Source organism: Mesoplodon bidens (assembly GCF_964165515.1).
Source record: "Mesoplodon bidens genome assembly, chromosome: 2".
Lineage (NCBI taxonomy): Eukaryota > Metazoa > Chordata > Mammalia > Artiodactyla > Ziphiidae > Mesoplodon > Mesoplodon bidens.
This window is the reverse complement of record NC_138177.1, coordinates 96,775,290-96,919,468: the sequence shown is the minus strand read 5'-3', so window position 1 is coordinate 96,919,468 and position 144,179 is coordinate 96,775,290. Positions and strand designations below refer to the sequence as shown.

Genomic DNA, 144,179 nt, shown 5'->3' with positions numbered 1-144,179 from the left:
CTATTAAGATGGTCATATGGTTTTTCTTCTTCAAGTTGTTAATATGGTGTATCACATTGATTGATTTGCATATATTGAAGAATCCTTGCATCCCTGAGATAAATCCCACTTGATCATGGTGTCTGATCCTTTTAATGTGTTGTTGGATTTTGTTTGATAGTAATTTGTTGAGGATTTTTGCATCTCTATTCATCAGTGATATTGGTCTGTAATTTTCTTTTTTTGTAGTAGCTTTGTCTGGTTTAGGTATCAGGGTGATGTGGTCTCATAGAATGAGTTTGGGAATGTTCTTTCCTCTGCACTGTTTTGGAAGAGTTTGAGAAGGATAGGTTTTAGCTCTTCTCTAAATGTTTGATAGAATTCACCTGTGAAGCCATCTGGTCCTGGACTTTTGTTTTTTGGAAGATTTTTAATCACAGTTTCAATTTCATTACTTGTGATTGGTCTGTTTATATTTTCTATTTCTTCCTGGTTCAGTCTTGGAAGGTTATACCTTTCTAAGAATTTGTCCATTTCTTCCAGGTTGTTCATTTTATTGGCATAGTGCTGCTTGTAGTAATCTCTCGGGATGCTTCATATTTCTGCAGTGTCTGTTGTAACTTCTCCTTTTTTATTTCTAATTTTATTGATTTGAGTCCTCTCCTTCTTTTTCTTGATCCATCTGGCTAATGGTTTATCAATTTTGTTTATCTTCTCAAAGAACCAGCTTTTAGTTTTATTGATCTATGCTATTGTTTTCTTTGTTCCTATTTCATTTATTTCTGCTCTGATCTTTGTGGTTTCTTTCTGTCTGCTAACCTTGGGTTTTGTTTGTTCTTCTTTCTCTAGTCCCTTTAGGTGTAAGGTTAGATTGGTTATTTGAGATTTTTCTCATTTCTTGAGGTAGGCTTGTACTGCTAAGAACTTCCCTCTTAGAACTGCTTTTGCTGCATCCCATAGGTTTTGGATCATCGTGTTTTCATTGTCATTTGTCTCTAGGTATTTTTTGATTTCTTCAGTGATCTCTTGGTTATTTAGTAATGTATTGTTTAGCCTCTATGTGTTTTTGTTTTTTACATTTTTTTCTCTGTAACTGATTTCTAATCTCATAGCATTGTGGTCAGAAAATATGCTTGATATGATTTTTATTTTCTTAAATTTACTAAGGCTCGATTTGTGACCCAAGATGTGATCTATCCTGGAGAATATTCTATGTGCACTTGAAAACATGGTGTAATCTGCTGTTTTTGGATGGAATGTACTATTAATATCAATTAAATCTATATGGTCTATGGTGTCATTTAAAGCTTCTGTTGCCTTACTACTTCTCTGTTCTATGATCTGTCCATTGGTGTAAATAAGGTGTTAAAGTCCCCCACTATTATTGTGTTACTGTCGATTTCATCTTTTATAGCTGTTAGCAGTTTCCTTATGTATTGAGGTGCTCCTATGTTGAGTGCATATACATTTATAATTGTTATATCTTCTTCTAGGATTGATCCCTTGATCATTTTGTAGTGTCCTTCCTTGTGCCTTGTAACATTCTTTATTTTAAAGTCTGTTTTATCTGATATGAGTATTGTTACTCCATCTTTCTTTTGATTGCCATTTTCATTTAATATCTTTTTCCATCCCCTCACTTTCAGTCTGTATGTGTCCCTAGGTCTGAAGTGGGTCTCTTGTACATAGCATATATATGGGTCTTGTTTTAGTGTCCATTCAGCGAGCCTGTGTTTTTGGTTGGAACATTTAATCCATTCACGTTTAAGGTAATTATCGATATGTATGTTCCTATTACCATTTTTTTAATTGTTATGGGCTTGTTTTTATATGTCCTTTTCTTCTCTTGTGTTTCCCACTTAGGGGAGTTCCTTCAGCCTTTGTTGTAGAGCTGGTTTGGTGGTGCTGAATTCTCTTAGCTTTTGCTTGTCTGTAAAGCTTTTGATTTCTCTGTCGAATCTGAATGAGATCCTTGCCAGGTAGAGTAATCTTGGTTGTAGGTTCTTCCCTTTCATCACTTTAAATATGTCATGCCACTCCCTTCTGGCTTGTAGAGTTTCTGCTGAGAAATCAGCTGTTAACCTTATGGGAGTTCTCTTGTATGTTATTTGTCATTTTTCCCTAGTTGCTTTCAATAATTTTTCTTTGTTTTTAATTTTTGTCAATTTGATTACTATGTGTCTTGGCATATTTCTTCTTGGGTTTATCCTGTACGGGACTCTCTGTGCTTCCTGGACTTAGGTGGCTATTTCCTTTCCCATGTTAGTGCAGTTTTCGACTATAATCTCTTCAAATATTTTCTCGGGACCTTTCTCTCTTCTCCTTCTGGGACCCTGTCTTCATTTCTTTTCATTCTTTTTTCTTTATTCTGTTCTGCAGCAGTGAATTCCACCTTTCTGTCTTCCAGGTCACTTATCCGTTCTTCTGTCTCAGTTATTCTGCTATTGATTCCTTCTAGTATAGCTTTCATCTCATTTATTGTATTGTTCATCTCTGTTTGTTTGTTCTTTAATTCTTCTACATCTTTGTTAAACGTTTCTTGCATCTTCTTCATCTTTGTCTCCATTCTTTTATCAAGGTCCTGGATCATCTTCTCTATCGTTAGTCTGAATTCTTTTTCTGGAAGTTTGCCCATCTCCACTTCATTTAGTTATTTATCTGGGCTTTTATCTTGTACCTTCATCTGCTACATAGCCCTCTGCCTTTTCATCTTCTCTATCTTTCTGTGAATGTGGTTTTTGTTCCACAGGCTGCAGGATTGTAGTTCTTCTTGCTTCTGCTGTCTGCCCTCTGGTCGATAAGGCTATCTAAGAGGCTTGTGCAAGTTTCCTTGTGGGTGTTGCTCTGGTGGGCAGAGCTCAGTAAATCTTTAATCTGCCTTTCTGCTGATGGGTGTGGCTGGGTTCCCTCCCTGTTGGTTGCTTGGCCTGAGGCTACCGAACACTGGAGCCTACCTGTGGTCTTTAGTGGTGCTAATGGCGGACTCTGGGAGGGCTCATGCCACAGAGTACTTCCCAGAACTTCTGCTGCCAGTGTCCTTGTCCTCATGGTGAGACAAAGCCACACCCCTCCTCTGCAGGAGACCCTCCAACACTAGCAGGTAGGTCTGGTTCAGTCTCCTATGGGGTCACTGCTCCTTCCCCTGGGTCCTGATGCACACACTACTTTGTGTTTGCCCTCCAAGAGTGGAGTCTCTGTTTCCTCCAGTCCTGTCGAAGTCTTGCAATCAAATCCTGCTAGCCTTCAAAGTCTGATTCTCTAGGAATTCCTCCTCCTGTTGTGGGACCCCCAGGTTTGGAAGCCTGACGTGGGGCTCAGAACCTTCACTCCAGTGGGTGGACTTCTGTGGTATAAGTGTTCTTCAATTTGTGAGTCACCCACCAGCTGTTATGAGATTTGATTTTATTGTGATTGTGCCCTCCTGCCATTTCACTGTGGCTTCTCCTTTGTTTTTGGATGTGGGGTATCTTTTTTGTTGAGTTCCAGCATCTTCCTGTTGATGATTGTATCTTTTTTGTTGAGTTCCAGCATCTTCTTGTCAATGATTGTTCAGCAGTTAGATTCTGGTGCTCTCTCAAGAGGGAGTGAGAGCACATCTTTCTACTCCACTATCTTGAACCAATCTCCTAGATTTAATTTTAAAAATCTGTTCCTTGAGGAAAACTCACTGTAAATTGTGGTGAGCAGATAAATAATTGTGGATATTCTGAAGGGGATATTTAGATGTTTTCAAGGTCTAAAGTGACTAAATATATTATTTGCTGTTTTGTTTTGATTATGTTTAAGATCATATCAAAACTTGTTACTTTCAATGTTTCTGATACAGGGAAATACTTCTTAAATATCTGTGAGAAATACATAACCAATGCTGTATTCCTTGGGCTTCAAGCTCACATGAGTATCCTTTCCCTGACTGTGGATCTACCTACCCTAGAGACTGGATCCTTCCAGATGACACGGAGTTAATACTGATGAGCATGAGGCTTTAGAGTCAGACAGACCTCTGTTTAAATCCCAACTCAACCAGTTACTAGTTGTATGACACCCAAATTACTTGGTTACACTAAATCTTTATTTTATTATCTGTAGATAATAATCTGTGAATAATAATTGACCTATCTAAGAGGATTATTGTGGAGATTAAATGAGATAACACAAATTATATGCCTTATATGCAGTAAGTCTCTATAAATACGAGCAATTATTATTGACATGGTTGATGGCATCAGGCTCCTGATGTGTAGAGCTGAAGCCAACAGCTTGCTTCAAATATCAGAGAAGTTTGTGTAACCAGTCTGGCCTTGAGCATTGATTATCAGGAAAGGGCATCTTAGGCCCATTCCTACAGTCTGATTCCTCAGACCACACCCTCTACACAATTACACACACACACACACACACACACACAAATGCATTCCAACAGCACTGAAATAGGAAATAGATAATTCTCCATGCAAAAGAATAGAGCCATAGATAAATAAATGGATAGACCTTGATGCAGTGTTAAGGAATAATGAGATGGTGACCCTGTTTTCTATCTTCCCACTCACTCAGGAGAGCTGAGGTCTTGCTCTCTCATAGAGGATGTCAACCTGCCCCTCCATGGAGCAAGGGAGAAGAGCATGGATCTAGGTAGGTGCTAAGCCTCAATGGCACCTAGCTAGCAGGTCCACCCACCAACCAAGTAGACATGAAAAAGTCTGGAAAAAGAAGATGAAGTCAATATCACTAGAGGCAGTGTTGGCAGGAAAGGAAGAGAAGTTGCAGCAGTTGTTGTTCAGGAAATTAAAATCCTGGCCCTAGTGGCCTTTGTACATAAGAGGCAAGCCTGATTCCAATATTCATTAATTAGGAATTCTTGCAAGGACACACTGAAGCAATGTAGCATGTACTTATGGGCTTATACCAGCAGAGGGATCCAAAGAGAAGAGTGGTCAAAGGAGTCAGTATTGGTTACTGGTAAGAAAGAGAAGATTTGAGCAGAGAATTTTCCTTCAAATCAATTTGTTGATGCCTCACTCATAAGCCTTTGGTAAAGGTCAAGGGCATCTACCTCCCGAAAACCGCACGTACACACACATGTTATTTTGCTTGTCATTTCAGAGGATATATAGAATTTCAGACTCCCTCTCCACAAGTGGATCAAGGTCGGATGCTGAAACCCTGCTCTTCTGGGATATAAAATGACTTAGGTTTAGTAATTGCTCCCTGAAAATTCACTGTTTCTCATCTTTATGTACTTTACTATTTTCCATCTCTATTCTCTGCTTAAGAGCTAAATTTTGCCCAAGGTTTCCTTAATTGTAGTAATAAACCAATGAGAGAACATAAGAAAAGCCATTTTTCTGGCTTACTGTGCACGGTCTTCCAGCAGTACATTAGCCAGTGGTAATAATAGCTCAGTACTCTCCTAGTCGGGATTGGCTTTTATCTTAAAACTAATTACCACATTACAAAGGAATAGGTGAATATAAGAACAAAGACAGGGCTTCCCTGGTGGCGCGGTGGTTGGGAGTCCGCCTGCCGATGCAGGGGACACGGGTTCGTGCCCCGGTCTGGGAGGATCCCGCATGCCGCGGAGCGGCTGGGCCCGTGAGCCATGGCCGCTGAGCCTGAACATCTGGAGCCTGAGCTCCACAACGGGAGAGGCCACAGCAGTGAGAGGCCCACGTACCGCAAAAAAAAAAAAAAAAAGAACAAAAACAGCAGACATGCTGAGAGCCATCAAACCGTGTGCAAGGAAGTGCACAGACGTGAACAGAGAGAATTGCTAAAGATAAAGCTTTAAATTTAACAATAAGACGTGGAAAAGGTTTTTACCATGTTCATTAAGGTAAAAGATTTAACACCAACTTGTTATGATTTCTCATATTAAAAATGTGATTCATCGGGCTTCCCTGGTGGCGCAGTGGTTGAGAGTCCGCCTGCCGATGCAGGGGATATGGGTTCATGCCCCGGTCTGGGAAGATCCCACATGCCACGGAGCGACTGGGCCCGTGAGCCATGGCCGCTGAGCCTGCGCGTCCGGAGCCTGTGCTCCGCAAAGGGAGAGGCCACAACAGTGAAAGCCCCGCGTACGGAAAAAAAAAAAAAAAAAAAAAATGTGATTCATCACCAGTCGTGATATGCGTTTGCTAAGAATACACTAATAATTAAACTATTAAACTAAAAACATAATAATAACTCACACCAGTCACAGCATGACATGGTTAATCTTCCATGTGTTAGGGCTTGTGTTGTGTTTGTTTGGGTGGGCTGGCTGATTTTTCAAAGAAATGTATGCTCATACATTACTGATAGCGGAAGGCTATAGATTAGATGTCAGATTACCTGGGAATAATATTTTAAACATACATAGTTGTTTGGGTTCCCCTACTCCAATTAAATTAGAATGACTGTGGGGGTGGGGTGGGCGGGCACCTGGCAATGTTTATTGACAGCTCCTCAGGCGATTCTAAAGAGTAGTCAGTTATCTACATACAAGTATCTATTCTTTTTCAAGTTCTTTTCCCATTTAATTTATTAGAGGTATTGAGCAGAGCTCCCTGTGCTATACAGTAAGTCCTTGTTGGTTATCCCTTTTAAATATAGCCGTGTGTACATGTCAATCCCAAACTCCCAACCTGTCCCTCCCTGGTACCCTTCCATGCTGGTAACCATAATAATTTCGTTCTCTAAGTCTGTGAGTCTGTTTCTGTTTCGTAAATAAGTTCATTTGTATTATTTTCTTTAGATTCCACATATAAGCGATATCATATATTTGTCTTTTTCTGAGTTAATTCACTCTTTGCTGTACACCTGAAATTAACACAACATTGTTAATCAACTATACTCCAATATAAAATAAAAGTTAAAAAAATAAATAAAATTTTAAAAAAGAAATAATTGTGATTAACTATGGCAGTAGTGGAAATTAGCCTGTAGTTTATTTATTTATTTAATATCTTTATTGGAATATAACTGCTTTAAAATGTGTCAGTTTCTGCTGTACAACAAAGTAAATCAGCTATATGTATACATATATACCCCATCCCCTCCCTCTTGAGCCTCCCTCTCACCCTCCCTATCCCACCCTTCTAGGTCATCACAAAGCATAGAGCTGATCTTCCTGTGCTATATAGATGCTTCCCATTAGCTATTTTACATTTGGTAGTGTATATATGTCAATGCTACTCTCTCATTTCGTCCCACCTTCCCCTTTTCCCCTGAGTCCTCAAGTTTGTTCTCTATGTCTACATCTTTATTCCTGTCCTGCCACTAGGTTCATCAGTACCGTTTATTTAGATTCCATATATGTGCGTTAGCATATGGTATTTGTTTTTCTCTTTCTGACTTACTTCACTCTGTACGACAGACTCTAGGTCCATCCACCTCATTACAAATAATTTCGTTCCTTTTTATTAGCTTGTAGTTTAAATGGTGTTATTTAACAGTGAAGTAATTATAGTGAATTATAATGATTTTCAATTAAATGTAAACATAAATGTCTCCAAAAATAGCATAGACTTACTATTCAGCAAACATTTCATTTATTACAAAGTAGATAACTTCCTGGTTTTTGTGTTTTTTTTACACTTATGATGACTTAGCTGCCAAGGAAATATTTTAAATGGTAATAATTGGAAGTTTTAAATTATAGATTAAGATTGACTGTACATAGCTAAAAAAAAATAAAAAGAGAGAGAGAGAGAGAGAGTAGCCAGAGTTGAGACCCTGCTGTAGACTCTCTGCATTGACTTTGGATTTAAAGGCAGTCATTTTAATGGTCTCTCTGACTGGAGCCAGTTGTTTGCCCTTTAGGGAAAATGGTGAAAGCTAAATCTAAACACCCCTTGTTTTCACAATAATTTCAAGATAGATTAGTGTGGGTCATCTTAGAAATATGTCCTGTTATTAAAGGCTATTTTTAAACAGAGTGTAGTTGAGAGCCCGTATGCAGAAATCAGTCTATTTACCAATAAACAAAGTTTAATCTACTTGAGACAGGTCTCAAACCCTATCTGCATAGGGCTGGATTTTGCAGTGAGAAATAACCTGTAAATTAGTTGATATGCAAACAACTGTTGACTTTCTCTAGTTTTCTCCTCCCTGCTTTGATTCTATCTACACCCTAGTATATTCTCACTATAGGATCTCTTTCCTACCATTTTTCATGACACACATTTAGAAAAAAAAAAATTGTGCTCAATCCTTAGGCAGTATTTAGTATCTATTTCCCTTAAATTCTTTTTTCCTGTTAGTCTTTCACCTGTTTTCCATCTGAACTTATGTCAACTGACATTGTTTGAGTTTTTCTTTATAGATTCTGCCTTGAAAACATCCCATGGGTTAGAGTTAAGCATTCGTCTTGCGTACTTGATGTCTAATACAATTAATGGAAAAGTTATTTTTGTTCAAAATGTGAAGAACAAAGGAGTCTATGCTTTAGAGATGTTCAATGACATATTCAAATGAAAAATAAAGTTTTAAATTAGAAATAAGTTATTATTCTCCAGAGTAGCAGTCACTGAATGAACCAGTAGTTTCCAGTAAACTAAGTTTTACAGCCTGAGATCGATGACATTGATAATAGGTATAAATGAAGCGTCTGCATCACTAAGGAGAGGCGTTGTGATGCGAAAAGCATGAGACTGGCAGTTGTGTGATTTGATTTGAAATTCCAGTCTATTGCTTGCTAGTTGTGTGACCCTGGGCAAATTCTTAACCTTTCTGGGTGCAATTGTGAAAGAGTGAATGGAAATAGCTCTCCAGTTGAAGGCAGGAGATCTGGGCTTAAGCCGTATCTCTTCTTGAAGGCTTTGTGACTTAGATCAAATCATTTAATTTCTCTGAGCCAATTGAGGATAATACCAATCTTAACTCACTGGGTTGTTGTAAAAAAACTAAATGAGATAATGAAGAATGGAGCAGGAACTTAGTAAATGTTTGGGGTTATTTTAAAGCATATAGCTGTGTGGCAAGCACGGAATAATAAAAAAAATAGTTTTGGAGTCAAGCAGAACTGAAACAGCTGTGTGACTTCTAGTAAGTTATGTGACTTCTCTGAATCTGTCATGAGGATTAAATAAAAGTATTATGTATATAAACTATTATCCTTGGTCTCACTGGTATGTGGGAATGAATGAGGTCAAATTAAGAGTATATTTCACAAGCTTTTGCCCTCACCTGCTTGTTTCTTACAGCATCCACCCTTTATGGTTCCCCAATGTTGCCTACGTGCTGTTAGGCAAGGCTATAGGACTTCTTCTCAACACTGGCTTGTAAACAGAAGTGACACATTTGTTATGACCATTTAGCCTTTCCTGGAATACACCCATTTTTTGGCCTCCAAACTTTCTGGAAGTAATAGTGAATTTCCAGAAGTGCTACTGAATATATCCAGTCAGTTATCATGGGACATCCAGCAGATTCCACTGCCCTTCTTAAACATTTGTTACCTCTCACCAAAGGGCTCTATAGTCACCTGCTACACACTTCTCCCTCAATGTGCTAAAACTATTTGTTGGATTGTGATAAATAAGGGACATGTCTCTCTCCCTCATTTATGTTACACTGCATTGCAGGAGTACAAATACTTCAGGGTTTTAGAGGAAACGTTCTTTTAGAGCACATTCTCTCTCACTCTCACCTGACTCTCTCTCCCTGACCCAGACAGGGTCCATGAGGAAGGCATAAATCCAAGTGACAAAAAAGTCATTTGAGGAGTGGGCGAACTCTCCTCTCTCCTCTTTTCTGTTGATTAAGGCTTGATATTGGGTTAGGCATGTGATATCTGGTTCTTTGTTTAAGATTAGTCATTTCCCAGGGGGATCCTCAGCACCTTCATGAAAATAGATTTGCCGAAATCTATCGACACAACTGAACTGCTTAAGTAGATGCACTTACACTCAAGCTGAGCTATCCATCTATGCACGTAAAGTATGATGTACATAAAATATTCAGTGGAATATTGGGAAACAGAAGTTTAATAAATGATAGTGCCACTGGTGGTGAAGGTAGTCAAAAGCATCCTGCATGGTAAAACTACTTTTCTTGTTTCTAAGTTTTAGAAGATTCTTTTCCTCTTCTTCAGCTTCTTTACTTTTCATTCTTTAGTTTCATTACTGTCAGAGAGTTTGATTAGCTTTCATTTTTATGCAGAGAAGTGCAGCCCTTCCTGGCTACTAGTGTGGATTTATTTTTATGTCTGATAGCAATCAGGTCAAAGAAGATGATCTCAGAATGTCTCACATCCGGTCCGACTCACCCATTAAGATTTTAAACTTTGTTTTCTAAAATATTGCTAAACACAATTGTTAGGGGATTTTCTTTCAGTTTTCATCAGATCCAGTTCTTTAGACTTTTTGAATTTCAGGAATCAGGGGAACTTCCCAAGAAAATTGTGAGTTTTTGATGCTACAGGGATTTTGCAACAGTTTTAATCTTTCTTTCAAGGTGCTCGTCAAGGGGTGTGGTGTGTAGAACTTTCACTTAACTGATTTATTGCTATTAGAAATTAATTGTTTCATTTCCTTTAAGCAGTATGAAAAGTAATTTTTTTCTGCCTCTTTTAAGTGATAAAAATCTAAAGAAAATATGTCCAGTATAATAGGCATTTGGATGTTACTTTTTCCCTGGTTAAGAGAATAAACAACTCCATTAACAAGGCGCTATTAAATCAAACTATTAACACCAGTGAAATTTGAAACTCAGTAATAATAATAATTGAAATAATGTTACATTTCCTGGTATTTTTCTGGGCTTTTTTGGTGATTGGAAATTCTATTGCAGAATGAAAGCCTGAATAATAGAATTTTAAAATAGAATAAAATTTATTTAACCAAAACACCTTATTATACACAAAAGAATAAGCTGAAACCCAGAGAGTTTACATTATTTACCCAAAGACACAAAGCTAGTTTATGAAAGACCTGATTTCATAGTTTCTTTTTAATAGTATAAAAATGGCTATTTACAGTCGGCGTTGGCTTCTGTTGTAAATATTTATGTTCAGGCAAAACATAAGAAAGAATTTTGCAAACACTGCACACATTACTATGAATATGTACTAAGCCCAGTCTATTTTTTTTTGTCACCATTTTGTTATAGCTCCCAAATCCTCTGCTGTTGCTAAAGGTAAGTTAAGAAAGGAAAAGAGAGGTGAGAATTATAAAGCAAATACAGTGTTAAAGCCTGCATTTAAAAGACAAGTGCCGGGAATCTGTCCAGAAAACAAAACAGGCATCCTATTTGTAGAGACTCTAAAAGGTACCATGCTGTTGATCTGATAGATTTGGTGTTTCACACTATCAAACTAGGAGCATTTGAATTCATTCCACCTTCACATCAACAAGTTGCACTTTTAATAGCAGCAGAAGCATTGGTCTCCTTACCAAAGATGGATATTCAATTAAAACCCAAAAGAATCCAAGACTAAGGTAAAGAACAAACTATGATGATAAAAATGGAATGTTACAATGACTATAACAAGCGTGATGACATTTATTGGAGGACATTGTTCTCCAGGGATAGAGATCCATGAATCATTCCCTTGATATGCCCTCCCTCAATTGAATTGAGTAGTTCCCTAGCGTCCAATGCATTTTTTTTTTTTTTTGCGGTACGCGAGCCTCTCACTGTTGTGGCCTCTCCCATTGTGGAGCACAGGCTCCGGAGGCGCAGGTTCAGCGGCCATGGCTCACGGGCCCAGCCGCTCCGCGGCATGTGGGATCTTCCCGGACCGGGGCACGAACCCGTGTCCCCTGCATTGGCAAGCGGACCCTCAACCACTGCGCCACCAGGGAAGCCCCAATGCATATTTTTTTTTATTACAGAATGCGGTGTCAGACACCTCTTGTGTGCCACTTCAAATCCTTTCAGCCTCACCTCTTACTCCTGCCACTACCTGTCCAATAGCTGCTCCAGCCAGTTTTGTACAGGAGGAAATTGATAGTGTTTCTCTGTGTGCCTCTTACTTCCTGCCTTGCCTGAAGCTTCTCAGATGAGGAAACATTCTCAATACTTGTATCACTCAGGGTTCAATCAGAGAAGCAGAGCCATTAGGAGGTTTTATAGATACTTATATTTGTTCCAAGGATTTGACCTTACATGATGGTAGATGCTGGTTGTGCCGTCATTGTAAGGCTGTTGTCCTCAAGTCAGTGATGTTGTTCTACTGTTCTCTTTCTTCCTCACTAGGCTGTAAGCTCAACAAAGACAAGATCTTCATCATATTTTTGATATATTCATTAATGTGCCCCCCCACCAAGAAAGGTGTCTGATAAATAAATAGTTGTTAATTAAATACATTAAAATGTTTGAATTGATAAACTGTTCTAAAGATCACAACTTAGAGTAGAAATAAACACTAACTTAAAAAGTGTATAAGCAGTGGTTTTTACAAAGATAAAAACTGGAAATGCTCTCCCTTGTCATTTTAGGATAAAAATGTTAAGGCTGTGTATGCAAGAAAATCAGCCCTGTTTTTCCTCAGGGACAGATGCCAGATGGTGCAATAGAGAAAAATAGTCCAGATATAAAGGATCACTGACCATCAGGGAGGGACACAGAGTTGATCTAGACCATCCAAACAGATAGCATTCTAGTGTATTTTTCTGCCAGAGAGGCAAAATGAATGCTAAACTTGGTTAGGAAGGAAGTAGGAAACCATGATGTCCTTGATAGGTTACTTGAATTGTTCTGCTTTCTCTCCAGAACAAAAGCTTAGTCACTGAGTAATGGGCTATTAGGTGCCATTTTCCAGGCCTTGTGGTGCCCTCAGCAGAGAGGTGTGCTTGGCCAGAGAATAAGTCTTCAGATATGGACAGACCTGATTATTGCAGTCTCTTCCATCATCTATATGCTGGCTCACCCTCTCTGGGTGATGATCATACATAGTACCTCATTTATGATGTATTTGAAGCAACTTTACCTTGAATTAGGGTGGTCAGGAAAGAGCCTTACAGTTTTCTGTATCAGATATGAATTTGGGCATAGACATGACCACTGGCTGAAAATTGCCTAGGTGATGACGAAGAAGAAAGAGAAAGAGAATATGGAGGAGGAAGAGGAGGGGGAGGGGAAGGAGAAATTTTACATTTATTGAGTTCTTTCTAGGTGCTGGGAGCTATGTTAAAAACTTAACATTTATTATTTCATATTGTTCTCTATGAAGTGAATATGCTATTCTACCCAGTTTATAGATGCAGGAGGTAGAGCTTGGAGGGCTAAAGAAACTTGCCTAAGGTGACTCACTGATAATTACAGATCAGAGATTCAAGCACAAGCAGTCTAATTCCAAAACCTCTTTTCTTCAACATTGATCTTTTTTAATATTAAAGTTTAAAAATTAAATTAAAATATATATTGGTAAAGCAGATGCCTATATGCCACCCCCCACAGTGAATATGCATTTGTTCATCACATTTTGAAAATTTTAGGCTTCTCTTTCATCAGATATCTTTTGTGTCCCTTTGTCTCTCTCCTTCCTTTCTGGGACACCAATTACACACGTGTAAGACCATCTGATATTAGCTCACAATTCCTGGTACTTTGTTCATTTTCTAAAATCACTTTACCTCTCTTCTTCAGTCTAGATAATTTCTATTAACTTTTTAAAAAAAAATTCACTAATTATTTTCTGCAGTGATCTAAACATGTCCAATGAAATTTTAATTTCAAATGTTACACTTTTCAGTTCTAGAAATTCCAGGGATTTGTTTTTGTTTTGAAGTTCACTTGTGATTAGTCCAACTTACATCTTCCTGTGCCTCTCTCTGTCTTTTTTATTTTATTGGTAGTTGAGCTGGCAGTCAATGGTGCTGAATCTTAAGATATATTTGGTTCACTTTTTGGCATAATTGGGCAGATCCCTGGAATCTAATTACCGCAAGAATGCCAAGGACTACACTTTCACCCCCTCAACACCCACTGTGTTCTCAGCCCAAATTCAGAGTGGGGTTATAGAGAAGTGTCAGACCTAGCAATTTGCTTTGGATATGGGGCTTTTCCAGATTTCATTCTGTTTCATTAGTGCATTCTGGCATTTAAGGCAAAGGCTGAGCTGATTTATCCTTATTCATGCTGTTTCTCCACCTATGACAAGCCAGCTCTTCCATCCGTCTGGACACAAAAGAGGCACCTCCTCCACCACCCAGCTATGGAGGCAGCCACAGCTCCCTGACCACACAGGTGTGGCCCATATTGCTCTGTAACTTAGTTCTTAAAGGCTTCCTTATGCCCCTCTTTCTTGTCTAGCCCCATAAAAAAGTGTGATTTTTAAATTTTGCTTAGGTTTTTTCCTTGTTGTTACTGTAGGAGTGGAGTTCTTTCACATCTACCTATAGTCTAACTGGAAGTGGAAATCTCCACAGAAAGTTTCCTAACACTACATGCTCAGCAGCTGCTACAGATTGCTCTTGGCTGGAGCTTAAGATTAAATCCATTTGCCATCTCAGACACCTGTGTGAGAATTGGGACTATAATTCAGAACACTTCCAAAGCACTGATATCTGTAGGTACTGAAAACTTCTCACATAAATTTTTTATCCTATGAACTAATTGAGTCATCTGACTGTTTATTTGTGTATATTCAATCTTGTTTCAGAAAGTATATAAGATATTAACATAGTAATAATAATTGCTACCATTTACTGAATGTGTCAGGCACTTCAACAAGTTTCTTTATAAATTTTTAAGTTTATGTAATCCTTATACAATTGTTAGAAAAAATATATAATAACATAATATATTATGTTATTTTATATTATTATAGTATTATTATAACCATTTTTTACAGATGAGAAAAAACTTTTAATAGATTTCAATGAACTTCTGTAGGCCACACAGAACTCAGATTTTAACTTCCATCTGTTTTAATCACCATGATATTCCAACTCCTAAAACTTTGGAGATTAGAGTGGTGTTTTTCCCAGATCACTTCTTCAGGGCTTAAACACCCATCCTCCAGCTGCTGGAACCATCAGCTACTAATGGCTCATAACTGCATCTCTCCCTGGATACTGTCTTGCTCAGGAGTATGTCCCTGAGGGAGCAACAAACAGCCAATGACTACCCCTTTGCCTTAGTTCACTATATCTCTGAAGGTCTATCCCAGCTCCACATCTCCTCATCAGATAGGTTGAGGCCTCAGTTGCAACCTCACTCCTGGTCAGTTTCTACTTCTGCCCAGTCCTGACTTTTCATTTTCTTATATCTTCTGAGAACATTCCTCAATAAACCCTCTGCATGGAGTCTTTTATAGACGGAATGTTTGTCTCTCCTCAAAATTCATATCTTGAAGCCCTAACCCCCAATGTGGTAGTATTTGGAGATGGGGACTTTGGGAGATAATTATGTTTAGACAACGTCATGAAGGTGGGGCCTTCATAATGGGATTAGTGTCCTTATATAAGACAAGGTACCAGAGAGCTTGCTCTCTCTCTCTCTCTCTGCCGTGTAGAAGGTGGCCATCTGCAAGCCAGCAAGAGAGCTCTCACCGGAAGCTAATGTGCTGTCACCCTGATCTTGAACTGCCAGACTCCATAACTGTGAGAAAATAAATTTCATGCCCTGCCCTCTTGGTCCTTTTTAAAGAATCACTGCCATCCTCTTTCTCCCTTCATTAAAAAAACCCCCAAAACTTTATGATGTAATATTCAATACATACAAAAGAAATTATGTCACTCTTACTTAGATTGTAAAGCAAAATAATAAAACAAGCACCTATCAATCCATTACCCAAGCTCATAAGCTCAATATCACTGACATCATTATAGCTACCTGTTTGTTCCTTCTTGATCCTATTGGTCTGACTCTTTCTTCCCTACAATCAACCACCATCGTAAGGCTTCTGGTTACTTATAGGCTTTCTATGGTTTTGCCTCAAAATAAACAATGTCTATTTTTGTTTTTGAAGTTCATAAAAGTAAACTCTTATTCACAGATTCGTATCACACTATATGAATCACTATCAGCATATCTTCACTAGAATGTTGTCTCTCCACAAGAGCAAGGACTTTCACCTGTTTTGTTCAACATTGTATCCGAAGTGGTGACAACAGGGTCTGGCACCTGGGAGAAGCTCAGCAAATATGTGTAAACTGACTGAATGAACATCTGAGACTTCTCAATAGTTTTTGTCCTTCTCTTCATATCTGAAGTTTGACAGTTAAGTGTAGTTGCTTAACTGATTTAGGGCTGATTGTCAGGTGCTATTATTTGTAGCTTTCTATCCTGCCTGATATAGATATTTCATGGGCCTAGGCATGAACTAAGCTATTGTAAATAAACCGATTACAGTAAGTATGGATTTCTTTCCTGCTTATCTCCACTGTCTCATTATAACTATCCCAAGCCAGAAATAATTCTGTAATACAATGACTTTTGCCCCAGTCATAAAAGTCCTAGGATAAGACAAAAAAGTGGATTTCCTTCCTTCTGCTGCTAAATCTCAGATTCTTCTAAGCAAGAATGCTTATTTAACCCAACAGCTCAGTTGTTCATAGGTCTCACCAGTTACTAGAATTATTATGGTCTTGTAATATATATGCTGTTTTTCTCTGTACCATCATTGGCATACTTTATACATCTTTTATGTTTACACTGCATCATTTCCTTGAATCAAATGTTTTGCATACACAGAGAGCTCCTTCAGAGATCATTTATTTATTTTTTACTAATGTGTGTTTTGTGTTTACTATTTCCTTAGTTGTTTATTATACATATATCTTTTCTTCTCTATTCTTGGCATAGAATCTTTGTTAGAAGTCCTGTGTGATTAAACTTCCAAGATAGGGAATGTTACTAACATTTGCTAAAGTGTTTAGTTCTAAAGACATTTGGATGCAATGCAAAGTTTTTTCATGGGAGGAAGAGTTGTACAGTGGAGGAGAAAAGGCTGTTTTGCGATTACAGTGGTTCCTTGACCGAAATAGGAGAGAGAATCGCTGGTGTTTCTGCAGTGTTGCCATGGATTTCTATTCACTGACAAGGCATTCCTCCACATTCTGTTTTGCAAAACTGGAAATTCCCTGAGAAATCTCCAAGAAAGCTGAGTGCCATATGAAAGAAAAGAAAACTGAAACCAGGGAGCATACTATATGGGGCAAGAACTCAACAAAGTAGAACTGTGCCATTTTCTAAAGTTTAGCATGAATTTGAGAGACATCACAGTGTTCACTGTGGATATATACATACATATTGTTTTTTGTCCTCAGTGTTGTTTTTCTTAGTCTATAATCAATGAGCAAGTATCTACTGAATACCCGTATACACCTAGCATGGCTTAGGATGCTGTGGGGTTTCTGAAGAATAATCTATAGAGTCCCTGCCCTTCAAGAGCCTACAGTTGAGTAGGAGGAGTAATATTAACACACTTAAGCCACAAGGCAAAGCAAGATGGTACTTAATTACTATAAGCACTAAATTATGAGGTACAGATTATTAGTACTGTAAAATTGATTGAGAAGGGACACATAGGAGCAGGGGTGAGCCCCCAGGGTTCCAGAATGTTCTATGTCCCATCTGAGTGGTGGCAACCTGGGTGTTCTCTTTATGACCATGTGTAAAACTGTACACACAAGTTTATCTCCTTTTGTTTATAGTTCACAATAAAAATAATGGAGGAGAAAGAGGGAAGGAGATGAATAAAGACGGGAATATTTAGGACAAAAATCTGTGGGGGACATAGGACTTAAGGGTGGGCTACAGAATTGGCCCAGAGGAGAGAGGAGATCATACACATGCAAATGTACCATGGTAGTGAGTGGGTGGGGATGCAGGTGGGCTTCAGGGAGAAAGGGTGCCGACAAGAGTGGACCTGGAGTTGGATGGGAGGTGGGTAGATGGGGGGTGCAGCAGCTAAAATAAAGCTGGGCAGTTTGAGGGGTTGAAGAAGGACCTTGAAATGGAGGCAGAAGAGTTTAGCTTCTGATGCAGTAGAACATCAACACATTGTAAGTTTTAAACTAGGTGACATACTGATGACAGAGGATTTTAAGGAAAATTAGTATGGCTGTGGTCTGCCTTCTGGATTAAAATGGGATAGAAGCTGGAGTAAGGAAGGGAAGCAGAAATCAAATCACGTGGCCAGTGAAGGCCATTTGTCAGCATCACTGGAGAGGAAGAAGTAGACGTGAGAAACACTACAGAGGAGAAATGTGCATGACTGGATAGCTGACCAGATAGGGGGAATGAGCAGGATAAATTAAGCCCACATTTTATAAGCCTGTGGGAATAATGGTGTCAATGATAGAGCAATTGGTAGAAGAAGTTGGTTAAGAAATAAGGGAATTTTGGTCTTTCAAATGTAGGATTTGAGGTGACAATGACAACTAAGCAGTAGTAATATGGGGACAGAGCAAAAGCACATAGAGAAATGTTAATGAACATTTTCTAATATAAGATAATCACAACCAGAAATGAATCGTCATCTCATGCTGTATGACATATATCATAAAGTACCTAAGCAATGCTTCTCTCACAACAAGGACAAGGCTAAAACTCAAGGCAATTTCCCATCCTTAAATGTAGTAGCAAAACCTACCACTATTCCTGCCCTATTCCATTTCTGACATTTCTGTGAATACGTTAGTTCAAAAGCAAGACGTGTATTTTATTGGAGGAAAAAGCAGACATTCCAGTTGATGGTGATTTCTGTGCAAGATAAACCATCCTTACCACTTTTTAAATCTTTTTGATTTTGTGTCTTTTTAACAAATTTGGAGAATTATACTATAGAAATGCAAATCTATAAGACTCCAAAGAGCAGATAAAACCAAGGAGGTAGATTTTGATTCAGTTTAAAAAAGCACTTTCTAAAAATATGAACTACCCATAAATGGAAAAAGCTAATTATATTCCCTCTTTGGGAAATATTTTAGCAAAAGCTTGACTCTTTGTAGAGATTCTATATATAGGATTTTTACTTTGAGTCAGTGATTGGACTAAAAGACCTCTACAACACTTTTTATACTTATTCTCTTCCTGTCATGTAATGAGGGTAGGTGAGGAAAGGTTTGAATAATATCAGTGAATTTGTTCATTTATTCATCCAAGCAGTTTTTGTACTTTTCCAACGAGCCAGGTACTGGGTCAGGCACTGGGGATGCAACAGTAAAATAGACACTGACCCTGACCTCAGTGAGCTTGTAGTCTAATAAGGGATATAGTGAACAGAGTGTTAAATGCTATCATAGAATAAATACGTGGAATTCTGGAAAGGCAGGGCTCACTCTTGAGGGGTCAAAGAAGACTTTAGGAAGTAAAGAACATATTATTTGAAGCATCGCGTATTATACCAAACCAGATTATTGAAGACGGAAGAGGCTTATGTTACTTCCATGAGTTTACTTGCCCAATATTCACTGAACACAAAAATTCTATAGTAAAGTCTACTGACAGATAATAAAGCCTAAAAGAATGAAATTCAATATGCCAGCATGAACTGCTGTCTCAGAAATGTACTTTGGGTTTCCAGAAAACCCAGATCCAACGGAGATTGAAGTATTTTAAAATATAAATAAAATCCCTGTCATGCAGTGAAGTATTTCCTCTACCTGAACCTCCCCTATCCAGGCCACTAGACTGGATTGTTCCATTGTCCCAAGAAACAGGGTGAGGAAGAAGGGAAGGGGAGGAAATTGCAGCACAAACCAAAAAATAAAGATATCAAGTTCTTGGTTTTTCAATTAAAAATGCCCAGTTATATGACACAAGGGTTAAATCAAGTATTTCCTGGGCATTTTCCCTTCCCAGAGGAGACAGTTTAAATTTTTTTTCTGAGCTAAGGAAAGAAAGTGTTTGAATGGGGGTGGGAAACAAGATTGTTAAGACGTTGGTGAAGATCTCTAGGAAGGGCTCCCAGACCCTACTTCCTCTTACCTTCTGCAAAATAATTAGCTCCTTAGGGAGGGAAAAGCAATAGAACCCTTAGATAGGTCAGGGTCCTGAGGGCAAGTTGAAACTCTGTCTTGTATCTCAGGGATGAGTGTTTTGCAAATTTTAATGTGTATACGAATCACCTGGAGATTTTGTGAAAATGAACTTCTGATTGAGTAGTTCTAGAATGGGGTCCAAGATTCTGCATTTCTAACAAGTTCCCAAGTGATCCTGATGCTACTGGTCTACAGTTCACACTTTGAATAGCAAGATCATAGAGGATTCTTGAAGGTGACATTGTCCTCAGGAATCCTTTCTACTGTCATGGAGCATGTTCAGTAGCAGAGGTTGTTGTGGAAATGGATGGGGACAGTTAGAGCCTGAGATGGTCCTATGGAGCTTCCTGAAGCCCAATAGCAATGTAGGAGAGGAGATAATTTTCTTATGCCCTAGAAAAGGGTGCAGAAACTAGCCAGGAAATTGGTGAGGAATTCACAGTCATAATGAAGAGGATTTGTAATGAGAGGAAAGCAGCTGGGATCACACAACTATGGTACAGGAAGGAGCAGTGACATCTCCGAGGATGCCAACATGGAGGGCTGTGCATGGCTCAAAGGGCTATTGCAACTCCGTGGAAGCCAATATGAATGACAACTGTCAATCATGGGCCAGATACCCTTCAACCATCCCCATCTGCTCCCACAATATCATGAGCCTCCAGAAATCAAATTCTACATCAGAGAAAAGATAAAGGAGATAAGATCCTAACTGGACTGGTTTACTCAGAATTGACAAGATTATTTTATTGGCTACTGAGAAAAAAGGGGATTTTTGAGACAGAAACTAAGTTGTTTCAGAAAAATATTTTCTTAAACTGTCAGATTTGTGGCCTGAGAACTTCATAGTCACTACTCGATATATATAAGAAATGTGATGGTTAATGCTCTCAAATAGTAATTTAAATGAAGGTTATAAATTACAGGTTTGTTTTGAGGGGAAAACTGATGTGTTGTAGAGTTTTATATTCTATTTAGGGCCTAGCACAGTCCTTAAAGGAAGCAGGAGGATTCAAAACTATATCAAGTTCTTTTGGAAAACAAAAATGCAAAATGCTGTGAAAAAGATGGGTCAAAGTCAATTAGAGTTTTCTTTCAATCCTTTAAAGAAATAAAGTAATGCAGAAAAATGCAAAATGAGGGAAATCAGTTCATGGAGAGAAGGAACTAGAGTAATATATTTTGATCACTTACTACGTGCCAGACATTATAATGGGAACACAGCATATAACTGCCCTAATCCTCTCAAGGACCCTGTAAGGTCGATTAAAGACCTTTTTGCAGACGAGGAAATAAAGCCTGAGGAGATCAAGTGGTAGAGCCAAGGTTTAAATTCAGGTTTATATGATTACAGAGTCAAGGTTTTCTTGTAAATGAACATGAAAGATCCAGAGAATAATAGATGTCTTGAGATCAAAGTTGTGGGATTAGCAATGCCAAAAAGTTATTCATAATACAATAATAAGAGTAGCAGTTGTCAGAAAGAGACATGAGGCGAAGGACATGGTAGGTCAGGGGAGAAAAAGGGAAGAGGGAAACTAGTATTATTGACGTCTACCATGTGTCAGGAGCTGAACTAGAGCTTAAACATTCATTTAACTCACACAGCAGTAAGAACCTCATTGAGCAATCATTCTGTGCAGATCACTTTGGAGTAATAGTTTTGGAAAATATCTACACACAAAGTGTTAAAATACAAGGCTCTATTTTAACATATCTATTCTGAACAATAATAACTAATACTAATTGAATGCTTATTATGTGTTGGGTACTGTTTTGAATACTTATATGTATTAATTCATCAATGCTCACAAAAATTTTATGAGGTGAATATAATTATTATCCACAGTTAATGATTGAGAAGCCGGGACTCAGAGAGTTATATCATTTGCTCAGGGTCACACAGATACAGATTAAAGGAGCCAGGATAAGTCTGTAGGCAACTGGCTTCAGAGTCTAGATGCATTGCTGATGCCCATAGCCCCTTTCACTCATGTATCCAAGTATCGATTATCTACTATATTCACAGACCTGCAGTAGGCCCTCTGAGACATATGGTAAAGCACAAGATATATTCTCTGCTCCAGCTCATAAATTAAACTACTATATTGGTTTAGTTTACCTTTAAAATATGTGTGTGTATTTGTGTGTGTGTGTGTGTGTGTAATCATTCTGATGTCTGAAAATTCCATTGTTGTGATTACCTAAGACCATTCTAATGATGTTCATGAGATAAGACCAGTGTAGGTCCCAACATATGGCTGAATTCATCAGTTATAGCAATGGAGGTGAACTGAATTATTTATTTTGGACTTATTCAATATGATTTTATAAAAAGAATCATGCTAATTACAATAAATGGTTAAACATTTACCCATACTTACAAGTAAACATATTAACAAATAGACACTTGAAAAATAATATTTTCTAAATATTATAAAATAATAGCAAAGAAAACAATGAGGATGTAACCAGATTCACCAGTCTAACTGCTCTTAATGATAATATATTAAGGGACTTTGGGTACATATTAACTAATCCATTTAAAATGAGTTTTGAAGAATCACTGAGAACTGGGGATAATGCAGATGACTAGAAAAAGTAGTACAGCTTCCTAAAAAAAGAAAGAAGACATCCTTGGTAATTACTATTCTTCCATGGAAGATATTATGTTTGGGATACGTCATTGAAAACAAAAACAAATTTAAGCAGCTAACTGGGATGGAAAACATGAACAACACAAGCAAAGTGTATCTCTTAAAGCACGGGTCAAAGGATGGTCTAATGGCCTCAGTGTTTTCCAAAAAAAAGAGAAAGGGAAATTCTTTTCTGTTACTGAGTGGAGAAGAAATAAACTGAAGGCTTGAGTAGAAAAATGAAGCTACTGGAGAGTTTCCAAAGAAAAAAAGAGTAAGACAGCTAATTCTAGCTTCAATAAGAAATAATTTGGTAAGCAGTACTCAGCAAGCTTACAAAACATAAACTTACAGAGGGGACGACTGTATGATTGGGAAACATTTTTCCTTTAGAATTTAGCTGCCTGAATAGAATAGCAGCAGAAATATTTTTTAAGGTGTCAAAGGTTGGGGCTTTTTCAGGTAGGGTGGGTTCATGGTAAAGAGGCAGAGGAGTTGCATGAGCTATTAAGACTATATTTTAAGTAATTAATGATAGACTCAGTATGAAAGATCAAGAGAAAATGGGTAGAATGCAATACAATTGGGGGAGCCTTAAAGACCTGGAAGATGCTATGAAGTCAAACAATAATTCTCCTACGTTTTATTCTTTTCACAGATCAAACATAGAGGTCAAATGAGTTTCCTCTAGTACAAAAACTCACCAATGCCTTTCGACATCAAAGCAAATTCCTGCCACAAATTACCATAATTTGTAATGGATGCTAAATGAGTTTATCAAAATGAGAATTTATATACAATTCAACAAAACCTTTGATACATAGAGTATCCAGCAAAATTACCAAAATGATCTGGTTAAGGTTTCCATACAAAAAGTACCTGTGGTGGTGGTGGGGGGGGGAGTGGGGAAAAAAAAAACCTGTGAAAGAAAGAGAGAATTTCTCTAATTATGAAGAAAAGTGTCTCAGTATGCCATTCCCTACCCTCTCACCCATATCTGGCAGAAAAAGGCTGATCCTTAAAGTCAAATAGAACTCATCTTAAGTTCCCATAACATTCTGTGCTGGAAACAGTGATCATCAGCCAGTTTCTTCACTTCTTTAGGCGTAAGTAACCTTATAGGAGTATAGAAAGCAATATTTGTAGAGCATTTTATCTAGTGCCTGTCATATGTTAAGCTCAATAAGTATTTTACTTTACTTTATTCCTACTTTAATCTGGCAAAGGAAACTTGATCATAAACTATTCTAGTCACTAAAAAATAAATAAATCACAAGTCCTTCTACACAATTAACAATTTTTTATTTTTAAATTATGAATTACAAGATAAAAGAATGGAGGAGATGCTGATCACCAAACTTAGTAATGAAATAGTGCCTCTTAAGACTTTTCTTGCATAGTCTGCATGAGTATGGATATAAGAAAATAAAGCCATTCCAGTGGCGGTCTTAGTAAATGGGATATTTTAAGGACAAAACTCAGATATTAAAGTCTAATTTTCTTTCTTTTTCAGTTCCTTCATTCTGCCAGGTGATAAAAGAATAGATTAGTCAGAGCCAAGCAAACTTAGAAACTTTGGGTTTAAATTCAAACAACTTATTGTTTTTTGCTTTTCCAAATAATCCTTGGGATAATATCAAATTTCTGAGAAAATATATATAAGCTATACCTCCTTTAATCTATTCTTCTGATGACTAACATTCTAGAATTTTCTAAAGTTATATATCTCAGCCTTTTATTCATGAGACTATCCAACTTAATCATGATGTATCTAATATTTGTTTAGAATTCTTAAATCTACATTCATAAGTAAAATTGGCAAGTAATTTTTTTCCTCATATAATCCTTGTCTGGTTGTTATCATGGTTATTATTGGACTCACAGAATACGGTAGGGAATGTTCCCTCTTTCTTTCTATTTTTCTGAAAGAGTTTGCAAAAGATTAGAATAAACTTCTCCTTGCAAATTTTGTAGAACACATAAGTAAAACCATCTGAGACTGGTGTTTTCTCTATAGGAAGATGTTTAACTACTTTGTCAGCGTTTTTAAGAGTTGATGAACTCCTTTTAAAAGTTTGTATATTTTTTCTAAATTTTCAAATTTATTGGCATAAAATTAACCAAAGTATTATTTTATTATGTTTTATAAATTTTGCTGGTTATAAGTTATTTTCCTTTTCCATTGCTAACATTATTTATTTGTGCCATCTCTACCTTTCTTTATCAATCTTGCTAGTGGTTTGTCTCTTAATAGTCTTTTCAAAGAACCAACTTTTGATTTTATAGATCCTATTTATTATATTTTCTAAACCATTAATTTTGCTTTTAACTTATTCTTTCTTAATTTTTTCTGTTCTTTTTCTAATTTTTTAGGTCACATGTACAGCTCATTTATTCTTTTCTAAAACAAGCATTGAAGGCTATATACTTTTTTCTAAAAACTACTTTTGCTGGTCCCCTCAAGTTTCGATATGTAATATTTTAAATATTTTTGGTTATAAATATTTGTACTATACAATTTAATTTCTCCTTTCCAAGTATATGAGAATTTTTCTGCTTGTCTTTTATTGTTGACTTTTAATTTTAAGTTGTGTTTAGAGAACATGTTTTGTGTGAGAACAGTTTGAAATTTGTCAAGCTTTGTTTCAAGGCCCAGATTGTAGTCAGTTTTTGTAAATAAGCATTGATAAGTATTTAAACAGATATGTTCAGCAAAGCATAGACCTTTTATATAAAAGTTAAGGTTACTTTATCTTCTAGTGAAGGAAGACAGAGCTAGATAAAATAGACAGGTAAAATATATGGTATAGCAGATACCAATGTCATAAGCAGAAATATAAAGCAGAGTAAGGGAACAGCAGGATGAAGGATAGCCTCACTGGTAAGATAAACTGAGCAAAGAAGGGATGTCAGCTGTGCCAGTATCTGGGGGAAGAAGGGCCTTCCAGGGAGAGGAAAGAGCCAGAGTCAGAGACAAGAGTCTGCTTGGTGTGTTCAAAGGACAGCCCAGATCCTGTGTGGCTGCAGCAAGGTGAGTGAGGCATGGAGGGGTAGGCCATGAGGTCAGGGAGGGAGGGTGGGACCAGGTTATTTTTGGACTTGTAGGTTGCTCTGAGGACTTTGCCTTTTATTTTGAGTGAGCCAGGAAACCACTGGAGAACTGTGAGAAGAATTGTGATATGACTGATTTAACTTTTTAAAAGCTCCCTCTGTTAAGGTCATGGTCAGAGATTTGATGAAACAAAAGTGAGAATGCTGCATTTAGTTCATTTAGTTTCATTTGTTGAATTTAGTAAGTGATTATTAGGTGTTAGGAACTGTGCTAGCTATTGTGCACACATTTTTTCATTTAACTTTCAACTTGCTCTATAAGGCAGATATAATAATAATAATAATAATGATAGTTAACATTTATTAATCAGTTACAATGTACCAGGCACTATTCTATGCTCTTTAATCATTTAATCCACCCCAAAACCAATGAGATACATTATTGTCCCCATTTTACAAATGAAGGAAACTGAAAGAGTTTGCAGAAGATTAAGATAATCTTTTCCTTGTAAATCTGAGAGATTCAATAATTTGCCCAAGGTCACCTGGTTGAATCCAGGCAACCTAGCTGCAAACCTTCACCTCTTAGGCACTTCACACCATTGCCTCCCTTGTAATAAGCTTTATTTTGAGGATAAAGAAATTTGGGTTCAATGAGGTTAAAAAGCTTGCTAAGTTCACATCTTACTCAGTGATGGATATGTAAAGTGAACGAAGTCTATCTGACTCCAGAGCCCAGGTCTTCTGGTGGCTGATGGTACCAGCTGATATTCTCTCTCCAGAGCCCTGTTGGTCATGAGGGGTCAGAGTGAGAGATGGTCAGTGGCTTCATCTTAGGACAGAAAGGCCAGAACCGTATGTAGGTTGTGTGTTTCTTCCTTTTGTTCCACTCTACGCTTCAGATGAAGCTATTTTACTCTCTGTAACACTTGATATACTTGTCTCTTTCCGTTCCTTGAGAACAAGGACCATTTCTTACCCTTCTTTGTATCTCAAGCACCTAACACGGTGCTAGGTGATTAATCAATGTTTGTGGAATGCTAAATGATTGCTTAAACTCTTTCCTGGAGAGGAAGAACCAAATACATCAGGGCTTAACCTAGTGCATGTATAAGAGAGATGTTAACTCGCCTAGTGTCATGTAGGGTGCTCCATCCTAGCTGACATGTTTCATCATGACTGATAAAGTGAGAAAGTATGGGATCAAAATATACCAATTGCTTGAAACAAGGCTCAGAGAAAAAATAAATAAATGCTGAGTTTTAACTGATCTTTTATAAGTATTTAAACAAAGGTGTCAAAAATGTTATTTTTTAGAAACAACTTTTTGATAATAGGGCAACGTTAGCATGGTTAATGGCAAGTGGTAGGTAAATATGACTGACACAGAGAGAGAATAAACCCAACTTTTCATGGGATATACATTTATATCAATAATGCTATATGCAAGTTCATCAGATCTAGCAACTGTCCAGTTCTGTCCTCGTCCCCTCTTCATCCACTGCAGAAAAAGACAAAGAACAAAAAACACACAGGCCCTAAAATATTTTAATTGTTGGAGGGAGGGAAATAAAGGGTATGGTTGACAGCTATTTAAAATGAGGGAAACAATGGGGCATTTTGCGTTGGCGGTTCTGACTGAAAGGACCTGTCATATTTTGCATTTAATCTGTAACTGCAGTCATGTCAGGAGCCACATCACTGCCAAGAATGTGTAGTGAGCTGGGTCTGCAGCAGGAGTCAAATTACAAAGGAAAATCTCCATTCTCTTCAGAGAATCTCTTGAGGCTTCAGATAACCTCTTTCTCAACCCTCATGTCTCCATTTCAACCAAAGGTGGAGGCACGGGGGAACGTGGAATGTTTCCTTGGTAGAAGTCATTTTAGTCCCTTTTCAGAACTCAAGACTGTCCCACGGGGGGTTTGAGGCTGAGGGCAAATCACACCCTGTGCCCTGTTCCCTCTCCAGTTTCTTGTTCCCTCTCCACAGGCTGTCCTGAGCCCATTTGGATGAACAGAACAATTGGATTTAAGTAAGCCTTAAGAAGAATCCTGAAAGAAAAATCACAGCAGAGTTTATAATTAGAGCATCAAGCATACGCATTTTTAATGAATATCAGGTGATTTTTTTCAGCACTACCTCCATTTAGTCCCACCCTTCCTCTTTGAGTTCCTAGCATCTTTGGCCTTCTCAAAATGTAGGGAAATTACAAAGCCCTGCTCAGGGCAGTGGTTTTCATTAACCATAGCCTGAGTAGGATATAAAATACTAGTGAAGAATATGAGCTTTGGAGTTGATGGACCCAGTTTTGAATCCTGTTCTTTTACTGTGTGGCCTTGAACAAATCACTTAATCTCCCTGAGCTATAGTTTCTTTATCAGTAAATTAAATTGCCTATCTCACAGGGTTGTTTGAGAGTATTAAATAAGAGTATTCTGGGACTTCCCTGGTGGCACAGTGGTTAAGAATCCACCTGCCAGTGCAGGGGACACGGGTTGAAGCCCTGGTCCAGGAAGATCCCACATGCCACGGGGCAGCTAAGCCCATGTGCCACAACTACTGAGCCCACGTGCCACAACTACTGAAGCCCGCTCGCCTAGAGCCCATGCTCCACAACAAGAGAAGCCACCGCAATGAGAAGCCCGCACACTGCAACGAAGAGTAGCCCCAGCTCGCTGCAACTAGAGAAAGCCCACGCACAGCAACAAAGACCCAATGCAGCCATAAATAAATAAATAAATAAATAAATAAATAAATAAATAAATAAATAAATAAATAAATAAAAGAGTATTCTGCAAAGGCTGATCCACACTACATTATAAACGATCAAGAAATTGTAGATGTTGATGTTATTATTACTATGACACTTTATTCATTCAATAAAGGTTATTAATTAATTATTTTAATCCAGAAGCTATACTGACTAGACTCATTTTAAATTTGTGACTACAAATCTCAGATGGCTCATAACACTATCTGAGAATTCTATCTCATTTCCATGGTGACTTCACTCTCCCTCTCTGAAAGTTAGCTATCTCATAACATCCTCCTTTCTCAAATCTCCAGTATCTCTCTCCCCCCCACACACACACACCCACACTCACACTCGGCTGATACTCACACTCAGAACTTAGTTCATAAAGATGATAAATTCAGTCAGATGGGAACTACCCTTCTTCCCGTTACCAAATCCACTCAGCTGCCTATATACCTATTCATGAACTTTACCTTCCCTCTTTTTCTGGTGGAAGAAGTGTTGCTGCTCCTCAGCTGACCCTCCCCTCAGTTTGGAGCACATCCTCTCTGGCCTTCCCAAAGACCTAATTCTTGTCTCATGTGTTGGCTACTTTTCCTCTAAGAGGACTTCCAATGCTGGAGTGTCCAAGGGCTCTGCCTGGTGGCCCTCTTTTCTTCTCTACATTACTCACCTGAATGACTTCACCCAGTCTTATGGCTTTAAATGTCATCTATGCTCTAATAACTAATCCCCAGTATTCTTCATCTCAGTAAATATTACCAATATCCACCTCATTGCTCAGGCCCCAAACTTAAAGAGCCCACATCCAATCTGTCTACAAATGCTGTACAGCTTACTGCCTACCTCAAATATATCTTAAGTCTAGGTACTTCTTAAAACCTCCATTGTTACCACCTGGGTCAAACCACCACCATTTCTAAATCAGAGTTTCTCAACCTTGGCACTACTGACATTTTGCCCCCAAAATTCTTTATCATGGGGACTGTCCTGTGCATTGTAGGCTGTTTAACAGCATCCCTGGCCTCTACCCACTACATACCAGTAGCACTCCCACTCCGCAGTTGTGAAAAACCAAAAATCTCTCCAGACACTGACAAATGTCCTCTGGGGGTTTAGGGAGTACAAAATCACGTCCCACTGAGACCTTTGGTCTATTATTGACATCAATCTCTTCTTTAGTCTTCCAGTTCCACCACTGTCCTTCTAAAATCTACACCCCACACAGCAGCCAGAGTGATATTATTAAGGACATAAATCATATCATCTCCAGCCCTGGTTTAAAACATTTCAGTGGCTTCCTTTGCACTTAGAAATCAGCTCAAGCTCCTGACATCATTTCCTTCTGCTCTCACCATCAGTCACTGTGCTATAGTCACTCTGGCATTCTAATTGTCCCTCAAACTTGCCAAGTTAATTTCCATCTCAGGGTCTTTGCCTTTGATGTTTCCTGCTTGAAACTCTCTTATAGATCATACATGGTTACATCTCATCATTCAAGCCACATCTCATATGTCTCCTCCAGCTTTCCCCGAATCCCCCCAGCCAAAGAAGTCCCCTAAAGCTGCTCTCCACAAAATTACTCCATTTTATCTTCTTTATCAGTACCAAAATTATACTATTTATTTTTACCTATTTATTGACTTCCTGCTAAAATGTCAATTACATGAGAGAAGGAACTTTCTTTGGTCTTGTTCACCACTGTGTCCTTAATTTCTTGAAAAGTGGCCGATCAAAATAAGCTTTCGGAAAATATTAACTAACAAATTGTTAACTGACTAATTGGCTGATTAAATACATATGTGATCCAGGTACTAGGTTTTGGGCTGTGGCTAGAAAAATGAATAATGAGTCACGGTTCCTGCCCTCAAGGAGCTTGGTCCAATGGAGGTGTCAGAGAAGCAAAAAAGTAATTGCAATACAAAATGTAAATGCTATAACAGGAAGAAGCTCAAAGGCTGTAATAGTATTAATGTCAGAGGCCTTTAACTCAGAACTGGGGCAGCCAGAGAAGACTTTTCAGAGAGGGTGGCATGAAAGAATGAGTTGAAAGGGGTGAGTCAAAATTAGCTCTGTGAGTGTGTGTTACGGACTGTCCTCCCTGAAATTCACATGGTGAAACCCTAACCCCTAGTAGCTCTGAATGTGATTGTATTTGGAGTTAAGGCCTTTAAAGAGGTAATCAAGTTAAAATGAGGCTACTTGGTTAAGCCTTAATCCAATCTGACTGATGTCCTTGCAAGAAAGAAGAGAAAATTTGGACACTCAGAGAGACACCAGGGATGCACGTGCACAGAGGGAAGAGCATGTGAGAACAGAGTGAGAAGACGGCCACCTGCAAGCCAAGGAGAGAAGCTTCAGAAGAAACAACCCAGCCAACACCTTGATCTCTGGCTTCTATCCTCTGGAACTGTGATAAAATATATTTCTGTTGTTCAAGCCACCCGGTCTGTGGTACTTTGTTATGGCTGCCTAAACAAACTGATACTATGAGGTGGAAGAGTGAAGTGCGCCTATATGGGAAGAAAAGCATCTGAGTGTGGAGCACAAGCTGGGTGGCCACAAGAGAAGAGGCTGGAGACATAAGCAGGGGTGAGCTCCTGGAATCCAGCTGAGGATTTTGAGCTTTATGGGGAAGGGTCTTGGGAACACTGAACAGTATAGGCGGCAGAATAAGGTGATCAAATTTGCTTCTGAGAGAGAGAACTTTGGTGATACCATAATGAATAGAGTTTCGAAGGGCAATCCTGGAGACCCTAAGAGCAACAAGAAGGCATATGGCTTTGGAGTCCAACAGACCAATGCTCTGATCCTGGTTCTGCCATTGAAAAGCCTTGTGACCTTGGGCAAGTTCGTCCTCTCCCTTTGCTTCTATTTCCTCATTTGTAATTTTAGGCATAATCATTCTTACCCTGAAGGGCGATATGAGGATTAACTAAAACAGCTATGTAAAACACTTGACAGAGTACCTGATCCATCGTAAACAATGAATAGTTGGTAGCTATTAAAATGTCTAAGGCAATAATAGTAAAACTGGAAAAAAAGGGATGAGCTTGAGCAAACTTAAAGATAGATACTCTGGAAAATTCAGCAGTTATTGATATTTTTATGTCTGGGAGTAAGGGAGAAGATGAAATCAAAAAGAGCTTCCAGACCTTTGATTCGGGAAGCTTTGTATTGTAGTGTCATTCACCCAAATGGGGAACATAAGAGAAGAAGCACAGAGGGGAAGAGAATAAATTTAATTTGGGATATATTGAGTTTGCGGGATCCCTGGTATATTTAAGAAGAATTGTGGCATAGATAGTTAATATAGGGACTTAAGATCAGGAAAGAGTCTTGGGCTAGAGACGTAAACTAGATTGATGAGAGACTATCCAGAGAAAGTATGCAGAGTGAGAGAGAAGTATAGGGTAGGTAGAACTCCAGGGACCCATCCAAAGGCAGAAGAGGAAATAAGATAGGAGGCTGAAAAGGAACCAAAGAGATATAAGAATAAGAAAGAGACCAAGGAGGAAAGCAGTTTTTAAAAAGAGAGTAGTCAACAGTACAAAAGCCAAAGAGAAATCAAACAAGGTAAGGACTGAGACACACTCATTGGTTAATGTCCTGCCTGGACAGCAGGCATGACTTGGGAAAGGATGGTTTCATGGAATGACAGGGGTACAAACCCTACTGTAATGAGGCAAAGAACAGATGAGAGGCTAGGAAGTGAATAATATGAGCTTTCTTAAGGAAAAGAGAGAGAGAAGACTACCTGTATAAGGAAACTCCTTTTGCTCCCTCTTCCTGTATAATTTCCTATTTTCCATTATTCTAACTTCCCTTTTAGCCAGAGGTTCTCAACCTTGGGTCCATAGACCCTGTCAAGTGGTTCATGAATAGAATTTAAGGGGTCTATGAATTTAGAAAGGAGAAAAAAATTACAGCTCTAATTTTACTAGCCTGAAATTTAGCATTTTCATCAACTTTGCCTACTTTATGAATGTAGGTAAAAACTGCAAAAGACTAGCAGTGCCTGTGACTGTCAAAAATATATTTTCATATCATATTACAGTTGTCACAGATTTCTCAAAACATCATTTACACTCATCGCTTTTATGAAATTATGGTAGTTATCAAACTTACTGCTAAATCTTAATAAATTGTTTAAACCTATTTTGAAAACTGTATTTATATGTAATTAATTTTCTTTGTAATCTTATGTATTTTATTTTATGTTCTTTATTTTTTTTTTCAATTATCCTTTATTTGTAGTTTACCTTGAATTACTCTGGTAACCTATTGAGGTTTTTTTTTTTTTTTTTTTTTCTCCAATTTGCGCTGTCTCGGCGCACGTACGTGTCACCAGCTCTTTTTTTTTTTTTTTTTTTTTTAAATTTATGGCTGTGTTGGGTCTTCGTTTCTGTGAGAGGGCTTTCTCTAGTTGTGGCAAGTGGGGGCCACTCCTCATCGCGGTGCGCGGGCCTCTCACTATCGCGGCCTCTCTTGTTGCGGAGCACAGGCTCCAGACGCGCAGGCTCAGTAATTGTGGCTCACGGGGCCAGCTGCTCCGTGGCATGTGGGATCTTCCCAGACCAGGGCTCGAACCCGTGTGTCCGGCATTGGCAGGCGGCCGCTCAACCACTGCGCCACCAGGGAAGCCCCTATTTTATGTTCTTTAAAAACACTTTTCTAATAAGGGATCTGTAGGCTTCCCCAGATGTCAAAGAATTTTTGGTACTAAACAGTTAGGACTTCCTGCTAGTCCATTACATAAGCCATGTACTACTTCATTATCCCCAAATTTTGGTTTTTATAGACTGCTGCCCTTATTTCAATAAGCCACAATTGTCCTAAACATTCCTCCAGGGAAAATAGCCATGTGCCTCTATGTGCTTTTCTATTGATCTGACTGCCTATTGGTCCTTTCACTTTTCACCTGGTCATTGAAAGACCACATGCTTGGAAATGGCAAAATCCATCCAAGTATTCGTTCACTTATTTGCTTACCATCAACAAACATTATTGAGCACAAGGTTCTATGCTACAACTTGGAGATGCAGCACTGGTACCTCCTAGGAATTTATAATTTGGGGAGTGGTCAAAAGAGAAGAGAGACAGATATACATAAACAGTTATAAGACAATGTGGAGGTTGCTTTACATAGAACATTTTATGGTATATGAGATACCAGAGGAAGGCTTCACACAAGAGGTGACATTGAGAATAAATAGAATGCCATTAAAGGACTGAGTTTGCCAAAATTAGGCAAGTAATGTTCATGAAGCTGTTACTCTGTTTTCTAAAGACCTTTGAAACATTAAACATAATGGAATAAGAGAGATTTCTACCTTGATATATAGATTTAATTACCATCCTTGATAAGAACTAAGAAAAAAAATGAGAAAAAGATTGAATATTTCAAACATCCTCCTTCCTTTAAGCATTTATATAGAGAAACAATGTTCATAATCATTACAGATGAAAATATTAGGCAAATATTAAGAAAGCATTTTTATAGAAAGAGTTGTCAGTTTTTCATAGATGAGTGCATGACACCTGCTGGCCAAATTATATAATTTCCCTCTCCAAAGGAATAGTGAGTAATAAAGCTGATGTGATTAATACTGTTCTCCTACCTAGGAATTATATATTAGATTTCCTTTAATCACCTTTAATCAGCAGGAGGGAGATTTTTTGGAATGGTGAATCTGGTCCTTTTTTTGTTTTTGTTTTTTTGGCTTGAGAAGTTCAAGAAGGTTTAAATAATTTAGATGTTTAATGCAACTTCTTTAACAGTACCTTAACTGAGATTTGGAGAGAAGTAATTCTCACTCAGGATCACACACAAGTGGGTTGGCCAGTTAACACTAGTACCCTGCCTTCTCCTACATTCCCAGACCAGGTTAAGTATTCCAAGACAAGGTTCAGGCTGTTAACTTCTCTATCTCTTGTTATTTGACTCAACAATTCATAAATTTTTATGGAATTATTAATACTATGTGTCCAATGTCTTTCAATTTTTTAAAAAGTCTGGTTTACTGAGGTAAGATTTACATAAAATAAAATTCACCAATTTTAACTTTGTAGTTTTATGACTTTTGATAAATGTATATAGTCACATTAACACCACCACAATCAAGATCTAGAATATTTTTATCACCCCCCAAATTTCCTTCAGGCTCTTTTGTAGTCGATCTCCTCTGTCTACTCTCAGGCTCTGGCACCCACTGATCTGTTTTGTCACTATGGTTTTGCCTTTTCCAGAATGTTATACACATGGAATCATATGGTATGTAGCCTTGTGTCTGTCTTCTTTTACTTGGCTTAATGATTTGATATTCTGCCATGGTGTTGCATGTATCAGTGCTTGGTTCCCATTTATTGCTGAGTAGAATTCTATTGCATGGATAAACCACAATATATTTATCCTTTAACTAGATGATGGAAATTTGAGTTGTTTTCGATTTTTGATAATTATGAATAAAGTTTTGATAAACATTTTTTATGCATGTCTTCGTGTGGATATATATATTTTTACATTTCTTGGGTAAATGTCTAGGCATGAAACTGCTAAGTTAGATGGTAAGTGCACATTTAATTTTATTAAAAAAACTGGCTTTTGCTTTTTAAAAGTGGTTTTACACATATCTCTTTATTTTTCCTTATTTTAGCCTAATTCTAGTTGTGTCCCATACCATTATTGTAGAAATCTTTTGTACAAAATATAGCTTGAACTCCAAGTGTGACAAAAATGCAACAAGAGGCCTCTTTAATACAGGGTCATGATATAGCAGTTTTAGAGGAGCAGAATATTGCATAAAGGAAAGAATATAGCCTTGGAACCATCTGAGTTCTGTCACTTTGACTTTCTGCCTAACTTTTCTTTATTAGGTAAATTACCTAACCTCTCTGAACATCAGTTATTGAATCTTCAAAGGTGGGTGATACAAGTATCTATGTTGTAGGCTGTTACAAATTCCCCACATCATAGACGTTGCTGTTACTGCCATTAGATTAACAACTTTTGCTATAAGCAAAGGCTACATTCTAGAAGACAGATGGCATCACACTCTAGATATTTTAGGGATTCATTAGGAATTAATGTGTTTCTTCAGGGGCTGTAAATATGTCACCCAGAGACAAATGAGTTTTCTTTGGCTCTAGTGTCTATGATGTGTTTTTAAAATACTGTTATTCTTACACTTTACCCCAGATTAGCATTTTGTACTTAATTAAGGTCATGTCTTTTCTATGTCACTGAGAAATGCTATTGTCACATAAACTATGACGATAATAACAATGTGTTATATATAACTTATGTAATATGATTTACCTAGGCAAGGACCCATTTTAACTTAATAACTTCTGAAGGATTGATTTTTTTCTATAGCTCCACTTAAGAAGATATTCTTAATCAAACACAATCACAGTAGATTTTTTAACTGCTATTTTAAGACTGTTTTCACTCAGTTTACTGGCAGGTATTTAATCTGCTAAAAAAAAAAAAAGTGTTACTCAGTTAATTAGGTTGCACTGACATCTGCTGGTAAGATAGAAAATTCCATTAAAATCGTGTTTTATAAATTTCAATAGAATAAATAGTTTAATTCAGTCTTTAAAACTTGTATTTGCATTCTGGGTTTAACAAATTAGTGGCTTTACGTAATGATTTCTGATTCATAGTTCAATTTGAGTCAAGTGGTTTGTTAACCTGTTGCAACTTTTTTGGGGATCTTCCTAAAGGCCAGTGGCAATAGACACTTGGTTAAGAAGTAAAACATCTTTAAATTTTTAATTTAAAAAAATTTCCTTTTATGCTGGAGAATAGCCGATTAACAATGTTGTGATAGTTTCAGGTGCACAGCAAAGTGACTCAGCCATACATATACATATATCCATTCTCCCCCAGACTCCCCTCCCATCCAGGCTGCCACACAACACTGAGCAGAGTTCCCTGTGCTATACAGTAGGTCCTTGTTGGTTATCCTTTTTAAATTTAGCAGTGTGTACATGTCAATCCCAAACTCCCTAACTATCTCTTTCCTTCACCCTTCCCTCCCTGGTAACCATAAGTTCATTCTCTAAGTCTGTGAGTCCGTTTCTGTAAAACATCTTTTAAATCATAACCTCTTCTAGTCAGTGTTTACCACTGAACGATGACATCATCAACTTCTTTTTTATCCCATCATCATGATTATGTCTTTTGGTCCTAAAGCAGTACAACAGTAGTGATGTTTATTAAGTTAGTCTTCACTTTGAGAAAGGATTCCTGGAAAAATAGGCTTAGGGTGTAGGGAAGGTTGTAAGCTCCAGCAGAGCTAAACTCTAGGGAATATTTTTTTCTTGTCAGGAAGTATAACATGGCTCCTTTAAAATCTACCAATTCAACACTGATTTAGGGTCACAGAATTTTACAAATGGAAAGAAAGTTACTAATCATTTAGTTTACCCCTCTCCTTTGTAGATGTGGAAACTGAGACCTAGATAAACTTACATAACTCATTACCTAGCTGATACAAGAAAAATGTCTCTTAATTCTCTCATTCCAGGATTCTTTCCTATATAAATTGTCATCACTAACTGTTTATTAAGTTTATTGTTTAAACCCAAAATCCTTGACCATACATAAATATGATTATTTGAAAATTTGTTCTTAGTTTACCTTAACTTAACCATCCTGACTTTCTCTAACTAGAGATGTGTTATGAAAATACACACTATATTATGTAATATTGCTCTGTAGTTCTTCAGAAATATATGTTTATTCATAGGTCCTTCCCAGAAACTGAAGCTCCATTGTCTATTTCTTCAGATGTGAAAATAGAAAAAGGCAAGTGGATCAGAAAAAAACAAAAAAGTCAGAAATAAACCTTAACCAGGGAAATTTCTGGCTCCTTGATCAGATTTTGGGTCACAGAATTATGTACCAGATGTCTTAATAGTAATATAAACATGTCCCCCCCCCCTTAATTTTGTTCCAATAGGCACTGTTATGTAAGATAAAACTTTAGGAATGCAACTGGCAGTGTCATAAAGTGTTAGTTATATAGATAAATTACCAATCAAATATTCTATATATGTCATGCACGTTTTTTCTCAGCTTCAGCACTATTGACATTTTGGGACAGTTAATTGGGGGCGGCAGTGCTGCAGCATCCTCCCTGTATGCCAGTAGACTGCTCCCATTTGTAACAACTAAATGTGTCTTCAGACATTGCTAATGACCCCTGGGAGGAAAATCAGCCCAAGTGAAGAACCACTGCTGTAAATTAAAGCTGCTTCCTTCAGATTTATTTTCTTTAATCTACTTAAGTATCCTGACCAAAAATTGTCCTTTTTCTTTTTAAATAAAAGAAATATTGACATATGAAAAGAGAAAGAGCCTTGAGTCATCTCTAGTTTAAATACTTCATTTAAATATTTCATTCTGAGCCAGAATGAAATAATAAATAATAAATGAAATAATAAAAAATAAATGAAATGAAATAATAAAGTGGGTTCCTTAAATTGTGTTCAGTACTTGCATATTTATTCTCACTTCTTTTTATGCACTAAGGTATAATTTTGACACAGCTACTAATTCGCAACCAAGTTTTTTCACTCTCAGCTGAGCTGCTCTTTATTTGTAATGGCTTTTAAAAAATTCTTTCATTTTCCTGATACTGTAAAGTTCTTCCTACACATTGTGCCCTCTGAAACCAAAAACAACCAGTGAAATTTTAGGGCAGGTATTTTCAACCCCACTCAGCAGATGAGGAAATTTAGTGGAGACAGGACTCAGTGCATGTTTCCAATGAATCAAATGCTCTTTGTGTTTCATCCACAATAAGTATATTTTTGAAAATATTTGGGTTTTATATTGAGAGAGCCTTCATGAATGGAGAGGAGGTGGAAGGGGAGAGAGAGAGAAAGTTGGAGGAACCTAGCAGAAAAATAAAAACTGGTTTATGAAATACCATGGGGTAGAGGATGATCAGATCTCACCATTTATGTCCTCGTAGCTACCAATGAGATTTAGCACCTCCGTCTTCCTCTTCCATCACAGCATTGTCCTCCACTCCATCCCCTTCCTTCCCACTCCCTCTACCTCCTACCCTCCCCACTGCCACCACACATGCACGTAGGTGTGCACATAGGCACACACACACACACACATACACGCACACATTCACTAATCTACTCCTGACTTTGTGGTCAAAGTCCTAGGTCTTTTTCAGAGGAACCATTGTGAGCATTTTTTGTTGCTTCCAAGTTTTTTTTTTCCCTGGGACCAGCAAAGAGCCAACAATTCATTGCCTATACTCAAGCCTGGGAGCAAAGAATTTCTGGAAGCACTTCAAGATTCCTGAAGCTTACACTGTCCTGGAATCTTTCATTTGACAGTTGACTGCCTGCTTTTTCAGCCTTCTCAACATGGAGTTCTTAACACAGCCAGAGTCCTTCCAAATTCTGCAGCGTTTGTGCATGGAAAAATAAATTAAGAAAATTTAAAATAATATGCAATGTTGGGAAGTCTGATGAGAACCAGGTGCTCTCAGATGTGGTAATACTATAGCTATGGCAATGTTTCTTGGGGATATATAGCAATATGTATTAAAAACCCTAAAAATATGAAGACTAGATAGATCCAGGCATTGGACTTCCTGGACTTGATTTTAAAGAAATCATTATAGGTAGGCTCAAAGAGATCTGTTCAAGGCAAGGACACTTACCCAAATGTTGTTACAATAATAAGAAATTATCAAATAGAATAGCAATATGATTGATTATATAAACTATGGTTTACCCATCCAATGAAATACCAAATCATGCTTTTAAAATATATGCCTAGAAAAGTCAGGAGGAATAGACACAAAAATATTTAGCCATCGTTAATGTGGTTGGGGGCTTTTCATTTCTTCTTTATACTGGTCTGAATATACCAAAATTGCTAGAATGAATATGTACTGTTTTAACTAGAAAAAGGGCATCTGAAATAAAGAAAATGAGATGAAAATTGCCATGATTATGCAGAAACACTGTTACGTAGAAACATTTGTTTCGAAGAAACAATTTCCCAAATATCGCACCTGGTGGGTCCGGGGGCCTTTCTGATGTTTGAGAGGTGAGTTGAGTAGAATGAACAGCCTTTACTGTCAATGACACACCCCAACATCTTTCCTTTATTGACCATTTAAAATGGGCAAGTAGGGCTTCCCTGGTGGCGCAGTGGTTGAGGGTCCACCTGCCGATGCACGGGACGCAGGTTCATGCCCCAGTCCGGGAAGATCCCACATGCCGTGGAGCAGCTGGGCCCGTGAGCCATGGCCGCTGAGCCTGCGCGTCCAGAGCCTGTGCTCTGTAACGGGAGAGGCCACAACAGTGAGAGGCCCGCATACCGCAAAAATAAAATAAAATGAAATAGGCAAGGCACTGTGTTCATACTTACACAAGCTATCTCCTTTATTCCTTAAAACAACCCCCTACGTAGATATTATTCTCATTTTTGCAGACGAGGAAGTTGAAGCTCCAAGAGGGGAAGTAAACATGAGATGCAGGAAGGATTTGAGCCCAAGGACTCCACTGGCACATTTAACCCCTAAGCTATATTGCTTTTCTGATGTAGCTTTAAGCCTGAGCATCCTGTATTCTCCAGATCATTTGGAGCAAGAATAAGAGGGTGCAGGGAAAAAGAGTTTTAGTATACGTCTAGCCTCAATCAATGCAAGAGTTTTTGTCACACAGACTGAACTTCACTTTGCATTCATATTTCCTCTACAAGGTCTGAAAAATATGATATGAGCAACTTAAGTGATGCTGAAGATAAGTTTAAGAATACAAGATGAGAAATAAAACCTGAGAATATTTTCCCAGTGGAAAATTTTCCCATGGGCAATGTAGTTAATACCTCTAATCTTATTCGGAACAAAATATGAGAGTATTTGAAAATCTGTGTAAATACCGACCACGAAAGCATGAGTCTGCTTAATTAACATAGAACATCTGGATGGTAAAAGTTTATTTTATTTATCTGCCAATCTCAAGAGGCAAAAAGTCACTACCAAGGTTGGACAAAGCAGATAATTAACACGATAAATTTTTAGTGAGGCTGCGAGTTCTATTGGTTTTCTCTGATGGCATTAAGATACATACACATGCCCATGTAAAGGAACAATATACACTGAGCTAATTGCACAGAGACCTCATTGTTGGAACATTAACAATGATTATTTTCATAGCTTTGCAATTTTGAGAATATAACAGAATAATGGGAGCGGGAGGGGGCGTAGGAAGAGGAGAAGGTGGCAGAAAGAGGCCTGAGTATTCCTTTCCACCAATAGTGAACGAGGAGCAAACACAGACACCCTGCGGAACAGATACTAATTCACGTAACAGGAAGTGGGCAACTTAACAATCAACTGATGCAGACTCCCTGTGGAATTCCTCTACTATGACTCAGGTCTCTTATTTTTTCCTGTAGCTATGTAATTGAAATGATCTCTGGATCTTTTGCTGGGTGGAGGGAAGAAGTTCTGAATGCAAGAGATTGACTTGTGTGTAATACACACGTTTTAGTATCCAGGAGATAACCTATGCTTTTATAACAATAAAGATCATTTGATAGTAAGGGTTATAATTTCTGCCAGTTCCTACTTAATCATTCTTTCAAAAGAGTTATTTTATACATGTTTCTTAAACAATACATACTTTATGTAAAATCTAAGAATTAATGTGCAATCTCAAAGTCAGATTCAGTGACAAAATGCACGACCTGAATCTAGTAACACATTTACTCCTCACTGCATATAAGTTGCATGTAAGAAACAGAGACTACACTTTTTTGTGATCCATGCAGTAAATGTTCACAAAAATCAAGTGAACAACTAGACATCCTTTAGCTACTAAAATTAACCCTCCCAGTCCACAGAAATAAAAGCACTGATGGTTGCACCGAAATCATGCTGGGATAAGTTAGTCCTGGAAAGGGCTGGTTGGAAGGACCACAAGGGAAGTACAGATCGTTACACATTTTCCACTTGTTTTTATATGGGATTGAGATTATTCTCTCCTCACATGGCTTTTCCCTATACCACAGGCTTTTGTTGAAGAGGCATTTCAGGCTTCAAATGAAAATAATCATCCTTTAATGAAAAAGCTGAGAAATACTTGTCCTGAGTTTCTGATCCTGGAAACAGCTTGCTAAACGTCCTTAAGGAAAGTGCCAGGAGTCAAAAAAATTGTAGAACATTATCACAACACTGTAAATCAACTATACTTCAATTTAAAAAAATTTTTTTAAATTGTAGAATGGTCTCAGAATGTAAACAATAAAATTGTTGACCAAGGAATTATATCTGTGGATGAAAACTTCTCACAAGAAGACCTATCTGGGTAATACCAGCTTCTTGGGTTTTGAAGTGTCTGTAAATTTTATATGCTAGAAGCCCTAAGCACTTTTTCCCCCTTGTAGAGACTTCTGGAGTAGAAAAAAGTTCATGATGTGCTTAAAAATAAATAAATAAATAAACCGACCATAGCATGAAGAAGCTACTCAAATACTAAGCAGTTTTGAGGTTTGTTTTTGTTTGTTTTACTTTTACATTTTACTTTTGTGGTTGGCATATGGAAAACCAAACTGAGAAATCATAATGTTGGAGTATTTTAAGGGCATGCTGTCATAGATGTTAACAAGCTTATTTATACAATAAGACCTCTGCAGAAAGTGCTCAGCTCGATGCCACATTCCAGAATAGCCACCATTGGTTTCTTTTTCTAAATTGTCTATGTTTACAGGTTTCACAAATACCCCCGAAGTCTTCCCAGTGTGCTTGGCAATGATAAAATTCATGGCAATATCATCACAGTTTTGCGTTTCATCTAACAAAGCATGGACAGCTGCAGGTTGCCTCTGAAAGAGTTCAAGGTATTTGCTATGGAAGAATGAGGCTCCAATCAGCACCAGAGAGTAATGGTCACCATTTCCAAACCCTGGTGTTTGCAGTTCAAAACCTCCATAACTGTAGACACCAGAGGAAGTAGACACATGCTTTCTTGGAACAAATCCTACAATTTGATCAGGAAATTGCTGAAAAGATGGAAAAAGAACAATTAAGTGTGGCATTTCTTTAAAGCTGATATGGTGAAAAGGCAATGATTTACTACAGAAAGAATTAAACTGATTTGTCAATGTTATTTTATTCCTGGCTTCTACATCTCAATTTTCTTTAACTCCAGACAAATTCATAAATCTATGTACTGATAAGTTTAAAGGTCAATTCATCATAACCCAAACCTCTAACAAAATTTCTAACCTCACAAATATTCTCCTAATTTACACATTATCCAATATTAATAAATTCGAGTTACCAAAGATTCTGGTTTTTCAGAGTTTGCTATAAGAGAAGTTGACTGTATGAATGATATTTATTATAGGAGATAAGAAGACATAATGTGATTATTTTGAAAAATTGTTTTAATCTCTTAGGAGTATATAAAATTATGGCTTTACATGTATCATTTTACTGTTTTTCCATGTTGATTTCAATGTTTTTGAAAGTCACCATTGATTTTAAACGATGTTTATTTTTATCCCTTTTCAGCTTGGGTGTCTCTTTTTTAAAAACATAAAAAAAAATATATATATATACACACATATATACACAACACACACATATACAGTTGAGCCTTAAACAATGCAGGGGTTAGGGGCACTGACCCCCCTAGTGTAGTAGAAGACTCGTCTCTAACTTTACAGTCAGCCCTCCGTATCCACGGATCTGCATCTCTAGATTCAGCCAACCACTGATCAGGTAGTACTGTGGTTTGTATTTATTGAAAAAATCCGAGTATAAATGTACCTGTACAGTTCAAATCCATGTTGCTCAAAGATATATATATATATATATATATATATATATATATATATATATATATATATATATATAGGTAGATAGATAGATAGATGGATAGATAGATAAATATAGACATATATATAGATATATGAGATGTGTCAGGATCTTTGAAGGATAGTATTAAAACAATAATAGTAGGATGAGGGTGACTAAAAATAAAACAAAAATCAGCAAAGAAAAGCAGTGAATCATGGAAAAGAAGCATGAACTTATAGAATTGAAAGGTTTAGTTCAATCTCACAAATAACTTGAGTTTCATTCATTTACGGAACAGACACTAAACTAGGGACACATGCACACAAGTCAGGCTGGGTTAAGTCCGGTTTCAAAGAACGCATAGTCTAGAGAGGGTATGATACAGATATGTGAACCAGGAATTACCACACTGTGAGAAAGCTGTAAATGCAGCTGTGCAATTCTCAGGGGGGCACCGAGGACAGGATGACAACTGTGCTGCTGCGAAGCAAAGGGGAATGTCAAGGGTTGGATGTAAAGGCTGGGAGGCTTCAGAGGAGATGTGCCACTTACACAATCTACGCGATGAAAGAGATTTCATGGATGAATGGAGGTGGAAAAGGTAAAGCACTGCAAGTGGAGGTGATGGGTGAGTGCAAAGGCACAGATACCTGTCTGCTCTAATCTTGCTTCTCTCTAGGCCCCAAATCACTACACTATGCAGGGCACTGATGGGACAGAACTTTAGGAGTCAGATTATCTTGTGCAATGGATTGAAACTGTTCTTGATGGTTTTATGAATAAAACCTAAAGTCATATTTATCCATCTTTAATTATGATTTACTTGGATTATTCTAATTAACCACAGTTCTCATATTTCCCCCACCCTGATATTTTCAGTAAATTGATTTTTTACCTGAAATAGAAATCTCACAGCTGGAGTATTACATTAGAACTTTTCACCTAGGAAGTTTTTACTTACAGGGCTGGAAAAACTGCTGATATAGAAAAAATCTGTTGATCAGTACACTAGGCATGAAGCTGAAAACTGAAGTTTTGAGAATGATGATATCTGCAGAGTACTGTGACCGCTTGCCATTAATACCTAATGTTGTTACATCCCAAGTCACTAATTAAGGAGAGTTACTATAGTGTAAATTAGACCATTTATTGGGTAGCACAGTGTTTAATTACTGGACAGGGCTTCAAAGTATTTGTATGCAGTTCTCGTTTCAGGTACTTGTAGTGCAACTTGTAAAAGCTGTCTACTATTAACATATATTCAGTAGGAAAAAGGAGTTTTTATAGATACCAGGCAATTTATGCCTGTTTATCCCAGCTTGGGATTTAAGGGGGGGGGGAAACTGCCACCACAATGGTGCATGCAGAATTATTAGTATTATTAATTTTTAAACAATGGTCTCAGAATCAGAATTAAATTTTATGGATGTAATAAATTGTTTCTTTCAAAGGAAGTTCTGTGCAATATTAATACAGAAATACACTTCTCATTTGAGATACAGGCAAAAGTGCCTCTGGATTTTAGTCTTTGCTCTATCATATACCAGATCGTTTCCTCATTGTTCTTTGGAAGTCAGTTCTAGCTCTTCTTTCCAATATACCAAATATAAATCAAATATAGATAAAAGATACTGTAACTTTCAGATAAGCTTAACTGAGCTCAGGAAATCTGATTATGACAAATTCATCTACCTTTTAGATAAATACTGTCTACGCTGGTTTGGGTGACTCTCACATTAAACCATGCTGCTCTGGTTAAACACTAGATCAGACTTTATACTGTTGATTTCATAAAGGATGTAGCAACATTACCTGCCACACGGAGAAAGCAAAAACAAGGTCTTGGGTGCTAATTAGCATGTCATCATCTACCATTAACACCGCTGAAATGAAAGGAAAAAAATGTAAATCAAACAGTTTGGAAATGAAGACAGAAGTTATAAGATACTTCTGGTGTTTTTATAAGTCATTCAAATCAAGTATTTTCTGAATGAAATTCAGTAAATAAAAAATGTATTCTTGGAGAGATTTGTCTAGCAGAAAAACTTTTTACTTGAAATGTAATTGATTTTTATAATTTCCTGAGGGGGAAATTATCATGTATTTATCATCCATTATCCTAGAAACTAATGAACCTATAAATAAATAAAACCAAGGTTTTTTTAAGCAAATTACAACCTCATGTAACTGCTGAGTGGGAGGAAAAGGAGGTGACAAAAAATACATTAAGCGTAAGTTAAATGGCATTTTACTAACTTCTGTGATGCCGTAATATGTAATCATAGCATATCTTCTTTCACAATATTAACATCTTTGTCATTGTTGCAAGGTATATGCGATTTCTTCCCCAGGAGACTGCTTCTTGACATCTTGGAAACTGCCCCTTAAGTTTTTCAAAATGCTTTCTTATGATTAAATTTCCCTATTTTCTCCACACAATTAAGGCAAGTAGAAGGCCCAAAAGCCACGCACCCACCCACAGCTCTGGTTAGCTGCAGCCCTGCCAGACTAAGAACCCAGCTGCAACTCACCATTGGTTTCCAGTTCAGGAAAGACCTGGAGTCGATTTCTCATCCTGTTTGTTGTCTGTACTTTGAAGATCACAGGGACAGGGTGAGGCCCTAGAGAGTTCCATAACTCATCTGGTCCCTTCTCCCCAACATTGTTCCACACCACAATCACTTTGTGCAGATATGGTACTGCCTGATAATGATTTAAAAGTCTCAATAAGAGATCTGTTCTGTTGTACGTCTGCATTATGAGAGTAAAGGAATCCTGGGTGGACTTGCCCTGGGATTTTATTTCCCTACGCAAAGTGAGCAGCTTGTCTTCTTTGATATTAGGAAGTAAAGCGGTCAAAGCCCCAGCTACCAGCAGTAACACAAGGATTACCACCAAAGAGAAACGAAGTACTCGAATCCCCATCACTCTTCCAGGGAGTTTGCAGATGTGGCAACACCTGGAGTAGAAATGGAAATAAAGTGCAGAATCTTAGCATTCTTACTAGTTACCATGTTTTTGTTTTTGCTTTTTTGGGGAGAGAGGTTAATCATCTTTTAGCTGATTTAAGTTCAGTTCACCCCGCCTCTTTGATAAGGTGATTTGGCCTTAGATAAAAACTACAGTGAATAAACCTTTCCTTCTGGGCCTGCTCGCTTTGCAGCTTCAGACAAAGGGTTATCTACACACCGAACAGGAAGAATTAAGCAGTGCATTTTAAAATTTGCCCTCATTTCACTACTAAACATTTGGAACTGAGATTATTTTTTTCAGATACGATTATATTTCTCTTGGTAGTATACTAATTCTTTAAGCAGCTTTATTGCGATATGGTTGACACATAAAAGTTGTATATATGTAAGGTGTACAACTTGATGTTCTGATATATGTATATTTCAGTACACTAACTTTAAACTTACATTTTGGTAGCAAACTTTTTTCCAAGTGGAATCATATGCAGAACCCTAATATATGAAATAATAGTAATAGCAGCAGAAGCAAACGATTATAGTGGGTTTATTACATTCTAGGCCCTGTACTATGTGCTTTGCATGTCATAGTACGTGCTTATTTACTCAGTAAATTAAACAAATAACCACTGAGCACTTACTGTACCATGCACTGTTTTAGATTCTGTGAATACAGCAATGAATAAGATAGACAAAGTCTCTGCTGTTAGTAACAGAGGAAATAGTAGGGCCAAACAGATAACGAAGTAAATAAACTCAAAGCTAATTCAGCATGATGGTAACAAAGAGAATAAATAAGAATGACATGATAAGCAAGGGCCAGATTACAGGGGATCTTGTTGGCCTGAGTAAAGAGTATGGATTTTATTCTAAGTGAGATGGGAAGCCATTGGAGGGTTTTGATCAGGGGAGTAACAGAATCTTGTTTATATTTTACTATTATTATTATTCCCATTTAATAGTATTTGGATGCTTACAGAGGTTAAATAACTTTCTCAAGGTTACTAAACAACTGAAGTAATGGATCTATGATTTTTATCCAGGAAAAAACTCCTGCCAGAGCCCAGGCTTTTCATCATCATGGGCTGGGGAGTGTACTGCCAGATTCAAATGCAGGATGTGCTGAGGTAGGGCTCTTGAGCTTCCAAAGCAACCTCTGTCACAGAACATGAGGATCACCAGGTATTGTAATCAGCTCTGGACTCTCCTATTCCTAACTATACCTACAGGATCTGCCCGAGATGGCTATAGAAGAGTAGGTGAACAAAAACTAAGGAATGTGGCCTGGAGATTTATTGGTCAAAATTTTTTGTCTGATCAAAACTCAGTCACAAATGTAAGGAAAGGTTAAATCTCATACTGTTTTACAGATACCCAGAACTCTGATTTCTTGGCTTCCAATACAGTTTCATTATCACCCCTACTGCCTCGTTTTGGAGCACTGTTGGCTTTCAATTGCTGCTGCTTTTTGATTCTTCTGCTATTTCTGCTATTGATTTACTTACTTTACTTACTCCTCCACAAGCCTCCACAAGCTTTTGAGGAATGTCTTCATTTTCTATTCTGGCAGCTGAGACTTCAAATACATCTCAGCACTTTTCCTAGATCTATTCTACTACTCTATTCAAGTACAAAAGCCTGAAATGAGGAAAAAGAAAGCTTAAAGAAATTTACTTATAAAAAGACTGAAAAATCAACCAGGAGTTTCTAGACATATAAAAAAATATCTTTAAGAAAAAAAAATAGATCTCTCAGAACCAGAAAGAATGAGATATTATTATTCTTGATGACTTTAATTGACCCATAGTCTATCCACTCTTACTACTTTTAATACAATTTTTCCTCTCAGGCTATACAATAAACAGATACCCTTATCTATTCCTTATTACAGATAAATAATATCAAGTTGGAAAAGACTTCTCACTGCTAACTCACACCTGTGGTGTGCTAACTGTACAAGCCACTGTCACTGTTCTTCCTTGTATAACACTGCTTCTGTACAGTTTACTTTGGTTTCCTTCATGAAAAAGTGCACTATGTCTGTATGTAAGCTCTTGATTTTGCACCTTGTGGTTTCAGTTGGGCATCTGCAGCTAGGCCATCATTCTGCAGACAATCCTAAGACTAGTCTAAATCTTCCTGTCTAACAGATTAGGTTCCAAACGAAATCTCACTTTGCTATCCAAATGATGTCCGATCAGTCTTCTGTTTTTCATCGAGGAAACTTGGCAGTGCTGGAGTTAAAGTGACAGTCACATTCCCCTGATCTTGTTTCACATTGTGAGGTGTGTTTTGTAACTGTAGCAACAGTTTTTCTCTATACAGTTCAGCAAGGACATAGAGAGGCCATATAGCCCATGCCTTTAACATCTCTCTTTAAAGTTCACAGAAGTGGGGACTGGAGAATTCCAAGGCTTATAGGGGAACACACCCCATGACGTGATAATGCGTTGAGGCCTGTGCAGGCAAAGGAAGAACTTATTCATAAGGACAAGGGAATGGTCATTGTCATTCAGCAACTCTCGCTTTTCAAAAGTCCAGATTTGAAAAGAAATATCCCCTTGCAGCAATATTTTTGGAGAGCTTTCAAGGATATTCTCTCCTGGACTTTCTCTGCAGCCTGTTCTGTTAGGAAAAGAAATTTTGTGTTTCTCCTTTTATCATAGCTTCACTCTAAGATACGAATAAAATGAATTATTGTTGAAGTAACTTCAGCTTTACCATGATTACTTTTCAAGGATGGTAATTTAAGGTTTGAGAGCACACGTGTTTTCACTGTATACACCCTTTTACTAAAACAACATATACTGTTAATGTGGTAAACCAAAGAGAAACCATTGTGAATTAATAATCTTGGTTCAAAGGCCTTGATAATCCTTCTAATACTGACTCAAAAGCAGGTCTCATAAAACATATTTTCAGTTCTGAGTAAAAATGGCTGGTTATAAGCACTCAGAGTTAAGAATCCTCTGACAACTGCATTAAAGTATACCCTGATTAAGATCTTTATGTTCATTTTCCTCAGCTGAGTACTATACTCAAAAACTATAGTTTATAGTATTATACTATAAAACTATAGTTTTATAGTATATATACTGAGTACATACTATAAAACTTACATAGCAGTGTCTCTAGTCTCTAAAACAGACACTGATAGCTACCTGGCAGTTTTAGTGGAGAAAAAGTAATGAAGATTCATCTCTATAGCCTACTATAAGTATACATTGTCAAAGATAATCGTGAACGACTGTTTCACTTTTATCTATACTTTTAAGTGGGAGTTACCCTCCGTATCTGTCATAGAAATTTCCTCTTTCAGATAGCTTCTAATCCCCTATTCCACTTGTATCAAAAATGTTTTGAGAGATATAATTTATATCTTTGGAAAGACAATGTAAATATTTCATGTAGTATTTATTAAATGATATAGCCCGATAAAATTATGTTACATTTGTAGTCTACATAGAAAAGCAAGAAGAACAAAAACTTTATAGACTGCAGTGCAAGTGGCATCTCTGTACTTTGAGAATAGCTGAAGTCTGGAACTTTATGGTAGGCTTACTGGAAACAGCCTTAGAACAGTTTGGAGAGTGATGATGACTTCATAGCTATCTGGATTTCAGTTTATAGCTTTCTTCTGTTCTTTGTCCAGAGAAGAATCTATCACTTAAATCACAGCTTTGAGTTTTGAATGGGGGGATATGAAAAAGAATACATCTGGATAACCTATGTCTTACTTAGAAAGGACCAAGAATTAAAATTATTTAATTTAAAATTATATCTATTGATATATATATTTCCTGGCACCCTGCCTCATTCCAAAAAGGATCTGACAGTTCTTAGTTTACCCCCTTTCTGCCCTTCGTCCATGACTATAGTAAATTAAATGTGACTTTGATAAACACAGTAAATGTCAGCAAAACAAAAATTCTTCTTTTTCTCCTAATCATCTGCAAAAATCAAAGATCCCCAGATGATATTTTTTGCACATATGTTAACTTATTTAGTTCCTCATGAGTAGACAGCACATCCTTTTAGTTATTTTGATATGGTTACATAGCATCTCCTAGACCAGGGGTTTTCAACCAGGGACGATTTTGCTCTCTAGGGGACATGGGGCAAAATTGGGAGACATGTTTTGTTTTTGTTTCTGTTTTTGTTTTTGTTTTTTGCGGTACGCGGGCCTCTCACTGTTGCGGCCTCTCCCGTTGCGGAGCACAGGCTCCGGACACGCAGGCTCAGCGGCCATGGCTCACGGGCCCAGCCGCTCCGCGGCATGTGGGATCTTCCCGGATTGGGGCACGAACCCGTGTCCCCTGCATCGGCAGGCGGACTCTCAACCACTGCGCCACCAGGGAAGACCCTCAGGAGACATTTTTGATTGCTGTGATTGGGGCTAGGAGATGCTAGTGCTCTCTGGTGGGTAGATGGCAGTGCTGCTGCTAGACATCCTACAATGGACAGGACACACCTCAGAGCAAGGAATTATCCAGCCTAACATGCCAGTGATGCCAAGGTGGAGAAGCCCTGTTCTACATATATTTTACCTTGAACACGATCGGGGAGGGACTGCTAGCCAGGTGGCCCCTCAAATCCCTACTGCTATTTATTATGCTCAAACAATGAAGGATAAAGCAATGTCTCCAAAACTGCCCCAATATCTATATGCCTTATGATACAAACACATCATAAACTCAGAAAACTGAAAGAGACCTCAGAGCCCTCCTAAGCCAGCTTCCTTGTTTCATAGATAAAGAACCCAAGGTCGAGGCATAAGGAATTTGCCTGAACTGATGCAGCTGCACACAGTTAACCAGCAGCAGAGCCAGGTCTAGAATCCAGATCTCTGAGGGCACAGTCCACGACTCTTTCCACTGTGTTATGGTAAATTCTGCAAGCATGTGTCATAACTTAGTATATGAGACTGTCCCTAAGGTACCTGTAAGATAATATGAATATTAATATTGGTATGTTGGGTTTTTTACAACTTTATTAAGATTTATTTCACATACCATAAATTTCACCTATTTAAAGTATACAGTTCAGTAGCTTTTAGTGTATTCGCAGAATTGTGCAACCAAGTCTAATTTTACAACATTTTTAACATTCTAAAAAGAAACCCCAGACCCATTCGTTAGCAGTCAACTCCTCATTCCCATTTCCTCTCTTTCTCCACCCCAGCACCAGGCAAACACTAATCTACTTTCTATCTCCATAGATTTGCCTATCTTGGACATTTCATATAAATGGAATTATACAATATATGGCCTTTGTGCCTGGCTTTTTTCACTTAGAAGAATGTTTTCAAGGTTCACCCATGTCATAGTATATATCAGTACTTAATTCTTTTTTTTTAATTGCCAAATAACATTCTATTGTATAGATATACCACATTTTGTTTATCTGTTCATCAGTTGCTGGACATTTGGGTTACTTCCACATTTTGCTATTATGAATAACGCTGTTATGAACATTCAAGTACAAATTTTTATGTGGACATGCTTTCATTTCTCTTGGGTATATATCTGGGAGTGGAATGGTTGGGTCATTATATCAGAATTTTTACATATTTGAGAATTGAGGTAGCTTTTGGAAAAGCATTATTTGAAATTTTAAGAAAGTTTCTCAAATGTGGAGATTAGAGTAGGAAAGTAAATAATACAATGAAGCAACAGTTACTAATTCTCTAATGTTTGTCTTTAAATGAACGAGGCAATTTGAATTTTTAAAGACCTGCTCTGTAGTTATTTACTACATCTATCAAAGTTCCTTAGAAGGAACACTACTGAATGAAGAATTCTTTTCTCCAGGCTAGTTCCTTTGGACTGAAAGCAATAATTATACAGACAAAAGCTGAAAACAAATAGCCAGAGCATAGCATAAACAAAGATTAGTTATGTCCTCTGACTCATAAGGTAGAAAAGCAATGAAGAGCTTCACGTCATACATTGAGAAGCTGTCATTTTCCTTTTAATGCTACAGATGGTGGAAGAATAACTATTCTACCATTTGATTATGAGATTGCCTCATATTGTATTCTTCTCTGGCTCATCCTCCAAAATGTGTACTTGCCTAAAAACTGATGATTATAGAAGACAGATGCTCAAAAAGGTGTCCTCAGCTGCCACGAGATAAAAGCATTCCAAGGTAGAACACAGAGGCTAATTCAGAACCTGGGCTTCCCTTCTATGAACATGAAAGAAGAATCAGGAGAGACAGTATACACCTGATGAGCAGTTTCTGGGCCGGTTTATGGCATGTAGATGACAAACACTGTTCCAACTGAGGCAAAGGCACATGTGGTACCCAATTCCAAAAGGACTTTCCTCTTACGATACCTATAGCCAACGTGCTGACCCATGACTCCAACTGTTGGTACATGCTATCTTCTCTACTACAAAACCCATCCCTCTCTCCACCTGGCACACCCCTACTCCTCGCCCTCCTACCCCCAAGTCTCTTTCAAACATCCCCTCCCCTGTGGATATTTCTCTCACCACTCTCCATCTTCAGTGCTCCTGGGAACTGGGAACACAGGGCTACTAGACTTTGTGTCCAGGTATTACAACTACTGACCGTGCTTCCAGCTCCTTTTTGACTCTGGCTGTACCTTGAGGGCCGTTTCTGTTAGGCTTTGTAATCCAGAACAGTGCCTGGTCATTTTTTGAGTAAGGGCTCACAACTCTCTGTGGCTGAAAGGAGTGGGGGAATCTATGTTTAAATGGTCTTAAACTTTGCAATGAATAAGGAATGACTGAAATTTTAAAAGAATAAACTCAAATTAAATGCAAATTAAGGCCCAGTTAAGACTCAAGAAACCTTTCCCTCTATAAAAGACCTGCATTATCCCCCGTCTGGGGACCAGGACAACAAGTCATGAGATGTGGTCTCTAGCTCAGGCCACATGAGTCACCTTTCTACCTTTAGTTCTGTGGCCAAACTACATAATAAAAGATGTCTTAGAACACTGATTTTTTCCAAGATATTCTGCTCTTGGAGAATAAGCTGATTTGCCTTGGGAGAAAACCATCACTTGTTAGATAATCCCATCCTTGTGATTTCTGGTAACAATAACCAGAAGCTATATTCTTAATCCGGCAGCATATATGATTTACACAAACAATAAAGTCTTGTCTAGGTGAGAAATGAAAATTTAGTTTGGGTTCAGAAACTGACAAAAACCTATAGAAACCTCAGGACAGTTGACAGAACTAAGTCAGAACACCGCCCAAGTCAGTTCACTACTGCTTAGAGTAAGCCTCTTCCATTAAAATTTTAAGCAGCACACACTAGAATCTACTTCAGTGCAAAATCCAGAATGCCAGAAATAGTACATGAAAGGTCACTCTTCTTTATGAGTCTTTTCCAGGTGCTAAAGAGTATTCTAAGAAGAGTTTTTGCCTTTGTATTTTCCTATATTCAGGAAATTCATTCTTTTCACTGTTATTTTAGAAGTGCCATACAGTTTTTCTCATTTTCAACGAATGCTATCCTCTCCTTTCTAAATGATTTCCCCTCACTTTTCCTTCTAAGGAGCCCTTCTATGTTTTTATGGTTCTTCTTAACTCCCATCACTTTTTTCACAAGTCTAAATACATGTTGTTATGTTACCTAACAACTCAAATCAGTAATGTTTCAAACCTTCAGAGACACGGGAGTTAAAATATATCCACCCCATTTTGTAGATGGGCTAGCTGAGACTGAGAATATTAAATGATGTTTCCTGAGCCACAGAAAGAGTAGTGGGTCCAAACAAACTCCCGACTCTCACACTTGACCTACATTGTATTTTTAGTGTCTTTCAAGTAGTCTCTGTTTTCAGCTTTGTTCTAGTCTACAAGAATATTTCAACTTTGTAGGTATTGACTTTATACTATAATCTGGAATACTATTTCAATGGATAAGATCTAAAACAGGCAATACAGTATGTTCTAACAGACCCTGGCTCAAGTAAAAGCTCTTATTTCCAAGGAAACAAAAACACCTCTATAGGAAATAATTTTTCTCAGATAAAAATACTGGTATTTCACTTATGTCCATAGCAGCATTATTCACAATAGTCAAAAAATGGAAGCAACCCAAATGTCCATTGACAGATGAATGGATAAACAAAACATGGTATAGACATACAATGGAATATTATTCAGGCTTTAAAAGGAAGGAAATTCTGACACATGCTACAACATGGATGAACCTTGAGGACATCATGCTCAGTGAAACAAGCCAGCACAAAAGGACAAATACTCTTTGATTTCACTTACATGAGGAATATAGAGTAGTCAAATACATAGAAAAAGAAAGTAGAATGGTGGTTGCCAGGGACCCAGGGAACAGAGAAATGGAGAGTTGTTGTTTAATGGTTATAGAATTTCAGTTTTGCAGGCTGAAAAAGTTCTTGAGATTGGCTGCTCAACCATGTCAATACACTTAACACTACTGAGCTGTACACTTAAAATGGTTAAGATGGCAAATATTATTTGTATTTTACCACAATTTTTAAAAAGTTAAAAAAAAATACTGGTACTTACCTCATTATGGTAAAGTTTTAATTTTTAAAAAAAATTTTCCTTATGGCTCCAGTAATTGATAGGAACAGGCTCTCTTGGCACTATTAAGGGAAATCAAAAAATTTTCTGAGATGTTTTTGTCAATCAGCAGGAAATTTTTTAAAAATGCTTTTTAATGCTATCGTCCATAGGCTTTGAATTATTTTTAGAAATTAAAAATTGCTATACTGTGTTCTAAAAACTACATTTAGGCAATTAGGTAGGTGCTACCTCTCAGGTTGGTGCTAACATTGCTATATTTTTTGTTTTCATCTTTCTCTTAGGTATCCAGAAGCAGAATAAACTCACATCATCCTGATGATCTAATGTGTTTACACGTTTGAAACCAGAACATATATACCATGGAGCAAGACCTCTGAATGCATTAGCAACTTGCACTTGTATTCAATTTCTAGATTTTTAACTATCTGTAGTTTTATCTACCATCAAAACTCCTTTTTTCACTAAAGGTTCATAAGGCATTCAATTTGAAGTACTAAAAAAAACTCAGGGTCTAAAATAGGGTTGCAGGTAAATGTCAGGGTTGATTACTGAGGAATGACAGATGGCATCCTTCCTATTCCTTACTATTGCCCAAAAGGAGCTGGAACCTTGGCTGGAGATGAGCTTCTGCCCCTTAATCTTCTCGGCTTTCATTCCTCACGGTCCTTAATCACATGTCTAAGAAGTTAGGGTTTTTTCCCCCCATATAGTCTGCACAGTTAACCTAATGCAATTAATTAGTAGATGATCTAAATAAATATTTAAAAGTTCAGGGTAGAAATCCATTTATTGGTTTAAAATGTTCATTAATATATCTACCTATTTTATAATCTTATAAATCCATAACATATGAAGGGATTCAGAACTGATTGGAGACCAGCAAGATACTGCATCTGTAATGACCACCTGAATAGACCTGAAGAATCATTTTTGATTTTCCAAACTTATATTTTTTCATGATACAAGTTACTGAAGGGGTAAAGGGATGGCTTAGCATGTATCTGGACTCATCAGGTGACAGTTGTTCCTCCTCGCTACACAAAAAGCACCTCTTGTGCACATCTTAAATATCATTTAGTTCTAAAATCCTGAACTGATTTGCCCTCTCCTCACATCCCACTTCTTCTTCCCATAAAATTCCTCCAGGGAAAGAACTTTATCAGGCTTTTTAACCTACCTCCCTTCCCCAACCCCGTGCCCAGCACAGAGCTTAGCACATAGTAGACACTCATTAAATGATTGTTGAATGAATGAAACTAACTTTAATTTTGATATGACAACATATACTGGTTAACATATATGGGAAAAACACTATTTCAAGATGGCAAATCAAGTGTGACATGTCAAACATTTTCCACTCATAGCACTTTTCCTGATTTAGTGCCCAATTTATATTTCTAATAAAATATTTAGTATTGAAGTTGGTAATTATGTCGTCTAAGAATGAAAGATGTGAAATGGCATTGCCACTTTTTGAAAGAAGGCCCTCACCGGAATAGCTATCTTCTATTCTGGGGAGTGAGCAGTGGGGAATTTAGGAGTTCCAGGACCACTGTAACTGAAATTAAACTTCAATTTCTCCAACTTATTTCAAAACTATTTGAAAAAGGGTATTGCAGATTTCTCCATAACCCAGTTGAACAATTTCTCATCTGCAGCAATACAGGGCAAAATGTAGAATTTATTTTCAAAGGCAGAATACAAAAACACAGGCTCAGATTGCAGCTGACCTGGATGAGTTAAGAGAACGCTGGAAACCAGTTGCTGAAATTTAGTTATTTCCATATATGCACACCCCACCCCCACCCCCAGTTACATCATACTGAAATAAAGCAGCTTTGGAGAAACAATCGCAGTGGAAATATTTATCTTCAACCTAGTTTGTACCCACTTAACATTTCCCCAGCAGTGCGGTACAGTAAAACTCAGTCTATGGCTAATATAAAAGCTTCCTAAAAATATAAGTAAATGTTACTAACTGAAAATATTTCTATGTTTAAATTAAAATAATGAAATATACGCCAAGAAAGACAAAGACAAAGTACTCTTTCCAGAACTTAATTTCTGAAATCTAGCTGTTTTTACACAGCAGTTTAATTAATACGAACATTTTAAAAAAAATGTAGAATAAGTAAATTTTATTTTCAAAAATAAAACCACAGAATCACTACCCCACACACTCACAAAGTTCCAAGAAGGAGTGTAAAACACATATATTCTCACTGCAAAAAGATTTTTAACACGAGAGCATTTTCCTATTTCCTTACCTCGGGTGCAGAAGACTGCAGTGGGACCTAGCCGATTTATTTGCTTCCAGCTTGGTTACGATGAAACGAAAGGGGGGTCTCGCTTGCTCATTTTTCATTTTTTTTCCAAACCCAGCAGCGTGCATTCACCCGGCATTACTCGCTGGATTGATAACCTGGATGAAACGCTGCCCACAAGGAGAGAGCCTGAAGCACAGGGCAGTCCCGGGTGGCCGCCCCTCCCTTTCGGTGACGCTCCACTTCCTGTTAGACTAAAAAGCTGTTCCCAAGAAGCTCGGTTTTGTAGTTTCTAGCCCATCTCCAAAAGCCAGTCCTCCTTTGCCCCATTTCTCCCCCCCAGGGTAACAACTTTTAATCATTCAGGTGGTGGACCACCTGACCTTACCCAAACAATTTCCCAGAGAGGCGTTGGAAGAGGAGTTCCAACGACCGTGGGTGCCCAGCACTGGCCCGCCGGTCTCGCCCCTGGCGCTCCGCACGCCCTCACGTCCCACCAACGAGTCAGTTTTCCCTGCACTTCCCTGAAACGGGCTATGGGGTTCTCACGAGAATTAGAGCCACAGCGGCGGCCTCCGGGGTGACCTGGAAGTGAAGGGGACGTGTAGGAACTCGAGTTTTGGGTTATCAATGGATTGAGATTGTCTGGGAAGCAATGCCTTAACCAAACCTCAATTTCAACACGGTCTCGTAGGATCTCCTTTTAATAGGCTCTTTTAAATACCTTTAACATTCTTTCGGAAGACATTTATTGATTGCCTCCTGCGTGGCAGTAAAGAAAGGTCAGGCGCTGTTTTCGGGGGCGGGGCGGGGTGGATTACTAGGATTTGGGCGCCCATGGAGTTCACCCAGCAAAACCATCATTTGCGCTTCCTGCGGACTGGCGGCGAGAGAATATGTCGCCGCCTGGATTCTTAAGCACTGCTCTCTAATGCACCAGGATTTAATGCTAATAGGGGCAATGGCGAAAGGGCAGGCGCTGGACGCCAGCGCATCCAGGAACAAGAGTGGTAGGCAGTCGGAGTGGGCGTGAGGGGGCTCTCAACCTCCCAGCCAGCCCAGTCTGTGGGTGGCGATCTCAGGATTTTCTTCCTGAGTCCAGGTGGCGGGACTCCACTCCAGGTCGGCCCTTTAGACCACCTAGTAGTTGCCAACTCTTTTTGCCCCCAGCAAAACTCGCGCAACCCGGCCCTCGTCGTAAGCCCCGCCCCACCGCGCACGTCCCGCCCTCGGCCCCGCCTTCCCCCTTTCCCGTCCCAGGACGCGTTGCGCGGCTCGGGCCGGAAGTCGGCGGGTTCTCCGGTGTGTGTCTGAGTCTGTCTGTCTCGCAGCGGCGCGCGGCCCGGGGCAAGCGGGATTCCCAGGTTCCCATCTGAGGCGTCACCACTGTCACTACCATCACCCACGGAGCCACTACTAGAGGGGAGTAGACCCGGCCCTTCGCCGGGCAGAGAAGATGTTGCCCCTGTCCATCAAGGACGATGAATACAAACCACCTAAGTTCAATCTGTTCGGCAAGATCTCAGGCTGGTTTAGGTGCGGGGTGCCGTATTTGCGGGAAGGGGGTGTCCGGCAGAAGGGGAAAAGGCCCAGACGTAAGGATGGCCCGAGGTCCAGGGAGGAAGCGTCAGGGACACCCTTGTTTGTGTGAGGATAGGAACGGGTGGACTGGGAGGGTCCTGAAAGGGGAACCCAACCTCCCGGTCCGGCAGTCCTCTGACTTTCCCGGCTATTCCCTACTTGTGTCATGCTTAGGTCTATCCTGTCGGACAAGACGTCTCGGAACCTGTTTTTCTTCCTGTGCCTGAACCTCTCTTTCGCTTTCGTTGAACTACTGTACGGCATCTGGAGCAACTGGTAACCAAAGGGGAAAGGGTTGGGGCGGAAGCAGCGGGTGGGGGAGACGAAGCACTGTTTGCTTAATGCCACGTAGCTCCTCACCAGGAGGTTCAGCTCTTGCCTTTGCCACCACCTCTGCTGCTGAGTTGCTTTCGCATATCCACACCAATCTGACACGGTTACATTTCTTAAGAGCCGAGGCCATCACGTGCAGCAGTTAAGATTTAGGTCCCCTCTTCCTTTTCCCACCTTCCCCCACTCCGTCAAACCGGAGTGACAAGTCCCCTCCTCATTTTGACAGATGGAGAGAGCCTTTTGTCTTTACACACCTTAGCTTTGTCCACTTTCTTGGAATTGGGAGAAACGCGTTTCCTGCCACTCTGTGGGGGAGTGGCATTTGGGATTCACCCTTAAAATTCCGAGAGGGAATATCTGAGATGTTCTACTTAGTTTGTTACTAGGTCTTGAAACCAGGAAGAGGTTTATAAAGGGGATATCCAAAGAAACATATTTTCATTCTCTTTTAATTGTATGCTGAAACTGTATCATGATTTTCCTTTTGTCTTGACTGCGGTAGAAGATCCCATATAGTTTTCTGAAAGCCTTACATCTCTTGAGTTGATGGTTTTTGGTGTCACCTTTGGTTGTTTTTGTTTTTGTTTTTAACTGCAATGGAAAGAGGTCTATCCAGTGTAACTGTGCAGATGCAGTACTGTTATCCAGGTGTTTGCTGTTGAATAACTTAAGGTCTTGTAAAATTGTTCAGCAACGATAAGATCATCTCACTTGTAGGTGTACTGATTCCTCTTTAAATATCATACTCATTTGAGAATCTCATAATAGCCAACACTTCAAAATTTTATGTAAAACTTAAGTTTTTTCTTGGGTTTCTTGAAATAGGTCTTGGACCCCAAAATAAAACCTATACCATCTATGCTTTATTTCCTATTAATTAAATAGACTTAGTATCTGTCCTTTAAGGTCCATTTTCAGAGAGAATTGCTGTTCTTGATTTTTATCTCTATTGAGATTGAACAATGACATTAGGCGATACCACCAGTTTTTGTGACATGTATACTTTCATATGAAAAGGTGGACTTTTAAATTCAAATGTCAACTCAGTTTTATCAAAAATACTCAGCAGATTATGGCGGTTATTGGTTTAGTCACCACTTAAGTGTAAAAGGCATATTGAAACAATAAAATATCAGTGTATATAATAACCATTTTTAATCCTCTGGGAATCCGATATATGTGTCCTGTAATATTAACACCCTTCAATACATTGTACATGTTAAAAGCACTCTATTGTCTTAGCTTGTATTGAAATAATCATACTTTATTATAAATATGTGATATTTATACTATATTTTATATTTTCTTCTTCCTAAATTATGCCATATTGTGGCATATGTGCTGGCTGTATCAAGGCTGTATCTTGGTTTGCCTACGTATAGTTTTGCTACAATTACTTTATATTACAATACATTATATTTCACTATGGCTTTCCATTGCATAAATTACTATGTGAAATGTCTTGTTCAAGGGATTCATATTTGAAGTACCTAAACCATCTCTTTATGGAAAGTAATTCTTTTGATCTGTAGAGATCCATTGAGGAAATTACTAAAACCATTGTTTTCTAAGCCATTAGTCAATATTCATCAGTATATAAGGAAAACATCAGTGATGCATGACTTGTTCTGCCCTCAGGTAGCTTGTTCTTTTAATTTTAGGCCTTTTCTCCTCCAGTTTACTCCCTTTGTGTTATATCTTACAGATTTGCAGTCTAGCTCTGAACCACTGTCTGTCATGCCTAGATTAATTAGCAGGTATACATTTTTATGTTAACCTCCACATCCACAATCACTTTTCCCCAAATATTAATTTTTATCAGCTAATTGGGAGTACAAATGTGTTCCTGTTGAAGCCTTGGCAGACTTGGAAATTGCTTGGGCCTTTTCATAATCTGGCTTTTTGTCTTATTTAGACACAACAAATTTTGGGCCCCTTTGTTGACTGATCAACAGTTTCTTTATATGACTAGATTATCTCTGTTCCTGAAGGTTCAATTAGATTTTAAGTTCCTTGAGTAAATTTGTTACCAAAACTTGTTTTTTGTTTTTGTCATAGTCATTTCTGTGTTCCTTTGCATTATGTAAAAGTTAAGCTTCAAGATGTTATGAAATGTCAAGAGTTTTTTTCCATTATGGAATTAAAAGATAGTTAAAACATTCTTTCTCTTCATGAATAAAGATTCCTAGAAACATTTGATCTAGTTGCAACAAATGTTAAATAGTTTTGGTTCTTATTCAACACCTTCATTTTAAATAAGAACTTAATTATACTTGGTTTATATTTTTGTTGGTGAAAATGTGTCATCAGTGGAGAATAGCTAAGCTCTTTGTATATTTTCCCTCATTAAATATCCAGTGCCTTTTGCCTTTCTACTAGAATGTAAACTTTATTAAAATGGGATCTCTTCTGTCTTATTCAGGCACCTTAGTACTTGGTATTAAGCATACGCTTAATACATGTTTACAGAATGAAAGAATGAAGGAATAATGAATATATGGAATTAACCTCCCTAAACTAACCATGCTAACTACCCCATTTGGGGCAGGGTGAGGGGAGACATTAAACCCCTCCTTTCTCTTATTCTTAGTAAGAAAATGGTAGGAATACCATATGTGATCTTTCCTTCTAGGGTTCCTTTCCTTCTAGCATTTATTTTCACTTACTTATTTATCGTTGAGTAACTAATCTCATGGTAGAATGGTATATATAAACAACGTGCTTTGTACCATCTAGGATTAAGTTCTTTCTCAAGTTTTAGAAAAACCCCAAATTAGTGATTGCCTAAACAAGATAAAACTTTATTTCCAAAGTGGCTACTAGAGTTCCAGCCATCCCTAGCAGCAGAATGTCCAGAATGAAAAGGTATGTAGAGTGTCTTTTAAGGAGATTTATCTGGACGCTAACACACAACACTTTTCACTGATATTTCAGTGGCTTAACCTTTGTCACATGTTCATGTCCAGTTGCAAATGCCATATTTGCTCCAGTCAACAAGGTATTCTACTGAAAGTCAAGGATTTTTCACTAATGAAGAAAGGGCATATGTAGGCTCATGAAGTGGGACTAGAAAGAGAAATAAGCCGGTCGGACCTCTTCTACAGGTGGAAAAGTATAGGAGGCCCAGGGAGTTTTTTACTTTCCAGAGTAGCAGAAGAGCCTAGAAGTACCTGTTATCCGAGTATTTTCTACTATACAGTGATTTTTTCCCTAGTATCTTACTATAGTTTGCTTTCTTTGTTTTTATGCTCTTCTATTTTATGTTTACTTCACTGTCTTAAAATTCTTAATTTCAGTGATACTTTCTACCAAAGCTGTTACAACCATTTTCCCCCTTAGACATAGAGGAAACTCATTTAACTCTAAAGGTAAATGTCTTTGTATTAGCAAAGTAATTATGTGTTAAAGAAATGTTTTAGGCCATACCAGTCACTCATTTGGTCCTACTTCTTATAAAGTCTGTCACAGCATATGTTTGTAAAGTACTTCCTTGGTAAAGAAAAAGGCTTCCATTAGTTACGTATTTTTCTATAGCATTAAAAATTTTCAATGTCTTAGACTTTCATCAGCTTTTCCCTTCTCTTCCCAAAAGACATTACTTACCAGGTTATGGTGATGACTTTTGCTTTTCTATAGTTTTTTTTTTCTACTTTAAAAATGTAGATTTCTATTCCATTTTGCTGAGAATTTTTCTTTACAGTAAAGGGTTATATGGAATGTAGTGGAGTTGTGGGTTTTTCACTGTAACTCTCATGAGTTTAACAACTTATACAAATATCAGGATTCTAAGGATTTTCTAATTCTTGCTAATTAATCGATAGTTGATAGTTTCTTACCCCCTTTCTACCTCATGGAACCCAAGTTGATGATTCCCTATCTTTGATTTTGAATTAATGTCTAACAACCACTGTAAATATGCTGTTAGCCTAGTTACCAGTAGACCTTTAAAATTTTTTTTATTGTGGAAAATGTATATAAAAGTAGAGAGTTTAGTGGACTTCATGTATCCATCACCCAGCTTTAATGTTTATTAACATGTGGCCTATTTTGTTTCATCTGTTAGACTTGTCACCATTGAATTGTTTTAATGCAGATACCAGATATAGTATAATTTCTTCCATAACTACTTCAGTTGAGTCTTAAACATAAGAGCCCCCCTTTTAACATAATCTGATGTCATTGTGACCTATAAAAATTAATACTTTATTAATATCAAATGTCCAGTGAGTGTTCACATGTCTCTTATTACATAAATCTTTTTAAAGTTGGTTTTACAAATCAGAATTTAAACAACATCTATGGTATTTGGTTGATATGTCTCATACCTCTCAATTTATAGGTTCTTTCCCCCTTTCTTTGTTTTTTCCTTCAATAGACCTTAAATAAATCCATTTCATAAGTTTCTTTTGCCAAATGTTCTGTTCACATTTATTATATTTTGCTTCAGTGATCAGGTTTCTTTTTTATATCCTAAGAAGTTTTCTTTATAAAAATGTCCTTAGAAAGTGGTCACTTAAAAAAAATGTTTAAAAATACATTTTAGTATTTAGTGTTTAAAGATAGGAGCCTAAAACGAGTAGGCTGCTTTTAGCAACTAATTTTTTTAATCAAGTCACATTTGATACGTAAATCATATACCCTTAAATATTCTCTATGCTACCTTTATTTTCTAAGGAATTTTATGCCATGTAGTTTAAGTGATAATTCATAATCAGAAACATTTGCTGATATTGAAGATGAGCAGCAAAATTGACATTCCTCATGAACACTATTTTGACATATAATAGGTGAGAAGAGAACTAGAAGTAGACTTTTTTCACATGAGTTTGTCTACATAGTTGTAACTAAGTAATTTTCCAATCATGATACCAGGTTTAGGTGAAAAGATCTCATATCACAATGCTTTAAGAGAACATGATGTTCTACTACCTCAGAAGAGGAAGTATTATTTCAGGTAGAATCATGTTTTATGATATGCTAAAAATAAAATAACACTTTAATGACAATTAAATTTACTTAAAGTTTAAATAAAATCAAAATCTCATTTTGATGAGTATTAAAATTGCCATGCCATATCTAAGCCTCTTTAAAAGGGAATTTGATTGCTCTAGTATACAGTAGAGGTTTACCCTTTTCTTGCACTAATATATGTAGATCAATAAATCAGTAAATTTTAAAATTTATATTTATTTAGCATGAATACTTGCCTTCTTCTACAACTAATTTACAGTTATTTAGAATAAAAGTCATATATATGATAAAACCCTCCAATTAAGAAATAAAAACTTTAAAAACCACATATACAGAGAAAAAAAATAAACCTATTAAATATGTAGCCTAATATCGTTGCTGAAATTGACTTTTAAATTTGGTTGTAAAATCTCATGAAATCAAGGCAGGGTGGGTAAAGATTCTCATTGTCAGGTTTTACTGCAACACCACAACTATATTGTTTTATCAGAATAGAGGCAGAGTTTTCTGAAACCAAATTTTAAAAATAGCCTACCATAGGGCTTCCCTGGTGGCGCAGTGGTTGAGAGTCCGCCTGCCGATCAGGGGACACGGGTTCGTGCCCTGGTCTGGGAAGATCCCACATGCCGCAGAGCGGCTGAGCCCGTGAGCCATGGCCGCTGAGCCTGCGCATCCGGAGCCTGTGCTCCGCAACGGGAGAGGCCACAGCAGTGAGAGGCCCACGTACCGCAAAAAAAAAAAAAAAAAAAAATAGCTTACCACATCAGTCCTTTATCAGAGCATAGAAAAAATCATAAACAATGTTTTTATTGGTTTTATAACACATTACAGAGATATTCTTCAAAGGGGTCTTTCATACCTCAAAATATAATTAAATTATTATTTTCAGTGTTACAAAGCTATAAAGTGCCAAGTATGTAGTTTTATGGTGATCTAACTATCCAAGGAAAATCTTAAAATAACTATAAATCTGAGAGGATTGCTTGAATAGCAAGAACCTTGTTCTCAGGTTTTGATTTTCTCACTCAGCCTTTTCCATTTATTCACTATTTCTTATTCTGCTTTGAGTTGGTTATCAGATAAGTATAGATAGTACTTAAACTATCTTATGCATCTGTATATAGTTGAATAAAATATACAAGGTTCATGATAAAACAAGACATTTTCAAAATACTTTATAATGATTTTTGAGAAATTTTTGTTCCTTTCTGTGTGGGTGAGTAATGTGCTTTACTTCACTTTCTAATTTTATAATTATCCTAAATTATAAGGAAATGTAAAAACTGCTTTTTCGACTTCTATGAAGAATGTTTTTGACTTTTAGTTTGTAGCACTTACAATTGAAGAAAGCTGTAGCATATAATCAAATATTTTTTTTTATAGTGTTTATTTTTACTTGTTGACAGTTTGCTTTATTTATTTATTTATTTATGGCTGTGTTGGGTCTTCGTTTCTGTGCGAGGGCTTTCTCTAGTTGTGGAGAGCGGGGGCCACTCTTCATCGCGGTGCGCAGGCCTCTCACTATCGCGGCCTCTCTTGTTGCGGAGCACAGGCTCCAGACGCGCAGGCTCAGTAATTTTGGCTCACGGGCCCAGTCGCTCCGCGGCATGCGGGATCCTCCCAGACCAGGGCACGAACCCGTGTCCCCTGCATCGGCAGGCAGACTCTCAACCACTGCGCCACCAGGGAAGCCCCTATAACCAAATATTGAGACCTATGGATCATGCTGGGAACACTAGATATTATAAGGTATTAATATTAATAATAATAGTAATAATGGGAATATCGATGCGGCTTTAATGTGACAAGCACTGTGATAAGTGTTTGACGTATATTAATTCAGTTATAACGTTTATGACATTTTTTACTGTTACCTGTTTAAATGATGGCTAAAAAATTGAGGTCCAAAGTTGTTAAACAACTTCACAGTCACAGAATTAGTAAATGGTGGAGCTGGGGTTTGAACCCAGATACTCTGACTTCAGAAGTAGTGCTCTTAACCATTCTGATACTTCTTGCTTTTTAAAGATTGAGCTGCTGATATGCTTGCTTTCAGAATATTTCTGTTGACCTATCCTAAAGTTTCCTGATTTCTTTCCTGAGCTCTGTCCAGTCTGCTGATAAGCCAATTGGAAGAATTCTTCATCTCTGACGCCTTGTTTTTTGTTTCTAGCATTTCCATTTAATCTTTTTTTTTTGTACTTCCCATTTCTCTGCTGAAATTTCGCATTGATTAATGCATTTTCCCCATCTTTTCCATAGATCCTTTAACATATTAATTATAGTTCTGATAGTTCCAATATCTGGGCCAGCATCTTGGTCTGGTTCTGTTGACTGCTTTATCTCTTCACAATGAGTTATTTTGCTTGCTGTTTTTTGTGTTTCTTGAAATTTTTTATCAAAGCCTTGACATTGTGAGTAGAGATCAGTAGATATTGAGGTAGTAGTATTTATGACTAGGAATAGGCATGCATCTTCCGACAGGCGATTAGGCCTTTTGTTTCCAGTATTCTTCATATGCATGTGTCACAGAAGTTCTCTCTTCATGCTCAATACACCCTCCCCCTGCTATAGACTGCTGTTGATTGTTACTCAGTGTGAGGTTTGTGGTGAGGGCAGACGGGCATTCATTAACTTGACCAAGCCTCAATCTTAGGCAGGCCCTGTGAGCCTGGGCCTCAAGGGTATGATTTTTGGTTTGTTTGTTTTTCTTTTGTTTGTTTGTTTGTTTTTAACATTTTTTCCTTCCTTTGGTGATAGCCAAAGTCTGTCACATTTATGTAGATGGTCTTGGGTGAGAGTGAGTTTCCTCCTCCTTCTTTGGTCAGAGTAAAACATCTGCTTTGTGTTGGTACAGGATCCTCTGCCCAATAGGATTTCCTGCCCCACCCCCCCAGTGGCTTTTTTTTAAAGCATGTATAATACAAATCTTGAACATCACAAATAATATGTCGCTTCATGTATCTTGTAAGAACTTTATAATAATACACTTCCATTTCCTTCTATCCTGTGTGCTATTATTATTATTAATTTTTTTTTTTTTTTGGCTGTGTTGGGTCTTCGTTGCTGTGCGTGGGCTTCTCATTGCGGTGGGTGGGCTTTTTATTGCGGTGGCTTCTCCTGTTGCAGAGCACGGGCTCTAGGTGTGTGGGCTTCAGTAGTTGTGGTGCACGGGCTTTGTTGCTCTGTGGCATGTGGGATCCTCCCGGACCAGGGATCAAACCCATGTCCCCTGCACTGGCAGGTGGACTCCCAACCACTGTGCCACCAGGGAAGTCCCTGCATGCTATTATTGTCATACACTTCACGTTTATGTAAACCCTACAATACAGTGTTCCTATTTTGGCTTTATACTGGAGGTTAGCAAACCTTTTCTGTTGACAGCAGATAGTAAATATTTTAGGCTTTAAGGGTCATAGATCTCTGTCACAGTTTCTCCATTCTACTGTTATAGCACAGAAGCAGCCGTAGACAGTGTATAAGCAGATGAGCATAACTGTGTTTCAGTAAAACTTTGTTTACAAAAATGAATGGTGGTCCAGATTTGGCTTGTGGGCCATAGATTGCTCACCCTGCCTTAGACTGTCAGATATGTTTTTTTAAAACAGCTTTATTGAGATATAATTCATATACCTTAAAATTCTCCCATTTATTGTCTACTATTGAATGGCTTTTAGTATAGTATTCACAGAGTTGTAAAACCATCACAACCGTCCATATTGGAACACTTTTATTACTGCAGAAGGAAACCTTGCACCCCTAGCAATCGCCCTCCAATTCTCTCATCTCCTGATCTGCCCCAATTCTAGGCAATCACTAATCTATTTTCTGTCTATATATATTTGCCTATTCTGAACATTTCATATAAATGAAATCATTTGTATATGATCTTTTGTGACAGTTTATTACACTTAGCATAATGGTTTCAAGGGTTATCCATGTTCTACATGTATCAGTATTTCATTTATTTTTATTACCAAATACTATTCCAGCAGTGTGTGAGGGTTCCAGTTTCTCCACCAACACTTGGGATTATTGGGCTTTTTTATTGTAGTTATCATAGTGGATGTGAAGTTGTTTATCATTGTTTTGATTTGCATTTCCCTGCATTGTAGTTAATGATGCTGAGTAACTTTTCTAGCGCTGATTGGCCATTTGTATGTCTTCTTTCGAGAAATGTCTATTCAGATCCTTTGTTCATTTAAAAAAATGGATAATTTCTCTTTTTGAAGAGCTTTAAGAATTCTTCATATATTCTGGATACAAGCCCCTTGTCAGATATATGATTGGCAGATATTTCCTCCCACTTGTGCACTGTCATTTCACTTTGTTTATATGTCCTTTGAAGCATGAAAGTTTTAAAATTTCAATGATGTCCAGTCTGTTACTCTTTTTTCTTTTGTTGCTTGTGCTTTTGATATCATATATAAGAAACCATTGCCCAATCCAAGGTTGTGAATACGTTAGCTTTTATGTTTCGGTCTTTGATCCATTTTAGGTTAACCCTTGTGTATAATATGAAGTAAGGGTCAAAAATCATTTCCTGCATGTAGATATCCAGTTGTGTCAGTGTTGCAAACACTATTCTTTCCACCATTGAACTATTTTGGCATCCTTGTCAACAAACAGTTGACCATAAATGTGTGAGAGTTTATTTCTGAACTCTAAATTCTATTCCTGATCTATACATTTTTTTCTTATTCCAGTACCACATTGTTTTGATTTCTGTAGCTTTATAATAAGTTTTAAAATTGGGAAGTGTGAGTCCTCCAACTTTGCTTTTCTTTTTCAATATTGTTTTGGCTATGCTATATCTCTTGCTTTTCCATATGAGTTTTAAGAGCAGCTTGTCAATTTCTCCAAAGGGGTCAGCTGGGATTTTGATGGCAAGTGAGTTGAATCTGTAGATCAATTGATGAAGTATTGCCATCTTAACAGTATTGTCTTCTGATCCATAAACATGGATGTCTTTCCATTTATTTAGGTCTTCTTTAATTTTTTTCCAACAATATTTTATAGTTTCCAGAGTATAGCTTTTGTACTTTTTTTTGTTAAATTTATTCCTAATTATTTATTCTTTTTGATGCTGTTGTAAATGGAAATTTTTTAAATTCCATTTTTGTGCATCACATTATATAGGAATATAATTCAATTTTGTATGTTGATCTTGTATCCTGCAACCTTGCCAGACTCATTTATTAGTTCTAATAGTTTTTTAGTACAGTCTTTAAGATTTTGTATATACAGGATCATGCCATTTGCAAATAGAGATAGTTTTACTCCTTCCCTTCCAGTCTGGGTGCCTTTTATTTCATTTCCTGCCTAATTGCCCTTGTACACCCTCTAGTACAATGTTAAATAGAAGTGGTAAGGGGACGTTTTTATCTTGTACCTGATCTTAGGGGAAAGCATTCGGTCTTTGGCCACTAGTGATGCTGATGTTAGTGATGCTGTGGGGTTTTCATAGATGCCACTTATCAGTTCAGGAAGTTCCCTCTATAGCAAGTTTGTTGAGTTTTCATCATAAAAGTGTTGGATTTTGTGAAATGCTTTTCTGCGTCTATTAAGATGATTATGTGGGTTTTGTCCTTCATTCCATTGATATGATGTAGTATATTGATTGATTTTCATGTAGTTAACCAACCTTGCATTGTTGGGATAAATCCCACTTGGTTGTGGTGTATACTCTTTTATATATTGCTGAATTAATTTGCTAGTATTTTGTTGAAGATTCTTGTGTGTGTGTTTGCAAAAAATACTTGTCTGTAGTTTCTTTTCTTGTGGTGTCTTTTGTCTGATTTTGGTATCAGGGTGATGCTTATCTTATACAATGAGTTGGGAAGTGTTCCTTCATCTTTTGTTTTTTTGGAAGAGTTTGTAAGGGATTGATATTTATTGTTCTTTAAATGTTTGGTAGGATTTACCAGTGAAGCCATCTGGGCCTAGGCTTTTCTTTGTTGAAAGTTTTAAAATTATTAATTTAATCTGTTTACTTGTTATAAATCTATTTAGATTTTTTTTGACCCAGTTTTGCTAGATTGTTTCTAGGAATTTGTTTATTTCATCTAAGTTATCTAATTTATTAGTTTATATTTAGTTGTTCCTAGTATTTTCTTATAATCCTTCTTATTTCTATAAAGTCAGTAGTAGTATCTCACTTTCATTGCTGATTTTAGTACTTTGAGCCCTTTCTCTTTTTTCTTGGTCAGTTTATTTAAAGGTTGTGAATTTTACTGATATTTCCAAAGAACCAACTTTTGGGTTATTGTTTTTTCCTCTTTTTTTCTATTCTCAATTATCTTTTAAAGATACTAAACTAAAGTTATTTTTAATATTTTTATACCTATTTATCATTTTCAGTGATCATCATACAAGGCTAAGTTTCCATCTGGTATCATATTGGACTTAAAGAACTTTTTATCCTTGTAGTTCAAATCTGCTGGCAGTGAATTCTCTCAGTTTTGGTTGTCTGAAAAAAATCTATTTTATCTTCATTTTTGAAAGATATTTTGCTAGATATAGAATTTTAGGTTGACACTTTTTTTTTCTTTCAATACTTTAAAGACATTGCTTCATTGCCTTCTGCCTTGAGTAGTTTCTGAAGCAAAATATGCTATTAATCTTATCTTTGTTTTTCTGTATCCAATTTTTCTTTCTTTCTTTTTTTTTGGTTGTTTTCAAGATTTTCTCTTTCTGTTGGGTGTTCAGCAATTTGTGAGGTATGTAGGGTTTTTCCCTTGCTAGTACTTCATTAAGCTTCTTGGATATGTGATTTGTTTTTCATTAATTTTGGAAAACTCTTCAAGCATTTTCTCTTTAAATGCTCTTTCTACCCTATTCTTTCTTCTCTATTACTGAGAATCCAAATACATGTATTTTAGTCTGTTTGATGCTTTGATAGGTTTTGAATGTTCTGTTCTTTTTAGGTTTTTTTTCTTTTTCATTCCTTTTCTTCTTTGTGTTTTACTTTGGATAATTTGTTTTGACCTAACTGATCCTTTCTCTCTGTGTCCTGTCTGCTCAGAAGCCCATGTTTGTTATTTTTAATCTTTAATACTATGATATTTTAAAAGTTTTTATCACTTCCATTTGATTATTTTATAGTTTCTATCTCTGTGGAAAGTCTCTGTTTGTTCATAAATTTTCTCCAGCTTTGTACCACATCCTTTAACATATTAATCATATTTGTTTTAAAGCCCGTATTACAATCTAATCTATGGGACTTTTCTGCTTCTGATTCTGTTGACTGTTTCAGCTCTTAACAATGGGTCTTACTATTTTGTTGCCTTGATCTTGTTATATGCCTTATAAATATTTATTGAGTGCTGGATATTATGTTTAAAAGAATAATAGAAACTGAGGTTAGTAGTATTTATGCCCAGAAATGTGCATGCCCTTTTTGTTTTGTTTTGTTTTGTCAGCATGGGGGTTTTGAACTTATCTGATCAATAGTGGAGCTGGGCTTTTGTATTGTGGTATATTGCTAGTTAATGTCAACAAGCCACAGACGTCACATTTTTCCAGAGGCTTCTACCACTTTGTGCTTAGTGTAGGATTTTGAGTACTGGAGGATTTTTTCAGTGTTCTTGTTTCACTCTCAGTTTTCAGCAAGCCCTGCATACCTGTGCCACAAGGGAGTCTCTATGTGCTCTTGCTTGACTCTCAGAGGTAGATTGCTGTTGTCTTTTACTTTAGGCAAGGCTTTGGGTGGGGAAGTGGGGGGATGAATATTTCATTCTCCTGTTGCAGCCTCAATATTAGGTAGGCCCTTTCCCCCTGTCAGAGTGGGTGTTATTAACGTTCCTGCCCCTTTCCCCACCCCTCCCCCCAGCCGTGTATCAAGGAAAGGAGCAAGGGTCCTGCACCTCTTCCAACAGCAGACCTTTGCTTTGTATCAGTGTAAGATCCCGGGCCCAAGCTGGCTTTAGCCTTGCCCCCGGTAGCAGATGGCTGTTTTTTCTGTTTCTCTTTCAGTGACCGCTGACCTTTGCTAGTCATCAGAGGGCGGACAGATGCCGATCCTTCTTTCAGTAGCAGCTGGGCTTTTCCTTTGGCAAGGGGTATGAGGGTTTCTTCTTAGATGCTTAAAAATTATCTTTAATGTTTTTCAATATATCATATTTTAATGTTGTCTTTTTAGAAGATTAGTTCCTGATGAGCAGAGGCTGGATCTTAGATTTTTAGAAAAGGATGACTACTATTTGGTTATTATTATAATATGCCAATGTGTTTGTTCTTTTCCAGCTTAGGTTTGATTTCCGACTCTTTTCACATGTTTTTCGATAGCACTGCCATTTTGGCTGGATTGGCAGCATCTGTTATTTCAAAATGGAGAGATAATGATGCTTTCTCTTATGGGTAAGACTTTTTAAAAACATTTTTATTGAAGTATAAGAAATACAGAAAATAATACATAAAACTCAAGCTCAATGTATTTTCACAATTGAATATACTTGTCTAACTTGAACCCTTGAAAACTCCTCATGCCTCCTTCTAGTTCTTTAATACTCACTTTTCCGCTTTCCTAACTCCATAGGTTAGTTTTGCCTGTTTTTGGACAATATATAATTGGAATCTACAATGTGTACTTTTTTTTTTTTTTTTTTGCATCCGAGTTCTCTTGCATCTTGATTTTACCAAAAAATTTCAGGTGAGTGTTACTAGATAGGGAAATTTCTCAACTCGTAATCTATTTTTTTGTTGTTTTTTTGTTCTTTCTTTTTTTTTTTTGAAGAAAGAGGAAAAAGAGAAAGTTTCAGTATATGAAAATGGTCATGTTTCTTTATTTTTCTTTTTTGGTTGATATTTTGTTTACTTATTGTCTTCAGCTCTGCTTTTATGTAAAATACTTCCCCTACTTTTGCTGAATATGCACAATTAACTGAATATTTGGAAAGTGTTTTTATGCCGAAGGGGCTGGTCTCACTTCTGAGCCTAGTAATCTTAGAGGCAGAGTTTGCTTTTTGCCATCTCTGATTGGGGTCAGCAATGGAGTTTCCATTATTTGATTTACTCTGCCTGAGTGTTTTCTCTTTTTTTTTGAGCTCATAGACTATTTTACAATGTAATTATATTTATGTGTAAATAAGTAACGCTCAGAACTAATATCCTCTTTCTCTTTCTCTCTCCCACCCACTTTCTCGTTCCTGCTCCCCCTCTCTCACCTACTTACTTATTGACTCTTGCCCTGTCTCTTCCCCTCCCCTCCCTTTCCCTTGTGAGTGCTGTCTTGCACTCCCTCCTTTCTTTGCTGTCTTTCCTATTTTCACTCCATCTCTCATTTGTCTCCCCATCCTCATACTCATTCTCTCCCTTTTACTTCTAAACTCCCTTCTCTCCTTTCCTGTTCTTTCTTTCTAGTTACTTGGGTCTGTGCTCATGGTCTTTTTCTCTCCCTCTCCCTTCTACTCTCCATTCTCTCTTTCTCCCTCCTTCATATCTTTTCTCTTATTCTTTGCTTTCTCCTACTCTCTTCCTCTATGCTGTAGCACTGTATCGCTAAGACTCTTTCTCATCCCATATTCCCCACCCCTTAACCTCTTCAGCTGTAGTTGTTGTTTTTTCTTTCTCTCCCTTTCCCAGCCTCTCTTTCTTTCTTTCCCTAATTCTCCTTCCCTGTGCCCTTTGTTTCCTGTGCAGTTCCTCTCATTCTCTCTCTCTTCCGTTCACATCCACCCTCTTACATGCACTATCTCTTGTGCCCCTGGTTCTCTCTTCTACTGGTGCTCCCCCACTACTTCCTCTTTCTTTCTAGATTTGCTTTTGTTCTTGAGTAGTTACACGCTCTCTGCTTCTTGCACGTGCTCTTGTTCTCTTCAGATATTTATCGAGGGCCCAATATGATTTGAATACTTTGCTACTTGTAATGATATAAAAATGAATAAGACATGCCGCGGAGTGGCTGGGCCCGTGAGCCATGGCCGCTGAGCCTGCGCGTCTGGAGCCTGTGCTCCGCAATGGGAGAGGCCACAACAGTGAGAGGCCCACATACTGCAAAAAAAAAAAAAAAAAAAAAAAAGAATAAGATATGACGTCTGCCTCGGAGGAACTTGTGGTCTGATGGGGAAACAGCTCTGTAAAAATCCTGTGATAACTATGCATTATGTGACAAGTGCTAAAAGAGATACGTGAAATTCTGTGACAGGACTTGCTGATTTGGGATATAACCCAAGTGATATGATTACTTGTAACATTATAAAAAGTGAGACAAAAAATACTTTTTATTTTTATAGAGCAAGAGATCCTATTTATTTATAAATCCAAACAGCTCAAAAGCTCAGAAAAGAACCTATTCTATGACATTGCATAATCAAAAGACTCTTAAGTATATTTTGAATTACTAAAGGTTGTATGTGAAGTTATAGTTTTGTGTTGGAAAATTAGTAATTCATGCATATTTTACATAAAAAAATCTAATTAGAGTATCTTATTAAGCAATCTTCCTGGATAAACAGTAACTAACTATAAGAATTCTCCTCAATTCCTTAATTCTTAGGGTATCTATTGTTTTCTATTTAGAATGCATAATCTTCTGGTATAAGATAGTTTTTAGAAATAGCTTTGAATACCTTCAGTACCATAGCAGGTTTTACTGATTCAACTTCAACTAAAATATACGAGAGTAATATTCTTGACATTTTAAAATTTATTTATCCTGTCTTCTCCTTATTTGCTTTCTTTTCTTTTGAGAAGGGAAAAATTAGGGGAAAAAAGCTGATGTAACATTTGGAACTATTAGTAATTGCTATAGTAGTAAGTAGCAGCAGTAAATGTAGGTGCCAGTATAACAAAATGACACTGAGTAGGCTAAGCCAGTGATGAATCCCCAAACCCCTAATTCAGTATGATCAGAATAGCAGGCTGACTGCAACAGTAGAAACCATAGGCAGAATCTGAAAGGCAGCAAAGACTTTTCAGTATTTTTTTATGTAAAGTCATCTCTGTGTATTGTCACACTCCTAATTTTGAAATAGCAAAGCTAGAATAAAAGTAATACACATCTGATAGGTAGATAGATGCTTATGTGCATGCTTATATACATATGTACATATATTTGTATCTTTTTTGCCCTGGCTAAAGAATCCAGATACCATCATACTAAATAGGCAATAGCACATTCATGGATCGTATGTTTTAATTCCAAGACTCAGTCTGTTCAGGTAAACACAGTGTGTTTGGAAAAGCAAGTGTATCTAGATTTCAGAAGTTTTTCATTTTAATCCTGCAGTCAAGTTTAGCAAATATATTAAACCTAATTAAAATCACTTTAGCCCAACAATTTATCAGAATTTATGGAGCACCTACTAAGCTAAGCATTAGGGACAAAAAGATGCCTGAAAAACACTCCTGCCTTTGATCTTGAAATCTAATGGAACTCAAGGACAAAAGGCTTTCCATCAAGCATTAGCTATGGGATTAGAAGGGTTGTATTATCTAGAAATTAACATAGAAAGCTAGGAAGTCTAGCTTTTTGATGCTCCTGTTACATTGTTCAAGAACCAGAGTGATTAATTGCCTGTCAGCACCCTTTAAATAATGTCTGAACATGTAAAACTGCCAAGTTAAAGTTGTTTTAATGACTTTAAGCCGAATATACCTCATGGAAAAATAAAATCTTTCCCCAATGCTTCACACAGGTAGGAAGCAGAAAGCTTCAGAAGTCCATGGAGAAAAAGAGAGGTATTTTAAAAATAGTTTAATTAGAATTATGTGAAGCTAGAATTGATTCTAAAAATAGGTAATTGAAAAGTTTTTGTTAAATTTATTAATCTTAGAAGAAGAGTGATAGAAATATAAATCTCAAGTTGTCTCTGGGATAATTCAGAAATAATTATATTTTCCTTCAGTCAAAGCTCCCCTTGCCAAAGATTTGAAAACTGTAAGGTACAAAGCAGAAAGCATGAGGAGTTCTTAGAAAAGAAGGAATTAACAAGTTATAAAAACCTCTTTTTCACTGTCTCTTCTTCTGCTTTTTTTTTTTTTTTTTTCTTTTTGCGGTACGCGGGCCTCTCACTGCTGTGGCCTCTCCCGTTGCGGAGCACAGGCTCCGGACGCGCAGGCCCAGCGGCCATGGCTCACGGGCCCAGCCGCTCCGCGGCATATGGGATCCTCCCAGACCGGGGCACGAACCCGTATCCCCTGCATCGGCAGGCGGACTCTCAACCACTGCGCCACCAGGGAGGCCCTTCTTCTGCTTTTTTATCTTTGTATCCTTCCTTCTTTGCCCACTTATTTGGTCCTGTTCTTCCTTCTCCACTGGCAGCTTGAGATTTACATTTCTGTGAAAGGTCTCTCTAAACCTACTTACTCTAAAAAGGTCTTTTGTAGAAATCTATATATTTTATGGCATTCTGCTGTTAAATATAACTCATAATAATTAAATTTATTTTCTCAATTTTATGATATATGTACAATAAAACATACTATAAACACTGGGACTTTGTTGGCTGCTTATAACTATATAGTATGGTTGAGGACCTCTGAATATATGTGAATTTGTGATTTGATTTAAGAAATAACTTAATTCAGTTGTTTACTTTGCTCTTCTTTAGGTATGTTAGAGCGGAAGTTCTGGCTGGTTTTGTCAACGGCCTCTTTTTGATCTTCACTGCTTTTTTTATTTTCTCAGAAGGAGTTGAGGTATAGTAGATAATAATTAGAGTCAGTAAATTATGTTTCTATAATGAAAATGTTTACTAACTAAAGATACTTGTAATAGAGCTATTTTTTCACACTATCATTATTTATTGAGGCCAGTCTTGGATTAGATAAAATATTATGTGTGTACAGGAGGAACTTATAAAGTAGTTGAAAAAATTATATTTGAAACTACTTCAAATTGAAAACAAATAATAGTGCTTTACAAGCTGTGAATGAAATGTTGACACTTTATGAAAAGTAAACACACAATCCCTGTAGTGAGGTCTGTTGGAAGAGTTCTTAAGATAGAATGTGAGGATTTTGCCAATGAATCTTGAATGTTTTGTATATTAAAACAAGTAAAGAGAAAATTTAAAGATTAATCAACTTAAAATTAATGACAGTATTTTATGATTCTGAAGAAGGATGGTTTTAGTCCAAATGTTCATGCTTTTAAATGTATTTATTTAAGAAGAATAACTGTTACCGTTTCTACAGTATGTGAGCAATGGTTTTATTTTTATTAACTGTTTTGGCAGATAATTTTTGAGTGATTTTAATTCTGAAAATAACTAAAAATTTTTAAAAATTTACCAGTTGATCAGTCAGAAATTATATCAATGCAATTTGTTTGTATTCTGTATTTTCTAGAGAGCATTAGCCCCTCCAGATGTACACCATGAGAGACTGCTTCTTGTTTCAATTCTTGGGTTTTTGGTAAACCTAGTAGGAATATTTGTTTTCAAGCATGGAGGTCATGGACATTCTCATGGCTCTGGTATGATGGTTAGAACGCTTTGTTTCTTCATTTCTGGTTTCTGTCATAGTCACTTTTGAAAATTGATAATTTTTAAAGTTGAGCTTACTATACTGACTTTTAATAAAGAAAGTAATATGTTAATAGACTCATATTAATGTCTTCCTGAACAATCCTTCCCACTTCTCCATGTCCCTCCCTCTTAGTGGCTTCTCAGAGTTGTATGTATTATCAGCTTGGTGTGGATACTTCCAGACCTCTGTAGCTCATCTGTTTAGTATGATATCATTTATATTAAACAAACAAATATCAAAACCACAGTACAAATCTAGTTACTAAAAAGTTACAGTGTATGGGTGTATGAAATCATATGATCTGTCTTTGAGATCATTCCACCTGGTATCCATCAGTGTACCTTCTCTTGTTAACAGAAACACAAAACTCCATGGTGTGGGTTACCATGGTTTATTTAACCAGTCTTCTATGGATTTAAGTCATTTCTTGTTTTTCGCACTTACATATGAAGCATATCCTTGTGAACACATGCAAGTGTTTTTCCAAAGCTGTGCTATCCTATACAGTAGTCATTAGTCACATATGACTATTTACATTTACATTATGGTTAATTAAATTTAATAAAATTAAGAATTCAGTTCCTCAGTTATACTAATGACATTTCAAGTGCTCAGTAGCCACATAGGGCTACCATTTGGACAGCAAATGTAGAAGATTTCCATCATCACAGAAAATTCTTGGAATTGCAGTCTGCTGGAATATGAGTAGAATTGCTGGAACACAGGATATCTAGTTTTTAGTTTCAATAGATGTTAGCAGTTTGCCCTCCAAATGACTCATTCCCTTTTACCCCAGCAAAAAATTCAAGTACTAGTATTCTTTCACCCATATCAAAACTTAATATTATGGGTTTAAAACCATTTTGGTGATATTTTGATAAAAATGGTATCATTTTATTTGGTATTTCTTTGCCTAGTAGTGTGGTTGAAAATCTTTCTGTATGTTTTTAGGCCATTCAGATTTTTTCCTTTTCTGGAATTGTCCCTTTTTTGTTTTTGCCTGCTTTTCTTATTGTTAATCCCCTTACAAGCATTTTTAATGTATTTTGTATACTAATTCTTTGTTTTATGTGTTGCAAATATCTTTTCCCAGTCTATGGCTTGTCTATTTAAGCTTTTATTTAGGGGTTTTTAACTTGGATATAGTCTAGTTTTTCTGTCATATATTTTGTGGTATGTTTTCTGCTTTGTTTAAGGAATTTTCTGTCCCTGGGTCATAAACATATTCTCTTATTATTTAATACTGTGAAAATTTTGGTTTTATGTTTTTTTCCCATCTACTTTGGTCCTTCATCTGTATGTAATTTATTTTTGTGATGGGGTGAGTTAGGACCTTTTTTTCTCAGTGTGAATGAATAAGCAGTTTTCTAAGCACCATTTATTAATCTGCTCTTTACATCATTGATATAAAAAGACACTTTTACCCTACATTAAATTGCTTTATGTATCAGATCTGGCCTGTTTATTTTTGGCCACCCCACTATCACACTGGAATAATTGCTGTAAACTTTATGTTTTAATATCTGGTAGGGTTAATCCCATCTCTCTCTCTCTCTCTTTTTTTTCCCTCCAAAGTTGTTTGGGCCTGTCTTGCTCATTTGGTATTTTTCATCAGCTAGTCAAGTTTTATGAAAAATCTTTTTGGGATTTGATTGGGAATGCATTGTCTTTATGTTTAATTGTGGAGAATTAACATATTTTGAGTCCTTTATTAAATTGTCTTAGGCACTTTAATAAAGATCTTTATATTTTTCATTTGGTTCATTTTTAGGTATTTGAAAAGTTTTTCTCACTATTAAGAATGAAAACTATTATTTCTGCTTGTCTTAATTACATAGCCAGGACCTCTAGAACAATGTTCATTAGAAATACTTATAGCTTATATCATTATGTCAACCTGGATAATCACCTGGGTAGCTTTTAAAGTAACGTTGATGCCCAGGTTTAATCCCAGAATATTTACATCAGAATCTCTGGAGGAAGAGACCCAAACATCAGCATGTTTTGAAGCTCTCCAGTCAATTTTAGTGTGCAGTAAAGGTTCAGAACCATTGCTTTAATAAAAGAACGCTACTAAAGTTTTACCACTGGGTCTGATGTTTGTGGTCTGTTTCTGGTAAAACTGGTTTATCAAGTTAAGGATATTTCTTTTTTTTCTACATCTATTGAAGTAATCATTTTTTTCCTGCTTTAGTTCATTTAAAATTAGTAATTACATTGATAGATTTTCTCATGAGGAACTGTCCTTAAATTTGGGGGTTAAAATTTAGGTCTGTGATCCATTTTGTGTCAATTTTATGTATAGTGTGAGGTCTGGGTCCAATGTCATTTTCTTGTATATAAATGTCTGCTTTTCTCAACAGAATTTGCTAAAAAGATTGCTTTTCTTTGTTGAATTGTCTTGGCACCCTTGTCAACAATCAATTGAGAGTTTACTTCTGGACTCTCAATTCTATTTCATGGATCTATATGTCTGTCCTTAGGGCTAGAACCACACAGTCTTGATTAAGGTAGCTTTCGGGTACGTTTTGACATTGGAACATGTGAATTGTCCAACTTTATTCTTTTTTAAGGTTGTTTTGGCTACTCTGGGTCTCTTCTTGCATTTCCATATAAATTTTAGGATCAGTTTGTCAATTTCTGCCCAAAAAAAAGGCAGCTGGGGTTTTGATAGGAATTGTACTGAATCTGTAGGTCAATTTGGGAATTATTGTCATCTTAACAATGTTAAATCTCCTGATCCATGAACATGGGATGGCTTTCCATTTATTTGTAGCTTCTTTAGTTTCTTGCAACAATGTTTTGTAGTTGTTAGGGTACAAGTCTCACACTTCTTTTGTTAACGTTACTTGTAGGGCTTCTTTTTTTTTTGCTTGCCATTATCAGTGGGATTGTTTTCTTTGGATTGCAAAATGGGATAAGGGATACAGCTCATTCTTGTATATTGATATTGTGTCCTGCCACATTGCTGAAATAGTCCATTATTCTAACAGGTTTTTGGTGGATTCTTTAGAATTTTCTAAATACAAGCATACCTTATTTTATTGAGCTTTGCAGATTTTGCATTTTTTAAAAATTGAAGGTTTGTGGCAAACAAACCTTGCATCAAACCTATCAGCACTATTTTTCCAACACCATTTGCTCACTTCATGTCTGTGTCTCAATTTGGTAATTCTTGCAATATATCAAACTTTTTCATTATTATTATGTTTGTTATGATGATCTGTGTGTGATCAGTGATCTTTGATGTTACTACTGTGACTTGCTGAAGGCCCAGATGAATGCCAATCTGAATGCCTTTTTTTTTAACTTGTCTAAATGCCCTGGCCAGATCCTACAGTGTTAAATAGAAGTAGTGAGAATGGACATTCTTTTCTTTTTCCTGATTTTAGGGTGAAAGCGTTCAATCTTTCTTTATTAAATATGATTTTAGCTGTGTTAGCTATGGGTTTTTCAGAAATGTCCTTTAGATTGAGGAAGTTTTCTTTTTATTCCTAGTTTACTGGGTGTTTTCATCATGAAAGGGTATTGGATTTTATTAGTGATATTTTTCTTTATTTTTGAAGATGATCAGTTGGGTTTTACCCTTTATTCTATTAATATGGTATATTACATTGCTTGATTTTCAGATATTAAAGCACCTTTGCATTCTTAGGATAAATCCCTTTTGGCCATGGTTTATAATCCTTTTGACATATTGCTAGATTTGGTTTGCTAGCATTTTGTTGAGGACTTTCGTGTTTATATTCTTAAGGGATATTTGTCTGTAGTTTTCTTTTCATATCTTTGGCTGGTGTTGGTATCAGGGTAATACTGACCTTATATAATGAGTTGGGAAACATTCCTTTCTCTTCTGTTATTTGGAGGGCATAGGTGGGGGAGAGTTTGTGAAGTACCGGTACTTTTTAAATGTTTGGCAGAATTCAGTTGTGAATCCTGGGCTTTTCTTTGTTGGCAGTTCTAAAATTATTAATTCAGTTTTTTTGCTTGTTATAGGTCTATTATGATTTCTGTTTCCTATTGAGTCAGTTTCAGCAGTTTGTGTGTTTCTAGGAATTTGTCCATTTCATCTAAATAACTTATTATTGTTTATAGATATATATTTAAAAGTGTTCCTTTTTTTTCTCATAAGATCAGCAGTGATTTTAGCAATTTTTGCCTTCTCTCTTTTTTTTTCTTGGTCAGTCTAGTTATTTTTCCCTTTGGTTTTGTTGGTTTTTCTCCAGTGATTTTCTTCTCTTCATTTCATTTTATTTCTGCTGTAATATTTATTACATACTTTCTTCTCCTTGCTTTTGGGTTTAATTTTTTTCTTCTTCTAATTTTTTTAAGGTGGAAGATTAGATTATTGATTTTTTTTTTTTTTTTAGCACAGCTGCTGGCTCTTGGCTAATCTCAACTGAGCTGAGGCAGGAAGTGGAATGGCATAGCCCCAAGTTAAACATCAAGACCCTGCTGTCTTACTGAGGTTTGGTAGTTTCTTGGGTAGATGATTTTCAGTTCCTTTTGTGGTTTTGGTTAATTGTCAGAGTTCTGAAATTTTTTAGTTGTGTTCCACATATTTTTGTTGTTTTAGGAGAGTTAGTTTACCCACATCCTCTGTCCACCATTCTGGAAGTTGATTTCCCCATTATTCATGATTTTTCATGTAATGCAGTGCTGAATTTGATTTTCTGGTATTTAGGATTTTTGTAAATATAAGTGATATTTTTGAATTAGGTAACATCCAATCTTTTTCTATGCTTTGGAATAGTTTGTAGAAGATGCTTCTATGATGGTTTAGTAGTTTTTAGGTCTGCTATGGAGAAATGATTCCCCACTATTTTGTGCTTTTTTTCCCCTAAGGATTCTACCTGCTTTAATTTTACTGATCCTTTTACCAAATGCAGCTGCTTCCCTGCCTCTGCCTTAATGTGACCATATGCATGCATTGTTTTATCTTTGTTAGTATGTATAATAGTACTTGGCAAAGTTTTGGCCAAGATTTTTGTCTGTATTGTTCACTGCTTTATCCCCAGTGCCTAGAATGATTCTGTAACATAATGTGTTCCAGATAAGTACTTCTTGAATGAATGAACAACATTGTCTAATCTCTTTAAATATTTCTGTGTACTTCTCACTTATTTTCATCTCCAGTAAAGTCTACCACTTCCTTCCATGCTTTTATTTCCTTCCTGTACTTCATACTAGAAACTCAGTATTGTTTCAATGAATCTGTAGCACTTTCTACAAGTAAATATTTATTGAATCGAATCTGGTTTTAGAGCTAATTCTTTTCACTAATGTCAGTATTATTGTAACCATTAAATAATATATTTTTACATAACTTTTGTTCTAACACTCTTTGTTTTTAGGCCATGGACACAGTCATTCCCTCTTTAACGGTGCTCTGGATCAGGCACATGGCCATGGAGATCATTGCCATAGTCATGAATTGAAACATGGTGCTGCACATAGCCATGATTATGCTCATGGACATGAATACTTTCATTCTCATGGTGAGTACAGCCTAAATACTTTCAAGTGGACAGCTTTTTAAATAAACAGAAATTGTGTAGATTAATTTTTGTAGTTGAAATAATCTGTTAAAAATATTGCAATCAAGTTCCTTTCTAATGAGTCAGACTGAATGGTTTCCTGGACTAGTTTATTTTTAGTATATAATGAAATTAACTTGGCATAGGCAGTGAATGTAGCTTTTTTCAGTGAGTTTATCATAATAAAATGCCACTATTTTAAATGAATGTCAGTGAATGAGGAACTATTGCATTTTAGCAAATGATTTTTTTGAAGTATAATGAGGCCTTTTGTGCCATATATAGGCTTATAAAGATACGACAGGAGTTTTCAATTTTTCGCATTTTTCTTGTAATTTTGATAGCTATCACCTGATATTTACCTCCATGTTTCCTTAGAAATCTTTATATGCTAACTTATATAGTACTGGATACTAAGTTGTAAGGTATTTATCAACTTAATTAACATTGTATTTTAAAATTATATTTAAATAGTTTATTCACGAAATTTTAGAATATAGATTAATAGATAGAAGCTGCTTAGGTGATACCGTTTGATTAATCTTTAAATAAATTATATGCGTAGGGCTTCCCTGGTGGCGCAGTGGTTGAGAGTCCGCCTGCTGATGCAGGGGACACGGGTTCGTGCCCTGGTCCGGGAAGATCCCACATGCCGCGGAGCGGCTGGACCCATGAGCCATGGCCGCTGAGCCTGCATGTCCGGAGCCTGTGCTCTGCAATGGGAGAGGCCACAACAGTGAGAGGCCCGCGTACCACAAAAAAAAAAAAAAAAAAAAAAATTATATGCTTAAAAATTGTCTGTACTTGGCACACAGACCAAATCCTAAAGCTTTCAATTTGAAAATATGAAATGGGCCTTATAGATTGAATACTAAGACCCTAATTTTTTCAGTCTCTAACATTTGCTATATTTTTGTAACTATTACACTGATATGCTTTAAAACCTGCTTTTCTAAGTTTTTTGCTCACATGCGTCCCAAAATAATTTTGAAAAACTGTATATTGCTCACATTTTTAAGATGATTTCTAAAAAAATTTGTGTGTTTAAATAATTGCAAAGAATGTAATTTCTGATACCTTATAGATTATATTTTAGAATGAAACTTCCATATTACTCTATTGAATATAGTCAGTCAGTGGACTCTAAATACCCTAGTGATTTGAGACCCACTGTCACCCATTCAAAAATGCATAAGCAGTTATAAATTTTACAGCATCCTGTTTCTCCTCGAATTCTTATTTCTATTCCGCTTCCTTTCCAGAATTTTATAAAATGGAGTATATTTAAGTCCTTAGTTGACCATCTGTTATATTTCTTGGCAATAAAATATGTATATAAATTAAAATATTTTATTTCTTAGGCACACAAGACATTTAAACATTTCTTTTGGATGGAGTTATTGTAGCTTTTACTAGTATAAAGTCAATGAAAATAATTCTATTCTGATTTTTGATATGTATATAAACATAAAAAAGCAACATTTTATTTGAAATACATATCCTTTTTTATTTTATATGGCTGTGTTGGGTCTTCATTGCTACACACGGGCTTTCTCTAGTTGTGGCAAGCAGGGGCTACTCTTAGATGGGGTGCGCGGACTTCTCATTGCGGTGGCTTCTCTTGTTGTGGAGCACGGGCTCTCGGCACATGGGCTTCAGTAGTTGTGGCATGCGGGCTTAGTAGTTGTGGCTTGCAGGCTCTAGAGTGCAGGCTTAGTAGTTGTGGCGCACGGGCTTAGTTGCTCCGTGGCATGTGGGATCTTCCCAGACCAGGCCTCGAACCCATGTCCCCTGCATTGGCAGGCGGATTCTTAACCACTGCACCACCAGGGAAGTCCCTGAAATGCATATCTTAATGATATGACTGGAAGTCTTTTTTTCCTCAATTAGTTTATGGATAAATAACACTTATTAGCATAAAACAGGTTTGGCGTCAATTCTGTTCCTGTTTTCCATCCTTATAATGTAAGTATCAATACTAAGAAACTTTAAATATAAGGAATTCTGTTATAGCAGTTCCAGTTAATTCTTTGAACACCTTCAGAATTACATTCCAAAAATTGCATAACCTATCACCAAATGTTATTTTTATGACTTAAATGTAATACATGACACTATAAAACTCCTTGAAGAGAACACAGGCAAAACATTCTCTGACATAAATCGTACCAAGTTTTCTTAGGTCAGACTCCCAAGGCAATAGAAATAAAGGCAAAAGTAAACAAATGGGACCTAATCAAATTTATAAGCTTTTGCACAGCAAAGGAAACCATGAACAAAACTAAAAAACAACCTACAGACTGGAAAAAATATTTGCAAACAATGAGACCGACAAGGGTTTAATTTCCAAAATATAGAAACAGCTCATACAACTCAATAACAAAAAAAACAAACAACCCAATTTAAAAAAAGGGCAGAAAACCTAAATAGACATTTCTCCAAAGACATACAGATAGCCAATAGGCACATGAAAAGATGCTCAACATTGCTAACTATTGGAGAAATGCAAATCAGAACTACAATGAGGTATCACCTCACACCACTCAGAATGACCATCATTAAAAAGTCTACAGATAACAAATGCTGGAGAGGGTGTGGAGAAAAGGGAACCCTCCTTCATTGTTGGCAGGAATGTAAATTGGTACAGCCACTGTGGAAAACAGTATGGAGGTTCCTTAAAAAACTAAAAATAGAGTTGCCATATGATCAGCAGTCCCACTCCTGGGCATATATCCGTAGAAAACTCTAATTCAAAAAGATACATGCACCCCAATGTTCATAGCAGCACTGTTTACAATAGCCAAGACATGGAAGCACCCTAAATGTCCATCAACAGATGAATAGATAAGAAAGATGTGGTATATATACACAATGGAATACTGCTCAGCCATAAGAAAGAATGAAATAATGCCATTTGCAGCAATGTGGACGGACCTAGAGATTATCATACTAAGTGAAGTAAGTCAGAAAGAGAAAGACAAACACCATATGATATCACTTATATGTGGAATCTAAAATATGACACAAATGAACTTATTTACAAAACAGAAATAGACTCACAGACATAGAAAACAGACTTTTGGTCCAAAGGGGAAAGGGGGTGGGGGAGGGATAAATTAGGAGTTTGGGATTAGCAGGTACAAACTACTATATATAAAATAGATAAACAATAAAGTCTTACTGTATAGCACAGGGCTGTATTCAGTATCTTATAATAAACCATAATGGAAAAGGAAAAAAAAAAACTGTCTTTATCTCGACCAGCTATGTATAGACAGAAATCTCATGCTCTTATCAGGAGCTGGATTTTTAGAAGAGTTACACTTCTGACTATCAGGATTTTCAAGGTAGCTCCATCCTTCTCCCCATGCAGCAGTGCCATATTAAGACAGAAGTCATTGTGTAGCCTTATGCTTTTATACTTCTGGCATTGTTACAGTGTTCCATCAAAGATGTAGTAACAAGGGTGTGTCCACTCTTTGGTGCTGTGGGCCAAGAACCATGACTCTGTTAGTCATCATCAGAAAGCTCATCAGTCCACCTGATGATCCCATAACAAACATTGCTGATCTTTTACATTGTTTACCTGTATTTTCTGCTTTGATGTTAAAGCTGATTAGTAATCTTCCAAGTATTTAAGTATAAAAATTGCAGTATTTTTTCATTTTGTCATTATAAAGGCAATATGAAAAAGTATTTTTATCTCTTCTGTATGAAAAGCTTGCTGTATTCATCTAGAAGCTATTGGGAAACTGTTTGCCATAGTCCAGTTTTCCTGGATGCTGTCCTGGCTTCATTTCTTGGTCTTCTTATAATATCAAGCAGTAGTTTTTTTTTTCTGGATTTTCCAATTGTAAAATTGGTGCAGCAGGCTCTGTAAGGTATGTTATGAATATTAGAAGACTCAGTGTTTTTAATTTACTGGGGTTTTTTTTACCAGATTGCTTAATATAATAATTTCCTAAATACTCTGTACTGTTGATGCAGCTTGAAATTTCCTATGTCTATCTTCACTTAATTACCATATTAAATTTTAAAAATAATTTTGTAGGTCTGATGTGGCTATATAGTCATGCATCCTTCATGATACATTTGAATGAAAAGTACTCTGAATTGCAAAAATTGAATCAGGAATGAAGACATGTTTTAAAATAATTTAACTTAACTCTCTACAGATGGCCCCTCCTTAAAAGAAACAACAGGACCCAGTAGACAGATTTTACAAGGTATGACAAGCAATTTGTATATTTCTCAGTTTTATGAAACTGGTTTCATAGTTTTGAGCTATCTGAAGTTTTCCTTTAAGAAAAATGTATAACACAGTATTTGTGTTTAAAATGTTAGCCTTCCTAGTCGATTTTTTAATATATACTATTAGGTATATTAGCAGATGTTCTTTTAACTGTCACTAGGCTGTTTTCTCAGATTTAATAAGAAGATTAAAATATTCAGAAACTATACTGCTTAAATCTAAATAAATACTCATGCCAGTGACTCTAGTAACACTGTAATATTTAGTAATAAATAATAGTATGTTTGCCTTTGTAGAATTATTAAATAATTTTTCCAAGAATAATATTCAACATGTATTTATGTTGTGGAAAAATGTAATGCTAAAAATGTAATGCATCCAAACTCAAATAATGTACAGAGCTAAGAGTGAATCCTAATGTAAGCTATGAACTTGGGTCATAATGATGTGTCAGTTGTAACAAATATACTACTCTGGTGGGGGAGGTTGACAATGAGGGAGGTTATGCCTGAGTTGGAACAGTGGGCGTAAGGGAAATCTCTGTCTTCCACTCAGTTTTGCTGTGAACCTAAAACTGCTCTCAAAAGTAAAGTCTATTATATTAAAAAAAATAATAATGCAAAGGGAGATCTTTCTCATATCCATAGGCGTCAAATTATGTCACCTAAAGAGGAGCTTACATATTATGTAAAATGATATATTACAGAATTTTACAAGCTAGAGAAAATCAGTCTTGTCTATGAACTATGGTAGTTTCTTTTTTGGGATGTGAACCAATCTTTGGCTCTGGATTTCCATATAAACTTCACTGTCACAGTTCCTAATTTGCAGCTCCCCATTTTTCTGCCTTTATTAACTTTTGACTGCAGTCTGACTTTCTCACTAGCTTGTGATCCAACTTCAACTGTGCTTATTTTTATTTTCTCCTCTATTCTTTGATATAGTTCTTGCTTTTTATTTTTTCACTGTGAATATGTTCCTCCATACTGAAGAGCTTATTTCAGGAGGCTTAAATGTGTCTTGTAGTGACTAGTTTTCCATTTGTGAAATACACAGAATTGTTTTAGGACAGCATTTGCTGAAATAGCTTGTAATCATGCATATGTAATGCATCTATATCCAATGCTACAAATTTAGCCTTGATAATAAGAACTTAGTTTTAGTCTTGGAAATCATCAGAAGTTGAGGGAAGGGAGGTCAGATTTGCATTCCTAATAATCTTTTATACAAGCTGTTGTGAAAATTAGCTTGTATTTTCAGAGTATCCATTAATTTATGGTGGCTGAAGCAACCCAGTAGAAAGCTGAAGGTTAGGATAACTTCCAGGTACTAAAACTTTTCCATATAGATACTCACACATGAAAAACTGACTTTACTGAATTTTTCAGTTATTTGCTGCATTTTCAATATGACTCCTGGCTTTGTAGGTTCATGGGCAGTTAAAATATCAGTATCCTACCAAGTCTTTTAAGGGTTTTAACTTTTATATAAGTTAAACATGTTAGTTTAGATTTCTCTCTGTAGTGATTTTCTTCTTGAAACAGTTACTGGAAAGTAAGAAGGGCTTAGTTAGTTAATGACACTTGCTAGTAAAGCCAGTTTTCAGGTCAGCAAATAAGAGGTAGCCAGGGACTTGCCAGTCAAAGGATAATCAAGAACAAAGGATTCTTTTCTTTTTCCTTTCAGTGTTTAGAGCTGCTTTCAATTCTGGTCCTACCAAAACATTGATTAAAGAATGTATAAAAATTTAAAATCACATATCACTTAAGAGTTTTGAAGGTTAGGGACCCTCAATCCACTTCCACGTGTATCTTCCTCCAGTTTTAATTTTAAAACTTAAAGTGGTCCCAAAATTTATTAATCTATTTAATTTTTTGTTATTTGAAACACCATAGAGAAATAGAATATTTTTTTAATAGGTGTGCTTGTAACATATTTTTTGTTACAGAAAAAAGAGCTGTTGACTTTTTGAAGAGTTGTTGTAAAGATCAATACTGTGTACAAATGAAAAAGCATATTAGGTACTGAGGAATCAGTTACATTTGGTATTAATACATGATATAAAATTCCACATTAGCAGATTGATTGAAGCATATTTTCATAGAGTGTGTTAAGATTCAATTCAAGTGTATTAAGATTCAATTAACAACTTGTTAATAGTCCATTTTTAAATTATTAGAAAGTGTTTTCAAGTTTAAATAAATCTGTTTTATACCTAAAACATAATTGGGTTACCTTTAATTGCTTATTGAATAATAAAAAAGAAAAATAAGTATTTCTAAAGTAGACACATGGTTTCACACATTAGATATTTCTTTTCAGATAGAGTAGTTGATGCTGTTGAAGAATGTTCTATTTCTAGCAACATGTGGTTGAGGTTTGTTTAAGATACAGTGTTTTGCTATACAGTAAATTTTACCTCTTACAGATCTAAATGTTGAATAATTTGTCTTAGTTAAAATTTTTTTAAATAATGTATACTAAACTTAATTTTTGACATTTTTAAATGGTTTTCCAGTCAAGTATCAATTATTAAATGTTAATATATCTAGGTTCTTGGGCAGAGTATCAGTATCCTCCTAATGTAATATTTAATTATTAAAAGTTCAAAATATATTTACATCCACTTTAAAATATTCAGATCTCTACTTTCTTTCATATCATGTTTGAGTTTAGTGTGTAACTTTAGGTAACAATACCTTCAGGATAATTACCAGGATTAGCAGTATGGTCCATAGGAAATTCTAGTCTCAAGTGGTAATAATTTTAATTACCAGCAGAGGGCTCTGTGTGTACATATATTTGTAGTTATAAACAATGTTTTCTTGACTGATTCTTTCAGCCTAATGCAGTTTTCTTCTAACAAATTATTAATTAACTTCTGGACTCTTAACCAGAGATGAGTGTGCACAAAAAAATTTTTAAATCAGTTATTTCTCTACTTCTTCATTTATATTATAGCAAAATACTAAGGATCATTAAGAGCAAGCATAACTTATGAGTCAAATATTTTAACCCCTGCTGTTTTTAAAAGGAAAGATTATTCCAATTCCCAAAGGTACTATCAATATTACTTCTTTACTAAACAGTGAATCTGCATTCTTACTGATTTTCAAATTGGTATTTAGTTTTTTATATATAAAATCAAGAATATAGTTTTAAGAAATATTTGCATTTTCAGTTGATCAGAAAATGTTATATTGATTTTCATTATGCTTTATTTCTAGGTGTATTTTTACACATTCTAGCAGATACACTTGGGAGTATCGGTGTAATTGTCTCTGCCATCATGATGCAGAATTTTGGTTTAATGATAGCAGATCCTATTTGTTCAATCCTGATAGCCATGCTCATAGTTGTAAGGTAAGTGTTGGTATGTTACTTTCAGGTATTAAAATGAGAGGTGATAAATATACTACTTAAATTACAGATCTAAATTATTATTATGTTGGGGGTTTTTTGGTCTTTAACAAATTCCTACATAGATTATTTCTCTTTTCATCTTACTGTTTTTTTTCTGTGTTTACCTAGGGTTTGATATTTCTTTTTGGTATTTAGTAATTGATCTTCTGTAAATCAAATCAGTAGTAATTTTCTTAAATCCAACACTATATCTGTAGAGTAGAACACTGGAAATATAAAATGTATTAATGTTAGAATATTATTCCTTTGACATCTGTATTTTGCACTATCAAATGCAAAAGAATATTAAAATCTCTTCTAGAACTATTTTTAATTTATAAAGTTATATTATTATTGCAGAAGTCTTATAAAATTGCTTACTGAAGTATATTTATGTCCTTCTCCCTATCTAGATTATAAGTTCTTGAGGAAGAATCTGTCTTTTAGCTCTTTGGCTCTCTGTTGCCTGTCATAGTACCAATGTGTATGTAAAAGTGTGTGTGAGTGTGTATAAATTCTCAATAAATATTTTCTGAATTAGTGCATGGTTACTATCTTAAATTTCTGTCAAGTTATTTTATTATTATTTTAATTTTTATCAGAATAATGGAACATTGTGTGCCTTTATTTCACAATCTTGAATTATTTATATAGATATGTCTTGATTGGACTGTTTTTGTCTAATTTATCCATATGATTTTACTGTTAGTAAAGCTATCTTTGTAATGATAAGAAGACCTATTAGAGGGCAGACTGAGATGATTTTTATAGCTTGCAGTTGAATAGAATAGACTTTAAAAATTACAATGAAATTATAATCTTATAAATTATAAATAAGTCATAAACGTAGGTTTTTAAGTTTTTGCTTAAAAAATAGGGTACAGTATACATTTTAAACATGAAGATTATTTTAAAATTTTCTTTAAATTATTTGTACTAGGAATCATCTCTGCTATGTAAAAATCTTTTATAAAATTTGGAATCTCTTTTCTTCATCTTTGGAAATCTTACATATTTCCTTGAAAGTTCAGCTTGGATTCACATATTCTATGAAACTTAACTCCTGATAGACTTACATCTGTACCTCTTTATTTGCATGTTCAGTGTTTATTTTATTTTGTGTTATAATTTGTGGTTGCTTCTAATACTTCTTAGAGTAGGATCTTAACCTTTATTTTCCTTTGTCTCCACTCTTATTATCCTAATTCTCCTATCATTTGTTGCTTGGAAGAGATTGACCTTTCTGTCTCCCTCTAATTTCTTTTCCACATTGTGGCCAAAGTGATCTTTCTTTAATGAAGATTATGGTACATGGAAAAATAATCTTGCTTTAAATCCTGCCATGACTTTCTTGCCCTCAGGATAGAGTCTGAATTCCTCAGTAGGCCTTCACATTGGTACCCATTTATCTCTTCAGTCTTTCTCTCACCCTGTCTCAATTTCTATTCTGCTCTCCAGCCACAGTAAATAACTCAGTTCCCTGAAAACATATTATGAGCTTTCTGGATTCTGAGCTTTGCTCGTGTTTCCTCTCTCCAAAATAAAATACTCTTACACTGAGTGCCTTTCTCCTTTCCCCTTCTCCCCCACAAGTGCATAGATAACAATTCTCATCCTTGAGATTAGATTTCAGTTTAAATGGCACTTCCTTGAGGAAGCGTTTCCTGAAAGTCTACCTCCCAGGAGGGGTTAAGTATACCTGTTACTTAACAGTAACAGTATACGCCTGCTACTCCTCTTGTGGCATTTACTAACTATGTTGAAATAGCCTGTCTTATTGTCTTCCTTAAGCTCCATGAGGGCAAACTGTTTTTTCATTGTTGTAAAGTCAGCACCTAACTCTGCCAGGCATTTTCTATTTGAAAATTTTTTGCCAGGCATTTTCTATCCTGGTGCATTTTCTATTTGAATCAAAATAAATTCGTGTTTTTTCAGTCTCAGAGAATTATTTTCTCTAATCCTAAATCGGAAATTCTTACTTAGTTCTAGTCCCATTCAGTTGTTCCACAAATATGAATAAATAAATAAACAGACACACAGAGGATAAGAGAACTTTTTTTTTCCTGAAACATAACACATTAAAAAGCTACACAAATTATTTTCAGCAAATATTTATTAAGTAGACCCTCTCACCAGCGTGGTGAAAGGACAAGATAACTTACTGTTTTGATCTTACATTATAGTAAAAGAGAGAGACACAAACAAATTAATCAATAAACCACTCAAGTATTTAGCAGTTAATTGTGCAGAGAGTTAAGATGGGATGTTAGTGACTGAGGTGCCATTTTAGATTGAGTCATAAGAGAAGACTTCTGAAGAGGGAGGATTTAAATTGAGATCAGAGTGTCGAAGAGAGCATTCTAGTCAAAGGAACAGCTAGTATAAAAGCCCTGTAGTGGAAAGAACATTAGCACTGAAAGTAGGTCATTATGGCAGAAGTATAGGGAGTAAGGGGAGAGTGCTTTGAAATAAAGCTGAAGGGATAGGCCTGGGAAAATTAGCCAGGGTTAGGAGTTTGGATTTTATTTTAGGTGGAGGAGGAAATCATAGGGGGTGACATTATTTGATTTGTATCCTTAAAAATAAGGCTGCTTTGTAGTTAATAAGATTAAAAGGGGGTAAGAGGGCACACAGGCAGACCAACTAGAAAGATATTAGAGTGGACCAAATAAGAGGCCAGGGTCCCTTGGTCTAAGGTACTAATAATCTAGGAGGTAGAAAGACATAGCTAAAGTTAGAAAATGCTTTGGGCCTAGAATTAATAAGATTTGCTCCTAGATATGAATGTTTAGGTGAAGGGTTGAGTGAAAGGGGGGAAATTAGGATAATTCCTAGAGTTTTTACATGAGCAACTGAGTGAATGAAGGTTCCTCTACTGAAAGAGGGAAGACTGGGGAAGAGTTGTTTTATCTGATTCAAAGGGCATTGCTGATCAGAAGTTCTGTTTTGGTTGTTGCTAGGTTTGAGGTCTCTCATTAGACATTTATATAGTGATCTCAAGTAGGTGGTGCAAGTACAAGTACAGAATTCTTGGGAGCGCTCAACTGAATATAAAGGATTGGAAATAGTTCACATATAGATTTAAAGTCATGGAGTAGCATTTATCTGTCATGAATTCCACAATTCCTACCCCTTCCATTTTCCTGGAAAGCAACCCTCTTTTCTGCTGAACCCAATTTAGCTAAAGGGAATAATGCTTCAGGCAGCCACAACCAACTACAGTTGGCTTTCAAGATAAACCTATAAAACTTAGGTGTCATCCTTGTCTGAGTCCTACTGACCTGTTTATAAAACTTTTTCTTAGTAGTTTACATAAGTATATATTCTCAAATTCATATAATTTGATTCTTTTTCATTTTTGTTAAGCTTTAACATTTTTACTTGTTCTTTTCCTTTGTTCTCATATCAAAAGTAATACATATTGATTGTAAAAAACTCAAACGTTATTGAAATGTGCAACTCGTCTATTGAAATGTCCTTTCAATTCCACCACTTGGAGATAAAGCAGAAAACTTTAACGAATCTTTAAGTCATTTAACAAATGTTTTAGTGCCCACTCTGTGCTAGTCAGTAAACAATATAGCAAATACCCTACCCTCATGGAGCTTATATTCTAATAGGGGGTATAGTCAATAAAGCAGATGAACATTCAAATAGATAATGTAATGTCATATGGTGATAAATGCTATGAAGTAGGGGAAGGGGCTGTATTTTAGAAGGGCTTGGGAAGTCCTCTGCATGAGGTGACATTTGAGCAGAGACCTTAATATTGAAGGAGAGGGGCTTGGGACTGGTCAAAGGAAGAGCATTCCTGATAGAGGGAACTTCAAGTAAACACACTGAGGTGGGAGCATGCCTGACGTGTGAGGAATGGCGAGAGGGGAGTGCAGTGAGTAGGGCAGAGAGGTGGCAGGTATATGTATCTAGAGTATGGGGAAGGGGTTGAGGTGAAAGATAGAAATTTGGGTGTCATCAAGCTGCATGGTATTTAAAGCCATGAGATTGGATGAGTTAGCCCAGAGAATGAGCACTGATAGAGAGAAGTGGCTGGAGGACTGAACCCTAGGGGAGGTGGGCAACAGAGGCAGCTCCAGCAGAGGAGAGGAAAGTGGAGTGGCCAGTGAGGAGCTAGGAGAGACATGGGCGTGCCTTGTTTCAGGAGCCGTGTAAAGCAAGTGTTTTAAACAAGAAGGAATAATTAAGCCTATTAAATGCTTTTGGGCTGATAATTGGTAACTTAGATAACATGCCCAGAGGAGTGATGAGAATGAAAGCCTGATCAGAGTAGCTTCAAGAGAGAATGGGAGGGGAGGAAATGGAAGTAACTGTAGTCAACTCCTTTTCAAGGCCCTTTGCTGTAAAGGGGAGCAGTGACTGCTGGTGACACTGAGGGCTCACTTTGAGGTTTGTGGTCATGAATTTAAAGTGAAAGCAACCAGCACAGTTGTGTTTTTTTTTTCTTTTTCTTTTTTTCTAGTCTTGTTCAGCTACTTGGTAAAAGGTATGGAATAGGCAGAGAGCTGGATTTAAAAGGTTTGAGGTTTTGTTGGGTGAGTGTTTTGTTGGGTGAGTGTTGGGTGAGTATTAGTTTCCCATGTCTATAATCCCTGCCTTGCTCCTTTCTCACTGGCAGAGTGAGAAAGGAGCAAGGCAGGGATTATAGACATGGGAAACTAAGATTTAAAGGTAATAATAGATTCTGAAAATGAAAGTGATGGGAGTGAATTGGATTGGAATTCTGAGAAAAGTGTTAAAGATGGATTGGGGGAAGAAATCCAGAAGTAGGAAGGTTTATTGAGTGCTTGAAATTGAGATCTTAAGGTCTAAGGTCTGATCATAGGGGTGGCTCCAGGAAAAGATCATTATATAGAGGCCAAATGTCAGATGGATTGCTCACGTGGATATTTCAATTAAGAGTAATGAAAAACGTAGAGATGGAAAGAGAATAAGCCTGTTGCTAAACTATTCAGTGGCTGAAGGGGAACTATCAAGAATTGTATCACTAGTAATTAGGATGGGTAGAAGGTGGCATAATCTGATGGCATGGGCCTTAAAGGAGCTGTGTTGGGGAGAAGTAGGAGGAACAGTAGTAGTGATAAGTGAGGAGGATATTTACCTCCCGGTAAGTCCCAGTAGTACCAGGAGTGTGGGAGAGAAAGTGCTCTAAGGAAAAGTGTCCTCAGGTGATAGCCAGTTTTCAGGTAGAGCATGAACATGCTGTGGCTATTTAGAGGAGAGGCTGAAGATTTAGTGAAAATTACATATTTAAAAGTAGTTTTTTAAAATTATGGAAATAGTTATGTTGATAAAGAAACTTAGTAAAATATAAAAAAGAATAAGGAAAAAAATTACCCATAGTTCCACCAGCCAAGAGAGCTATGTTAATATTTTTATGGGTTTGGCTTTTTCTTTTATTCTGAGTCTCTTTTCTTTTATATATATATATATATATATATATATATATAATATATATAGTATTTTTATCTGTATCATATATATAAGATTACATTCTGAGTAAGAAAATTTTTTTAGCTTTTTCTGATAATAAATATGTAGTCATTATAGAAAACTTGGGAAATGATGAAAATATAAAGAAGTCAAGGAAGATCAGTCAGGATCACAACACGCAGGGGTCACATTATCACTTTAACAGTATTTCTTTAGTCATTTTTAGGCCTTTTCTTTTTTTCCATTATTCATTTTCTACTACATGTGCTGATTTATTAAGTTTGGTCAGTAGTAGAGCATTCACAGGTTCTAGATGAAAGATAATAGTACAGTTATTGTTTTAAGTCAATAAAGTTTTGGGATGATTTATTAGGTAGCAAGGTCTTAATTCAGTGACAATAAATGACAAGATACAGGGCAATGCATAAGTATGAGTCATTATTGTAAACAGTCCATATCTGAAGTATATATTTCTCTTTACATGTAGGATGGGGAAAAAATATATATATATATATATATCCCTGAATGTTAATTGGATCTCTCTGGGTGATGTAATTTTAAAATTATGCTTCTTTCCTAATTTTTCTAAAGTAAATCAATAATTGTGACTTTGCCTTTTAAAAGCATATATATATATATATATATATATATATATATATATATATATATATTTTTTTTTTTTTTTTTTTTTTTTTTAAATGGCAGGCAGTAAAAACCAAGGTAGCTCCAAAGTACAAAATTAAGACATTCTAGTTCAGTCTGTTTTTCTGTTAAGAAAGCAAACTTATTTTACTTAAATATTTACATGATAATGAAATATTTGCAAGCAGATAACTTTGAGACACTTCTCAAATTGATTAAGAGTTTGTCTAATTAGTCAAAGCTAGTTTTAGGAAGTAGATTAAAACTTTTAAGCACTCAACAAAATGGAGTATAGAGAAGTAATTTTCCTTACCGTTAATTTTTTCATATATTCTCAATTCACTAAAAACAAGAGAAATAATGGTACTCTTTATATATTCTCTAGATCTAAATGTTCCTCAATTGAGAACGTGCCATGAAATAGACGTCTGTCCCTTCTAGGCTGCTCAGATTTCCTAGAAAAAGACATTTTTTCTCTAAACATTTCCTAACACGCAAAGGGTAATTTAAACTTCTTTGTGAAACTCGGTTGTACTGTGATGGATTTTTTTTTTTCCCAATGAAAAGCAGGAAATTGAATATAATAGCAAGAGTATAATCTTTTATCATCTGAAAATATAGGAGATTTAGTGTGATTTCACTTTTTTTACCCCCTTAGTAAGTTGAATTGGAATGGAAAATGGATTCATAACTTAGAGAACAGAAATCTGAACAATTAGTTGTAGCTTTGAATTGCACTGTGATTTAAAAGCTACATAAATCTGTAGCTTGATTTTTGATTCACTTAAATAAAAAGGGTACCTGTGCATGATGGGAAAAAATATATAAACAGGATGCAGAAAAAAGCTCTGTTACTGGTGTGGTATTTCTGAAGCCTTTTTTTTTTTTTTTAATCAGTTTTCTGCAACTCACAAGTTACTATCTTGTGGTGCTCTGACTTTCACTAATCACTTGTAAATACAAAGAAAAGTTTTCTTAAAAAAAGAAATTGTCTTTTTGTTAGGGGCAAAAGTATTTCAAATAATATATTTATTTATTATCATATAGAAGGAAAAAATAGCCCAACTTTTAGAAGCAAACCAAGGCTTTAGAAATAACAGGTAGTGGTCATAAGCTGCAGTATGAAATGGAAAGAATATACAGTAATGAAACAAAATTTATAAAGTTGAAATTCTAAATGATTATCTAGATGGTTATCATTGTTCAAGAATACAGGATTTGGATCAGATACTGATTTTGATAAACCTTGTTGATTTTGTGGTTAAATAGATAATTATTTGAGCCTATATTAAGTCAAAAAAGCATTTTTTTAAACAAGTAAGATGCTACCATATCTTCAAATAGTTATATATATATGAGAAATTACGGATTTTTTTTTTTAAGAATGGTTTTGGGTGTTGCCTAACAATTTCCTTTGCGGTTTGTCTTTCAAGTGGTTATAATTTGTGCACTATACTTTTGGAGACTAAGATAAAGATAAACAGTTTCACAAGATTTTAACTTGGTGTTTGTACTCATATTGTAAAATCAAACGTATGGGAATATTATTGTATGGTAATTGTATTTTTTAATCATATGTAAAACCATCATAGTAACAGCATTTATAAATACTGAATAGTCTAACAGCTTTTCTCAACCAGCACTCTGGGAGAGAATACCCTAATGCTGTAAAGTATCCATTTGTATATAATTATTAACTTCATCTCTGCACCTAGAAAAGTGCTGGTTATGTACTATTCTTGCGGGCATTGAGAAATAGTCACTGAAATCATTTTATGTTCAATGGTTCAGAAGAGGGATCCCAATTAAGAAAGTCTGGCAGACAGTCTTAGAAATATTAGAAGGAACAGAGTAAGTGTGGTAATGTATTAGTGATCATAAGCCAATAACATTAGATAAGAGAAAGTATTTGAGACTTAAAAATTGGAAAGAAGAGATTATTCTTTTATGTAAAATATATGACTATATTTCTTTAAACCCTCTAAGAATCAATGGAAAAACTATGACAAACAGGTAATTTAGTAAAGTTACAGATGCAAAACTAACGTATAAAATTATTACCCTTTATATATAAGCAAAATCCAGTTGAATGTTACAATTAAAGAGAAGACACCTTTTCAGTAGCAATAACAAAGACAATCTAGAGATAAAATGAGTAAAACTTGTAGGACAAAAAATTTAAACACTTCTGAAAAACAAAAGTAGACTTTAACAGAGCCTTTTTTTGTCAATTATGGTGTTTTTAAAGAATCAACATTATAAACATGTTAACTCTTATTTATAAATTTTAAACTATTCTAATAAAAATACCAACAGGTTTTTTTTTCTAGAGAGGAGGTAATAAAAGTTGAATTTAAAGTTTATAAGGAAAAATGAAGAAGCAGGAGGAATAGCCAAGAAAACCTTGGAAAAGAAGATGTAAAGTGTTAAAGCCTTCACAGTTTTTTGGGTTTTTTTAAATATTTATTTATTTGGCTGCACTGGGTCTTAGTTGTGGCACGTGGATCTTTGTTGCCACGTGCAGGATCTTCCTTTTGGCATGCAGGATCTTTAGTTGCAACATGCAGGATCTAGTTCCCTGACCAGGGATCAAACCCAGGCCCCCTGCATTAGGAGCATGGAGGCTTAACCGCTGGACCACCAGGGAAGCCCCAAGCCTTTACAATTAAAATAGTGAGATGCCTAAAAAAGCAAACAGACTAATGGAACAGATTAGAAATTCCAGAAATAGATTTATATGCAAATAGAAATTTTATAGGGATAAAGGCAGCATTTTGAGTCAGTGGGGAAAAGATGAGCTTTTTACTAACTGGATAACCAACCATGTGGAGAAAGATAAATTTGGAACTGTACCTCATACTATTACCTGGATAAATTCTAAATGGATTGGAGCTCTAAAAGTAAAACTCGAACCCATGCTAATACTAGAAAAAAAGCATGTCTGAATTATTTTTACAACATGGGAATATTAGGGGAACAGCTATGGCTCAAAACCTAGAATCAGTGAGAGAGAAGATTGATGAATTAAGTTACATTTTAAAAAAAAAAAGAACTTTGGCATAGAAAAAAGAGCACCATAAGGGAAGTCAAAAAGCATAATCAATTGGGATAAATATTTGCCACTTAGGTCATAAAGGGCTAACCTCCCTAATATAGAGAGTACTCTTAAAAATAAAAATTAAATTGGGGGCTTCCCTGGTGGCGCAGTGGTTGAGAGTCCGCCTGCCGATGTAGGGGACATGGGTTCGTGACCCTGTCTGGGAGGATCCCACATGCCGCGGAGCGGCTGGGCCCGTGAACCATGGCCACTGAGCCTGCGCGTCCGGAGCCTTTGCTCCGCAATGGGAGAGGCCACAACAGTGAGAGGCCCGCATACCGCCAAAAAAAAAAAAAAAAAAAAATTAAATTAAAAAAATTAAAAGCCTGATAGAAAAATGGGCAAAAGTATAAGGTCATTTAGTTCAAAGGAAAAGGAATACAGATGACTTTTAAACATATAAAAGTAGTTAAGCCTCACTCATAAAAAAGGAATGCAAATTAAAATATATTGTAACACCACTTTTCACCAATCAGGTGGATAAATATCCAAAAATTCGCACAATGTTTTGGCAAGGCTGTAGGTAAAATAAGTACTCTCATACATTGCTGATAGAAATGAGAGTGGTACTATCTCTGTGGAGAGAACTTTGACAAACATCTAGCATAATTAAATGTATGTTTACCTTTGATTAAGCAGTCCCACTTCTAGGAATGTATCCTAAAGATAAATTGGCAAAAATACATAAAGATATATTTTAAGGCCATTCTTTGTGGCTTTCTGTGTTTGTGCCAAAGATTGGAAGGAACACATATGTACATCAGTAAGGGACTTCTATGTATCCCTTAAAAAAAAGAATAAAGGGAGACAGGAAGTGTAATCAACAAGATGGCATAATAGGAAGCCTTAGACTTTCTTTCCTCCATGGAGACAGATTTAACACAACAAACTGACAAAATACCTCTGTGAGAAATCCAGAAACTAGTTAAAAGGTTCCTGCACACCAGGCTAATGGAAAGCCAACCACATGCAAGCTTGACAGGAAATTCATGACACTCCCCACTTTCTCTCCTCATAACCAGTCCCACCGCCCAAGCCTGCACATGGTGGACTGTTTGGGAGGAAACCCCCACTTCCCATATTCCTGCGGGGGGAAAGGAGTTTAACACTAACTGACTTTTAGGGGGATGCTGCCTGAGAGATTTGTCTTGCTTGTATCCAAGTACTGACAAAAATGGGTGCCTGGTTGGGCATCCCTGGGAACAGACGTCAGTTGTGCATTACAGTCTGCAGTATCACAGACAGACACTAGGTGGAACTCCAGGACTGTGACTTACTACAGCTCCAGGAGGCAGCAGTATTGCAGATACACACCAGGAGGAGCTCTTGAATAGGAGCCAGCATCCTTTTTCAAATAGGAGGTTACATGTGCAAGCTCAGAGAGGGCATGTACCAGAAAAGACTTGAGAGGTCTCCTGAATCTCCAGCCAGGCTATATAGAGTAAGTCCTCCCTGCATGAAACCAGACCACAAAATCTGGAGGGTTGACTGATTCTTGAGGTGCTGAAATCCCAACAATGAAAAGTAAGACATACAAAGAAACAGCCAACCATGGAAACAAATAGATATCCAGAAACCAAACCTGAAAAAAGGTGACATATGAATTGCCAGGTAAAGAATTCAAAATTACCATCATAAAGATGCCCAATTAATTAAAAGAAAGCACAGGTAGACACTAAACAAAATCAGGAAAATGGTGCATGAACAAAATGGGAATATCATCAAAGAGATAGAAACTGTGGAGAAGAGCCAAACAAAAGAACAACAATAACTGAATTGAAAATTTCACTGGAGGGACTCAACAGCAGATTTGACCAGGCAGAAGAAAGAATCAGTGAGATTGAAGGCAGGATTTAACAAAAATTACTGAGGCAGAGGAGCAAAAAAAAAGAAGAAGAAAAATGAGGAGAGCCTGAGGGATTTATGGACAAGCAGAGCAACAAATGCATTATGGGAGTCTCAGGAAGTAAAGAAAGAGAGAAAGGTGCAGAATACCTAGCTAAAGAAACAGTGGCTGAAACTTTCCCAAATCTGAGAAGAAAAACAGATATACAAATTCAAGAAATGTGAGGAACTTCAACTTGGATAAATATAATATAAAGAAACCTACACTGAGGCACATCATAATCAAGCTGTCAAAAGTTACATATAATATGAGAATCTTGAAAGCAGCAAAAGAAGAGCAACTTGTCACATGCAGTGATAACCACAAGGGAAATATTAATAGAATATACGCAAAGGGGAAATGAGAAGGGAACCAGAACATGTCACTACAAAAAAAATCAATGAAATACAAAGGAAGAAGTAAAAGAGGGAAAAAAGGTGAAAGATGAAAAAGCTACAAGAAACAGAAAACTGAACAAAATGGTAATAGTCCTTCCATGCCAGTAATTATATGTAAAGGGATTAAACATACCATTTCAAAAACATTGACTGGTTGAATGGATTTAAGAAAAAAAGATTCATCTTTATTCTGCCTATAAGATATTCACTTTAGCTATAAGGACTCACATAGACTAAAAGTGAAAGGGTAGCAAAAGATACTTCATACAAACAGGAACCTGAAGAGAGCAGTGGTAGCCATACTTAGCCAAAGTAGACAACAAAAACTGTCACAAGAGACAAAGAAGAAACACTGTAAGGATAAAAGGGTCAATTCACCAGGAAGATATAACAGTTGTAAATACATATGCTGCTAACATGAGGGCACCCAAATATATAAAGCAAACATTGACAAAAAGGGAGAAATAGACAGCAACATAGTAATAGTAGACTTCAGTACCTTAGAGGAACTAGGAAATCAACCAGTCATTCATTAGAGATTCAGTAGGGAAAGAGAAGACTTGAACACTATAGACCAGTTGGGCCTAATGGGTTGTTGTTGAGCCTGACCCAACTATAGCAGAATACACATTCTTCTTAAGCTCACATGGAACATTCTCCCAGAAAGATGATATGTCATGTCACAAAAGAGGTCCTAGCAAAGTTTAGAACATTGAAATTATATAAAATATTTTCTCTGACCACAGTGGAATGAAACTAAAAATCAATAGCAGAAGGAAAACTTGAAAATCCAAAAATATGTGGAAATTAAACAACAGGCTCTTTAACAACCAATGGATCAAGGAAGAAATCACAAGAGAATTTAGAAAATTTATGGAGACAAATGAAAACAAACAAAAACACAACATACCAAAACATATGGGATTCAGCAAAAGCAGTACAAAGAGGGAGGAAGTTCATAGCTATAAACACATACTTTTTTTTTTTTTTTTTTTTGCGGTACACGGGCCTCTCACTGTTGTGGCCTCTCCCATTGCAGAGCACAGGCTCCGGACACGCAGGCCCAGCGGCCATGGCTCACAGGCCCAACCACTCCGCGGCATGTGGGATCCTCCCAGACCCGGGCACAAACCCATGTCCCCTGCATCGGCAGGCGGACTGTCAACCACTGTGCCACCAGGGAAGCCCAACACATACATTTTTAAAAAAAGGAAAGAAAGATCTCAGGTCAACAACCTAACCTTACAACTCAAGGAGCTAGAAAAAGAAGAACAAACTAAACTCGAAGTCAGCAGAAGGAAGGAAATACTAAAGGTTAGAGCAGAGATAAATGAAATAGAGACTAGAAAAACAATAGAAAAAAGTCAACAAAACCTAGAGTTGGTTTTTTGAAAAGATCAACAAAATTGATAAAACTTTGCTAGACCAACTAAGAAAAAGAAAGAGAAGACTCAAATATCTAAAATAGGAAATAAAATAGGAGATATTACAACTGATATCATAGAAATAAAAAGAATTATAGGGGACTACTATGAACAGTTGTATGCCAACAAATTGGATAACCTAGAAGAAATTGATAAATTTCTAGAAACATACAACTTACCACTGCTGAATCATGAAGAAACTTTAAAGATCTGAACAAACCTATTACTAGTGAGGAGATTGAAGCAGTAATCGAAAAACTCTCAACAAAGAAAAGCCCAGGATCTGATGGTTTCACTGGTGAATCTTACCAAAAATTTAAAGAAGTATTAGTACCAGTTCTTTTCAAACTTTTCCAAAGATTTGAAGAGGAGAGGAGAATCCCAAACTCATGAGGCCAGCATTAACTGGATATCAAAACCAGACAAAGACACAACAGGAAAACTATAGACCCAGTATCCCTGATGAGTGTTGATTTAAGAATCCTAAGCAAAACAGTAGCAAACCAAGTTCAGTAGCACATTAAAAGCATCATACACCATGACTAGGGGAGATTTATACTTGGAACGTAAGGATGGTTCAACATAATGAAAATCAGTCAGTATTATACACCATATGAACAAAATGAAGGAAGAAAAGATGTGGTCATCTCAAACAATGCAGAAAAGTGACAAAATTCAATACCCTTTCTTGATTAAAAACACTTAACAAACCAAGACTAGAAGGAAACTACTTCAACATAATAAAAGTCATATGTGAAAAACCCACACCTGGGGAGGAATGAAAACTTTTCCTCTAAGATCAAGAACAAGGCAAGGATGCCCAATTTTCCCACTACTGTTTGCCATAGTACTGAAAGTTCTAGCCAGAGCAATCAGACAAGAAAAAGACAAGGCATACACATTGAAAAATAAATATTACAATTATCCCTGTTCACACATGACATGATCTTATATGTAGAAAATCCTAAAGATTACACATACACACAAAAACTGTTAGAACTAACAAAAGAATTCAGCAAAGTTGCAGAATACAAAATCAGCACTCAAAACCCAGTTGCATTCTTATATAGTAACAATGACCAATCAGAAAAGGAAATTTTAAAAACAATCCCATTTACCATAACACTGAAAAGGATAAAATACTTAAGAATAAATTCCACCAAGGAGGTGAAACGTGTACATTGTAAACTACAAAGCATTGCTAAAAGAAATCAAAGAAGATATAAATAAATGGAAAAACATCTCTTGCATGGATCAGAAGACTTCAATATCATTAAAATGTGTATGCTGCCCAAAGTCATCTACAGATTCAGTGCAATCCCTATCAAAATCCTAATGACATTTTTTTTTCAGAAATAGATTTTTTAAAACTCCTAAAACTTGTATGGAATGTGAAGAGACTATGATAGCCAAAACAATCTTAAGAAAGAAGAAAAAAGTTGGAGGCCTTAGACTCCCGGATTTCAAAACATAACAACAAAGAAACAGTGATTTAGATGGTGTGGTCCTGGCATAAAGACAGATATATAGACCAGTCAACTGAATAAAGAGCCCAGAAGGAAACATTTGCATATATATAGCCAAATGATTTTTGACAGGGGTGCCTGGACTACACAATGGCAATAAAGCAGTCTCCTCAACAAATGGTTTTGAGAAAATGGCTATCCACATGCAAAATAATGAAGTTGGGCCCTTACTTTACACCACATAAAAAAATTAACTCAAAATGGATTAAAGACCATAAACATATGATCTAAAACTATTAAACTCCTAGACAAAAACTTTTCTCCTAGGAGAAAAGTTTCAGAATATTGGTTTTGGGAATGATTTCTTGGATACTAACCAAAGAAGACAGGCAAAAAAAAAAAAAAAAAAAAAAGACAAATTGGACTTTACCAAGCTTAAGAACTTCAGCTCATCAAAAGGAACAATCAGCAGAGTGAAAAGGCAACCTATGGAATTGGAGCAAATAATTGCAAGTCATACGTATCTTGTAAGATGTTAATATTCAGAATATACAAGGAAGGTCTACAACTCAAGAACAACAACAAATAAACCAATTTAAAAATAAGCAAAGGATTTTAATAAACATTTCTCCAAAGAAGATTTACACCTGGCCAATAGGCACGTAAAAAGATGCTCAGCGTTACTAATCACTAGGGAAATGCAAATCAAAATGACAAGACATCACTTCACACCCATCAGGATGTCTACTATCAAAAGAATAGATAATAAGTGTTGGCAAGGATGTGGAGAATTTGGAGCCTTTCTGCACTGCTAATAGGAATGTAAAATGATGCCACCATTATGGAAAGTTAAAAGTAGAGTACCATTATGGAAAGTTAAAAGTAGAGTACCATATGATCTAGCAATTCCACGTCTGGGTACATGTCCAAAAGAACTCAGAGCAGGATCGCAAAAAGATATTCATATATCCATGTTCATTGCAGCATTATTCACAATAGCCAAGAGGTAGAAGTAACCCAGATATCTGTCAACAAATGAATTGATAAAGAAAATGTACATACATACAATGGAATATTATGTAGCCTTTAAAAAGAAAGAAGTTCTGTCACACACTACATTATGGATGAAACTCGAGGACATTATGCTAAGCTAAATAATCCAATCCCAAAGAGCAAATACTGTATGAGTCTACTCATATGAAATACATAAAGTAGTTAAAATTGTGGAAACAAAGTAGAAAGGTGGTTGCCAAGGGCTGGGGGCAGGACGGATGGGAATTATAGTGTTTAATGGGTAAAGAGTTTCAGTGTTGCAGTGTGAAAAAGTTCTAGAGATCTTTTGCACAACAATGTTACTTAACACTACTGAACTATATATTTAAAAATGGTTAAGATGATAAATTTAGTGTAACATGTTTTTTACCATAATAATAATAAAAAAAGAATAAGGAATATCTCTATATGGTAATGTGGCATTATTTTCAAGATGTATTGTTAAGAAAACAAAATAGCACTTGATATGTAGCAAATGATATATAGGAGTATAGCATAAGATAGGCAAAAAGTAGCACTATTACCTTTTCCATAAGGAGAAGAGATACACATATAATCTGCATGTTTTCTTATAATTTTGAAAAGAAACACAAAGAATAAACCAAAAACAAATATGATAAATATAGTTACCTCTAGACAGAGGGAAGGGATTAGAAGTGAGACTTGGAATGTGTATTTTAAATATACTTTTGACTTTGGAATCAGGCATTTTTAGCCTTTAAAAAAATAAAAGTAAAATTTTAAAGGTTGAAAGCATATTAAGTTTTTTCTACTCTTAATTTACTCCTGCCAAAAGAAAAACTTTTAGTTCCTTTGATTATTCATTGTTCATTGTTAATTTGTGTGTAATTAATTTGAAATTCTCCACCACTAGGTATAGTCTGCACTTGTTACTCTGTTCTCTTGCTTAATTTATCCTTTGAAAACATGATTTCTACTCCTACCTCAGTAACTAAATATTTTAATGTAGTCAGCATCCAATGTAGCACTGTAGCAATTAGAAACCCACTTTGAGATATTTAATAAAAATTATACTCTCACAGTGGTATTTTAAGTTTAATTTGGGTAAGCAAATAAGAGTACTTTTTCCTTTGCTTTCCATTTCCTATGTTAGGTTTGCTTCTCAGACATGTGACTTTGGAAGTTATCATTGAGGACGGGCCCAGAACAGAAACTAGGTGTCAGGGGTTTGCTTCTGTTCAATTTTTGAACTTTACCAGTCAGCTCTCAGATGGCAGAAAGCTTTCATATTGTTATTACTGATCATCTTTTCCAGAGCTTTTAAATTTCTTTTTGTGGTCCAGGCCTCCTATACACTTTGAAGGTCAGCATCTCCTAATGTCAGAATTCTCCTTTGGGTAAAGGTGCTTTGGGAGCACTAGCAAAGCCACCCTGATGACTTAATTGGAAGGAGTCTTGCAGAGAAGTTAAGAGCATTTACTGTGGTGCAAAACTGCCTGGGTTCAAATCCTGTTTCTACCTTTTATCTGTGTGACCTTGGACAAGCCACTTAGCCTCAATTTTTCATTTTTAAAGTGGCAATGATAGTTATATCTTCCTCATAATTTGTTATATGTGGATTAAATAGGTTAAGATATACCAAGCCTGGAACTGACCTGCCACTTGGCAAGAATTGTGTGTTAATTGCTTAACCTAAAACCAGATAGACACTGTTTAGCTCAGATTCCTAATAGCCTTGTTGAACCTAGGTATTTGATCAGCACTCTGGTCCCATTCCTCTTGGATTGTTCGTGATGATCTTAAGGCCTTTTTGTTCTGAGTTAAAACTTGTGATCACTGAAGTGATTAATAAATATTTCTTGCCCTCTTATCTGGTTTTCCTAAATAAAGTCCTGTTTCTTCACTTCTGTACTTTTTAAAATGCAGATTTCCTTAAAGAGCTTCATCTCCTGCCTTTGTCCATCTTAGCCTCGCCACTGCTTTCAGTGAGTTGCAGAGGTAATGGGGAGGTACCTCCAAGTTTCATGATCTTTTCAATACAAATGTTACCGTATTTAATAAGAATAAGAAGAAGATTTATTCCAGTCTTCTCTCAAAACTATGTGTATCTTGTGGTGCTCTTTGTCCTCATCTTTTTCTTTTTTTTTAAATCCTTTCACCTTTTTCTCTGCTTTTCCTTTTTTTAAAAAAATTATTTATTTTTGGCTGCCTTGGGCCTTCGTTGCTGCTCGTGGGCTTTCTCTAGTTGTGGCGAGCAGGGGCTGTTCTTCATTGCAGTGCATGGGCTTCTCATTGCGGTGGCTTCTCTTGTTGCAGAGCACAGGCTCTAGGCACACAGGCTTCAGTAGTTGTGGCACATGGTTTCAGTAGTTGTGGCTCGTGGGCTCTAGAGCGCAAGCTCAGTAGTTGTGGCACACGGGCTTAGTTGCTCCGCGGCATGTAGGATCTTTCTGGACCAGGGCTCGAACCCATGTACCCTGCATTGGCAGGTGGATTCTTAACCACTGCGCCACCAGGGAAGTCCTCTCTTCTTACTTCTTTTATTCCATTGTTTTTCCCTATTTCCCTCCCTCTTGACAGGGTATTATGAATTCTCATTCATTTTTCTTATTTATTTGCACCTTTGTTCTTCATGGATACATATGTATCACTTAGTAATTTTTTTTTTACTTATATTGTTGGTGTGATTTTAGCTTCTTATTTATGAGAATATTCTTATTCATTAGAATAAAGAGCCTTTATTAAGATAACGAATTGCACATCAAGAGCTGGGAATGTTGATTGCTTCTGCCTAAGTGTAATTAATTCTTTCTCACCTATACTTGAATAGAGGATAAGATACTTTTGCTTCTATTTATTGGAGATTCTTTTGGGGAAATGACTAAATTGAGGGGCTCTTTTCTTGTTTTGTTATTTAGCTGTTATTGTGAAGGGTTGAAAGTCATGTCAAACAAGGGATGTTTTACATTTTAATAATCTTCCACTAGTGTTTGAAATTTTAAAATAGACTATGCATTCAGCAGACATATGTTAAGCATTTATTATATTCCATACACTGTGCTGGGCACTGGGAATTAAAAGAATATAATATGGTCTCTGACTCCAGAGGATTCAATCATGATGAGACTCTGCAGTGTAGTGCAGAGAGCTTTAGTCTTGGAGTTATCCCACCCAACTCTGCCACTTACCAGTGTGTAACAAAGAACAAGTTGTCTTAATCTCTCTGAGATGGTTTTCTTTTCTGTAAAATGAGGGGGTTGGCCTAAATGATCTCTTATGATCTTGCTTAAATCTGTGATTCCAGCATTTTCTGAAAGTTACTTAAGGTTGTTGTGAGGATCAAATTGGAAAAAAATTATTAAATACTTTAAAAACTATTAAGTGTTGTCTAAACAAAGACATTACTATTTACTAACTTGACATTATTTACTAATGGTTTTAGTCCAAAGACCAGATGCATTAAGTGTTATAACTAAGTTCCAGAAGTTTAAGGAAAAGAGTGACCTTTTCATGACTTTGGCTGTAAGTTCTAGGGGTATTTTAGGATATCTTACTGTCTCCATTATTGAGTAAAGTAGGTACTCTGTAAATATGCGTTGATTTAAACCATAGGTTTCAGAAACTCAGAATAATTATAAGGCAAACCGCAGTTCCTGTGGTTCTGGGTTATCTGTTCCAAATTAGGTTCATGAAATTCTGGGTTAATGGGTAATTGTTTTTTACTACGGAATCATTGTATTTGTGTAAATATGACTGCATATTTACAGCTTGTCATAGGACCACCATGTCTGAATGCAGAATACATTGCTTTTGGGGGCCAATTTTCTTTGTTTTTTTTGTCCACTAAACATTTTCGAGTATATGATATATATACTAGACCTTCAAATTTATGGGCTCTTTTATAAAGTACAGCTATCTATATGCTTGTAGATTATACAAACCACTGGTAATATGCAGGAGGACTTAAGCCCATTAGCCAATTCAAAAAAGTTGAATCAGTAATTATGTTTTAATTATTATTAATAGATATTTATTCTCAGATCTAAGTAATAGTTTCAACTCTCTGAAATTTTTTATTGTTAATGATTATGATTATCACCAGTCTGTTCTTCAAAAGTTTTCATAATGTATACCCTTTTCTTTGGTTTGGTTTGTTTATAATTATTGCTAGATAATTTTATGTACTGTTGCAATGGTGAGACTCACTAAATATGCTGCTTTTGAAGTAAGATTTAGTATTTTTTCATTTACAAAGTTACTGGCAATGAAGAATAATAACTTGCTTATTTAATCTGCTAGCATTTAAGCTTTCATATTAATTTTAAGTTTCTGATTGTATGATTGTAAATTTGATTTATCTTCAGCTTTTGAGGAATAAAACTATTACCATGTTTTACTGGTAAACTCATGTACCTAATGACTCATTCTTTTTATATATGCTAGGAAAATGCTATTTCACTGTTAAAGCTAGAATTGAGTTAGTCAACCAGAAGTGAACCTCTAATTGTTTCCAAATGCTTACTTTCTGGGTTTGGATGCAGCTCTAAGTCTTAGCTCAGTCAGGAATTTGCTGAGTTTGTCTTTTTCCCCATATCCTTTCATTATGGCTAGATAGATCCATGCTAAAATCTATTTTATGATTCCCTATTACAATAGTTAATCAGAAAAATCTGGGCACAAACTCCTGAGCTAAACACAATTTTAAAAAAGCAAAAATACAGTTTCTACAGGTTTCTTTTACATTTTTATGACCTCTGAGATTGTTATAGAAATTGGCTTTGGTTCTAAATTGCTTATCACCATGTGATTTAGCAAGCACCTTTTTCTCCCCACCCCAGTTTCATAACCTAGTTATATAGCTCCTACATCTGAAATTTTTAACAATATTTTAAAATTATTATTGGAGAAAATTAGTGTGATGCTTCCATGTGCTTTGGTGAAATGCTTGCTGCTGTTGAATGTAAACATTTTATTAAAATTCTACCTAAGTAGGCAACCATTCCAAATTTTATAGTATAACAAAATCGGTAAGAACCTGTTGGTACACTCTCTATATATTATTTCCTTATACGTATCAGTTATATCTTTTATTTAGTTATTTTAAAATAGATGCTTGCTTCTAACATTAATTTTATTATTAAAATATTTATCTGCATTATGGTTCTTGAATTGTGTTAAAATGAGTGATCTCTAAATTCTCTGTTAATTCTTTTTTTATAAATTTATTTATTTATTTATTTATTTTTGGCTGTGTTGGGTCTTCTTTGCTGCTCGTGGGCTTTCTCTAGTTGCGGCGAGCGGGGGCTACTCTGCGTTGTGGTGTGCGGGCTTCTCATTGCGGTGGCTTCTCTTGTTGGGGAGCATGGGTTCTAGGCGCATGGGCTTCAGTAGTTGTGGCACACGGGCTCAGTAGTTGTGGCTCGTGGGCTCTAGAGCGCAGGCTCAGTAGTTGTGGTGCACGGGCTTAGTCGCTCCGCAGCATGTGGGATCTTCCCAGACCAGGGCTCGAACCCGTGTCCCCTGCATTGGCAGGCAGATTCTTAACCACTGTGCCACCAGGGAATTCCCCTCTGTTAATTCTAGTAGTGTGTAATCTGTGATCATGGAACTTCACCAGTTCTAGAATCCTCAAACTAAGGGCCACAGGTGAAAGTAAATTTTAGGAGAAAAACGGCCATACTAGTTGTTATTGTTGTTGTTCTTACAAGGGAGTAGCAGTCTTTGAGAGGCAACACACGTGGGTTAACACATAAAAATTTTTTTTTTTTTTTTTTTTTTTTTTTTGCGGTACGAGGGCCTCTCACTGTTGTGGCCTCTCCCATTGCGGAGCACAGGCTCTGGACGCGCAGGCTCAGTGGCCATGGCTCACGGGCCCAGCCGCTCCGCGGCATGTGGGATCTTCCCGGACCGGGGCACGAACCCGCGTCCCCTGCATCGGCAGGCGGACCCTCAACCACCGCGCCACCAGGGAAGCCCCAACACATAAAAATTTGAACAAAGGTTTGGATTAATTTGTAGATGGTTATTTGGGGTGACTTATTAAGACACTGTATTAAGGGAATGTCTTTAATGTTTTAAAGCTGCTCTCCTTAAGGATTATTTTAGATTGGACTCAACTCTTTTGTATTAATTGTGTTTTAGCTCTTTGCAGGGAAAGCTAGACTAGCCCTAGGTATTCCAAGACAATAAATATTTTAAAAGTTGTTTGCAAGGTGATATTTTACAACTATTGCTTAAGTAATATCATTGCTCATATTGCATGCCTTCTGTTACAGTAGAGTCCATGTTCTCTTCTATTCCTTTTTCCCCCACTTTATTTTGAAAGTTATACTTTTTATTTTTAAAGGTATATTTAAAAGTAAGTTGTCAACATACTAATAAAAAAACCATTCACCAAAAGTTCATGGGAAATGAAATTGGATACAGGCTTTTAATCTACAGTTGTTTTGAATTCATATGTGCCTTCCTCCAAATGGTGGGTCCTAAATAAGTGTTTGTTGCCTGATTTCCATTGATCTCTACAGGCTTTTTCAATAGTTGTGAATTCCTTTGAGGTAAGGCATTGTGTATTATTTATCTTTTTATTTCTGGTGCCTAGCACATGTCTGGCACATGGTAGGCATATAGTAAATGTTGACTTGAACTTTTCAAAATTGAGTTTGGAGTCAAAAGCCCTGTTCTTATTATTCTAGCTCTCCCATTCACTAGCTATTTCCTTGGGCAAGTTACTTTAGTGCACTAGGTCTCCATTTCCACAACTCTAGAGTAAGATTCCATCTGATTCAAGAAAATCTGATGCCAAGCAAAGCATATAGTGCTTAATTATTGCTTATTTGTATTGATTGTGTAATAAAATCCATTTGCAGGATTACCTAATTAGTAATAGATTAAATTCATTTGCAAAGTGTATCTCATTTGATGATGCTGTTGTGCATTGTTGTTGTTGCTATTTAGAATATAAAGGCAACTTATATTTTCTTTCATTTCCAAATATATTCTCTCTTAGTATTCCTTGTAGATTGACCTTTTTTTTTCTTATTGAATGAACATAAAGATGGAAGAAATTGCCTAGATATTTAATCTACTTCCTCATTTTATAGATGCTCTGGAATGTTATACTATTTGCCTGAAGCTATTTAATGGCAGAATTAGAACCCAAGTCTCATGATTTACATTTGAGTGATTTTTCCACCTCAGATATCTCCAGATTATTAGGAGTTTCTTGAGATAAAGATTGGAGAAGAAATGATCAAAATAGCTAAATTTAGTGGGCACATGGAAAAACGTTTCTTATTCTCTGGGTGGGGGGGTGGTGTGATGATTTGGGATATTGGGATTGATATATATACACTAATATGTATAAAATAGATAACTAGTAAGAACCTGCTGTATAAAAAATTTTAAAAAACTTATTCTCAAACAGTTATTCTAGGGGAACCATTTTTGTGCCTCATTTTCTGAGAAGTACAATAAGGAAAGTAGGAAAACATAAAAATTGTGTAAATTAGATATATAGAAACATTTAGTGACTGATCCTTTCTTTTTCCTGAGAAATGAGGATGGAGAGAGGAAAGAAAAAATCTAATGGTTGAATTATGCCTTATTATTCTACTGTGTTGTTTTTCTTCGCCTTTTTGGTAAATCCAGGGAGTCCTCACCTATTTAATAACAGCACAGTAGATAGAAACAGACACTATTCTTCAGGTTAGATGAAGGAATAACCGATGTTCTTTCACTGTCAAAATCCTTAACCCCGATTCCAGTTGCTTTCCACCCATTTTTCCTCCAATGTTACTATAGGTATCACAGATTTTTTACAGGAGCACAGAGAGGACATTTATACAGTTTGGAGGACAGTTTGGGATCAGGGAATATACCCTAAAAGGGGTGACACTTGAGATTTTAAAGAAGGAGTAGAAGCCAGATTACAGGGCAGTTTAGGGACATTCTAGAGAGGTTACAGCATGAGCCAAAGCATGAAAGGAAAAACAGCAGAAAGTGAAGTACAAACATGCTTACGTTTTAGAGAGCTTAAAATGTGAAGCAAAAATGATAGGAGGTGAAGCTAGTGGAGGGCAGATCAAAAAATATACCATGTGAAAGAGCTTACACTTACTCCCCTAGGCAGTAGGGAGCTCTTAATGGATTTTTTTTAAATGGGGAAGGAATAAAGTCAGATACTGATTTTAGGTAGATTAGTCTAATGGCTTTGTAAAGAATGGTTATATTAGTTATCTGTGAATGCATAAGAACTTAACACAAAAACCTCGTAGCTGAAATAACACACATTATTATCTTTGCTTTGGTTCAGGAACCTGAGCATGGCTAACTGGCCTCTGGCTCAGGGTCTCTAACAAGGTAACAGTCAAGGTGTCAGCCAGGACTGCAGTCATTCCAGTGCTCATCTGGAGGAAAATCCACTTCCAAGCTCACTGAAGTGGTTGTTGACAGTATTGAGTTTCTTTTGGGCTGTTGGAATGAGGGTCTCAGTTCCTCTCCAGAGGCCTCTCCGTAAGACAGCTCATAGTGTGGCAGCTTTGAGCAAGCAAGTGAGAGAGCAAGAGAGGAGGGTGAACAAGATGGAAGCCAGAGTACTTTAATTTAGAATCGACATCTTGTCACTTTTGCCATACTTTACTCATTAGGAGCAAGTCACTAGATCCAGCCCACACTCAACGGGAAGGGATTACACAAGAGCATGAACGCTAGGGAGGCAGGGGTCATTGGGATCCATCTTTAAAGCTGCCTATCACAGCAGACTTAAGGAAATAAGACTAGAGGTAAAGGGACCATTTAGGAGGCTATTATAATAATCTAAGTGAAGTGATATGGAGATTATTGTAGACATATGTAATAGCATGACAGGGAGGGGATGGAGTTTAGAAATGTTTACAATGTTAAGTCATGAGAACTTGGCGATTTAGAGCATGAGGGTTTTAAGGGAGAAGGAGCAATTAAAGGTGGCATCTAATTATTCTTGGCTTGTAAATCACTATCTGAAGAATATTTTCATTTGAATGTGACTTAAACTCCTGTCTACGTTGAGCTTTTATATTCATTACTGCTATTCTCTCCACACTTTTAGTTTTCTAAGCTTGCCCTTGGTGTTGCTTCCCTGGACACCAGTTTCTCAATATCTCAATATCTCTCAGTATCTGTTTAATTTTCCTATTTGTTTCTGTTCCTGTTTTTACCCTCCCTATCCAAATACTTATCACTGTACACAAAGTATGGAACAGTCTCCTAATTTCTTCCCTGGGGCCTTTCCTTTCTTTAATCTAGATTCTAAAACATCTAATATCTATGCATTTATCATTCATTTAACCAACAAGTATTTATTGTGGGCCCACTTTGTGACCAGCACTTTACTAGGCCTCCTTGGGAATATAACAGTGAACAAGACAAGCATTGTCCCTGTTCCTTTGTGTCTTCATTAATATCTTCTCTTTCTTTTCTATCTGTCAGAAGTACTACTAATCTTTTAAGGTACACTTCACCTTCTACCTTCCTTAAAAGGTATATGTTTTGTTTTGTTTTGTTTTGATCTCTATCTCCTATAGTTGTAATCAGGAGGGGTTTTACTCTAGAAATATTGAGATTCTACAAGTTTAAAAGAAAGAACTGGCTTAGGCTATTAAGTGTAATGAAGCTATTCTTGACCTTCCCTCTCAGTCTGCTTCAAGCAATAGAGCAGTGCCTCACCCCATGACTCATTGGACACCCCCTGGAGAGCTTTTTAAAAACATAGATGCCTCAACTCTCCCTCAGAGATTCTCATTCAATATGTTAGAAATGACAAACAAGACTCTAAGGTGAATTTGATATGTAGCTGGTTTAGAAAACTACTGCATTAGAGTCACCCTCACCATTACACTGTTAATTGCTTTGTGTGCATTTAACCATCCAAGTAGCCTAAAGCCATAATTTCCAAATACTGGTTGAGGACTAATTACATCAATTCATACAGACTTTGCGGCCCTATCACAAGAGGTACTGATTCACTAGATCTGTGGTTATATCCAGGCTTCTATTTTTTTTTAATAATCAAAGAAGACTGATATATAATCGGGTTGGAAAAACACTGGACGAATGAACTTAATATACTGTATTAATTTTTTTGTATTTTCCTTAACACTACTGTTCAGATAAATGAATGTAAACATTTGATAAACGTTAAGGACCAGTTGGCCATGATATGCTTTATAGATTATCCTTGAAGATTCTAGCGATTTGAAGTCATATTTTAAATGACAGTTGAACGACTGCTGTGTTTAAATTTTAGATGCTCCAGTACTATTCAGTAGTATGTTTATTGTTTCATACATTGATACATTTCACTTAGCTCTTTTACTTTTACTTTAAAGAATAACTTATTTGTCCCATGAAAAATTTGGAGCAATGGCTGGATTCTTTTTCCTCATATTATTCTGACAAATCTTTGTTATATTCTATTGGGAGGTATATTATTACTTTCTTGAAGGATGGGATTGTCAGAATGTGGCTTTAATAAGTTTGATGTCTTCCTTTTCTATAGTGTTATTCCTCTTTTAAGAGAGTCTGTTGGAATATTAATGCAGAGAACTCCTCCCCTTTTGGAAAATACTCTCCCTCAGTGCTATCAGAGGGTAAGTTTCAAAGCTTCCAAACCATTGGGTTTTGGTTGTTCCCAAGCTGTTAGGGGTTATAACTTTTATAAATATGGGTAGCATGTGTGTATAATTTAGTATTTCTGCCAAGACTGAATGCTGACCATGAATGCCATTTATACAAACCAGAATAAAATCATTGGAAAATATTGAGCGTCACTAAAGAAAATGTGGTAGAAGTTGTCCTCATCTAGAAATCAAGCAGCTCTTTTAAAATATAAATATGAATAGCAGATGATATAAGCATTTCTTCAGCATAGATTTTGTGAGCTCCCCTTTTATGTCATATATTCTTCTAAGGTACTAGGGGTGTAATGGTAAATAAGGTAGTCAGGGTCTATCAAAGAATTTATGGTCTGGTGGGAAAACACAGGCACTAAACAATAAATAAATAAGAAAATATCAGTGATGATTACTATAATAGAAATAAAACAAAGTCATGTGAGACATGGATGGCTATGTCAGATTTATCCAGGAAGTCATATTCAAGGAAATTGAAATCTTGTTGACAAGAAGGAGCCAGACATGAACATCTTGGAGAAGAGTGTTCCAAGTAAAGGAAAATGCTAATGGGAAAAGTTCTATGACTGGAACTAATTTAGTGTGTTTGAAAAACAGGAAAAAAAAAAAGCCATTGTGGCTGAAGCATAATAAAGGGATGAGTGGCTGGAAAGGCTGGGGAGAATGGCAGAGGACAGATCATATAGAGGTTTTGGTCTTACTAAGAGGTTTAGATTTAATTCTATTCACTGGGAAGCATTAGCTTTTAGGCAGGTAGGGTGTCACAAAATGTAAGTTTTTAAAAGCTTATTCTGCTTGCTATTAGAGAATAAACTCTAGGGAGAATGAAAGCAAAGAAAACCAGTTAAGAGGCTGTTATCTTCTAATCTGAAAAATCATGGCCTGGACTACAGTGGTAGAAGTGAAAATGGAGCTAAGTAGATATTTTGGATAAGTTTTTGGAGATGGATTATATTAGCAGAGGGGAGAAAAAGTGTTGAATCACAACTAGGTAGATGCTAATACCATTTGTTGAGGTTGATGCAGGTGTGAGGGTGGAAAATCCTCCCAAATCAAGAGTTCTATTCTGGATATGTTAAAAATGAAATGCCTACTGTACATCTAGGGGAAGTGTCACTCAAGTGGTTGGATATGCAAATCTGGAGTTTTAGGGACTGATTAGAACTAGGGGGAGTTTGAGTCATCAGTATATGACTAGCATTTAAAACATTAGGATTATGTGAGATTACCTTGGGAGGATTAAGCTCTAATCTTTAGGTCAAGCTTCAACTCCAGATTTAGAGCACAGGCAGGAAAGCCAGGAATGGGAGCTGGAAAACCCAGAAGAAGTTGAAGAAGGAGGAAGTAATCAACGGTGCCAAATATTTCTGTGAGGCAATTACAGTAGGAACAGAGAAGTGACCATTGATTGGGATCATGAACAGCATTAATGGCCTTGATAAAAGCATTTTCAGTAGAGTTTGGAGAAAGCATGATAATAGTAGGTTAAGGAGAAAATGAATTGGGGAGGTAGAGATAGTGGTTACAGTCAACTTTTTTTAAGAAGTGTTATTAAAGGGAACAAAGAAATGAGCTGATAGCTTGGCTGTAGATATAGTAACAGTGGTGAGGGAATTTGTTTTTAAAATAAGATGTTTTAAAACAGCATCCCATAGAACTTTCCCCAATAATGGAGATGTTCAATAATCTACGTTGTCCAGTATGGAAGTCACAAGGAACATGTGGCTATTGAGTACTCGAAGCTTAATAATTTGAGCTAGCGCAACTAATTTTTAAATTTCATTTCATTTTCATATATTTAGTCACATGTGTCTAGTGACTTCTGCATTGCACAGTGCGGTTCTGGAGCCTGTGTGTTACTGATGGGAACAGTCGACTGACAGGAAGAAATTGATGATATGGTAGTGAAGCAGGTTACTTCACTACCTGTTGAAGGAATGAAGTTCTTGAGAAGGTGAAAAAGGATAGAACCCAAAGCACTATGGAGGAATTCATTGTAGATAGGAGCCAGGGGTTCTGTATCCCCCAAGGGAAGACAGAAAGTGCTGAAAGAGATGAGGGCTGACTGGTGGATTTGGTGGTGCAGGATAAGGGATTTTCTGTGTGCTTCTATTTTCTCTTTGATTTACAGGGCAGAGTAATCATGCAGAGAAATTAGAAGACCAGAGGAGAAAAGAGAAGGTATAGAATAGTTCTTTTTGAGATAGGGAAAGTGAAGTGCTGCCCATTTGACATTTGTGGTTTTATGATTTTAAGGTAGGACCAGTCAGCATAGTTGTGGAAGAGAAAGGGGCAATTTATTGACCGCCTACTCTAAGCTGGTCCCTATATTAAGTGATTTACATATATTGTTTCTTTTCTTCACATTAACCATACAGGGTAAGTTTCATCTTCCTTTCCCTAGGAAAATTGAGTAAAATTGAGGTTCGAGGATTTAAGTAACTCATCTAAAGTTACAGATGGTAGTGGCTGAATCTGGATTCGAATCCATATCATTCTGGCTTTAAAAGCTCATGCTCTTTCTGTTAAACCACACTGTCCGAGCAGGAAGAGCGACACAGATTTTCAGCTGTAGCTACACTTTCCCCACTTTTTTTTTTTTTTTGCGGTACACGGGCCTCTCACTGTTGTGGCCTCTCCCGCTGTGGAGCACAGGCTCCGGACGCACAGGCTCAGCGGCCATGGCTCACGGGCCCAGCTGCTCCGCAGTATGTGGGATCTTCCTGGACTGGGGCACGAACCCGTGTCCCCTGCATCAGCAGGCGGACTCTCAACCACTGCGCCACCAGGGAAGCACCCCCCACTTTTTTTTTTTTTTTTGCGGTACGGGGGCCTCTCACTGTTGTGGCCTCTCCCGTTGTGGAGCACAGGCTCCGGACGCGCAGGCTCAGCGGCCATGGCTCACGGGCCCAGCCACTTTGCAGCATGTGGGATCTTCCCGGACCGGGGCACAAACCCGCATCCTCTGCATCGGCAGGCGGACTCTCAACCACTGCGCCACCAGGGAAGCCCCCCACACACACTTTTTTTAATTTGAGTAAAGTTAATGCCAGTTTCTATAAGACTCATTCCTTAACTTATGCTTTAGGATAACTGCAGGAATGTGCTTGTACTGCTATATCTATGGAGGTAGAAGAAATCTGTTCAGTCAGGGTGTTGTTTCCCTAGCAGCATACCATTTCCATTTAGAGAAGTGTGGAGGGATATCAGGTTCAAACCACTGTGTCATCAGAGTCCTGAAAGAGAAAGAGGAAGTGCACCTTGACCTCTTTCCCTAGTAAAAGCAGTTTTTTTAAAGGGCACAATGGTTATTGTCTCACATTTCCCACCAAGTGTCTTGGAGCTTACAGAAAGTGATCCTACATGCATCAAATTCTGATAAAAATAAATATTTTTGATAGATATAAGTTCAACTTTTTCTTAATTGACAGCCCAAATAGATTACTTAAGAATCAGGGAATCTCAGAATTCAAAAAGATCTTATTATTCATTTGGCCCAGACTTCTATCTGTTGGAAGGATCTCCTTTGCGACGTTCAGTTGGTCATTCAGATTCTTGACTATTTACAGGAATCGGTAGTTAACCCCTTCACAGAGTAACTTCTTTCTCTTTTATTTTTTTAATTTATTTTTTTTGCGGTACGCAGGCCTCTCACTGTTGTGGCCTCTCCCGTTGCGGAGCACAGGCTCCGGACGCTCAGGCTCAGCGGCCATGGCTCACGGGCCCAGCCGCTCCACAGCATGTGGGATCTTCCCGGACCGGGGCACGAACCCGTGTACCCTGCATCGGCAGGTGGACTCTCAACCACTGCGCCACCAGGGAAGCCCCTCTTTCTCTTTTAAATTGCTGTAATTGTTATAAAGATCTTTTTACATTGAGCCTTTGTTTTAACTTCTGGGTTCTGATCTTAGTTCATCTCCTCCAGATCTCTACAGAGGTATTGAACAATAGCGGTGATTTGGACATCTTTGTAAAGATTTTTCTGATCTTCAAGGGAATACATCTAACGTTTTTTTCCTTAAGCGTTTTCTGCACGTTTTGGGTAGATAGCTTTTATTAAGTTAAGGAAGTGTCCTTCTAATCATAAATAGGGGTTGAATTTTATTAAATAATTGTAATGCTTTTATTGAAATGACTGATTTTTCTCCTTTGCTTCACTAATTGAAGAATAACAGTAATAGAGTTTCTGGTGTTTAATCTTTCCCTCTTGGGATAAACCTAACTTAGTCATGATATGTTATTTTTTAATATACTGTTGGAGTTAGCTTATTTAATTCATAAGAGAAATTAGCTTATGATTTATTGTCTTTATCTGGTTGGGGATCAAGATTATTTCTTATTTATATGAGATAGCACCTCTTTTTTATTTTCTGGCAAAACTAAGAGGTTATGTTAAGTTTCTTGAAAGTCTGCCCTCTGGGACTAGGGGTGGGGGGTGCTTTATGAAAGAGAACTTTTATTACCTTTTCAGTTTTTAATGGCCCTTTTATATCTTCTGGTTTTTTCTTATATTACAGCATTTTCTGTATTTCCAGAAATATATTCATTTTTGTCTAGACTTTTGAAATTGTGTTTTTTGTTGTTGCTTTTCTGATTTTATTATTTATTTTTTTTCCAGCTTTAGTGAGGTAAAATTGACAAATGAAAATTATGTATATTTAAAGTGTACAATGTGTTGCTTTGATATATATGTACATTGTGAAATGACCATGGAACACTTCATGAATTTGCATGTCATTCTTGCACAAGGGCCATGTAAATCTTCTCTGATTGTTCTAATTTTAGTATATGTGCTACCAAAGCAAACACCAAAATTGAATTTATATTCGTTTTATATACATACATGTACTATTTACTGAGCAATTACTTGGGCCAGGCTTAGGTCCTTACAGTTTTAGGTGCTGAGGATACAAAACATAAAAATCGAAAATAAATCCCTGCCTTTATTGAGCTTGAGTTCTGCTAGAGGAGACAGTCAAGAAACAATATAAATAACATAAGTAATGTAGTGTGCGACATTATATGCCTAAAAGTAAAACAAAGCAGAGAAATGTAAAAATAAGAGCATTGTAGTTTTAGATAGAATAACAGGAGAAGGGTCTCCTGAGAAGATGGCATTTGAGTCAAGACCCAAACAAAGTAGGCCAGGCAGAAATCTGGAAGGAAAGACACTCCAGGCAGAGGGAATAGCAAATGCCCTGAGACAGGAGTGTGCCTGACTTTTCAGAGTGGTGAGGAGGCTTCTGTAGCTGAGGAAGAGGGAGCAAGGGGAGGAGTAGTAGGAGATGAGGGAAATAAGGTAAATAACAAGGGGCCACGTGACGTGGGTCCATGTAAGTCATTGTGAAAGCACTGGTTTTTGTTCAGAGTAAGATGGGAATCTACTGGAGGATTCTGAACAGAGTGAAAGCATCTGATCTAAAGTAACAGATTCTTACTTGGGCTACTGTTTTGAGAATAGATAAAGAGGTGCAAGGCTTGAAATAGAGAGACCAGTTAATAAGGTATTATAATAATCCAAACTAAAGTGGCTTCAACTAGCCTGGCAGCAGTAGAGGTGGTGAGAAGTGTTTGGGTTCTACTCAGCTGTAGTATTTTGTACACTCACATATTGATACATTCATATAGTATTTCGTTTTATGGTTTTTAAAATCTGTTGTTTGTAGTTCTTTTCCATTTTCATTTTGTACTTTGTTTAATTGCATGTTCATTTATTTTTTTTTACCGCCATCAGAGTTTGTCTTGCCAGTGGTTGTCAACCTAAGGGTGTGGAACACTTAAGGAGCCACTGGAAAAACTTTGAGACATCCCTCCCTTTTCTGGTTGTCACATGAGTTGGGGAAGGGTATATGTTGGCATGTAGTTCCCTGGGTCCTGGGGATGCAAAGATCCTGTAGTTCCTGACTCTTGTACACGATGAAGAATCATCCTGTCTAAAACATGCCCCCATTACATACGAAACACTGACTCTCTAGCTCGTTAATCTTTTCAGAGAACTCGTTTTTTGATATTGTGAACTCTGTCATTTCTAAGTTTGTGGATCATTGATTTCCATCCTTTATTTCCTTCCTTTTTATCTCTTAAGTTGACTTTGTCGTTTTTTCCTAATTTCTTAGCTCACATGTATTTATATTTGTCTTCTGATCGATGTACAGTTGACCCTTGAACAACACAGGTTTGAACTGCACGTTCTACTTATACATGGATATTTTTCAATAGTAAATAACCACAGTACTGCATGATCCATGGTTGGTTGCATCCTCAGATTTTCGACTGAGAAGAGGGCTGGCGTCCCTAACCCCTGTGCTGTTCTCAGGTCAACTGTATTTGAAAATGTAAATTTCACTTAGGCGCGCTCTCAGCTGTGCCCTACAAATTTTGATATGTGCTCATTTATACTTCCCAAACACCTGTCATGGTACCAGAACATAGTAGTACCCAGTAGGTATTTGTTAATCAATTCAAGCCACCCCCCGACCAGGCCACTTTTTTCATTAGAGAGTAGAATCCATGTTTACTGATGTGTTGCATAATTTAAGTTGGGTGTACTTATACTTGAGTTCATGTTAATATGTGCTCTTTATATTTTAGGTGCAGCAGTTGCAAGGAGTTTACAGTTTACAAGAACAACATTTCTGGACCTTATGTTCTGATGTTTATGTTGGGACCTTGAAATTAGTAGTAGCACCTGATGCTGATGCCAGGTGGATTTTAAGCCAAACGCATAATATTTTTACTCAGGTATGATTTTTTTACTAACTTCTTTTAAGGGTCTAGGAATTTATTGTATCTACTAGTCTTAAAAATATTTACTATTTAACATATTGAATATATATATACTACACTGTGAGGTAAGTGTGAAAGTTTTTTTTCAACCACAGAGTCAAATTTGGGAGATCCTTACTTTAGTGAATACTGTTAATGAAGATAGTCCTGTTACTCATTGTTGTACTGATTTGAGCTCCTTTAAGAAAAAGTAGATTCTCCCTTACTGTACACTCCTTATAAGACATGTTATATGATGTTTGAAGCTAGGAATTCTCAGGTAGCATGTGGAATAAGAATAATGTCTGGTCAGTGACGTTAGCTAAAAGCAAACTATGTTAACATTTTTGTTGATAGCAAAGCCATCTCTACTTCTGTGTCATTTAATGGCTTAATATGCTGTTGAGTTTTTCTTAATTCTGTATATGGAATCATTAATTAGTCAGTGCATGACTGCAACCAAATTATATCAGGTAATGTTTATGCCATCATGAGTTGACATAGTCAGTGACTGATAAAATAAAAGTGATTACTCGGTTATTCTGTATATACCAGCAGAATAAGAACATCATGTCAAGAATATCTGAGGAGAGAGACCACAGATTTTATTTTGGTCTAGGTTGCTGGAAATATTTGGCAAAAAATCTAGATGTTGACACTGCTTCCAAAATTATCTAACACATAAATCTAATGAGGAAACTGATTCCATGCCTTAAAAATCTGTGCTTCAGTGTTCATTGAAGCACTATTTACAATAGCCAGGACATGGAAGCAACCTAAGTGTCCATTGACAGATGAATGGATAAAGAAGATGTGGCACATATATACAATGGAATATTACTCAGCCATAAAAAGAAACAAAATTGAGTTATTTGTAGTGAGGTGGATGGACCTAGAATCTGTCATACAGAGTGAAGCAAGTCAGAAAGAGAAAAACAAATTCTGTATGCTAACACATATTTATGGAATCCAAAAAAAAAATGGTTCTGAAGAACCTAGGGGCAGGACAGGAATAAAGACACAGACATAGAGAATGGACTTAAGGACACGGGGAGGGGGAAGGGTAAGCTGGGACGAAGTGAGAGAGTAGCATGGACATATATACACTACCAAACGTAAAACAGATAGCTAGTGGGAAGCAGCCGCATAGCACAGGGATATCAGCTCGGTGCTTTGTAACCACCTAGAGGGGTTGGATAGGGAGAGTGGGAGGGAGACACAAGAGGGAGGGGATTTGGGGATATATGTATATGTATAGCTGATTCACTTTGTTATACAGCAGAAACTAACATAACATTATAAAGCAATTATACTCCAATAAAGATGTTAGAAAAAAGAAATCTGTGTTTAAAAACTGACCCAGCCCTCCTGATGTGATGCAGTGGGAAGTACACAGCATGACCTGTGTGGCACTCTTGCCAGAAATGGTTAATGTGAATCCCGTCACTAATAAACAACCAGACAGACCCACCCTGTGGACTGTTACCCTGGATTCTTAAAAAGTGTCAGTGTCATGAAAGGAAAAAAAGGAACGATGGGGGATTCTTCTAGATTAGAGGAGACTTCACAGTTAAATGCAATGTGTGGTCCTTGATTGGATCTTGGACTGGGGAGAAACAGCCACAAAGGAAACTATTGGGTAACTAGAATATGGACTACACAATAGCTCATATAATTGTGTAGGTGTTAAACTTCTTGGGTACGATAATGGTATTGTGGTTATTGAAGAATGCTCATATTCTTAGGAGATACATGCTGAAGGCTTTAGTGGCAAAGTATCAGTATGTCTAACTAATTTTCAAATGTTTCAGCAAAAGTAAAAAGGATTATAAATAAATACATATATAGAGAAATAAGGCAAATGTGGCAAAATGTTTGCAATTGGTTTATACAGGTGATGGGTAGATATGCATTTATTGTGCTATTCTTTTGACTTTAAGCCTTTTCAAAATAAAAAGTTAAAAAATAAAAGTTTGGTGGCTCCTCATTGCCACCAGGATAAAGCCCAAACTTTCTAGCATGACACAATTAACTTTTCAAGCCTCTCTCCTACTATTATTCATTGCCATATACGTCATACACCAGCCCCACCAGACTATTTACTTATCTGTGTGAGACAAAAATCCTACTCTAATGTAAAGGTCCAATTCAATTGTTACTTTCTCTCTGAAGTCTTAAAGACCCTTCTAAGCATCATATAGATAGAGAAAGAGAGAGGGACAGACTGACAGTTTAAATTCAGGACCTTAGCATAAATTAAACGATCTCTCTTCTCTAATAGAGATGTACGGTTATGTTCCTTTGGAATAATTAATGAAATAATCTTGTAATGTAGGCCACAGCCAGACTTCCTCTACTACAAAACAATATGCTGGTACCACTTATTTACTCTAGACATTTAAGAACTGTCTTTTCTTAACAGACATTTTAAGAAGTCTGTACCACCATGAGTTTCATAATGCAGCATGCAAAACCTACACAATCTGTCTGAACCCTTCTCACACCTCCTCCCTTTTTCAGAGGCAAAAAGGAGAACATGACTAGCAACAACCTTGCTTTTCACTGCCATTTCTAGATCATTATTCTCTCCTTCAGTCTCGATTTTCTCCTAGTTATACCATGTCCTTCCACCCTCACAGTCTGAGCTTCTGTCCACCTCTAGGATACCTCATACTGTCCTAAGACTTTGGCACTTAAGTCACTTAATTTTCCCTCTGAGAAGGAATGCAATTTATAGGTTTAGAAATGCGCGAGCAGCTGTGTCTGTGCTTATAACTGCTGAATTTGTAATTGAAGTAGGTGGAGGGAGGTTCTTCTGGTAACCTTAGAAATCTTGGCTTTTAAAATGGCTGAAGTTGAAAGTTTACTCAGCTGCTTCTTTGGTTTTGGAAACTGTATTTGGGTTTTGAAAATTTTAAGCTCTAAAACATATTTTAAGCCTTTTTATCAGCTAAGGTCAAGCCCACTTGATTTCATTCCTTGCAGAGACTAGGGACTCTCTTAGGCTTGCAGTGAAAATGGTTCAACACATTTTTCCCAGCAGGCAGAAGGAAGTCATCCTTCTCATGGTTTTCATTCCATACATTTAATGATTGTAAAGTTGTTTTGTGATAGTTGTTTTGGTTCTGACGTATGCAAAACTGAAGTTTTTTATTAATTTATTTTCCTTTTCTGCTTATGCCCTAGTCATGCATATTCATTATGCCATGAGTATATCCAAGGCTTTGCAGTAACATTTGCAATTCATGAAATGAAATTTAAATTTTTTTACGTTTTTAAAAATTTTTAAATTATATCTTAATCATAGATTTTACTTATCAAAAGTAATAAAACTCAAATTGCTCCATTTTTAAGAAAAAAATTACACTAATCCTTTAAGTACATTTCTTGTAGAAAGACTTGAAATACTGGTGGCCTTAGTTCCAAAAGAAGGATTTTCTCAATACTTTGTGGTTCTATGACATTTTAATGTGTTTTTCTTATAGCTGATCTTAAATTGGAATTAAATTTTTTTTTTTTGGTTAGAAAGTTGTTCTTGTTAAAATTTATATGGGGTTAGCTTTGAAAAGGTTAACATAAGTTTGAGAATTATAACATTTTGTTCTGTTTTTAAAACTATAAGCTTTGTGACTGTTTTGGAACTGTACATTAAGCATGTCTTTTTATTCTCATGTTCCATAGTTATCACTTAATCATGAATGGCTAAGGCAGTTGGCTTGCTATCACGAGTATAGAGCAATACTAGTGAATTGGTAGAAGTCTCTTCAGTACTTTGATTCCTTTGGGATTATTAGTTAAGTGATAATCCAGGGTTTTTTGTTGACATAGAAAAAGTTCCTCTCCTTTCCACCACGTGCACTAACTTTTTAAAAATGATTTATCATTTGGGAACAGATGAAATAGAAAACTTATTATTTATGTTTAGTATATGAACAGGAAGTGGATATGGGATACTGGATGAGGAAGGCAATTTATCATTTATGTTTCTTGTTTTAAACTGGCTGATATCGTCTGTTAATTTTTTTAATACACTTTGGTTAGAAATAAAGTTTGAAGAAAAATCTAGAATATGCTTGGGTTCATTACCCTCCTCAATTCCACAAAGCAGAAAAGACAATAAAGGCTAATGTATATTATTTACTCCTTGATAGAAACTGTACCTTGATATCTTCCATCTTCTCTTCTGCCTGTTTCTGTTATACCTATTAAGTCCTAAACCCCTAGCTTCCTGCTTCAGCTTTCTGTGCTCTATTTTCTAGCCTCAAAATAGAAGTTAACACTGATCGCCAGGAAGGAACCAAAAAGCGTCCTCACTAACCCAGATGGGAGTTCCCCCAGATTCAGGACCTCCCATCTGCACCACTGTCCTGCGTGTGTGATCCCTTCCTGTCTCTGGCAGTAGGGAATAGGAGAAGCTCTCTGTGCCTTTCCAGGTGGCTAGCTAGCTTTCCACCCTTCCTGTGTGTAGCAGGTTTTAATCTTTTATAATGATTGATTGGTTTTAATTAATCCACAGGGGTTAAGTGTCCATTGGTTGATGATGGTGGAAATAATAACAGCAGCAGCAGCTAGCCTTATTGAGAGCCCGCCACATGCCAGGCACTGCGATAGGCACCTAACGTATTAATCTACCTGCAACACAGGTGGGGTATTCTCCCCAGTATACAGAAAAAGGAACCCAGACCCAAGTTATTGTTCATGACTTGTAATTTTATCATATTAAGTCACTATTTCACGAATTCTGAGATGATTCAGTTTTCACATGGAAGAGTAAGGCAGTTTTTCAAGAATTCATTTTTAAGGGATAAAGACTAATATTCTACATTGAGTCAAAAATTAAAGTAGAAAGTTTCTGCAGTTTTTGAGAATTGGTAGAGAAATCCAAACAACCCAGTAATTTTCTTTAGCCGTATTCTTGTTTATTTTTCTAAATTTTTACTGCTGATTTGTCTTCCTTTCCACAACAATGAGTATTTATGGAGAGTATTGTAAGTCTATGATTTCAAGTTAACACTTATTTTCTTAGAAGCATGGATGTTAAAAATAACTAGCTGTCCTTCCAACTTAAAAAAGTGTTAACTGAATTATGGTTTATACATGATTCTCAGGATATAAGACATAACAAGTATTCTATGGTTTTCACTTTTTTTGAGGACAACCCTCAGCCGGCTTAGTGTCATCCCAGTGGTAGGTAGAATATTTAATGGAGCTGAGCACTGTTTTGATCTGCTGGAGTATTTGTCATGTCTTTGTCGTGTGGATAAACTGTATAGAAAACCTAGTTTGCATTCAGGAAGTAGGTGACTTCCTAAAGGAGTCTTTGGAAATTCCACTTTTTCTCTCTACATTGAAGGAAATTGAGAAAGGAACATGGGAAGCTGGAAGACTTAAAGGTGTTCCCATCCAGCCAGATGGATGAAACAAAATGACTTTTTCTGTTAGACTGGGCTTTTGTGTAAAGCAGTAGGCCCTCTGGGGAAAGATATCAGCTTGAGTAATTAACTTGTGATTATGCAAAGATCAATTTACCTAGCCTCTGTTTTTCTTCTTTCTTTTTTATTGCCTTGGGCTACCTCATTTCTTATTACCATCTTCACTGTATATGGGGGGGGGAGGTTAGGAAAGTGGCAGAGATAATAATGGGAGCCCAACTTGTCCATTTTTCTTTCATTAACAATTTTGTTAAGGAGAAAAGAAATTAAGCCAGTTTATTTGGGCAATAGTTGTTTTCTCCTAAGGTTAGATACACAAGAATTTTGCAGAAGGGCTCCTAAGTATAGTTATTACGTGGCCCCTCTGGGTTGAGTAAATCAAATATAATCAATCATAATAATTTGTTTTTTATAGCACGTAAAAATCCTTTCTTGTATATTCACATATGATCCTTACAATAGTGCCTGATATGTAGCAAGGATTTATTAAATGTTTGTCAAATACTGGATGAATATATAACAGTTTTGTGAAATAAGTAGGATTGGTATTTATCAACACTTTTAAAATTAGGGAAACTGAGATTCTGTTTCAATTTTTAGCTTAAAATCATACAGATGTTAAGTTCTATCTTTTTTCTGCCACAAAACTCTGAGTGCGTGCAATTCAATGTATTTTCAGAGAACTTTACCACAGCAAGGATTTTTCTTCTCTTTCTTTTTCTTTCCTTTTTTTTTTTTTTTAATGAGGCAAAAACGCTAGCATGTTTTCTGTGCTGGAAAGCTACTGGGGTCTTTTCCAGCTTTTTTATTCAGCTAGAGCAGCTCCTGACTCCTTAGACATTCATTAGTGCTGGGCAGAGCCCTCCGACTGGAATGCTAGAAGAAAAGCCATGCTAGAAAGTAATGCTTTCAGGAGCCCAGAAATTCCTGGGAGAAGGTAGCGTTATTATTTTATCCCTCACTCCGGCTTTTCTTTCTCTTAGATGTTCCACTTTACTCTTCATTCTATGTTACTGACAAGAAAGTGCTTATTGTAACTGATTGTATGCTTTAATCTTTAAAAATTTGTTTTTATTTGAAAGAAGGAAATTAGTAGAATTTCAGTTCATCCAACAGGTATTTATTAATCATTTACTGTGTGCTGGGCACTACTTGAGGTTCTGGGAGTCAGCAGCAAAAGACAAGACAAAGTCCTTTTCTCTCGGACATTATCATTGGAGAGTGACAATCAACAGCATCACAGCAAATAAGTTTTATGATATATTAGAAAGTGATAAGTGTTGTAGATAGGGAGAGCAGGGTAGGGAGACTGGGGTTGCTGAGGCATTTACCATCTCTTGCACCAAGCTTCGTTTTTGTTTTTTGTTCTTTTGATAGATAGATAGAGATAGATAGGTAATATCTATCTCATCATCTCATCTGACATACTATATTTATTTGCTTGTTTATCATCTCCCCTCCTTCCTAGTTCCCAGCAGCTTATAAACTCCATGAGGGCAAGGGTATTTTTTTACCTATTTTGTTGGCTGTTGTATTCCTGGGGGACAGAAGAGTGCCTGGATTCCAATAGATGCACAAACTGTATTTGTTGGATGAATGAATTGAATGCATTTTTTAATAGCGTGGTCAGAATAAGCTTCACTGACATCTGAGTAGAGATATGACAGGAAAGGGAGTATGTCATGTGGCAATCTCGAGGAACATTGTTCCAGGCAGAGGGCCCAGTGTGGCTGGAGCAGAGTCAACAAAGGGAGAGAAATAAGAGATGAGATCAGAGAGGTAATAGGAGCCAGATCATGGGAAAGCTTTGAAGGCCATTGTAGGACTCTGGGCTAAGGACTGAGGAAGGTAAGCTGTTGTAGGGTTTGAGTGATGGAGTGACATCACTATAGTTCCTCTGCTGGAAACAGACCAAAGGAGGGCAAAGGTAAAAGAGTGAAAACAAGATCAGAGGCCGTTACAAAATGTAGGCAAGAGATGATAGTGACTTGGGCCAGGGGATAGCAATGGAGGTGATGTAAAGTGATCAGATTCTGTATTTGCATTATTTTGAAGGTAAGGCAAACAGGTTTGCTAATGGGTTGGGTATGAGAGAAAGAAAGGTTTTTACGTTGCAGCATTGAGGAAGGAATTGAGCCCGAGAAGATACAGGATCAACAGTTTTGAGGGGAGGAAATAGGGATCAATTTGGCTGTGTTTCGATGATTGTCAGACATCCAAGTAGAACTGTCAGGTAGATGGTAGGTAGGTTCCAGTCTACAAAAGGTGTGAGCATGTAGATGGTACTGAAAGCCTGGATACTGGGTGAGACCATCTAGGGGACAAGTGTCAAAAAGGAAGGGATCTGAGGACTAAGCCTTTGGGTATTTGAGTGTTTAGTATTCAAAGACAGGAGGAAGAACCCACAAAGGAGACTGAGAAAGATTGATAAGTGAGGTAAAAGGGCAACCAGCGAGTATTCTCTGGAAGCCAAGAGCAGGAAAAGTGTTTCAGGAGGAGGAAGTGATCGTCCGTGTCCTTGCTGCTAGATTAATTACTAAGATGAGGACTGAGAATTGAGCACTGGTCTAAGCAATTTAGAGGTGACCTTGACAGTTTTGGGAAGTGGTTGGCAGCAAAAGTTTGGTTGAAATGAGTTCAAGAGAGAAGAGAGTAAAGGAATTATAGGCAGCAAATATAGAAAAATTGATAAAACAGGAGAGATGGGGGCAATTTTGAGATCAGTGTCCTTGAATAGCAAGTTTATATCCAAAATTGAAAAGAGGAGTTGGAGTGTAAAGTAATTCAATAACCAGTAGATGGTTATGCTTATTTCAGTGTTTAAAATCATTTATCATAGGAAGATTTAGACTGGATAGATTTATGATTTTGGTAGCCAACTAGTCAAGCACTGTGGTGTTTTCCAGCAGAATAATGGTAGCTGGGTAACCTCATTTTTCCAAAATTCACTTGGGCAGGGCATGTAATTAGTAGCATAGCTTTCTTTTGTAGGGCTAAATGGAGAATCTTTTTTGCAACTTATTAACATACTTGTTTCTAAAATAAAATTATTGGCACTTTATGTTGAAAAATGGAGAATTCTTTCCCAAAGACAGAAAAGAAAAATAATTCTTCCCTTTTTCAAAAAAAAAAGAAAAGAAATTTTTTTTTCCTACTACTTTTCTGAAATGTATAGTCTATTATTGGTTTGTTTGATTTTCTAATTTTTTTTTTTTTTTTTTTTAACTTTTCAGGCCGGAGTGAGACAGCTTTATGTACAGATTGACTTTGCGGCCATGTAAATGAATGAAAGAAATTATGCCTTTTGGGGGACCTAATTTTTTCTGGTACTGTACAATCCTAATTATGGTACCTAACTTTTAAAAGGAGGAATCATCACTACAACTCCCCAGCACCAAGTAGACCAGGCAGAGTCAGCCGATTGTGCTCTGCCAGGAGTTTACAACTAAGGGATCAGAATTAAGAGGATCTCTCCTGGACTTCTGGTCTTCTGTGCTTCTTCCCTCCAAACCATTTTGATTTCTGAGGTTTCTAGTTTTGTTCCAGGGTATTGTTTTCTGTTTGTTTGTTTCCTTTTTTTTTCATTTCAAATGCCCTCACTCCCACCCCTCATCCTAGCCAGTAAGAAATTCAGACAGTGGGCCTCTAATCATCTGGAATGGTTTCACTGAAGCTGCTGGAAACCAATGCTTTCATTCCCAGAAAACCAGTGTTATTTTAAAAAAAAAAAGAAAAATGGAAATCTGCTTTATATGTAATGTCACAATTGTTGACGTTCTTCAATATAATCACGTTTGTAAAATTGTTTGTACCTTGCAAACTTATGAACCAAACCATATTGGGTTTTCAAAGTGCCTTTGTATCAGAAAATGTATTTGCCAGCATAGAAATGTAACATCAAAGGTCATGTATATGTTTTTTTTTAATGGGTATTATGTATTCTGTACAAAATAAGACTCTTATTAGTAATGTATACAGATGTCTTTTTGTGTACTTGCAGCATAGCTTTAGATATATAAAAATCTGCCTTTTATTACTTTATCCCATCAAAAAATAAAAGGTGTTATTTTGCTTTTTAAATCAAATTCAATTATTACATTAAATTATTTTGTGTACTGTGTTTTCAAAACTTTGCAAATGCTTCTGTTATACAGACGGGTGTTTGACTTACTTAAAACATCTGCTAAATTCCAAATTTCTATGAAAGCTACTGTGTCTGTGATAAACTTTCATATATCTCTCCTTGCTGTTTTTATAGATTCTGTTAATGAAAAGGCATGTAGAGTGAAGGCAGAAATGGTTGTGACAATGTTACTTTGCTTTTTCATTCTTCAAATGCCAAGTCATACGTTTTCCTGTGCAAGTGTTACACAAATACAGTTGCTTTCAGGAATCCTAAAGCAGCATTTTATTGACTTTGAAGTATTGAAGGTACTGAGTAAACGTGGTAACATAGAACTCTTCCTAACACAGGTATCTTGGAAGTTAATAAATAAGTTGATTTCTAGGCTCTTGTGTGTTTGAAAAATAAAATTGCAATTTGAGATAAGTGCTTGAATGTTCTACTTAAATATTCTCTGTGTTTTATGGAGAAATTGTTCTGAATAGACATTTTCCCATTGTACTTCATTTTATCACAATGTATTATATATTCCCTTTTAACTGAAAGGGAAAAAATAAAATTGTTGGGGGGAAAACCCTGCAGGATGGAAATGAATGTTTAGAATGTAGATCAGTAATAAGCACTTTTTCACTGATGTGGCAGAAATCACTGTTGATTTTGTCTAAGTTTCAAGGTATCTGTTTCCCTATTTCTGACCTACAACTTATGAAATATACTGTGTTAGGAAAACTATAGACTCCTTTCTTCATGCTTTTCTAAACCGCTGCAGATTGCTATGGACTGTTGATAGTCCCCTTTTTGCAGATTAAGTAGTATTTTCAAAACATTTTTACTTACTGCCAGGCAGTTCTAAAGCTAAGAATTACTGCAGTAGAATGCATTTAACTGAAACAGTTGTTACGATGTTTCAGGAGGGAAATATAAAAGGAAATGTCCTGATAATGGTACTGCTTTTTCATTATAAGTAGTCACTTGGAAGTTTGCATCCACTACCAAGCCTGATAGAAGCCTGGGATATTCTATAGGTTCTGGCATATTGTGGAAAATGAAAGATCTAGATGAAGGTGGGGATTTTAGATGTGTGCCTTTAAAAACTAATTATGTGAAACTGTACTGATATTTCACATACAGAGATAATTTTTGCACTGGCCTGTAAAATTTACAGTGCACATTGAAGATCCAATTCTGCCCTTCACTGAGGCCTCCATTCCAAGTGAAGTTTCTTGTCAAAATATGCATCACTTTATTTAACTACGCTCTCAGTACACAAGTACATGAGTATGGTTTTTTTCTTTGATAAGGAATAGAGTATATATATAGGACATTTCACTGAGATGAAACTCTTAGTTTTGCACCTGTTAAAAGAGATCTCCAGTTCATATCATTTAGCAGGTTGGCATTAACATTTATGCTTTAATGAAATGTTCTTAAACCTGTGTGTGCAGCAGGACAAAAAGGAATTTTCTTCTCCCTCTTAGGAAATACTTTGTCTTCTCAATGTTCTTGGCATAGATGTATTGCTAAAGTAGATAATTTCACTGAGAAATACTCCTTGATTATTCTTATAAATTTAGAATGTCCCTATTGTTGGCCTAATTCTTGGGGAAAAAAAGCTGAGTGTAACTTTGCTAATATTTTAAAAACCAAATATTCTCTGGAGAAAAAATTTGTATCGCTCAGGGAATGTTTACCTTGCCAAGTAAACTTCCCCAAAGAGAAATCTACCTATACTAGTTTTGTGTTTTTAAATCTAGATTATATTTATAGAGATGAAGGGCTTAACCTATGTACGGCTCCCTTATTTTGCTTACTCCTTGTGCACTTTGTGAAGGACAGTATCTAGTTTATCTGTAGCTCAGTGTTCCTCCCACATCCCCATGGCATCTTCTGCAGAGGCATAAAGAAGTGGTAACAGATGTTACTGGCATTTCCCATGTACCTGGAATGCTCCAGCGTTCTTCAGCAAAGCCTACTGGTAAACACCAATAACCAAAATACTGTGACTTTTGTGCACCTTTGTAAAGCAGCCAAATCGTTGACTCCAGATGCAGATGATCAGAGTTCTATAATGTTTTTACCTACCATGGTATAATCAGTTTTACAGAATTATTAATATGGTAGCATCCTCTTATATAATGCTGGGATTTAAGAACAAAAATAATTCATTGCTTAACATAGAATTTTACATCCAAGGAGACTGTCCTTAGAAGCAGTCTCATTCTACCTCTCACTTTACAGATGAGAAAATTGAAGCCCAGAAATGCTGTCATTTATTCAAGGTCACAGAGATAATTAGTGGCAAAGCCAAGACCAGAATCCAGGTTTTCTGACTTACTGTGCTTTGTCTCCAGTGTAATTTTGTAAATGTGTTGAAGAAGCATTTTTAAATAAAGGACGTCTGACCTCCATTTTTGGTACATTAAGGCACTTTGTAAATGGAGTTTTTTTATTGTCTTATTTTTCATAGGTAATTATGAGATTTAGAATATATTATTTCCATAGTATTCTTTATGAAAGATATGATTAATTTTTTTACTCTTTTTTACTCTTCTGGAACCAGTTTCTGATTTAAAAAAAAAAAAGTGACAGGTGTGCATTGGATACTTTTAACTTGTGAGTAAATTTTTCTGTTAATTGCCCAAGACTAAATCCAATTTAAGGATTGTTTAGTTTCTTTATTTTGTTTAAATTCTGTGAATTGGTGCTTTTTAGAAACCAGGCTAATTCATAGGTCATATCATTTCATCCTTGTTAAGTTTTCAGTCACCGGAGAGCTCTTGAATTCTTAACGTTATTCTCAGAGCCACACAAAATTGAGCGTTAAATGTTGTATAGAATAAAACAAAAATTTTAATAGGGTAAAATTTTGCAGTCTTATCAGAATCCCAGATGTTAAACTGCTACTTCTACTTTCAACTCTTCATTAAAAGAATTACCTTGAGAAAGTTAAAAAAAAAAAAGAGAAAGTTAAACTTTTTTTCTTTCTGTCACTATCTTCGAAACAAATTATTTTCTACTTCACCAGAACTTTGACAAAAGGAAATTATTTTATTCTTTAAAGAACATTCAATAAAAGTTTTATTCGTAGAGAATTCTTTCAAGACACAATCCCCAAAAGCCTTAGTGATCCAGACAATGAAAAATTATGTATCAAAAAAAGTATTTGCAGAGAAGTATAGTTCTATTTAAAGGTCAAATCGAGGTCTTTGATGAGGGTGCCTTTGGTTTATGTTTAACCATTTCCTAACTACAAATTATACAGAAAGGGTGGGGTTACTTTTATTAAGTGTTTATGTATCAGGCTCTTTGTATGGCCTTTTTCATGTTATCACATTTAAAATCCTCATATTTTTATAAAGAAAGATTTTTCCATGATTTTGATCCATAGATCTTTTTCGGATATATTTTATCTTCTGATTCTCCTAACATTCTTGTGAGGAAGGAATTACTTCATAACTCCATTTGACAGATGAAGCTATTTCGAGAGAATGTAAATGACCTAACTGGGGGATAGCCAGTGGTAGAGCACTGACTCTAGATCCAGTACTTCTTGGTGACAACTACTCTTTTTTGTATGTCATTCTACAATGATTTAAAGGTCCAAGAAGTTGTAGCAGATCTAAACACACTCGTATAAAATCATGAACCATCACCATGAAAAAATTGATATAGGGGAATAGTTGTTATACATACATTGGTTAGACTCATTCCTTCTTTGGATGCTCTCTTATGCTTATTACCTTTGCCATTTAACTTAAACTGTGCAGGCTAAAAAGAGCAATCAGAGCTCTTTTAAGCACTTTTAAGAACTTTTTTTTTTTTTAAAAAGTAAAGTTTTCTTGACAGAGTAAGCTGCTTAAAAGGGACTGATTCAATAGTGTCAGCACCAGTGTGTGAAGAGAAACTGAACTCCTGGCCAAGAGACATTAACCTAATTAGTAGGAAGTTGTCTTCCAAGAAGTACAAATAATTTTGCACTGCATGAGAGGGATACATAGGATTTGATTTACAACATTATATTTTATAGACACCTATTCAGAAGGGAGAAATATATTTCACAATTAGTAGTAATCTATGCTTAAACTTAATAATATTTAACTTTGAACTCTTCCCATGGCTTTGAAAATTTAATATTTGTAATTTTGATCCTGATGGAAAGTCTGTAAAAAAGAATGTCTTTGTCTCATACATCCTATTGTCACCACACTTAGCATGAATTTACACTTAACGCACTTAGTAAATGTTTGGATAACCAGTGAGTAAATATTGTAGACAGCAGTGGATACACAAGTAAGGACTGGGGACAGGTAAACCAGTAATTTACTGTTTATTACAGAAGACATCTTAGCTTTTCTTTGGCATTTTTGCACAAATAAGTGAGTTTGTATTCACTTCGGCCATTTTTTTTTTCAAGTAGCCCTGTAAGCTAGCTGCTCCTTCATTTTAATACAGGAACAGTGGAAATATTGAGATGTTTTCCATTTTGCATGCTGTTGGACAGGAATTTCGTAGAACTGGGACTGTGGAACCTGGGTCACTTGAATTTTTATATTTTGTATAGCCAAATGAGAAACCACACTCCCCTTTGTTTTTATAGAAAATTGCCATATTCCTATTCTTTAAGGACCTGTGTATAACATTCTATTTCATTTATCCCAGATGTATTTTCATCCAAAACTCTTTCAAAGGTATATCTTGAAGGTACTTCTATAAAAACAACACTACATGTATTCATTAAGTGATTTAAACATTCCTAAGATAGTTTTTATCTTCTCTGTCTTTTTCCCCTCTAAATACTAAATTTCAGTAGAGCTTCTCTTTATTTCTTTACTTATTTTCCATCTCTTTTCATTGCTTCTGCCAATGTAAAACTTCCCTTTTTCACTAGTGGAAAAAAAAAACTTTATTTTGAATTTTAGTATTTGAGTTTTATGTATCATGTATCATGCATCGATTAGGCTCAATGAAGATTCTATTCTGAACTACACATATCTTGTCAAGAGCTTGCCAAGTAATCATCTCATTGCTTCCTCTAATAGCAAATTCAGTGATATTTCTGCCCAAGTGATATTTTGCCCCAACATTTGTGACTTTGATCAATACACAGAATGGGTCTTTTATATCAGAAATACTGTGAATGAAAAATTGCTAAATCCTATTCTAAACACCCCTACAACTCTTTACCTCCCTGTCTTTAATGGTTTCTAAACATATGGCCAAGTTTGAATTTGGGTTTGATTCCTGTGGTGAAGAGTATGGCATCAAAACATTTCTAAATAAACGTTTGAGTACAAGCCTAGGTTGGAATGTCAAAGACTATGTTGTAATTTGGTTTGAATATGCTAAAGTGAGCAATTATGATTTGCCTAAGAACACAACAAATTCATAATGTATATTTCACTTTTTTCTACTTGAAGACATTCATGTATATATTTTGTTTAACCTCAGATGTATTTAAAAAGAATGATAAACAATTATCAAAATTCTTCCAATAAAATTTCTGTTTAAAAATCTTTACCTGAATTGTGTCTATTAGTTTGATGAACTGAAAAGAATACACTGAATTTAACAGTTATTGGAACAGATTCTGGAGGACTTAAGGAATGGAAGGGAAAGAATGATTCTCAGGGCCCAGAAACAGCAAAGTTGATCAGGAAAGAGGAGATGGCAGGAGACTTGGAAATGTCTTGACATTGTGAAGATCCTCGTTGTGGATCCTCCTACTCATTATTTTACCTCATAAACAAGTCTTAAAAGTATTTCCAGACATTACCATTAACCCCAAATTGTTCTCTCACATCATTCCCTATGATCTCAGCTTATAGGAAATGAAGACCAAAAACATCTGACATGAGCCTCCATTATCCTTCCAAATTTTTTCCCTCTAATCAGAAGAAATTCTTTTTTTTCAGTAACTTCTCCACAAAACCCCAGATCCTACTCATCCCACCTTCTGAAACATACTCTTACAAGGCAGCCTCTTCCTACTATCAATCTTTGCCACACAATGAGGGCTTCATCCTCAGTGTGTCTGTTGTCAAGCATCTTACATGTGGTCTACATGTGCTTCTTCCACTTCCTTTCTAACCATTTCTGTAGCTCCTAGTAATCTTGCTTCACTCCTCCCTAGTTTGTGGAGTTAATCAAAGGCCATCGGTGGCTTGATTCTTGTCACAACTGTGGCAGAACTACCAGCATCTCAAATTCAACAAAAAGAAAAGAATACATTTACCTTTCCCACTCAGATCTCTTTTCAACTACCATTTCTGTCAGAATTCCTTACAGAATTCTTAGAAATCTAAACGTCGCCTTTGCCACACCCCCGTTTCCTGAATTCCCCTATCACAAAGTCCTCATTGTGTTAGGGGAACCACTGACTGAAACCGCCTACCCTACCCAGGCATTACAGCAACCACTTGCATGAGTTATCCTACAACAGGAGGTCCTGGTAACGAACGCGGAACTAACAAGCTACCACCAACCGGAAGAATTCGGGAAGGGTCAAAAGGAGAGAGGAGATGCCAGTCGTATGTCCTACCACACTCCCAGAATCCTCCTCGCTGGAATCCATCTTAGCTGAGCGATGCACGTGCCACCAGGAAGGACCCTGAGGCAGAGTGACTGGCCAGAGACAACCCGGAAACTAAACCAATTACCGTAAAACCCGAGATGGCAAGCCACGTGGCAGAGCAGTTCTCCTGGGTTCCCTTACCCTCCTGCTCTCCACCCAGGCACCCCTTCCCAATAAAGTCTCTTGCTTTGTCAGCACATGTGTCTCCTTGGACAATTCATTTCCGAGTATTAGACGACAGCCCACTCTCGGGCCCTGGAAGGGGTCCCCCTCCCTGCAACAGTTCTTTGCAAATCTTTTAAATTCACCTTTCCATTCCCACTGCCCTACTCTAGTACTTCATTGATAACTGTACGCAGAGTCACTCTGAGGAACTGTCTGACTTCCCATCTCTTCCATGCCCAGCTCTAGCCACCTTCATTTCAGCACACACACACACACAACACACCACAAAAACAATTCTGGCCTTAGGCAGGAAGTACAAGGAATTTCTGCTGAATCAGACTCCTGTCCAGGCCCTTTAAAAACATTTCCCCTAACCTGGTTTCCTGATTACCTTCTGCTTGCCCTTCTGCATAGTGGACTTTGACCTGCTAGAGCTACAGCACCTGCCAGGGACTCCCTGCCCTGCCTTTCCTGTGTTCTCTGGAATTAGCCTCTGGCCTAGTGGAAGTACACAGTGGCCTATCAACACCCCTTTAGAGCAGCCTCTTCTGTTTACATACAGGTTTAGGCAAGTTATTTACTAAAATAGTTCACTACCCAATCTTTCTTTATCTAGAGTTTTTGGCTTCCTTCCCCCTAGAAGCCACTCTGTGTTATACTAACAAAGTAAGCTTCCCAGTTTCCATTTTTATTCCTTCAGCTCAGGAATCGAGTGGCTCTCTAAATGCTCATCAAATACAAATTCCTCTGAACCACTTTAGCAACTCATAATGCTTTGCCTTCCCTCCTTATTCAATCTCATTTCCCATGATATGGCAATAAGCAAACTTTTCATTACTCTAGACCAGAGAAACAGCAAAGAGAGAAAGAAGCAAGCAGGTCTAACAGATGTACATAAAATGACAGCAATTTAGTATTTTTCATTCTGTATGCAGAAAAGAAAAAGAAAACATCATTTTAATAGGATTCAAGCTCATTCAAACAATCTGTCAGCTCATCTAGCTCTACTTCCAGACTTCAAAAAAAATCTACCATGAAGTTCAGGCTTAACACAAGCTACTAACATGCAAATGAATAATTCTACTTTATCTAATAAATTCCTATAACCAAGAGGAGTAATAATGGTAACAGTGTGACAATACTCAAAGGCATCAAGTCTAGCACAATTTAAACAACCAAAATTTATTGAAAACAATGGATGAATTATGCTTACAACGTAAAGTTTAGCACCTCTTTGAAAAAATGGTTCTGTATGGATTGTTAGTGAATTGTACTCTTTGAAAGACAGTCCCTGCTAAAGTCAAAGGATTGAAAACAAAATAATATGAAACCATAAGCATTCCCCAAAATATTTCCTGACTTTAGGTACATATAATATTTTAAAAGGGTGACACTCACTGTACAAGTAAACAAGAAGTTAAGATTCACATCTAAGCATAGGTATAGTTTCACAGCAATTAGAACCCTGCCATTTGGCCTGGACTTTTGAAAACATTGTAACTGCTTCTAAAATTATAAATAAGGTCTGTCTGATTAGCCAATGTCACCGTTTTTCCACCCTAGGCATTAAGTTAGATCAGATTGTTGTTCAACTTTACAGGGGTTATCTGTCCTGTATGTGCATCATACTACTTCCCCTTGAGCAATAATTTGTACTCAGGTCATATTGATTTCCTCAGAACTTCAAATCAAGATAAAGTTACTACATTTGTTGTTAATATCATTTGGAGCAAAGGCTTCCCATTGGCTTCCAAAGACTTCCCCTAGACAATCCTGTAGTAGTGGCCAGCAACTATGGAAACCCACAAGAACTACAACTGAGAGAGGAGAATGTTTCTCTGTTTGACAGAGTTATGATTTCAAGAGGGTAGCGAAACCTCTCTTGCTTTTTTCCTCTATCCCCCTCCATATAGGTCAGGATGTAGGCCCAATCATGAAGGTATGAGACACAGAGCAACAGAGTAAACAGAACTCCAAGTTTCTGGCCAGAGGACTAAAGAAAGGGAGCCTAGGGAACCAGGAAGTAGTGAGGAGATCATAGAGAGGGAGGAAAGCAATGTTGTAAAGTTGGTTATGAACCCCAAAGTTCACTCTCAAGTCACTAATGCTTGGATCTGATCCTATTTAGTATACCAAAAGAACTTCAGAACTAAATTATCCAATTGACTAGGTCCCAGATTGCCTAGGTTCCAGACCAGGTCACATAAACCTTAGATCACAAGAACTTCAGTTCTTGAAAACTGAACTGACATTGGAACCACAGTCCACAGAAGGTGGACTGGTGACTGCATTCTGCATCTAATCAGGTTCATTGCCTGCTAAAACAAAAAGAATGCCATTCACCATAGAATCTAAACAAGATCCAGAATCTCATGATATAATATTCAAAATGTCCAAACTACGATCCAAATTACTTGGTAAAGTGCCACAAAAATTTCAACTTCCAGATGAAAAACAATCAACAGATACCAAGGCTGAAATGACACCAATGTTAGGATTATCCAACAAAGATGTTAAAGCAGCTATTACAAAAATGCATGAACAGTCACTTACCTTGCAACAAATGTTATACAAAATTGAAGGTATAAAAAAAGAACAAAATGGAAATTTTAGAACAGTAACCAAAATAAAAACGTACAAAGTGAGCTCAACAGCAGAATGCAGAAGACAGAGGCAAGAGTGAGTGAATGGTACTGGCACAAAACCAGAAATATAGATCAATGGAACAGGATAGAAAGCCCAGATATAAACCCACACACATATGGTCACCTTATCTTTGATAAAGGAGGCAAGAATATACAATGGAGAAAAGACAGCCTCTTCAATACGTGGTGCTGGGAAAACTGGACAGCTACATGTAAAAGAATGAAATTAGAACACTCCCTAACACCACACACAAAAATAAACTCAAAATGGATTAGAGACCTAAAGGTAAGACCAGACGCTATAAAACTCTTAGAGGAAAACATAGGCAGAACATTCTATGACATAAATCACAGCAAGATCCTTTTTGACCCACCTCCTAGAGAAATGGAAATAAAAACAAAAACATATGGGAACTAATGAAACTTAAAAGCTTTTGCACAGCAAAGGAAATCATAAAAAAGACGAAAAGACAACCCTTAGAATGGGAGAAAATATTTGCAAAAGAAGCAAATGACAAAGAATTAATCTCCAAAATATACAAGCAGCTCATGCAGCTCAATATCAAAAAAACAAACAACCCAATCCAAAAATGGGCAGAAGATCTAAATAGACATTTCTCCAAAGAAGATATACAGGTGGCCAACAAACACACGATAGGATGCTCAACATCAGAGAAATGCAAATCAAAATTACAATGAGGTATCACCTCACACCAGTCAGAATGACCACCATCAAAATATCTACAAACAGTAAATGCTGGAGAGGGTGTGGAGAAAAGGGAACCCTCTTTGCATTGCTGGTGGGAATGTAAATTGATACAGCCACTATGGAGAACAGTATGGAGGTTCCTTAAAAAACTAAAAATAGAACTACCATATGACACAGCAGTCCCACTACTGGGCATATACCCTAAAAAAACCATAATTCAAAGAGTCATGTACCACAATGTTCACTGCTGCTCTATTTACAATAGCCGGGACATGGAAGCAACCTAAGTGTCCATCGACAGATGAATGGATAAAGAAGATGTGGCACATATATACTATGGAATATTACTCAGCCATAAAAAGAAACGAAATTGAGTTATTTGTAGTGAGGTGGATGGGCCAAGAGTCTGTTATACAGAGTGAAGTAAGTCAGAAAGAGAAAAACAAATACCATACGCTAATACATATATATGGAATCTAAAAAAAAAATGGTTCTGAAGAACCTAGGGGCAGGACAGGAATAAAGACGCAGACGTAGAGAATGGACTTGAGGACGTGGGGAGGGGGAAGGGTAAGCTGAGACGAAGTGAGAGAGTGGCATGGACATATATACACTACCAAATGTAAAACAGATAGCTAGCAGGAAGCAGCCGCATTGCACAAGGAGATCAGCTCGGACCTTTGTGACCACCTAGAGGGGTGGGATAGGGAGGGTGGGAGGGAGACACAAGAGGGAGGGGATATGGGGATATATGTATATGTATAGTTGATTCACTTTATTATACAGCAGAAACTAACACAACAATGTAAAGCAATTATACTCCAACAAAGATGTTTAAAAAATAAATGAATGAAAATAAATAAAGAAAATATATCAATAAAGATTATCCACACTAAATAACAGAGAAAATAGATTGGAAAAAAAAAAAAAAAAGAACAGAGCTCAGAGACCTGCGGGACAATAAGAAATGTCTTAACATTTTGTTCTCAGTGGCCCAGAAAGAAAGGACTCTGCATACAGTGATGAAGCATACATACACTGCTGAAAAAATATTTGAAGGAATAATGGCTAGTAATTTCCTGAATTTGGTGACATAAGCCTACAGATTCAAGAAGCTGAGCAAACCCCCAAAGGATAAACCCTAAAATATCCACATGAAACACACATAATCAAATAATTACAATCAAAATTCGCAAGCTTTATATAGATGTCAA

General features: G+C 36.6%; 2 protein-coding genes across 2 annotated transcripts; one reads left to right on the top strand and one right to left on the bottom strand.

Moving 5' to 3' along the window:
* Positions 1 to 40,300: 40,300 nt before the first annotated feature.
* On the bottom strand, positions 40,301 to 57,105 carry EXTL2 (exostosin like glycosyltransferase 2). Its single transcript, XM_081220107.1, has 5 exons — positions 56,972 to 57,105; positions 54,684 to 54,763; positions 45,718 to 46,145; positions 44,999 to 45,069; positions 40,301 to 42,384 (listed from the first exon to the last, which is right to left on the bottom strand). Exons 2-5 carry the CDS (start codon positions 54,686 to 54,688, stop codon positions 41,896 to 41,898), a joined length of 993 nt encoding a protein of 330 aa, XP_081076233.1. The 5' UTR covers positions 54,689 to 54,763; positions 56,972 to 57,105; the 3' UTR covers positions 40,301 to 41,895.
* A 1,121-nt stretch (positions 57,106 to 58,226) lies between these two features.
* SLC30A7 (solute carrier family 30 member 7) lies at positions 58,227 to 138,392 on the top strand. The gene is made up of 11 exons (XM_081257363.1): positions 58,227 to 58,504; positions 58,724 to 58,825; positions 72,098 to 72,211; positions 76,405 to 76,492; positions 77,144 to 77,270; positions 82,678 to 82,821; positions 87,036 to 87,086; positions 90,340 to 90,475; positions 116,423 to 116,513; positions 123,147 to 123,296; positions 131,986 to 138,392. Exons 1-11 carry the CDS (start codon positions 58,425 to 58,427, stop codon positions 132,031 to 132,033), a joined length of 1,131 nt encoding a protein of 376 aa, XP_081113489.1. The 5' UTR covers positions 58,227 to 58,424; the 3' UTR covers positions 132,034 to 138,392.
* Positions 138,393 to 144,179: the final 5,787 nt, after the last annotated feature.

Coding starts and splice junctions, on each gene's coding strand:
- EXTL2 (XM_081220107.1), bottom strand. Junction 45,070..45,717: donor TCCTGAACTGGAAACCAATG/GTGAGTTGCAGC, acceptor CTTTCATTTCAG/CGGTGTTAATGGTAGATGAT. Junction 42,385..44,998: donor TTGCTTTCTCCGTGTGGCAG/GTAATGTTGCTA, acceptor CCATCTTTTCAG/CAATTTCCTGATCAAATTGT.
- SLC30A7 (XM_081257363.1), top strand. CDS start 58,425: ATGTTGCCCCTGTCCATCAAGGACGATGAATACAAACCACCTAAGTTC. Junction 87,087..90,339: donor CAGTAGACAGATTTTACAAG/GTATGACAAGCA, acceptor CTTTATTTCTAG/GTGTATTTTTACACATTCTA. Junction 123,297..131,985: donor CGCATAATATTTTTACTCAG/GTATGATTTTTT, acceptor TTAACTTTTCAG/GCCGGAGTGAGACAGCTTTA.